Source organism: Zootoca vivipara, chromosome 3 (genome assembly GCF_963506605.1).
Source record: "Zootoca vivipara chromosome 3, rZooViv1.1, whole genome shotgun sequence".
In the NCBI taxonomy this organism is placed as follows: domain Eukaryota; kingdom Metazoa; phylum Chordata; class Lepidosauria; order Squamata; family Lacertidae; genus Zootoca; species Zootoca vivipara.
In genome coordinates this window covers 99,659,874-99,781,769 of record NC_083278.1, presented here as the reverse complement: position 1 = coordinate 99,781,769, position 121,896 = coordinate 99,659,874, and the positions used below count along the sequence as shown (strand labels likewise).

Below are 121,896 nucleotides of genomic sequence, written 5' to 3'. Positions count from 1 at the left end.
CTCAGCAGCCACCTAGCAGCAACCATTTCCCTCAAGCTTCCTGAACAGTTTCTATATCAGCTGTTCATTGTAGGAACTGTAACTTTTAAACACTGGTGCCTGAACATGCTTTTTTCCTCCTCCCTGCCCATCCCTCTTTCCTTGTATTCCAGTGGTGTTTTTTTTTAAGATTGTAAGCTTAAGCACAAGGACTGCTATACTACTGATATTTGTAAGCTACTCTTGGGTGCCTTCTTGACTAAGAAGCAGAGTAGAAAAGCTTAAAATATATAAACAGAGTAAGTAGATAATGAGGTTTGGAGGGTTATCAAACAGCAGTGGAACAATCTGGTAATACTTTTTTTTCCAATCAAGAAAGTGGTGGTGATTATTGTTACTTCCAATACAAGTCATTCTCATGACTTCAATAGTAAAATAACTAATCTAATATTATCCAAAGCATATCAATGTGCAGACTAGAATATTTATGTCCCCCACCCCACCCTCTGGAGGATCTCATTTCTTTCTTTGACTTCGGTGATCCCGTACATATATTGCATTTTGTTTCAGCAACAACAAATTCACCTGTTTCTCACCACACTTAATGCAAACCATTTACACGTCTGTGCTCTCTTCTGCTGCTCCACATGAACAGGACAGGATTGCAACTAAGATTCTGTGCCCCAACACAGTGCTTTATGCACTTAACTGCTAAGCTAAGCAAACACGATGCAAACAGCCAATATGGTACACAGTGCTCAGAGCAGGGATTGGCAATGAGGTGCCCCATAGACCACAACTTCCATCATCCTTAAGCCGCAGCCTACCTTGGTTGAGGATGACGTGAGCTATAATCCAATAACATCTGGAGGGCACCTGGCTTAAAGTATCACATTAGGACTGGGAAGACCCGGGTTCAATCCCCATTCTGCCATGCTCACTGGGGTGTCCTTGAGCTAGTCACTATCTTTTATCTTAGCTAGGGCTGCCATACGTCTGGAACTTCCCGGAAGCATATGGGATTTGCCCGTCGGAAAAAGTGTCTGGGCGGAAATGTTCAAAAATCAGTAATAATGTCCAGGAAAACCTGGGTGTCTGGCTCAGCAATTTTGCCTGCCCTCCACAAACAACTTTCCAAAAATAGCTCAACAACTTTTGTGTCTGGATTTTCACTTTTTGAAATATGGCAACCCTATCGTAACCAACTTTGTTGTTAGAATAAAACTATGCATTCCACATCAAGTTTGGAGGAAAGGTAAGGTGAGATAAATATATGCAACAAACAAACGCTTGATGTTTTTATTATGTTTTTAGATATGCTGTAAGCCGTCCAGAGTGGCTGGGGAAGTGGCGGGGTATAAATAATAAGTAGGCACAGTAGAGGAAAGGACTAGTATAATTTTCTTGTGTTGGATTTTAGATTGTAGGCTCCCTGGGGCCAAGAGATCTGTCCTTTTGTAGTCTGTAAAGTGTTGTGCACTTATGGGGCTAAGTAAAAAAGGAAGTGGCCATATGAAAGTCAGCTGCCCATCCACCAAGGATGAAATAACTTACGGTTTCATAAACAGAAACCATCCCTTAAATGCCATATCCATTATTTTCTTTAGTTGAAAATAATCAAATGTGGGGATATGCAGTATTCCCTACTGCAATAACAAACACACACAAATTCAAGACCACACAGAATTGTGAAAGATCCAGGTTTAATCAAGTATATTTAATGTTGAGTTCAGCAGACCCACTGCCCCTGAATAAAATAGGTTCATCCCAAAAGGCAAACTGTATGCCACCTTTTTATGAAAACAGGAAGGAAAGGCCATTTGAAGCAAGCTGTTTCCTGGTTGAAAATAAACCTTTTCCATTTAAGTTTGATACAGTGAAGACTGTGCAGAGCTGCAAGTCTGTCCCATCAATGAACATGGGGGACAAAAATGAAAACTTTTCTTCCGGGGCTGCCAGTTTATGTATCTTTCAGGCCAACTCTGATCCCCAGATACCAACTGAAGGACCAAACATATCAGTCTTCATCATGGATGGTTGAGATTTGAGTTGCCATCCCCTTGCAGTAATGATTTCATGTACGGCCACCAATTAGGATGGTTTTAAAAGAAGATGGGAGAAATTCATGGATGATAAGGCTATCAACGGCTGCATGCTACAGTTGCTATGTTCTGCTTCCACTGTTGGGAGCAGTAAGCCTCTTAGTACCAGTTGCTGGGAATCAAAAGTGGGGGAAGCACTGTTGGGCTCATGCGCTGCTTGTGGGTTTCCCATAGAGATCTGGTTGACCACTGTGAGAGCAGGATGCTGGACTAGATGGGTCACTAGCATAAGCAGGTTCTTCTTATATACAGTAGTATCTGAAGACTGAATATGCTTCCTGAAGAATCCTCTCAGGAGGCAGATTTTGAAAGCCTCTTCCTTTACAAAACATACAGAGCAATGCAACACGTGTATGAAATATACATGGGGACTTGTTACCTTTTTTGGAGCGTTGTTGGGGAGGCACCACAGATTAGGGGCTGATGTCATGCTTTACATACAGAAGATCCCAGGTTCAATCCTTGGCATTTCCAGTTAAAAAGATCTGGTAGTGAGTGATTAAGGGATGCGGGTGGCGCTGTGGTCTAAACAACTGAGCCTCTTGGGCTTGCCGATCAGAAGGTCGGCGGTTTGAATCCCCGCGACGGCGTGAGCTCCTGTTGCTCTGTCCCAGCTCCTGCCAACCTAGCAGTTCGAAAGCACAAGAGTGCAAGTAGATAAATAGGTACGGCTCCGGCAGAAAGGTAAACGGCATTTCCGTGCGCTGCTCTGGTTTTGGTGTTCTGCTGCGCCAGAAGAGGCTTAGTCACGCTGGCCACATGACCCGGAGAAACTGTCTGCAGACAAACGCCGGCTCCCTTGGACTGTAAAGCGAGATGAACACTGCGACTGGACTTAACTGTCAGGGGTCCTTTACCTTTACCTTTTTAGTGAGTGACTGGTAGGCCTGGGTGATACATCAGTATTTGCATGAGGAACAGACCACAATGTCAGCTTCACTCAGCAGAAACAGAAGGCTACCTACTGTACTTATAATTAAATTTGATGTTACTTACTCCCAACATTGGGAACATAGCTGCCAAGTTCTCCCTTTTTTTAAGGGAAATTCCCTTATGCTGAATAGGCTTCCTCGTGAGAAAAGGGAGAACTTGGCAGCTATGATTGGGGACGGGCCTTTTCTGTGGTGGCTCCCCATTTGTGGAATGCTCTCCCCAGGGTTGCTCTTTTGGCGCCTTTGTTACATAACTTTAAGGTGCCGGACAAAAACATTTCTCTTCTCTCAGGCCTTTGGCTGATTAAACAATCTATTGCCTTTTAAACTGGTGTGTGTGTATTCGTTACTATGGTTTTTTGTGTTTTTCTATTGTAAGCCGCCCTGTGATCCTCAGATGAAGGGCGGTATAGGAATTTAATAAATAAAAATAAAATAAAGTAAAAGTAAGAGCATATAGGTCAGCAGCATTCAGGGGAATCCAATGCGCCCTTACCTGGGAGTAAGTCCCATAGAACTAAGTGGCGCTAGCTTCTGAGTAGCAAAGGACTGCACTGTCAGCGGTACATAGAGCTGGAAAAGGACTACGGTCACTGCCCACCAAAGAACGTCCCAGGGATCTTCTACGAGCAGCCCGCGGCCAAGTCAAACCACCTTCTGCTATGAGCAAAACTTTTCTCCGTTTCGCGCACGCGCAGTCGGGAAGGGCGCATGCTCAAGCAGAAGTCGAGGGATCCTCTCACGTGACTTCATTCCCTCTGACGCAAAGGGGAGGGGGGAAGCGAACAGCGAGGCCAACCAATGCTTTCCCCGAAGTTGGAAAACTGCCGCTCAGTTTTGCGAGTCGCCTTTCAAACTCCTTTTGCCCCTATATCGACAAACCGCTACCGGAAGCCCCGCAGTCCCGCGTGAGAAGCCAGGGCCTTCGTTCTTAGAAATCTTAGCCGATAACAAGTTATATATCGAAACTCCGGGTTAGACTTCTGACTGGCCCGAGGCTGCCTCCCGGGCTCACCTTCCAGCTCCCGTTGAAACAAACCCGACTGTTCCATTTTTTTGGGGGGGGGAAAGACCTTTTTATCTCCCACAACGCCTCAAAGCGGAGGGAGACCCTTTTAAAGAGCGGCGGAAAAAACAGAATCCCGCCTTTTGAGTAACGTTGGAGACAGATTATTCCTCCCTTCAGGAGAGCCGGAAGCGGCGCCGCCTCCACGCGCACCCCGCCCTCTCCTCGCGCCGTGGTTGCGCCCGGCTTCCGTCACGTGCTCCCCCTTGACCGGTGCGTGCGTGAGAAGGAAGATCATGGCTGGGCTCCTCAGGTCGGCCTCGCGGCTCCGCTCGCTCCTCTTGCCCCTGAGAGGGGGTCGCGCACTGGTGGCAACGGTCTGCTCCCGGGCGCCGCTGCCCTCCGCACAGGCCGCAGCCTCCCGCGGCAGCAGGTGAGAGTGGTTCCGGCCTGGCGGGCGAGAGTCAGTCGGGTGGCGGGGAAGGTCATGGGGGTCCCTCTGGGCTTCTCAGTAGCCGGGGGAGGCCTAGCCTTGTGGGCAGCCGGCCTTCGGCACGTTTACTCGGAAGTAAATCCCTCAGAGAGGGGGCCGGGTGCTGGCAGGGCCAGGAATGGGGGGCTCCCACGCTGCTCTCGGGACCGGCGTTCAAATCCTCGCAAAGCTGGGGGTCCGAAGTGTTGTCGGCCTGACCCCTTTCACGAGAACAAAATAGGAGTGGGGGAGTGGGGCCCGAATTCCGTAACCATCGCATTGAGCTTTCATCGGGAGTGCACGTGAGAACGCAGTTGCACTCGCCGGGGTTTACTTCAGGGCACAAGGTGTCGAGTTTTTTTAAAAAGGCTTTTGCTGCAACCCCGTTTGCACAGCTGCTCAGAAAAGCAAAGTGCTGTTGAGGCCGACGAGGCTTAGGTTTGTATGCCCACGATACCCCTCAAAGCACGTGTATAGCGCTACTAGCCACTGGCTATGCTGTGCCTCTAAAGGTCAGAGGCAGTAATGCTTCCGGGTGCCAGGTCGTTGCAGACCGCAAGCTGGGAGAGGGCTCTTGTGCTGGGGTCTTGCCAGAGGCACCTGGTCGGCCATTGGCCCGACCCTGTTCCCTCGCTGTAGTCGGTTGTGAGTTTTGGGAATTGTAAACTGTAGCGCCCAGAAATGTTTGAGGAAAAGGAAAAGAATGTGCTTCAAATGTACTTTAAAGGTATAGTTTGTACAGTCTCATTCCCAGGTAAGTGTATATAAGAATTGCAGAATCAAACGGGTCGTTTCCCCCCCCCCCCATGTTTGCCTTCAGGCTACAAGTGCAGAGATTACAGCTTTGAAAGCTCGCCTCTATTAACATCTCCTTGCATGTGGAAAATTAGCATGTTGGGGAGGAAGGTTCAGACAAGCTTTTTTTCCTTCCTGGCATGTTTTTTTAAGACAACATATGGACTCTTTCTTAAAATGGCTTAAAGCATTAAAGTAAAACCACACGGTGGTACATTTTTAAATAATTGGCAAAACATACCAGCATGTACACCAGAAAATCACCTACCTTATTATAAGTTGAGATTGCAAGCCTTGGAAAAATGCAAAAAAGTTCATTCACTTTGCTGGGTAGAGCACCCTCAAATCTAAAAACCTTGCTCCTAGTATTCAGTGTTTTAAACTCCCAAAGCAAAGGCTCGCAGAGGGACTGGTTTCCTGATCTGAGCTGGTATAATGAGATAATTATGTATATTTTGGTTGGGCCTGGGAACTCATGTAACCAGTACAGTCCTTGCTTGAATTGGTTTAGGGAGGTGCATTGTATGGAAGCATTCAACATACAGCCCTGTAGCTGTAGCCTGAAGCAGATGTAGTCTATGTCTGAAAAGCCCTAACTTTGATTCTGCTGAATGTTTAAACCAGCTCTTAGGTCTGGATCTGTAAACAGCCCTGTGATCCTTGGATGAAGGGTAGCATATACTGTAAAATCAGTCAGTCTATCTCTCTCCAGGGCATGCATCTATAAGCAAGCCCTGAAGAGATTCAGATCTTGGGGCTGGCATAGCCCCTCCCCCCTATGTTCCATGGAATCCTCTAAGCCTCTGGAGCAGATACAGGAAAATTATTTAGTTGAATATCATCCTGTATTTGCTGGGAGGCATGGGAGGAAATCCACAGTAAATCTGTGTGGAAGCGCACATAGCTTCATGACTTTGATCACTAAGAGTTCAGAGGCTGGTTTGTAAACACTTGCAGTTCTTGAGTACTGTATATTCCTGCATATAAACTACTTTTTAACCCAGGAAAATCTTCTCAAAAGTCGGGGGTCGTCTTATATGCCAGGTCGTATTTCTTATACGGCAAGTATATCTCAAACTCTATATTTTAACTGGAAAAGTTGGGGGTCGTCTTATATGATGGAATATACGGTACTTGATGTGCTGTGTGTTTTCTGAAATGCACTATATTTACAAGTGATGTGAAAATTCTTTCTGTGATGTTACATCTATCCTGGCTCAGTCCCACATGCAAATGATCACCAGAAGCACAGAAATGTTGTTGAAATCTAGTATAAGTTAAAGCTGCAATAAATCAGTAAGCTGCTACTGAATTTCTTGAGTGGCTTGTGGTGTTTCCGCCCTTTTTCTTGTTAAAAATTTCCTTCCTTAGTATAACTTTTGGGGTATGACTTTCTACATTGTTTTCAGGTAATATAATCTGAAATTTGATACAGACCTAGAATGGGGCATCTGTGTAGCCCAGCAACATCTGCAAGGCCAATTGCCATCACCCCTGACCAGTGGGCCATGCCAGCTGGGGCTCATGGACTCCAACAACATGTGGAAGATAACAGGTTCCCCACTCCTCACTAATCTGGAATTGTGAACAATGGCTGCAATCCTGATCATACCTCCTAGGGAGTAAGCCCTTAGTTAGGCTTCCTCTTTTTGGAAACATGTACTTTGGATTGCACTGCAGAGTTGCACACATTTTGCTTTAAATTTTGCTCTTGAGATCAACATGGAATGGTTATGGTAAATAACCTTACATACAATTTGACTTGCTGTCTAAGTAGTGACATGTGGGTCTTCTTTTAAACAGATTGGCCTGTGATCTGAATGTTCACATAGTCATCTGCATGTCTGACACAGGTTGAGAAAACAGTGACAAAAGTCTCAGGCTTGCTTCAGGATGACAAAAGTGTGAATCCTACTGAGAGAACACACCATTACATACATTACAAAAATGGCTTGTGAGGTGGTGATACTAAACACTGCCTATACTAATTTGCTATTCAAATGCTAGAGTTGATTTGAACGGGGTACTGCAATTTCTGAGTGAGGAACCTGTAATACTGGTCTGATCAAAAAGACACTTACCCAGAAACCTATGTCCCCACTGTGGACATTTTCATGGAAGGCAATCTTACTAGGCCAGAGAAGAAGAAGAAAGAAGGTGTACGGTTGCAGCCCTCTCAGCCTTTGCCTGTGAAGTGACATGAGCATCGCTCAGCTAGCATGGAGCTCCCCATTCTACCTGCTAAATGGATAAAGGTGGAAATTAGCCAGTCTAAGATCTGTTGGGTCCTGAGCTGACCCTACTGCTGTCACACTGGGCCGATCGCTGTGCCAGCTCTCCTCTTCCACCCTGGCTGCAAATAAGTAAAAGTGAGGCCCTGGTGACAGCTGGCAATTACATGCTGCTCCTCTGCAGCAATGACTTTTAAGAGAGTTGCTTAAAGCCCCTCCCCCCCAAAAAGTATCCTGCTTTGTCTTCTAAAACAGCTCAAAGTGGATAGCAGCAGTATAAATAATAAAAGAATAAATATCATCCTTGCAAATAAGTCCCCAGAACTCATGAACCTGCTAACATTTTTACTGACCTCCAGCTGCTTGGGGCACATTGATGGTCCAAAAGAAGAAGAGAACTAACTTTTCTATTTTTTAAAAAATCACTACTTGGTTTCCTGAAACTTAATGTTCTTGAGATATGTGTCAGGGAGAATGGCTGTTTACTTAAAGTTCAGTAATAGTGCTATGGTTCAGATAATGGATGATAATGAAATGACATGAAAACAAAACACATCAGAATAGTTAAGACTATTCTGTCTATGCAAAGGCACTCAAAACATTGCATTAATGAGCAAGGAACAGTTGGGCTTCCATAAATAAAGGTAAAGATTGGTGGCAGCTGGCAATATTCTCTGCCTTGCTAGTAGTAGATTGTGAACAGGCGGAATGAAAGAAAAGAGCGGGTTCACAACAAGCATTAAAGCTAACTGAAGAGGAACCCAGGAAACTGCCTTTAAGAAAAGTTATTTCTGTTGGTTGCACAAAAGAAGTGTGCAGCATACAAGGACAGTGGTTCAGTAGTGTTAAGATTTTCCCTACCACAGCTATGGAGGTGCACAAAGTATTTGCAATTCAGATTGGAGTTCACAGACATGAGGTCATTGACTGGCATTCCATTTACTTTGGGCTTTTAGACTTGCCTGCTGTTTAAAAAATTGCAGCATGCAGTGTTTACATAATTTATGTATGAAAAGCAAAGATTTTGCTGGCAGAAGTTGCCATGCTCGTTTTTATCAGCAAGCTGTGTCACCATTGCACTACACAGTTGTCTCAAACTGCTACCTTTTAAGCTTACTATGGTGCAGCATCTCTCAAGTTCAATAGACACCTAGGACCCAGAACACTCAGTTTTGATGTTCTTTTTAAACTCCTGTTTGTAAAAGTTTGAATTCAATCATTGTAGTTGATCAAATACAAATGAGATTACGAGTGTGGCTCCCTGGAGCCTCCAACAGCCACTTCACCCCCTCAATTCAATGAATGGGGTTAAAACTAATTACAGGGGGTGTGTTTTGGAGCAATGGTTTTTCACCTGCTTTCTTGTTGCTTGGATTAAGACCCCTTTAGGATATACCACTACCATCAAATTTTCACATAATTTGTTGACAGCAAGAATGCTAGAACTTGCTCTTTGGAAATTGAAGGTTCCATTATTACAACTGAACCAAAGTCACATTTCCAGAGGCTTTATGCTGTACTGCTGGTAATGTAGCAGGCTCTGTAGACTGAGTTAGGTTTGAAATAATTCTGAATTGACCTTTTCAGAACTTTGATCAAGATGCTGGATTAACTTGTGTTTTCACTTCTTTTCTTGCTGTTAGACGTTGCATATCAAAGGATTTAATAATTACAATGCTTTTAAGTTTTTTTTTCTTAATTTCATTTTCAGATAGCTCTGGCTATCATGTACCTTTTTGATACCAATGTTTTTAGGATTCTTTGCCCTAAAGTGCTGACCGCTTTGTCTGATGGTAGTGCTGCTGTTGAGACCCTCCTTAGCTCAGATTGTAAACCAGTAGTGAATCCCAACCCACCAGTTGAAGACCTGTACTCTAGAATATTGTTCTAGATTTTGGTATCACTTGAAACTCAAGAGCTTGTACTAAAGTAAGTTGTCTCTAGAGCTAATACTTCTTCAGCCTATTTTCAGTTAGCAGAAATTACCCTGGCTGAATGTCTTTTGCTTGAACTTCTGCTGGTGGGGAGGCACAGAGGAATTTTGATTTCTGTCTTTAGCTCACACTTTAGTTTAGTTATCACACTTTTTTTTAACATTATGAGTTTTAAGTTCCAGCCTTGATGCTGCTGTAGGCATATAAAAAGGTAAAGGACCCCTGACAAGTCCAGTCGTGAACGACTCTGGGGTTGCGGCACTCCTCTTGCTTTAATGGCTGAGGGAGCTGACGTTTGTCCACGGACAGTTGAGGGAGCTGACGTTTGTCCACGGACAGTTTTTCCGGGTCATGTGGCCAGCATGACTAAGCCGCTTCTGGCAAAACCAGAGCAGTGCATGGAAACGCCGTTTACCTTCCCGTCGGAGCGGTGCCTATTTATCTACTTGCACTTTGACGTGCTTTTGAACTGCTAGGTTGGCAGGAGCTGGGACCGAGCAACAGGAGCTCACCCTGTAGCGGGGATTCGAACCGCCAACCTTCCGATCGGCAAGCCCTAGGCTCAGTGGTTTAGACCACAGCGCCACCCGCGTCCCATGCTGTAGGCATATGAATAAGCTTAAAAGTAAGGTGTCGCATTTTGTTGCATATAAACAGTGTTCTCTTTAAATATAAACTTTTTTGTTTTTGTTGTATAAAACAACATGCTGCAAACCTTTTACCACCACATTTCTCTCTATCTGTTCGGCTAAACCAGCCTTCTTCAGCTTGGTCCTCTCTAGATGTTCTGCACTACAGCGTCCATTGGCACAGCCATATTGGCTTGGTCTGATGAGGGACGTAATCCAAAACATCTGCAGGACACCCAGTTGGGGAGGGGAGGGCTGAGTTGGGGGGGGACCATTGGATTTCCAGATGTTGCTGAGCCACAATCCCCTTAAGTCTCAACAAACAGTGACCAGGAATGATGGGAGTTGTAGTTCAGCAACATCTGTAGAGTTTAGGCATAAGCTGTAGAAAATCTGGGAGTAGCAAGGACACAGACTACAGAAGATGGCACTTTTCATTGGACTGTGCAAGGACCCCACAATCTACTCTTTGGCATCCTGTGTTGCCCTGAGGTCCACCCACCCCACTCCAGATCTGTCCCCCAAACAAGGGTTTTAAAAATGTTTTTTAACATAGTTAAAACAGTGGTTAAATAAGTTTAGGAGAGTACACTAGCACTGCAAAGGATTGGAACTTTCCCCTTAACAGCTGGTAAGTGGAAGCATTTAATCCTGTGTGGTGGTGCTTCACAAGTGGCTTTACTGTGATTCAGCCTCTGGTCAAGTAGGTTCCTGCCTTTTCACATATTTTTTCCACCCTTTCTGCCTCATGCCCTGCCCCCGTACTGTCATGGATTGCCGTGGGCCATTGCAACTCGACTTGCATCAGTCTGTAGCTGTGCATACCGGACTCATTCTAGTCTCTCTGAATGTGCCTGATTTGTCTCTTAGCTGAATCCAGTGCATAGTTGTAATATTCACTATTCTGAATCTGTGTTCCTGGGTAAATAATACAATGGCAGATATGGATGACTGCTACCCTGAGGTGACTGGAGGAAGAGCTGGATAAAATTATACAATAAATTTAATGTCCCAGCAAGTGATGTAAGTTAATTTACATCCTGTAAATTACCAGTAGTAAATCCTGAATAATTACCTCCTTTGCCCCTTTCTAATCAAAACAGCCTAAAGATACAAAACCTCAGGAGCATAGCACAAAACAAACAAACAAAAAGAGAGCTGTGAGATCTGCCTAGATAGAAGAGAGACATTTTTCCTGTAGTGAAGGAGGGGATTCATGGATGAGTAATTCCTGCATTGCAGGGGGTTGGACTAGTTGACCCGTCTGGTCCCTCCCAACTCTATGATTCTATGGTTGGTCCTCCCACTTGCTCTACTGGGCAGGACCAATCAGATTTGAATGTGACCAGCTGAGTGGGAGAGCAGTCCCTCCCTATCAGTTCCTTTACCTTCCTGCCTGTGGGAAAAGCCCAGAAAGCCCAGAAGCTATGCATCTTGGAAGAACCCACAGCCTTCATATAACTGCTTTTAGCCTTCATAGTTTTCACTTCCCACAGAGATGGCACAAAACAGGTTCTGATTGCCATCTATCATGGGTGCTATTATTTGCCTGTTGGTGAGGCATCACCAAGATATATTTACAAGGAGGAACTATCTGTAAGATACATGGGGCCCAAACTCTGAGGAGTATGTAGATTGTATCTGGACCACCATCTTTTCCATGAAAAAAAATGGCCAAGGGCTATTGCATATTTATTTGGGAAGCATTTTTATAACATTGGGATTGACTGCTGTGAAGTCCCTTCTCATATAAATTCTCATATCTTTGTAAGTACTCTGAGTAGGGTCTCCTTGAATTATCTTACTGGAAGTTGTATTGGTTAATTAACTGTCTTTATATGCTGCCCAATAACAGTGTTATCTGGGTGGTTTGCACAAAACACACTTAAAATGACAATAAATATATTAAATATATTAAAATACCCTTATGAGCCATAAAGCAATGTAAAACTGTGTGTCACTCCAAAAGCAGAGAGTAAAAAGTAAAGCTACACTAGCAATCCTGCACAGTAACTAAATTTCAAAATGAAAAGCCTGAGAGTTGATAATCATAATAAATTTGTACCCTGCCCACACCAGAATATAAGGGGAGGTGGATTTCAGCCCCTTTCCTCTGGGTCCCCCACCTTTGAAAATCTGTTCCAGAGCATTGGAGGTCCCTCCAGAGCAGAAGGGAAGGTGATCTGAAAGATTGCAAAAAGAGGAATCAGCGAAAATTGCCTCCTCTCTATTCCACTGGTGGTGGCCTCCATTCGATCAGAGACTCTTCTGTGAATGGAAGGACACAATTGGATTCAACCCTAAGGCTTTAAAATGTTAGACGTTTAAAAAGCTTGTGAAATAAGGCCACCCAGCGCTGGAAAGACCACAACAAAGTTGCCTGTTGAGCCTCTCTTTGGGAGAGCATTACAAAGCTGATGTATCGCTACCAAAATGCTCTGTTCCCAGTAGCCACCCTCTCCATCTCACCTAAAGAAGCTGTTCTGAATAGGAACTCAAGGTCCAGATAGCTTCATGTAGGAAATGATGATACTTCAGGTACTCTGACCCCAAACTATTAATTTTTTTAAAGATTAGGATCTGTCTTTTCAAGTATTGGTTGAATCACAGGATGCCTATTTTCTGTAATCAAGTATTATTTTCAGAATGCATCCATTTGTTTTTTCCAAACACGTTGAAGAAAAGAGACCATAACTCAATCGCACATTGTTGCTAATATTCTGTAGCTCCAGAACTAGGAATCACTAGGTTTTACATAGTACAGTTAATGGATTGCAGTGCAATCCTGCACACACATTGCTGAGTGTAAATACCATTGAACTCAGTGGGACTTACACCCTTGTGCAAATTAATTGAAACAAACAATGTAGTTTATTGTACAAAACTCACATATACATACTTTAGTATGACCTCCATTATTTTAAAGCAGCATTAGAACACTGTTTGGCATGGGGGTCTACTAGTTTCGAACAGTCACTTGATTTTCGGTTCCCTGTACCACACTTGAATCAGCGCCTGAATGAGCTTCTCCATAGTCGTACAGTCTACAGCACGGAGGCGACTTCTGCATATAGCCCACAAATTCTCAATGGGATTTACGTCTGGGGAATTCCCTGGCAAATCAAGTACCTGTATTTGCTGCTCTGTCATGAATTTCTTCACAGCTTTCAATGTGTGACAGGGGGCTAGGTCCTGCTGCAATATCGCAGTACTGTCAGCATACCTCTCTTCCAGCTCTGGAATAACTCTTCCGTAGAACCTCAATATATTGTGGTGAGCACATCATTCCTTCTATTGGCTGCAGGCTTCCGACACCATAATGATCAACTGACTTTTTGTGTTAGTTTTGAGTACAGGATTACAAGTAAGATAGAAAACATGCTTTGTTTCAATTTATTTGCACAAGGGTGTACTTCTGAGTAGATATTAGATTGCACTATTAAGAATCTTGAACTGTTTGTAAATTATAGCAGACATTACCAATAGGTTTGCAGAAAAAACATACGTGAAACAGAGCTGAACAAAAAATCCAAGTTGTAGCTAAACAGGTACATTTCTGTTTTTGAAACCCATTCATTTTTTAAAAATACCTTGTTTTTCTTACAGAAATGAATGTGCAAGTAGTTTTACCAGTACTATAAGCAGCTTTGTCTAGAATTAACACATGCCTAATTGGAATGCGGGTGGCACTGTGGGTTAAACCACAGAGCCTAGGGCTTGCTGATCAGAAGGTCAGCGGTTTGAATCCCCGCGATGGGGTGAGCTCCCGTTGTTTGGTCCCAGCTCCTGCCAACCTAGCAGTTCAAAAGCACGAAGTGCAAGTAGATAAATAGGTACCGCTCCGGCAGGAAGGTAAACATCGTTTCCGCGCGCTGCTCTGGTTCGCCAGAAGCCGCTCAGTCATGCTGGCCACATGACCCGGAAGCTGTATGCCGGCTCCCTTGGCCAATAAAGCAAGATGAGCGTCGCAACCCAAGAGTCGTCCGCAACTGGACCTAATGGTCAGGGGTCCCTTTACCTTTAATTGAAATGCAGTCCTAACCTCGCTTACCTGGCAGCAAGCCCCACTGAATACTGTTAGACTGACTTCTGAGTAGACATAGGCTTGTGCTGTAAATTTCAACCCATCACCTCTCCCAAAACTTGTCTTACTTCATTGCCACCATTATAAACATAGATATTGCCATTGAACTAAAAAAAAATGCTTCTGATCTGTGACACATACCAGTCCTAATTAAAACTTCCCCAAGCTTGGATCTTGCTGAATGTGAAAGTAAGTGCTGCAGAAATTCTTTAAATGCTCAGCTGGTTCTCCTGCTGCTGGCAATGCATTGTATTTTTTAGGAAATCTATTTTACAAGTATTTAAAAGTGGCCTATATAGGTAGCTGAATTATGCAAAACTCCACTGCGTGGGCTGAAAGTGAGTCTTTTCATACAAATTAACTTTGAAAATGTTTGGCGCAAAATATTTTGTGAGTATCAAAACTTCCCAAAGTAGACTGTTTTGGTTTTAGAATATGAAACCTGTGAAAACCTCTTTTCTTGCTAATAATGGAAGGAGGCAGCACCAGTAAAATTGATGGAGCCTGTTAAACTCCTATACCTTTGCAGGAGATCTCATCGGTTTCCCTCCAAGATTTATATTGCTTCTTGTCAAATAGAATGGATGCATTTTCACGTAATGCTAAACTATGGATGAGTGCAACATAGGAATGCCTTAATGAGCACTTGGTGTTGCATGCTCTGCACTCTTCACACACAGTTGCGAGGAGGTCTTTGGCAGAGTTAGTTTTAAATTTACACAATTTCAGCTTAAAGTTACATTCAGCCAAGAGATTACGATTTGAAACAACCTCTGCTGAGTTTAATAAGCCAACTTCGAACCATTGGTTATGAACTTGTCAGACTCTTAAAAATAAGAACCTCTGCTAAAGTTGTCCTTCCAGGTATGCAGAAGGATGGAGTAGTGGGGAGCCTGTAGCACTCTGCTCAAGCATGTCTTATGTAGCGCTGAACCATGCTTTAGCATTATGTCTAAATGCAACCAGTGACATGGAGCCCCCAGTTTACATTTCTTCATAGCTGTCTTCAGCAGCTAGGGTAGACTTTAGATCAGGGGTGGAAAGCCTCAGGCCTGGAGGAAAAAAACCCCTCCAAGTCTTTCCGTCTGGTCCTGGGACTTTCCCCAGACCACATCCCTTACTGGCCTTTTTCATACCTTCTTTGAGTGTTTTGTGCCTGGCTGAAATGCTTGCTTGATCTCTGATAATGGCTTGCTTGCCTGAATGGGAAGATAGAGGGTCTGTGTGTAGGCTTACTCTACAGGGGTAAAAGTGACATTCTTTGCTCTGTCCACTTTTACCTCTGACCCCACCCACCCCTAACATGTGGCCCTTGGAGGATTACCAAGAAGGGGCTGTGGTCTCATACTCAAAAATGTTGCCCATTTCTGCTTTAGATAGTTTAAAACAGTTGGGAGGTCCTGGTGAAAAGGTGACAGTCCATTATATTTAAGGCCCCCATGTTTCTTCTGCCCTCCTTACCACAATCTCTTTAGCGCCAGCTGTCATAACTTCCACTTACTACTTGGCAGCTCTTTTCTGTGTGCATGTGTATACATATGTATGTATGTACAGGCAGAGCACAATAGTGTTTTTTTACAGTTGCTTTGCAGGTTTAATTCCATGTGGTAAGGGTTGAACTAGATGACCCTTGGGTCCCTTCCAACTCTAAAATTCTCTTACCAGTGTTCTAAGGCCAGCTTCCTTCTTTCAGTGCTTTCCAAACAGAGAACTATTAGCTCTTGTTGTTTCCTACCCCTAAAACTCTTGAGGTTTGCTTCAGCTCTGAATGCTCAGCAAATGTTAAGACACAAGTATAGCTACAAAAAATATAAAAAATTCCTTCCGGTAGCACCTTAGAGACCAACTAAGATTGTTATTGGTATGAGCTTTTGTGTGCATGCACACTTCTTCAGATATGAAGAAGTATAGCTGTTATCTGCCCTCAAAGTGGGATTTGTTTTGTTTTGTAGGCATCTGATCTACCAAGCAAGGCTCTTTACAGTTGCAACTAAAGAGAAGGGAGAAGTTCAAGAGCAACCACCTTCAGCTATTCAAAGCAAGCAGACAGAACATTTTGATTGGGCCTTGAATAAACTGGATGACTCTATCCGAAGAACGGGGCGCATTACTAAAAACCTTCTATTAAGAATATTTCATGATGTGTGCAGAACAGGTAAAGTGTTACTATTTTGCTTAACATTATATTTACCTAACATCAAGTTTTTGCTTAACAGCATGGTTTTGCCTTACGTTTTGTTAAAATCCTTGGCAATTATTAATACTGTCTTTAAAATGCTTCGAAAATAGTTGTAGCATTTTTTACTTACATTATTTCTAGTAGTTTGGTGGCTGCAGTAATAAATTGAGCTCTGTTTACTTGGGTTACAGATTTAATTTGTGAAAATTGATTGGTTGTAGAGCACAAACATTTTAACAGTATTCTTGTTTTAACTAGCATTGACAGTAAGGACTAAATTTCATGTGGCATGTTTATATAAGAGTGCTTAACCTGGATGCATTTATTTTGTAAAAAAGCAGCCACAGGTCTCCAGTCTGAAATGTACTCCTGATCTGTATTGGGGGCCCCATGCTGGCTTTCTGCTTGTTCTTTTCCAAAATAAAAGCAGGTGGCTTATGTTTATGCACATTTGTATAAACGTGGAGAAAGGCTCCATTGCTCGGTGGCAGAGCACATAATTTGCAAGCAAAGATTCCTCCCTAAAATTTTGGAGAGCTGGTGACAACCATGAGATAGGTGTACCCATGGGTCTGGTTTCGTATAGGTCAAGCTCGCTCCCTGCCCTCATGAAGTCCTATTATAATCCTTCTCTTGTGCCTTGGCAGGGTCAATTTAACTACAAGCTCATCCTGCTTTTTAAGCATTAGCATGCAGTGGATCAGCATATTCCCTGCAGAAGCAGGAACAAAGAGCCAGCAACAGGCCAGTAAGATGCCTACAGTTGAATAGCCTCAGCTGTAATGGAATTGCCCTCCAAGATGCAGTGCCCTCTGAATAGCAATAGCACATGATGCACAGAGATATCCTGCTCTCCACGAATATAGGGTTGCACCATTGCTTACCACTCACTTTGCTTATACTGGCCCCAGACCAAATCCATAGCAGGTGTGGTTGAAGTTGTGCTGTGCCACCCCACTCCCCTTGCTGTCGCTTAACAAGAAGGAGGGGTCAGGGCAGCAATGGGGTTGAGGCTGCACAGGTGCTCTGGTGGGAGCCCCAGATTGGTTCTGGCCATCCACGTGCCTAGGCCCAATCTTGCCACTTCACTATCCCATAATATGCAGCGAAGTTGCTGGAGGGTGGCAGAGTCGCACCACCCCACCAGATTTCCTGCTCCTAAAACACAGGTAACAATTTGCACGTAAAGACCGGCAGGCCTAAGGGGGGGTTGCACAAGCTGTGCACAACAAAAGGTGTATCCAGTCACGGCGTGGCCTGTGGTAGTGGTGCAGATACATGTATGACAGCTACACAAATGGATAGCCGTTTCACTGCATACCGTAGATCCCCCTTACTTGATCAGGTCAAGCAACTCTTGGAGTGTACATTGCTGGTTTTCTTAGCTCTTTTAAGACATAAACAGAGTGGAAAAAGAAAAATTAACAGGATCAATATAAGTGGATATTAGCTACATGGATGCAACCAAGTTTCTAAACCATAGCAGAAGTTCTGTTTCTGTACCCAAAGTGTACATAGCTGTGGCTTGTTCATCAGGGTATCTGCAGTGCACCCGTTCCTGGAGGTTGAAAAGCCAACTGTATGGGATTACATGTCTACAGTGTGAGTTGAAATAATGGACATAAAAGCTGGGCTCGCTTGCGGTTTTCCAGTGTCACATCTTGCTAAGAAGCAGCAATATCAGTGTCCTTTTAAAAGGGGGAAATCCCTTTCCTTTCTCCTTGTCTCTAGGATCACTCTGTATTTTACTTTTTTAACATGGGAGTAATTCCTACATAGGAAAAGACATATACAGTATTTGAAGTGGAGCATGAGTTTCCACAGACTGAGCAGCTGGTGCACATATCTGTTGCCCGTGCCACTGCTGCGTAAACATGTTCAGGTGTGACACAGAAGTCTGTTTCTTAATTTGGCAAACCTTATTTTGGTTGCAATTTCATCTGCATGTTACAGAGCTTAAGAAAACCACCATTACGTTTTGGAGACATTTTTCCCTGTAGTGCTAACCTTAACTGTAATCATCCACTTATTTAGTTGCCACATCTCCAATTCTTGATGGACCATTTGGTGACTGGTTTTTGCCCCAAATTCTCAGAACTCAGAAGGGGACATAACTCTTCCTAGGCTTTTCCTAATGGTGGAATTGGCATGAGCATTGGGTAAGGGTCTTCTCTCACACCTTATTCCTTGGTTTGCCAAATCTCTTCTCTTATCTCATGCTTTGGAAAATAAAAGAGTCCTCATTGCTGCTTCTCTTTCCCCATCTCCTAATGTGAGGCGAGAGAGAAATTTCTTTGCAAGGATTGGGTGGTCAGTGGCAACTAGAAATGATGGCTAATAGCTAAGAGAAGCGAAAAGTTATATACCGCTTTGCATCAGATGTTATGGAGCCCAATTTTACTCTTCTTGCACATGTATTCAGTCAGCAGTTAGTAGTGAGCCAGTCTTTTGAGGTTACAGGCTGATTAGGCAGTATGTATAGGAAGTGTATGATTTCCTAACGTAAAGCTTTCATTGGGGAAAACTCTTTAGAAGTTCCTGAGCAGTTCCCTGTAAAAGTGGGATCAGTAGCTTGTTTCTTGCTAAATTGAAATAAAGAACATGGGTGTTATTTCAGCTTGGCAAAGTTGTTTAGCTGACATGAAAAGAGCACTGGACCCCCCCCCCCCCGGGCTCTGCTCCCAGTGAAGAGCAGAAGCTCAGTATATATATTTTGCTATTTTGCATAAATAGAGATCAACTTAAATCATTAATTTATGTGATTCTTTTCATGTCTGCACTGCTTATTGCATCACTTCATTCTGGCAGTTAGGTTGCTTAAAACACATTCTTTTGGTGACCTGCTTCTCTTCTGTTCTCAAATCTGATGCATAATTTGGCTTCCTTTGGGGTGCTATCTGTGAGCATTTTCAAAAGAACTGTTTCAAAAAAGAATTCCTGAGAAATATGACATTGTGCACTCATGTGTTACTAAATCCTTCATAAATATGCTACAAAGGTATTGAGTTGTTCTAGGAACAAGTGTGTGCATATACACGTTGGCACTTGCATACTACAAACTATAGGCAAAACAGGCTCAGGTGCATATATATGGCACTAGAGTACACTTTATGTACATAGGCAGTGGCCACATTATCAGAATTTTGGTTTTAAGATGACTTTCTGCCTGCACATATTTGTACTGCAGGACATAGTTGCTCCATTTAAAGTATACCATCTGGGATGCTTACTGTAAGTCAAACTCTTCAACAGTAGCTTGAGACACATCAGGAAGACATGGTGGGTAACACCCTACATTAGTCATAACCCTGAGTAAAACTTGGATACAACCCAATGCCTCTAGTTTTACTATCCTGGAAAATATATTTTTTAAAAAAAATAAAATTGTCCAGTAGCACCTTAGAGACCAACTAAGTTTGTTCTTGGTTTAAGCTTTCATGTGCTGGTATCTGAAAAAGTGTGCATGCACACAAAAGCTTATACCAAGAACAAACTTAGTTGGTCTCTAAGGTGCTATGGTCCATGGGGTCACGAAGAGTCAGACACGACTAAACAACAACAAGGTGCTACTGGACATTTTAAAAATTTATATATATATTTTGGCTGCGTCAGACCAACATGGCTACCTACCTGTATCCTAGAAAATGTTACTAAATGCATGCATGTTCAAATACTTTCCCAGGTGGCATGTCTAAGAAGCAGTTCTAAATTAAATTAAACTAGGAAGCGAGCCCCATTGAACATTGTGGGGCTTATGTCTGAGTAGATACACATAGGATTAAGTTCTTAATTCCCCCATGTAAAACTTGACCTGCATCTCCTTTTCTGTTGTCAGTTGTCATGGAACAGTGTGGATATGCTTTTCAAAGCTATGCGTAGTCCCCCCCCCCCCTTTAAAAGATTTTAAGAGTTGAGTCTTCATTCCTTCTAGGTTACGTAGTGATTGTTCATGTTGCAGTTTCATGTATCTTGTTCTAATTTAGGATACCCAAGTAGTAACCAGGCCCTGCTGTTGTTGAGAACCTGTGGTTCATTATTGCCTGAGCATCATCCGGCTGAAAGAACAGAACTTGCCCATACCATATGGACCAAGTTGAAAGGACTAGGTATTCTTTTTCTTAAATAAGTCGTATGAATGTTATTTTAGCATGTGCTTTATTTTTCTTCTGGTGTAAAAATTAATGGAATTAAAATACTGTTAGATACTAAATGTGTAGCTGACATTCTTTAAATACTTGCAGATACAACTCGTGGAAATCTGTTTTTAGATTCCAAGAGCTATACTGACATCTAGAGGTGTTACTATTAAAACCAAGCTTTGTTTTTGTGCAATGAAGTCAGTTATTTTGTTGCTTAACATTTTTGAGAGAGATACTTTAGTTTAATATTGCTACTTTTTGCATTGCTAAACAATTATCCAGAATTCTGTTCAATATCCCAGTTGCTCATGCTGGTAATAGTTCTTAATAAAGAGCTTTGGTTTGAGAGTAGATATTAAATAGTGGTTGTGTTAAATACCAGACTTTGCTTAAACATAATGTCAAACAGTAGTTGGATGCTACCTGAACAATATTTATTCTTGCATAGACCTCCCCCCCCCCCCCCATGGCTTGGATTTCCTCTCTTAATACATGTAGCTGCAAACCATAGTCACAAATGGGAGTATAGAAGGAGGGTTGAGAATATTATGTGTGAACTGACCTTAATAATATCCATACTTCCTCAGTGTAATGAACAAGTTGTAGACTTAAGATGTGCTGTGTTGCAAACATGTTTAATGTTTGTTTCAGGCGTTGTATTACAAAGGTACACTCTGTTTAGTGGACTTTGAAATATAGCTTCGTGTGTTTTCAGAAATTGTGTGTTCTTATCTATGCCTAAATTTGTGGCTATGATAGTATTTGCATTGAATTATTTTATTGTATTGAACTTCTTAATGTACTGAATTTTATTTTTTCTTTATTATCTCTTGCCAAGGTGTTGTGTATGATGTAAGCCATTACAATGCTTTGCTAAAGGTCTACCTTCAGAATGGGCATACATTCTCTCCAACTGAATTCTTAACAAAAATGGAAGACGCTAATGTTCACCCCAATCGAGTATGTACTTCTTTCATGAAGGCATTTTTTGGGCCAACTTTTAATTCAACACCACTCAGTAAATAGCAAGTCTTATTTTCGTCATCTTTTTTGCAGGTCACTTACCAGCGGCTGATTGCTGCCTATTGCAACAAGGGTGATATTGATGGTGCTAGGTAAGGGTTTGCATAAACGGGCCTAAATATTTTACAGCTAAAATGCATCTTACAGCATAATCCTTTACATGTTTACCCAGAAGTCTCAATGAGTTCAGTGCATTTACTCTTAGATAAGTATGTATAGCAGGGGTGGGGAATCACTGGCTTTTAGACATTATTAGCCGGGGAGGGGCCCAAGGTCTCCCCATTTGATCTGCCTAGCCATTTTGTCCAAGCTCTGCCCACCTGCCAATCATCTGACACCTGATATGATGTCAGCAAGTAAAAAGGCAACTGGGCTCAGAGAGGCTTTTGAAGGGCTGACAATCAACTCATTCTTGGGACTTCAAGGCCCTTTATCACCTGGTGTCATAGTGACATTAGGTGATTGAGAAGTGAGCAGTCCTGCTTGCCTGTAAGATTTGGGCCACGGGGAGTAAGAAAGGCAACGATTTGGCTAGATTCAGTTCTCCACCCCAGTATATACTATTTCAGTGTTGATATTTTTAAACATGAAATAAAATTTAACAAAAATTTAACAAAGAAACAAATTTCACTGATTGAATAATGAAAGTCCATTGAAAAATATAAAAGGGAGAATGAGGATGATTATCTCTAGACATCTAGAACATGGGTAGTCCCAAGAATATTTTTATAATTTGAATATATGCAGTAATTTGTGTATTGTTATTATTGTAATTTGGATTGATTTGATTTGTCATTAATTCAAAGATAGTTATTGAAAATGTATAAATTCTTTAGCAATAAAGGAAAAAAGAGAAAATATATATACAAGGGATAACCTTATCCAAAGAAACAATACTTGGCTATAGTTCTTTTCAAACAAGCCAGCTGCATATTGTGGCTTCTGAAATGGGCTTGTTGAAACTAACCATAGTTAAGGTTGACCACAGTTTTGGTTCTGAACGATGGCTAGTATGCAACATTATTCATGTGAATGCAGCCATTGTATGCAAGTGAAGAATTGGAATTTGTATAACTTGAAAGGAACAAGTTACAAGAAAAAATACCTAGCCAGTGGAGAAAGCATGGATGTGTTTTTATGCTGCACAGTACTAATTTAATCAGGAATTTCCATTTTAGGTTAAAAGAGGAATATAAGAGCAATGAACATACACTTTTTCCAGAATATGTTTTAAAATATTGGATTAATTGTCTTTTTGTATTTAAAACTGGTAATCTCAAGGTCTTAGCTAACTCAGTATTACAAGACTTAAATGATTGTCCTTGTTATTTTTTTTAAAAAAGAATATCTTATTTTGTTTTACTAATGCATATAGTCTTCGGTATAAAGTACATTTGTTTTACTTACATTTTCCAAAGAAAAACATAGCTGACTTAGTTCTTCATCTTGCAGCAAGATTCTAGGTTTTATGAAAAGCAAGGAGCTCCCAATCACAGAGTCTGTATTCAGCGCACTTGTGACTGGCCATGCGCGATCTGGGTAATTTATAGTTCTTATTCTTCTCCTGCTTAAATTGCTACTTTGTCTGAGTTAAGTGAATGCATTTTCTAATTTTTGAATTGTTACAAATAGTTACACCTTTCATATCAGCCACAGTTACCTGACCCACAATGCAGAGATCTTATGTACGCATAATGGTGTGCAGGGATCTCTTGAATACACAAAGCCGCCCCCCAACCAGGTGACTGTTTGCATGGGACAGTTTCAAAATTTGTAACCTTGACTGGTTTTCTGATGCATATGCTTAAGGGCCAAACTACATGTAAAAAACGATCTTAAGTGTATCTCGTTAAATTGCATGGAAAATTTTAGACATGCACATAGCAGCTGAAAGGGGGTGGAGGTGACAGGTACAGCCGCTTTGGTCCTAATTGCCCCCTTCCTTCATACAAGCAATGAAACAAGGCAGGAAGCCACAACTAACCGTAGCTTCCTGTTATACTCAGACTGGGAAATTGTGAAGGATTTGGAAGCCATATTAACTATGCTTCATATTTTGCCTTTTTAAGAAACCAGTAGCTATAGCTTCCCAGTTCAGATATAGCAGGAAGCTCTGGTTAACTGCAGATTACCGGTTTTGCCACTTGAAGAAGGGGAGTAGAGAACCGGTAGCAATGGGGTTGTATTATTAAGCCAAGATTTGATTGTGATACTGTAGCCATGCAGGTGAGCCAGCCTTGGTGAATTTTTCCCTTCCACTGATGATCCTTATTGGGACTTGCCAGAGATGTTCTGTCTGTTCCTGTCCTATATTTCATTCATTCCAGCTGTTTAATTTAAAAAATAAGTTAAGGTTGATAAATTGTGACACCCCCCATCCCAATAGGCTCAAGTCTAATACCAAGCACAACCTGTTTATAGCATTGTTTTTTTTAAATTACACTTCAGAGATATGGAGAATGCTGAAAATATCCTTTCTGTGATGAGAGATGCCGGCATTGAACCTGGTCCAGACACTTACGTTGCACTGTTGAATGCATATGCTGAGAAAGGTGACATGAGCAAAATTGAAGAGGTAATACACACCGTTTGCAAAGCTGCAGCTCTGTCCAGAAAAGATTTTATAATAGCCATCACTTTTCATTCATGCCTTTTCCCAAATGGCTAGTAGCTAATTCTATAGGAAGTGTAATATGTTGAAATTGTGCAGCAGCTGGTATTCTTTGGTAAGCAGAGAAGGTGGTGGCTTACTCAAAGGTGCCTAGATCATTTGTGTGTTTGCATACACTGAGTAATGCTGTTAATTGTCCCCTATGTAAATGAGCCCCACTTGGTATCTACAAGAAATCAAGAATATAGCATGTTTCGTCAAGCACATCTTTTGAAGACAACAGGCCTTTTCAGTTGAACGAATTTAATGTGATTCACCAGTTTGTTGTTGCTTTTTCTGCTTTTGTATTTTTCTGGTGCTTGTGATTTTACATTTGCTGCCCACATCTGTTTTCTATGTGAGTTAGTGGTATACATTTTTACAAAAATATTTTTAAAAAAGAAAATCGAAAGACTTCCACAACTTACACACTTGGTCATTTCATTACACCACCTTTTAGTAACCACACTCTACCAGTAGTGGAATCCCAAAAACTGTGGAGATCTGTACATAATATGGTGTCTCTGTCTTTTGATACCTGTGGATCATCTAACATATCCAAACATTAATTGAGATCAGTGTTGGAAAAAGAGACAGTTGTGCTGAAGATGTGAGTTGGGTTATAGTTATCATGGGATAAAAAGTGTTGTTTATTAGACAGGTCTTCAATGCAATTAAACTGAACACCGTGACAGTTTAAACCTCTTTCTCTCCACCTGCAATGAATTTAAAGATTACTACAATGCTTTCAATCTAAAAGGTCTTAAGTTTAGCAGAACTGTGCTTTCTGGGGACTCCTATTTCACTGTATCTGAAGAAGTGTGCATGCACACGAAAGCTCATACCAAAATAAAAACTTAGTTGGTCTTTAAGGTGCTACTGAAGGAATTTTTATTTTACTTTGACCCAGACCAACACGGCTACCTACTTGTAACCTGTGCTTTCTGCTGTTTTTCTTAAACCACAAAAATCAATACTCTGCAGTCTTTACTACAAGATCGTATATTTCAGAACTAACACTTCTGAAATGGCTTTTTCTCCAGAGTGGTCCCTTAACATTCAGAAACACAATTGTGCCATGCGTAACACAGCACACAGTTTCATTTGGCTGATTAATGCCTGGAACCTCCTGAATCTACCATTTGGAAAATCAGCCTTTTGTTTTGAATGAATGCAATGCTATTGGAGCCTACTTGCACATTGAAAAGGCAGTTCCAGCACAATATTTTGCTTCCACTGAATGGTTTTTGGAATCATTTTGCAGATAGTGGCATAGTATATTCTCAACTATCCCATGACGTAGATCCATCCTCGATCTTTTGGGCATTGTGTTATGACTAAACACCTTAACGTACAACACATCCGCAGAAGTCAATCCAGATCCCCTCTTTGTGGAAACGCCATAGGGCATTAGCTTCACATGCAGAAAATCCCATCTCCACTGAGCCACTGCTAGGCATTGTAGACAGTACTGAGCTAAGTACAAGACAGCTTCCTGTGTTCTTTCCATGTAGATGCAAAGTATTACATTTTGATAACAAAACTGATGATAATATAAAAGATTAATACTGATGAAAATTTATATCTATATTTAGTTTCCTATTACATTGTTTCTCCTTGCTATTGCAGATCCTGGGCAACATTGAAAAAAGTGATGCCTACCTTTTGGACAAGGACTTAATGGACATCATTTTTACTCTTGCTAAGGCTGGACATCCTCAGTATGTACAGAACATTTTGGAGAAGATGAGACATGATAGGGGATACATTCCAGGTAATATTTTTGAAAGATGCAAACAAATCTGATTTGCTTATTGGCACTAGCCTTTACTCTTCAAAAAATGAGATTAATGAAAATGCATGGTTATTTCTTATTTAGTTAACTAATGCATCCATTTGGGTAGCTCAGGGTAGTAGCTGTGGAAGATAGATGTACATAAAATGTCTCTCTCAAATAGAATAGTAAAATGATACATAGTATTTTTATAGGTAAAGGTAAAGGGACACCTGACCATTAGGTCCAGTCGTGACCGACTCTGGGATTGCGCGCTCATCTCGCATTATTGGCCGAGGGAGCCGGCGTATAGCTTCCAGGTCATGTGGCCAGCATGACAAAGCCGCTTCTGGCAAACCAGAGCAGCACATGGAAACGCCGTTTACCTTCCCGCTGTAGCGGTTCCTATTTATCTACTTGCATTTTGACGTGCTTTCGAACTGCTAGGTTGGCAGGAGCTGGGACCAAGCAACGGGAGCTCTCCCCGTCACAGGGATTCGAACCGCTGACCTTCTGATCAGCAACCCCCTAGGCTCAGTGGTTTAACCACAGCACCACAATCATGTCTAATTGGTGGTTATTCTGGCTTGACTTTACACAGTCTTGGTGATATTAATCTAGACTTAGCTCAGTTGGTTAGAACATGGTACTTCTTTAGGAATTGGTAGTTCTCACTATGGCACATGAGCAGAAATAGTTAAAGATTACATGGATATAGCTACTGACTTTAAAAATGGCTACTATCATCCTTACTCATTGAGCAGTGAAAGCCAGAAGAAGCACTGAGTGATAAACTTGTAGATCTGTAGAGTAGTTATTCTTTGGAACTTTAGTTAATTTCAGTGGAGTTTATACATGGCTTCTTCTAGAGTTGCATTGAAATATATCCACATTGCTTGGTAAGTAGCACACTGTAAACTGACAATTTATCAATACATTGTTAAGCACATCTATTGGCCATAATGCCTTTATAACTGGACCATAATGTTAGATTTGCTTATTATGCTATCATTTTCCATATAATGTGCAAATTGAGCGTACTACTTCTGCACATTAATGTATTGGTTTCCCCCCGACTCTTCCTAATCGTATTTGGTTTTTCTCCCCCCCCCCTGTACTTAACTACCTAGATGCAATGAATCTATGTCTGAGTTTACTAACGCATGGCTTAGAAGATACAGCTTTTCAAGTTCTGAAGTCGTTTCCTTCAGTGTTGTCAGATTCCCAGAATGAAGGCAGCATAGACCGTGGCAACTTCTTCTTACGGCATTGTGCAAATTTGAACATGGTATGTGAAGTCCTACAAAGGACCCTTAAAGCAGGGGAGGGGGACCCTTTGACATATTGCTGGACTCCAGCTCTTGTAACACCTGACCTTTGGCCATGCTGTCCTGGACTGATGGGAGTTGGAGTCCAGCAGCTTCTGGGGGTTCACATTTTCACCACCCCTGCTTTAAATCAATATTTTTTTCTTAAGCAAACTGTTCACTCGCAAGGTCTGCTCCTCTCCCTTTTTCAAAGCTGTATTCTTTCCCTCATATGTCTCTCCCCATTCCACCCTATGAATCCTACTCTGATATCCACATCTTTACCCAGAAGCAAGAAATGCTTTCCCTTGTCTTCATACATGGCCTTTGTTCCACTTTGTATTCCTGTTCAAGTTCCCCAGCTGGAATTGGCCCGTTCCTCCTTGCAAATAAGCCCGTCCCTCCCTATTGATCACTGGCTTCCTTGTGTTGCCTTTGCCACCCTTATTATGCCTTGCTTCCCAGCTGCTGGCACGCAGTTACATGAGCGACTCTGCTTCTCTTATCGCTACTGGATTAGTATGTGTTGGATGCATGGATAAATTCATAAGAACTTAAGAAGATCAGACTAAAGGCCTATCTAGTTCAGCATTTTGTCTCCCACGGTAGCCAACCACAGTTCCCTATCAAAGCCACCACTCTCTTGTTTCTCGAGAATATTTGAAGTACAGTGGACCCTCTAGTTACGTACCGCTCTCGATACGAATGTGGTAAACCCGGAAGTGTATACTTCGGGGTTTCGCTGCATGCGCAGAAGTACTCTGTACGCTTTGTGCATGTGTAGAAGCGCTCTGTGCACTGCGTGTGTGCGCAGAAGCACTCAATCAGACCATGCATGTGTCACAGAAGTGGCGCCTCTGCCTACGGACTTCTTGGGTTGTGGACGGACCCCCAGAACGAATTTAATTCGTATCCGGAGGGTCCACTGTACTCATTCACTTAATTGTGCTGAATATTGCCAGTTGAACAGTGAAATTCTTAAACCTCCCATTTCCTTACAGCCGGTGGCTAAACTGAAACAGTTCTGCAGTGACATGAAAGAAAGCAGCATGCACACTGCTCCCCTGCAGATGACTCTGTTGTGTGCGTTGGAGTTAAAGAGAACTGGTACTTTTTCTTATTGCTTACCTCAGTTAATTTTTTTTACTACTTAACCCTGTTACAACCCCATTTATTGACTCTTTGACTTTCTCAATCTTTTCAGCTTTGGCTATTGATCTAATGAAGGCCATCAAAGAAGAAGGCGGACCTGTCAGACCTCACTATTTTTGGCCGTTGCTGGTTAACCACCAGAAAGAGAAAAATGTTCAAGGTTAGCATTTTAAAAATCAAACCTTAGTTTACTGTGCATTTTTTGATATGCCACTGGTGACCATCTTAAATTTAGAACTCTTCAAGGAGTTGTGATTGTTTTAGCTGTTTCTCTCTTAATATATCTTCTGCTCACCAAAATCTAAGGAAGCTTTTAAGAGTTGGGTTACATTGTGGAACCCTTGTTTTAAAGATAGAGAAATGAATTTTTTTTGACAAGGTTTGCTCATTCCTATGCAGTGATAAGTTAAATGTGAGCTTAGTTACAATAATGAAAGCAGAAAAACCTCCATTGTTGAATGATCATGACCTGACAGCACACTGATTGAAGGACTGAAATGTTCAATCTTTGGGATTCTTAAGTAGGTTTAAGCATTTAGCACACACTTTTCCCTGTTACACATGGGGATGTCTATAGGATATGAATAAGAATTGAACAAATATTAAATTTTAAAGTACAATATCTAATTCGTTGGTTTGCATTATTGGTAATTCAGAAAGAGTGGTCTGATAAAAAGATGCTTTTAACAGAAGTACTTTCCCCTTGGGGAAATTAAAAACTGTCTTTTTCATCTTATCTCACAGTATAATGTGCTTTAGAATGAGATGCAGAGTTGTTAGTGTGACATTGGGTGACAAACAAAATGCACAAACAAAAAAAAGTGCTTTTAGCAGGCAGTTTGTATTGCAATTTTATTTTAAATATACAGTCGCATCCCAGTTTAGAAGAAATGCTGTAACAAGTATTCCCTAATTGTTTCTGGCTATAAAAGTGTGTCAAGCCTTTTAGAAAAACCTTTATAAAACAACATTCTGTTCTTGTTAACTCTTTAGGTCCCTGAAGGCACTTAAAAGTACTGGGCAAATTGCTCCCCAGCATAGCATTTGAATCCCAGCATGTTGCAAATACATTGTAGAAATTCAGAGTTTCAGCATAGGCTTAAGTTCTCTTCCATCCACAAATAAATGGGTGAAAAGCCATGCATACATGTGGCCATATTCATCTGGTAAAACATTTTATTGCATACCTGAACAATTTGCTCTGCTTTTATGCAGTGGTCAGAAGGTGTAACAGTTGTTGCTTAAGGCAAATGGGAAGTGAGGTTTGTGACATCAGATGATACTGAATCTTCAATTCAGAAGTCTAGCAGTGCCACAAACCCCTAAGAAACATCAGTTTAAAAACAGCAGCAAGGAGAAATGTGTAGGTTGTCTTTGGCCACATAAAGGAAAATCTTTTCTAAGTTTGTACTTAAGCACTTCAAGAAGTTGTGGCTGTGTGTACCAAGAGCATTCTCTGTTCTTGTAGCCATCCAGTCTCCCTTTACATTGTGCTATCTTCAGCATGAAGTTATCAATGCGAATGCTCTTTTCTTCAGACAGGTTTAATGTATATTCTTTCTTGCATATTGCTATGTTCATGATGCAGTTTTAACTGTAAGATCACAGGAATTGGAAGAATCAAATTCAACCTGTAAAATGGAAAACTGATGCACCTGGGGAGAAGAGCACAATATAAATAAATGTTATCTCATAAAGATAGAGGGGGAAAGTAGTGCTGCATTAAAATTTCACTTGATGGTGTTTAGTATGTGGGCAGACTTTCAGTGTATTATGTAAACAAAATGTTATTTGAGAGGCTAATTTTTGGTAGTTCAGTATGCAGTTCTATTTTGGATTTCAAAGATGAAGCAGATAATATTTATTGTGGTGAACTTCCTTAAAAACTCTTAACAGCAGTGACATGTGTTTAATCTACAGACTTCCCTAGAATTTTCTGTTGTTTTTGTTTTTACATGAATACCTTGCCAAAACAACACTCCACATAGTTTTGTACCCTATCGCAGATAGAAACTAGTTGCTAATAGTTTGGAAAGTTCTCCATTCTTAGCTGTTTGTTTTCAGCTTCTAAGACATCTTCAATTTCAGCAAGATCCTGAACTTTGATTACCAAGGTAATCAACTTCTTGCACATGAATGTTTCTTTTGTACCAATGTATTCAGATGAATTGAGAGTGAGAGACTTACACCTTTTGAGACTTTGAGTTGAAATACCTACTCAGCCATAAACTGACTGAACCAGTTTGCATTAACCGCAAAAGGATGATTGGTCTTACCTGAAGTGTAGATTTGATAGGTTCTGGGGACTATCTCTCTGATCTTCTCTGTAAAGAAGTAGAAATGAAATACTGTTGAAGGCAAAAACACTTAGGTGACATAGAGAGCTGGGAGAAAATGACCTGATCTGTCAGGTGGGGGGCGGGACTGAAGGGGACGGCACCTGCTTCCCAGAGTTCTTTGCTCTCCTGCCTCCATCACGTGACGAGGGTCATAACCCAACCCATTTGGGTCCTCAGTAATCATAACAAATCCATAGTTCAGCTGTCCTTGTGCACATTGCCTTCCTCCCTGACTTCCTTCTCTGGACAACTATAGTTTGTCATTACATCTGAATTGGCAAGCTGTGGTTTGAACTTCTTCTCTGTACTAGAATTGGAAACCACAGTTTGATGTGAGTTGCCTATTCTGGTTTGCAGGGAAAGTGAAGAATCATAATTGGAAGGAGGAGGGGAAGCTCAGAAACCATGTGGATGCTGTCTCCTTGGCCCTGTCACTAGACCTCATTCCTAGATTTTGAGCTGTCACTCTGATATAAATAATGGCAGTGTGCTATGAAGCTGTTGTGAGGACAGAAAGGTTAAAGATGAGAACACATATGCAAATTAAGGTAGTGATTAAACCATTTACATTATTGTTAATCACATCTCCTCAAAGAGAATTGCACAGAAAAATCAGTCACAGGTTGTGCCATGAGTTTCTCCCACATTTCAGGGAAGCTTATGCAGAATAAATTTCTGCGTGCTTCTTTGGTCTGTTACATTTGTGCATCGCATTTCTTGGGAAGAATCTGTGCAAAGTCTGTTTGCACATGCTGGTTATGCAAAATGGTTGGTGTGTTTGTAATGGACATGCTTTCTATAATAGATAGTTACATCTCACAAGGTGAGAAGCTTCTTTCCAGTCAGTCAAGAAAATCAAGAAACCAGTTATGGACATCATTTGTAAACATTTGCAAATTTAGTAAAGACACGAGGGATGTGAAGTTCCCAAGCAATCATCTGTACCAGTGGTATAAATTCCAGACATCTCTGAAGGTGTGACACCCCTTTCTCTAGTGGCACTAATGGCATAAAGGATATTCCTGACCTTGTTGGACCCACTGACAGATACTGCTACATCCTTATTCACTGTTTAAAGCAAAATTCCAGATCCACTGCCAAAATACCCCCCCCCCCAGAAGCATTCCTTCATCATACATCAACACACGTTCAAATGCATGTGAACATATAAGTAGATGCATTCTGTGTCTCTGTCTTTTATCATTGTTGACACAGATTTGACTATGACATTGCTAGAGCTATCCTGGCTTAAGCATGATGCTAAGAATGTTTTGTGTGTATGTGCTTTTTAATCTTAAAATATTCACAGTTCATTGCAGTCACTGTTGCATTTGAAGTGGATTGCCTGTTTTACACATTTAGCCCATGTCAAAAAGTGTTCTGCAGTCGATAAGCTTGCAAAGCAGGGTGTGGGCTAGGACAAAACCTTCCTCCTGATATGCTAGTTGGTTACTCTTGGTAAATGGGAGAGCAATAAAAAATATGAAATAGTTTGCCTGTACCTTTGTAGGGTACAAACCACACTGCTACCTTATTCTGCTGCTTAGGTTGACAAAGCTCGGATTATGTTGAATGAAGTGATAGAATATCAGATTGTACTGTGTTTTGAATGTCTCTACCCCCTACAAAGAAGATGAGCTCATCAGAGAGGAAGAATTTTGTGTAGTCTTTCCCCTGATATACTAGTTTATTATATTCAGGCATCTTCTATCTGGGGAAACATTCAAAACTGTCACCTGACCTTTTCACCTGCAGTATGCTGCTAAAGAGGCAGTACTATCTATATTGGATAAACTAACCTAGGTATGACCAGTAAACGGCAAATATGTTTACTAATTTAAATTTGCACTGGCCACCTGCCTTTTAATTGATTAATGCATTTATTAAATTTTAATGCATTTTCATAAAGCAAAGCCTCAATATGGGTGTGCTTTGTGGTATTAACTCAGTTCGCACATGCTGGTAAGCCATGATTTACGGCAGCATACAGTAAGAATCTACTATAAGACTTGCGTTTGGAGGACTTTGGCAGAATTCGTTTTCACATTTCATGAAAGCTAGGCTGTCTTTGAATACAAACCAGAGATTGTAGTTTAAACAAGCCAGATTTATAACCCATAGTTTGAACCACTTTGTGGTTTTTCTACAAGCAAGTGGTATATAAAGTTTATGAAATTATAAATAATAAATAAGTTTGTTAGTCGGGAAAGTAACTAGGGTTTGTTTTATAATAATAATAATAATAATAATAATAATAATAATAATAATAATAATAATAATTTATTATTTCTACCCCGCCCGTCTGGCTGGGTTTCCCCAGCCACTCTGGCCGGCTTCCAACCGAATATTAAAAACAGTACAGCATCAAACATTAAAAACCTCCCTAAACAGGGCCACCTTTAGTTGTCTTCTAAAAGTAAAATCGTTGCTTATTGCCTTGACATCTGCTGGGAGGGCATTCCACAGGGCGGGTGCCTCTGTCTGTTCCCTGTAACCTCACTTCTCGCAATGAGGGAACCGCCAGAACGCCCTTGGTGCTGGATCTCAGTGTCCGGGCTCAATGGTGGGGATGGAGACGCTCCTTCAGGTATACAGGACCAAGGCCGTTTAGGGCTTTAAAGGTCAGTACCAACACTTTGAACTGTGCTCAGAAACGTACTGGGAGCCAGTGTAGATCTCTCAGGACCGGTGTTATGTGGTCCCGGCGGCCATTCCCAGTCACTAGTCTAGCTGCCGCATTCTGGATTAATTGTAGTTTCCGGGTCACCTTCAAAGGTAGAGCTCATTGCAGTAGTCCAAGCGGGAGATAACCAGAGCATGCACCACTCTGGCAAGACAGTCTGCGGGCAGGTGGAGCTGCAACCTGTGATTCATACAGAATGCTGCCAAAGTTCTCCTCCCTGCTGTACAGCTGGAAGAGAGCAAAAGTCCCAAGGGCCCATAGCAGCTCTTTTCTGCTTGTACTTGCAACACTAAACTATGGTTTAGCGTTACGTGTGAATGCAGCCACTCACTGAAGGATAAGGTAGCAAAATTTAGTATGCCCTTTACTCTCAGACTCATGGTTTAAACCAGCCCTGTCAGTTAATGAGATAGTTCAGTAGTATGCACCGGTTTGAAGCTCTGAGACTTAAAAATAGGAATTTATTGCAAGTGCAGATAGATGGCCAAAGTGTTAAAAGAGAAAACTATCCCTGCAAGCATATATTTAGAACACATAATTCCACTATGTGTGCACATTTTGATAGCCACTCCCATCTTCCTTGGATGCTTTATCCATATCCCCTTAAAACGCCTGTCCCTATATAAAACATTAATAGTATCCTAAATTCTAATCCTCATTACAACACTTGCATCTGCTCAAAAATAAAGCCAGCAAGAATAGGGTTGTAACAGATGTGAATTTGGGGTATAAAAGGCCATAAGCAATTTTTGCTTGATTGCATAGAGCTTTGAACCCACATCTCCTGGCTATTATGGGCCTAATTTATTGTAGCAGTTATTTTAAAAGCAAACAGATGTTACTGATAACGTGCATCTAAACACTTTTCTCAAAGTATAGAAGTGCTGATGAAATGCAGTTTCAGCTGAGTTTTCATCACAGTTTTTTGACATCTTATAAATATAAAGCATAAGCTTGCTGTCAGATTTTGAAATGTATTGAGCAAAATTATATTGTAATTAATTCTTTCTGGATACATTTGCCGGTTCTTGGCCAAAATCAGTCAGTCTTCTGTTTTAAGGCAAACTTGAGCAAATGATGCGACTTTAATTTAGTGTGACTTGTTGGCATGTATTTTTAAGTGCTCAAAGGGAATTCACATTTGATTATTTGCACCGTAGTGCACTGCATAAAATATTCATGGAAGTGTCACTTTTCCATAGGTGGCACTCCAGGGCAAAGACAGGGACTTCAGGAAACTTTAGAATTTTTTATAATAACAAATATGTGAGGCAACTTGGAAAAAGGAGAAAAAAGCATATGCTACTTGAATCTGGTATCCTGCAGCATCTGACAAATCATTTTTATGCTTACAAAAATTCCAGTACCTGTATAGGTTTTGACATGAATTCCGGAGTTGGTTAGCTAGACATGGTGTAATAAAATGCAGCATTATGTTTTAAAAGGCAAGAACTTAGCCATAGTGTCTTTGTGGTAACCTTTAAATGCCAGATGCAAGACTTTTACATTTTCTTTTTAATAGTTAAATTAGTTAAATGGATTAACCAGGTGTTGGTTTTACAAAAAACAACAACAACCCCACCCACCATGCATTCTATTATGCATGCCAATAAATGTGAAACTTTTGCTGAATGTGTTCCTGTTACCACTTCTCTTTCTTCAGATCAGTTTTGAAAACCCAAATTTTACATAAGTCTTAACACAGGCTGTCAGCAACGGCCGGTCCACTGTCCCTCTGACCTTGTCGGGGGCTGGACTATATTTTGAAGGGGGGGAAATGAACGGATTCCTATGCCCCAGAGATGCATTTTAAATAAAAGGACACATTCTACTCATGTAAAATAATGCTGATTCCCAGACCATCCGTGGGATGGATTGAGAAGGCGATTGGGCCGCATCCAGCCCCTGAGCCTTAGGTTGCCTACCCCTGTCTTAACACCTAAATCCTTGTTCCCCACTGTAACCAAGTTTAAATTTGCTAACTTTCTTCCTTGCTACAGTGTGTTGGGAAGGGAGATCTGGTCAGAACAGTGTGCACACCCTTCCCTTTAGGCCATTCTGCTGCCATCAAGTAGAAGAGTTATGTTGCCCAGGTGCCTTCCACCAAACAGCCTAAAAACACCCCCCCCCCCGGCACCTCCCCAATAACAACTTAAAATGCTGTACTTAGGTGATGTATAAATGAAGTTCACAGGTTTTTAGTTACCGTATTTTTCACTCCATAAGACACACCTGACCATAAGAAAGCCCCGTTTTTTTGGGGGGGGGGAATCAGCTCACAGTTGTACAGCTTCTTTTGCAAACAGGAAAAGCCCCATTTTTAAAGGATCAGCTCAAAGTTGTTGAGTTTACTTTGCAGAGGGGAAAAATCCTGTTCGACTCACAGTTCTACAGCTTCTGATAATCTAATCAGCCAGATAATCCAATCAGTCAGTCACATGTTGCCGGGGAAACAAACAGCCTCCTTCTGCAGAACATTCAACAATGGAGGCCTGGGCAAGGGGTGGGGCCTGGAAGGGAGCTAGCATCCCTTATCTCTCCTGGATCTCTTGCAATCAGCTGCTGAGCGGCTGCTTTTCAACACCCCTCTTTCCCTCTTGTTAGCCTTTAGCTCTTTCTTTAAGTAAAAAAGGACAGCCTGCTTTTTGCCCCTGGGCAAGTTGGCTCCAGGGACCACACATTCCCCCCATAAGACGCACAGACATTTCCCCTTACTTTTTAGGAGGAAAAAAGTGTCTTATGGAGCGAAAAATACGGTAGTTCTTTGGAAAATGACTTCATCTAGGCTGGTTTTATGTTACTTTCACAATGCTACCAGTGGAGCAAAAATGCACTGAAAAATGAGTAGGTTTACAAATACAGTAAAGCAGGGCTGCCCAACAGGTCGATTGCCCAACAGGTCGAACCCCCAGCAAAATTCACACACACCCCAGCTCATAAACTTTGGCTCCCTAAAAATAAGCTCAACAAGTTGGCTTCCTTTAAAAAAAAAGGAACTTTGACAATGGGTAGATCACTGCCAGTTTTTTAATACTGTGAGTAGATCGCAGACTCTTGGAAGTTGGACGCCCCTGCAATAAAGCAATCCCTCCTCTAGACAAGTCCCAGATTTTAAAACTTAAAACTGCCCTAGTGTGTGCTTGTATGAAGCAATCCACTTTGAATCCCCAAGACTCTGGCAGATAACAGTCTGGAGCTGTGTGACTCACATGCCCTGCAATCAACAAGGTTCAAGGAAGTTTTGGGATTTTAAATCTCCACTCCTGGCAGGCAGGCTGCGTGTGATCCTTCTTATCTTCAATGGTTTCCCATTTTCTGACTTGATCCTGGACCGATCCGCAAGCAAACTTACACACACTGCATTCATATTTGTAGCTAATCATGGTGATCACACAATAGTGATCCCCTTCCCTCCAGCAAGAGTGTCTAATAACAGGAGCATTTCCCAGACACACACACACACACACACACACACACACACACACCACTCCCTTTCTCTACCCAAGTGCATTCCTCTATCACTCTCACAGACAACTCCCACCCAAACCTTCTCTCATCAGAAACATACACATTCAGGAAAGCCACCAGCTCCTTATAGTGGACAAAACACACACACCCTGTGATCACCTGTGTAGCTCAGTCAGTATAGCATGAGACTCTTAATCTCAGGGTTGTGGGTTTGAGCTGCATATTGTGGGAAAGATTCTTGTACTGCAGGGTTTGGATTCAGGGGTGGCCAACTCCCAAGAGACTGCGATCTACTCAGAGTTAAAAACTGGCGGTTATCTACCCCATTTTTGGGGGGGTTCAGGTCAAAGTTTTTTAGGGGAGCCAAAGTTGTTAAGATTCTTACCACAGGCGTCCAGTGATCTACCGGTAGATCTACCTGTTGGTAGATTGGCAATAGTCTTGCTGCTTGGCAATAGTCTTGTAGCCCAGTCCAGCCTTGTGCAGGTCTACAATCTTGTCCCTGACATCCTTGGGCAGCTCTTTGGTCTTGGTCATGGTGGCTACTTTGGAATCTGCTGGATTGATTGCTTCTGTCGACAGGTGTCTTTTGTACAGGTACTGTAACGAGCTGGCATCACAGGTACTAGCCCTAGAAACATGCCTCCTAAATAAACTTTTTATACCTTTTATACCCTTACAGCAGGTGCTTCTAATCTCAGCTCCTTACATACAGTGAAGATACCAGGTAGCCTGACATCTGGCTGGTTGTTAAGGGATCAAATACGTATTTCACTCATTATAATGCACATCAATCTCTGACTTTTGTCTTCTGGGTTTCTGGGGGTTTTCCTGTTGTTATTCTGTCTCTCACAGAAATTTACCATTAAAATTATGAACTGGTTATTTCTTCGTTAGAAGGCAAACAGGCAAATTTAGCAGGGGATCAAATACTTTCCCCCTTCACTGTATGTGCTTATGGTAAAGATACACATGAATGTAGCTGATTTCACAGCAGAACCTGATTCCTGAGGACGAGACAGAGCAGCAACTGGAACAAAGCAATCACAAAGTCTTGTTTCTATAAAGCCATTTCCAATCTTTTAATTTTTCCTGACATTGCATGGAGATCTATAGTTTTAGGGTTGAATCTAATGCAGCATGAGCACTTCTGCTTGCATAAAGGGACACCTTCTCCCTCTGCAACCCCTTGTACTATCCCCAGATCTGCTCTGGAGAGTCCCACAATCCTCCGGGGCAGATGTTGGGGCATGTGAGGGACTGTAGGTGAAGAGGTTCCACTGGAGAAGCAGAACTCTGATCTGTTCACATATGGACACATTGAATATGGCCCAAAGTTTCTAGGTAGCTGAAATTCAACATCTGGTTCAGCATCTGTTTCCCCTCCCCCCTTTAGGTACAATTGAAGTCCTCAAAGCAATGCATGAAATGCAGGTAGAGCCTGATATAGAAACATATTCCAGCTACGTTTTGACAAATTTTGATGATATCAGCTCTGCGCGCCGTCTGCTGCAGGTGAGTTAAATAGTTGGCTTATTACCGTACTTCATATCCCAGTGATGTTAACTTACCAAGTTTCATTTTATTTTTGTGGTGATCTTGATGCTGTACTAGCCCTAGAAACATGCCTCCTAAATAAACTTTTTATACCTTATCTTTAATGTATTTTCCATATTTTTCCAGAAAGCTGCTTTGAGGCATTAAGAATGATTAATGACTTATTTTGGAGTTGAAATTTCCAGAATTATTTGTGTAGTGGATGGTGCAGGAGGGAATCATTTTTACACCAGTATAATTTTAAGCCATTCGTTTAAATCACATTTCTAATTTTTAAATCTTAATGCATATAAAATAGTTGCTGTAATAACTAAAAGTTATTGGCTTGCAACTAAATACACATTTTATTATTTTAGACAATATCCAACTAACTCTGTCAGCACCAGGATTTATGCTTGTACAGTGGAACTCCCTCTCCTCTGCCTGTATGCACCTCATGCCCTCTCCAGATCTGCTCCAGAAGGTTGAGGGAAACCTAGAACAGATTTAAGGGTACACAGTGAGAAGAGTCTGATGTGCAAGCATAATACATAGATATTTCAGAAATACTTGCAACCTTCTATTAGGAAGGCCAGAGACGCAGGTGGTGCTGTGGTCTAAACCTTCTTGGACTTGCTGATCAGAAGGTCGGCAGTTCGAATCCCCGTGACAGGGTGACCTCCCGTTGCTCAGTCCCAGCTCCTTCCAACCTAGCAGTTTGAAAGCAAGCCAAAAAAAGTGCAAGTAGATAAATAGGTACCACTCCAGTGGGAAGGTAAACGCTGTTTCCGTGCACTGCTCTGGCTTGTGTGTTCTGTTGCGCCAGAAGCGGCTTAGTCGTGCTGGCCACATGACCCAGAAAAAATGTCTGCGGACAAATGCCAGCTCCCCTGGCCAGTAAAGGGTCCCTTTACCTTTTTTATTAGGAAGGCCAGTGCCAACCTTCCATTAAGAAGAGGATGGGGTTTGTCTAAGGCTGATTGTTGAATTCATACCAGAGTTTGGATTTCATGCTGGGGTCTTAAGCACTGTGCTCTACCAGTTGTTCCTGCATTTCGTCTCTGTATTATGATCTTTCCATAGGAAGCGAACTTTCCTATTGATAGTAAATCATTCTCTGCAGCAGAAATCAGATACACAGCAGCCAGTGGGAGACTGGAGGATGTTTTAGCTTTATGTAAGTATCCTTGATGTTGTGATTATTATTTGTACAGCCATTGTCTGTTGAAGCTAGATGTAAGAATGAAAAACGTACTTTTTAATTTTTTTAAAAAAGTCTCCTTGATAGCATAAATAAAATTTACTTCACCAGTTCCCTAGACTTGGAGTTCTAGTGTGCCTTGCCTCTTTATAAATACAGAATTAATGATTAAAACAAGCACAAAATAAATCCATAAAATCACATTTAACTTTATTCTATGAAATCCACAATCTCAGATTGCATTATCTGGGTTTGGGCCATTGTTTTGTTGTTATAACTACTTAATTCCTGGCAAATAGAAGGGGAAGAAATGGAGGCATTTCTACTCACCTCCTGGCAAATAGAAGGGGAAGAAATGGAGGCAGTGAGAGATTTTACTTTCTTGGGTTCCATGATCACTGCAGATGGTGACAGCAGTCACGAAATTAAAAGACTCCTGTTTCTTGGGAGAAAAGCAATGACAAACCTAGACAGCATCTTAAAAAGCAGAGACATCATCTTGCCAACAAAGGTCCGTATAGTTAAAGCTATGGTTTTCCCAGTAGTGATGTATGGACGTGAGAGCTGGATTATAAAGAAGGCTGATTGTCAAAGAATTGATACTTTTGAATTATGGTGCTGGAGGAGACGCTTGAGAGTCCCATGGACTGCAAGAAGATCAAACCTATCAATTCTTAAGGAAATCAGCCCTGAGTGCTCACTGGAAGGACAGGTCGTGAAGCTGAGGCTCATGAGAAGAGAAGACTCATGAGAAAAGAAGACTCCCTGGAAAAGACCCTGATGTTGGGAAAGATGGAGGGCGCAAGGAGAAGGGGATGACAGAGGTCGAGATGGTTGGACAGTGTTCTCGAAGCCACCAACATGAGTCTGACCAAACTGCGGGAGGCAGTGGAAGACAGGAGTGCCTGGCGTGCTCTGGTCCATGGGGTTATGAAAAGTCGGACATGAATAAACAACTAAACAACAACAACAACAAAATAATTCCTGAATTTGGGTCACAGGCTCACACCGTCTTCATATCTTGAATGTGCCCTTTAGACAGGATTTGTGAGGACAGGATTTGCAGGGAAAGAGACAATGGGGTGGTTTCCCACTTTGATCTTGCAGAGAACAGTTTCCAACCTTCTTTAGCCTGAGGGTTGTGTTCAGTCTTGGCCAACCTCCCGGGGGTTGCATGCAAGCAGTGGTGTAGCCACCCCCACCCCCCCAAACACTCATCTATAAGGTGCAGTAGCAGCGGATGACGGACTGGGGGTGGCAGTGGCATTCGCATTGTTGCTGTGTATTGGTACAGAGCAGTGGAAGAGCAAGGCTGCAGTGTGTTTGGTGCCAGCACGAGTGCTGGATGGGCTCTGCCAGTGCCCCTGCAGCTCCCCCCCTCCCCCCCATCTTGGTATGCAGCAGTGACTGGACAACCAGAGGCCAGGTACCCCATCATCCGCTGCTGACAGAGTGGACACACAGCCCTCTCCTCAGCTGATCAGCTGGGGGGGTGTTTGTGTGCTATTTCCCCCTCCCTGCTCATCAGGCGCTCTGATTAGCATTGGAGCAGACAATTTGCATTGCCAGGTGCCAGACTAGGTGAGGTGGTTCAAATTTCTCCACCAATGCTCACCAACAAATAATCAGTGATCTGACCTCTTCCCTCACGTGGCTATCTATTGATGGGATGAGGGAACAAAGAATGATGGTTTTAGGCACTTTTCCTAGGTAACCAGAGACGTCAAAGCTCACAATAGTGCTCATAAGTGAGATTCTGATACGCTGCACAACTTCGAAGTGTGGAGCGTAATGATCTTGGGATCACTGTCTATCTCCTTTGCTTTCCCTATGTGTGTTTATGCATAAAGAAATTCCTTCCAGTAGCACCTTAGAGACCAACTAGGTTGTGTCATAGGTATCAGCTTTCGTACCTATGACAAACTTAGTTGGTCTCTAAGGTGCTACTGGAAGGATTTTTTTATTTTTTGTTTCGACTGACTATGTCAGACCAACACGGCTACCTACCTGTAACTGTGTTTATGAATGTTTTTCTTCCTCCACCCCACTCCAGTTTAAACTGCTACAACATCCAAAGAGTCATCAGTGCATACTTGTCTTTACTTTAGTAGCGTCACAACTCTTGTGAAATACTCGTGAAATACTGCTTTGTACATTAAACTATTGAATCTATATATTGGGGGTCAGCAAACTTTTTAGCCCGATCCACTGTCCCTCAGACCTGGGGGAGGGGGAAGGACTGTATTTTGGAAAAATAATAATGAACAAATTCCTATGCCCCACAAATAACCCAGAGATGCATTTTAAATAAAAGGACACATTCTACTCATGTAAAAACACACCGGTTCCCAGAAGGCGATTGGGCCGGCCCCCGGGCCTTAGTTTGGCTACCCATGCTGTATACTGATAGTCTTACCAGAAAGGGTTTCATGTTAATAGATCAAATTAAAGCTTCCTTTTGTGGTGCAGCTGGTTAAGGGGAAGGCAACCTGATAAAGCGGACTGCTACAAAAGGGCTATTGATTTCAGCTTCCAGGTTTCTATAATGCTTCTTACTCCGCCAAACCTTTATTAGGCATTACAAATATAGGCCATCATAAAACATCCATATATAATTTTTGTTTAAAAAATATATACAAATAAACAGGATTTTAATTGGAGTCTATTATAAAGTTGTATAATGCATAGATTCCCAAAACTGAGAAGATGAAAACTATGAAGGAATCTTGATGCATTAGACAGTGTGCACAAGGGTGCCTGTTCTCCCTTTCTCAACTGCCCCATTCCACTTCATTGTCATCTGTTTTTCATTCCCCCCCCCCCAGACTTGTTTGTCGCTAAGGAAACCAGCTTTGCCGGCTGTCAGCGGCAGCAACAGCGGTTGAGCATACAGAGCTGTACCGTGTTGTTGTTGTTTTTGAAACAAACAAAAACTTGTTAAACATAAGATTGCTTTCTCATTTATTCATTTCTACATTTAGATAACAAAAATCATGAGGGATCACAACAAAGAAGCAGGGAAGTTCTTTAGTGTAAGGCCCAGTTGGTCTAGGGCAGAGCTTTCCAAACTTTTCATGTTGGTGACACACTTTTTAGACTTGCATCATTTCACAACACGGTGATTCAGTTTTACTAGCAAACCGGAGGTTAAAGTAACCCCTTTCCAGCCCCGGGAGGAGTGCGGGGAGTGTTCATGCGACACACCTACACGCTGCAGCCGACACACTAACATGTCGCGACGCACAGTTTGGAAAGCTCTGGTCTAGGGACTGAATTTGGATTCTCCTGCGCTGCTTGTCTGGAAGCTAGCATGGAAGAAGTAATGCGTTCTGCCAGAGTGCATGCATTTGAAAGACAGATGGGCACTGATGTTTCAACTACTAGAAATTCTGCCTAGCTGTTGATTTTTAGAGCCGTTCAATGTCCATGTTCTTCCTCCGTCAGCTGTCTGCTCTCCCACCTCCCCTCCACACATACCAGCTTGTGTGTTTCATTCCTGGCTTGAATTAAGCCAACTCCCCCCACCCCTAGTGCTGCATAGCAGTCTCTGTTCCATTGTCACACATAGCCTAGGCTTATGAAATTTAGCTTCCCAGATACGTTACTGAGAGCTAATGAGTGTTGTGGATTCTGTTTTATCTTTTGTAAACCGCTTTGATGGTTTTTTAAATACGTGTAAATTGTATGAGATAAATAAATGTATTTCACTTGGTGGAGACTGATTCAACAGGGACTGTTGCTCTAAGTTAGTATGCACGGAGATGAACATGCAGTAACTGCATTCCCTAATAATTGACAAAAAACTCCAAAATGCACTGTAATTCCAGGGTATTGTATATCTTTCTCTTTCTAGCCAGCAAAGAAAGACCTCTCTGTATTTAAAACTTGAAATTATTGGAAGATCATGCATTCATGTGCCAAGATGATCTTACTAAACAGATTCTCTTTAAATAAATGTCTTTTGATACCGAAGGCTTAATGCTTTTCGGAGAAGCAAGGGTCAACACATTCTAAGAATTTTCATTTATTCTGCAGTGTCTTCTCCAAATATGCCACCCATGGATCAAGTGCAATTCAGAGGCAGTCTAACCCTTGGATTCAGGCGGTAAGAGTTTATGAATCTTTCACTGCCACCTTTGTACCTTGGATGCCCTTGGTCCTTAATCCCAGGATGGTATTTTGGGCAGTTGCTTTAAGAAAAAAGGGGTGAGGAATGAAAGTACTGTATATTTAGGAGCTGGATAGGAGGATATCTGTGGCTGTAAGAACCAGTGCAGGCCTATCATCTCTCTTAAGGTTTAAAGAGCCAGAATGAACCCTACATTGTATTTTAACAGACCATTGTATTTTAATATTTTGTTGGAAGCTGCCCAGAGTGGCTGGGGAAACCCAGCCTGATGGGTGGGGTATAAATAATAAATTATTATTATTATTATTATTATTATTATTATTATTATTACTTCCCACTCTTGTGAGTGACATGGGTGGGAAACGTTCAACCTATGCAATCACTGGCTATAGCATAATTATTTTTGGTTCTGTGAATCGAAAGCTTAATGCGTGATTATGTAATTGTAATAGTTATCATTTATATAGTGCATTCAGTTTTCAAAGTGTTTTGTGCAAGTTGTTGCCATAATGGCATCAACCCTGAAAGTAAATGGGTATGACAATCTCAGATGAAGCACTAAGGCTGTGCTTGCCTAAGGGTACCCAATGAAATTGCAAAATTCAGTATAGCGCTAATAATCTCTTGTCTCCCCCTCCGTGCTGTTCAGGGGTTTCTCCCGGTCCTCCAGGGAGGATTTGAGGGAGTAAAGGAGGGGATGCCCCATTGCCCTAGTGGGTGTCATTGCACTGGCTTCTGCTAATAGAACCCAGAAACTGAATCTGGCCTGCAGCCTTCCTCATTATGGCTCATTCTTATAGCCAGTGTACTGTACTACCACACCACCTGTCATACAATACTTGTGCAGAAGGGCCTGCTCAATGGCTCCTCCCAATTTTTGGACCTCTCTTCCTAGAAAAGCTAGACTGGCTTTCTCCTTGTGGTCCTTCCACTGGTAGGTGAAGACCTTTGAGAACTGACTGCTATTAAAGAAAGGGCTGGTGCCGTGCTGTGCTTATTGCAATTATTTGTATGGTTTTAATTTATTTTATGTACATAGTTGTACTTCTGACAATGTTCAGTTGTTTTTTAATTTGTTTTTCTGTGTTTTTAGTGGTTCTCATTTTTATATATAAGCTGCCTTGAGTCCCATCAGGCAAAAGACGGGGTATAAACAAATTGTTGTTGTTGTCCAGTTTTTACTTAATCCATGCTCATAGTAGGTGTTATGTTATTTAGACAAAGCCCAGCTTCATGATTCACAGTCATGTGTCGTCAGGCTGTGTTGTTGGACTGTTACAATATCAGAGCGCAAGTTATTCCACATGCTAAACAACAACACCCTAAATCATCTTCTCGTCATGCTAGTTCAGTATGTAAAAGGAGATTTTTGAAAATCACGGGAGACAATTATTTACTATAGCATTAGAAATGCATTTTGTGCTATTAGGTTTGTTCATTTCTGAAATTTCTTTCTCTGGCCAAAGTTAGCAGATTTAGATCTTATGGTACCTTTTATATGGTAATTCCATCTGTTTTCAGGGCCTAAAAATGTGTTCACTATGATTGGTGAAGTATTCGGCCAATACTTAAGATCCATATCAGACCAGTTGTGCCTTTCTGTGGACCTTGAGGTATTGTTGAACTATAGTTTGAATCATCCCAGACTGCTGGACAGGCTGTAGCTGATGGAAGTTGGAGTTTGGCAACATCTGAAAGGCCCTACCTCTACTTGAGATCAAAATGCTTAAGTTATACCCGCCCCCTCTGTCATATACGTTTTCAGATCATCATGCATGAACAATCCTGTTCAGAATCTGTATTGAATAAAGCAGTTAGGATGGGACAGGAAGAAAAAGGGAGAAATTCTGAAAAGCCACCATAGCACAATATTTCCTGACACCCCCTTTCTGATGGAGAGAAATCAGCTGTTTTGTTGAACAATGCCTTAAAATGTTAAATAAGCGCAGCAACCATAGACTGCTTTAGGTTTTTAAAATAGGTCCATTAAAATTTCAGACCTTGTGTACGTGTTTCAGTGACATAGGGCTTTTTCAAGACACCTCCCCATTCCAAGAATAATCTTGGAAGATTTTGAGAGATGTTTTGTAAATTCAGAACGTCACAACTCAGAGGGATAAACATTGGAGAAGTGACAAGTACAGCTAGCCATGCACATATGAAAGTGTCTGCTTCCTTGGATGCTTGCATAACTCTTTACCTCTGGCAGTTCAGAGTGTATTCCAGTGCTCATTGGCCACCATCAGTGCAGTGCCCAGGCCATATGCTTGCTTTTCTTGAAAGAGAACCTCCATCCTGGCCTCTTTATGTGTTTCCCGGAGAACAACACGGCCTTTCTGCTACTGAACTCCTGTTTCGTTCACCCTCCAAGGAGGTGGGAGGTGAAGAGGCAAACAGTGCAAGTACTAGGCTTCTGGTCAGTTTCTCATGAAGTAAAGCAGCATAACCCTCCAGGAAAGGGAACTTTGGGTAGGATGGTTGTAACTTACGTTTTTCAAATTCAATATTACTCAATCCACGGTTAGCATAAGCCATGATCTGCCATTTTGGTTTGCTAACCAGTTTGCTATTAATTCAGGCTTTATGTGTAGCTATAGTTGAGTGTAGATAATTATGGTTTGGTGAGCATACTCACCCTTTGAAAGGCAAACGTTGGTGACAGTTCACGGTTGTCAGGCCCCCACCTCAAAACACACCGGCAGCAACTCTTACTTGAAAGTATGTGGCGTTTTTGGGAGCTTCTCTCATTACTGAGTATCAGTCAATTTATTGTGTATAGCCAAAAGACCTTTACAATGTACAGCAGAGGGCAAGAGCCCTCTTGAAAGTAAGGAAAATATGTTTATTCAGGCTAATAGCAGTACAGGCTCAGCAGCACAAGCAAAAGTCAAGAGGCCAAGGCCCATGAGCAAGACTTATAACTCAACAGAAGCTTTGAAGATGTCTCTCTATAGCTAACATGCCCCTCCGCCCCCCGCCAAGCATTTAAAGACAATGTAGGGTGAGCTCATTCATGGGACTCTCTCACCCTCTGAGTCTGCTGCATTCACACATGCTAAAAACCCATTTATCCAGCTGGGAAAACTTGCTGGAGCAAAAATGTCTTCAGCTGTGCAGACTGTGGGTGCCTGTCATATCTTGGACAGGAATGCCACCCTAGAATAGACATAGAGACTTCTTTACTCTACTCCATTACCAATAAATAATGCAAGGTGAAAGGTCTGGCAGATTAAGCCAGGATGGGTACACATTTCAGTGAATCCGCCAGTTTGTAATTAATCAAGGAGAAGCTGGATTAGTTTTACCCACAGCCATATCAACACTCAATTCAGTATCAGTTTTTAGTTAGGAATTAGAGAGTGAGATATGGATGTATGTCCCATCAGTAGACAAAAAACAAAGTGCTTCTCTGCACAAAGCACAATTAATTTGTAGAGTTCATTTCCAGAAGAGTGTCATGCGTGCTCTATAGTTGTATTTCCTTCAACAGCCCTGTCAGTATTATTATCCCCATATTGCAGATGGGGGAACTTGAAGTTGCAAGACAGGGGGTATGCCTAAGGCCACATGGCAGAGACCAGAGTTGAACTGGGAAGTTCCTGGTCATAGCTGAGTCTCACTGATGGCCACTAGGTTGGATGGACCTAAGGGTTGGGCAGATTCATGAAGAACAGGTCTAGTAGCATCTGAATTTAAGAATAATCCTGCTGTTGTTTGGGTATGTTTGTTAACTGGAATTAAAAATAAATAAAAATATTAAATAAAGAATAAAAAGAATAGTACTGCTGAACTAGACCAAAGATCTATCTAGTCAAGCATTATGTTCACACAGTGGCCAACCAAATGCTTTTTGGGAAGTCCATCTGACACCAATGCAACATTTTTATGTTTTGATATTGATGGCTGGATATTGTCAGCAGAGTGAGGTGTGGAGGCAGGACTTTTCCTGTTATGGCTTGTTTGAGAACTTCAGGTGTCTGGCTGATCAGTGTTGGAAACAGAACATTCAACTACTCAGATTTGTTTGGTCAACAAGGCAGTTCCTACACTGATAAAGAGAGTCATGATTTTAACCTACCGATTTCCAAGAACAGCTAGAATCCGTCTGCATTTGCTTCCAGTGCACTGTTCCTAATCCAGGGCAGTGTTTTTAATCTGTAGCTGTGGACCAGCAATTTCACACTACGCAGTAAATATTGCAGTGTCGTTCTGGTTATTTAAACTGGGAACATCTTCCTTCATTTTTCAGATTCAGTTTCTGTGGACTTGTATGTCCTGCTGGAATTTTTTGTTTAGGATTCCAAACAATTAAGGTTTTAAAATCAGCAGTCTTTAGCAAATAAAATTAAGTATCCTTGCATACCTCTTTTTCTGCTTGTGAGGGAGCATCTCATATATGGTGAGGTCTTGTCTCTTCTCAAGGACTGTGTTTCATGAGAGACTGTGACAGGTATTTCACAAAACTGCCAAGATTTTTTTATATATATAAAAGCAGATAAAAATGAAATTATGCAATCCTCTTTCAACCTGGCAGTCTGGAGAGGAGATATATGTTACAGTAGCTCACTACTGTATTTTGGAGAGTATGAAGGTAATTGTTGATATTAAATAATACAAGTGTATGACTTTACTTAATTTGAAAATGCTGCCTGAATTTAGATATGCAGATAGGTTACAACCCCGAACCTTTAACAGTGGGGACAGTTGAAAACTGATTAATGCATTTACGTTTAATGTGTGATAATGAGTTGAATGGTTAATCACACATTAACAGATTAATCATGCAGATTAATAAGCGCTTTCAGCAGTACTTTTAAGGAAATGGACTAAGCATGTTGGAAAGTACGTTTTTCATGTCACCAGCAAACTATTCATGTACAAGCTGCAAATTACTGTTGTGGTTAACCCTCTCAAAAATCATCTGAAGTAGATACCAGAAGGTCTGAGGAACCTTAATTTTCTGCTGAATGGACATTTACATTCACATTGATATTTTTGTTTCCAGGCTCCCCCATGTAAATGCGAGCAAGAAACTGGTTGAAACACATTGAAACAATGGATTCTAACATAACCCTCCTTTTCTGTGGCAATTTATATACAACGTCAAATCATTTTTCAAAAATAAACGTGACAAAATGTTAAATCATTAATTTATTTTTAATACCTTTTACCCAAACAAATCTGCATGTGCTTAGCTGTAATTTTTTCTCTTAAAGAAATAGCTAAATTAAACAAATATTTCTGGCCTTCGATTAATTATCCTCTGCTGCCCTCTACAGGTCCTTTGATGTAGATCTCTGGAGCGAGGTAAGACGGTGAAACTGAAATAAAGTAGAGCTGCTTGAAATGTTTTGGGTACAGAATATTACGGAAGTATAAGTAACAGGAAGTTGCATGCTCACAGTCTTGACAGTAACTTATTTGGAGAGTGTTGTATCTTGTCCGGTGCATTTTAAATTTAGGGCATGATTCAACCTAAGCTAATTCTGATTTAACTCAGTGGGGAGATTTAGGCACGTGCTTAACTCCCAGCCACCTTCACTTCCCCATATCTAATTGGATTTAAGACATGCTTGGCTTTGGATGAAGTTTGTTGATAAAAAAAACTTGGGCAGAAACTTGGACAGTGGTAAGGGACTGCAGGGTTGTTTCAAAGTTGGGCTCTCTGCCAAAGTAACTTCTTGCAAATTTAATAATTATGTGCGAAAGAGATGAGGATTGGGGTGGGGAAGAAGACTGAACCCATTTGTTAGGCTCGAGGGGAAAACCAAAAGCGCCTTACATCTCTATATGTCACCAGTTTAAAATTCAGAGAATAAGCAGTATGGAAGTGAACCAAACAATTGAGGAAGTCATTTACAAAATAACCAAGGCTCCTTCTTGCACAGCATTTTCCTACACCCTGTTTAAAGTTGTTGGAGAACCTGTGGCTCCTTGATGTTCCTGGAGTACGGTTCCCATCAAGCCTAGCCAGTATGGGCAGTGGACAGGGATACTGGGAATTGTGGTCTAGCAGCTTCTAGAAGGCTGCAAGTTCCCTGAAAGATAATGAAGTGATAGGAAGATTGCTCTAAAATGAGTTTTTGGATCCATGTTTCAGCAAAACACTACATGGGGCACAGCATAGCTTAGTTGTTTTTCTTCTATTTATTCCTCTTGGATGTAGAAGTAGGGCTTATTTTTCAAAAGAGCCTTTTCTTTCTGTCTTCTGCATCTTGACAATCTACACCTTCCTGTTTAAATAGGAAATACCACCGGAGTTTTCTTGCCTGTATGAAGTTTTGCAAATCAGGCTGCTAGTACAGCTCCAGATGTGGTGTTTGCTGAGGCAAAGTTTATACTAAACTCAGAAGTGGGTCAGAGCTACAGAAAGAATGTTGTGCTCTCTGGTGCCCTTTGTGCTGGCAGAAGGCTTTTATTTAGGAGATTTCCATGGGGGGGGGGCTTTTTACTAATTTAACCTCTGTCCCCCCTGTGCCTCTAAAATCTGCTCCTGTGGGCGCGTGGGGACCCTTCAGGAGAGTGTGGGAGGTGTTTTAGGAGCTAATTAATATTGGGGAAGAAACACAATTCATTCTGTTGCTTCACATGCCAAACTGTCAAATAAGTTAGCCATAGGAAAATCAGATCAAAGTCTGGATGTAGTAAACATCTTCAGTTTTGCATTCCAAGTGTGCCATGCAGTCCTATTCCTGTTTACTTGGAGGTCAGTTTTACTGTTTTCAACTAGGCTTACTTCCCTGTAAATGTGTTTAAGATTGCAGACTTAGGGTTGTATCGAGTGTTGGTCCTACTCAGAGTAGACCCAGTTGAATGAATGGCCATGGCCAACTTAGATCCCTTAATTTCAGTGGGCTTACTCTAAGTAAAACTTAACTGGCTATAACCCGTAAGATATATTTTTTGCCTTGTTTAAAGAAGTGGGCCACTTTGCTGGTGTCGGCGTTATGTACTAATTAAAAATGTGGATTTTTATTATTATTTACAAATATGTAAAAACTGTTGAGAAACTATAAAGACTCTTAATTTTAACACCTGAAAGTGACCGTGTTTAATGATTGCTTTAAGCAATACTTTCTATTGTGGCTTAAGACACTAGGAACAGAATCATTGAAAGACTTCCTTTCTTTCTCTCTCCGCCCCCCCCCCCCAACTTCCAATATACATTTTGGTGTGCAGCATACATGCTGTTGGTGTTGATTTTAAATACCATATTTACACACACAAAAAGTCTTCCTTTTTAAAGAGCGAATTGCTATGATGTGGCATAGAATAATAGCTTAGTGGAGAGATGCTTTATTATTTGTAGAATTCAATTTCAGATACTATTTGCCCTTGCTTCTTCTTCTCGGCTGCAATGTACGATTATTCTGTCTTACCAGATAACAGAACTCTTGTACAAGGATGGACGTTATTGCCAGACGCCTCCGGGACCAACTGGTAGAGTTTCAATTTCTATGATTGTAACTTATCCACAAATCCGTTCTTCTGTGTAATGATGGGCTTGAGGGATTACAACCATAAACACTGATTACTTCTTTTTGAAAGTGAAATTTGGAAAACATGTTGGGTAAAATCTTTATCCAGATGATCACAGTATATTTTATGGAATCCATGAGATTGGGGGGGGGTTTCCCCCCCTTTTCTTTCTTTAATTAAAATGTTCTCCATTCATAGAGTGCACATGTGTTAAATAAGGTTTGCAACACTGATAACATAATCAGATCCCTTAAATAAATGTTTTACAACTACAACCAAGTGTTGCAGAAAGCTATTAAAACGAAACAAAACATAAAACTATTAAAATAGCATTTTAATTGCTTTCTGTCATATCAAAAAGCAAAATGCCACTTAGTATCTTGAATAAAGTGACTTAAGACCTGCTGAACACTCTTAATAAATAATAATAAAAGAATGCAGTACATGTCACTAGTAGATGTCTTATCAAAAGCTCATTAGTTCTTCCTGATGCTCCTATACATTTTATGCTTGAGTGCCAAAGAAAATTAGTGCTGTTCACTATGTAGCATCTTTTGTTAATCTTGATTTTCATTGGCTAATAAGCAGCTCTCCACAGGATTATTCGATCTGGTTGTTAAAAATCATTTAATACTCCTTATTGTATTCACGTTCGCTTGCTAGGCTGCAGAAAGCGTGGTAAATAATGTGAAATATACAGTGCTGTGTATGCGATGCTTTAGGAAGCTCTTTATTTCCTTTTGAATAAATGACAAAATATTTATGGCAACTATTTTGGGGTAGTGGGCAGGAAAGTGGGGGAGAGGCCTTGGGCAGTACTGCTTCTGTCACACAGCAGTGAGAAAAAATAGATTGAAGATAGATTCTGTACTGAAAAGCTGTCACCGGGTTTGAAAATAATTAATATTCCTTTCACTCACCAGTTAGATATGTGCTCCCAAACCACATAATCTCTATGCCTCAGTGATCATTGTTGCCATTTTGGAGCCTCTCATCAGGGTGACATCTCACACCAAAATGATTTCTTATAAATTAATCTTGATAACATGACAGTGTCAGTAATTTTAGTGGAATGCTTTCTCTTGTGTTCCTCCCCCCTGCAGAAGCTGTTGGCTATTTTCTTTATAGCTTGATTGACAGCATGAGTGACTCAGAGGTACAGGCCAAGGAGGAGCGGTTGAGACAATACTTCCATCAGCTGAAGAAGATGGTACCATTTCATTTTTTGCTACATAATGCCTGTCCTGCCTGACATGTATCTATTAGATTTGAAATTGCAGCTTTTAAGTACAACCAGACCACTTCTCAATGACATGCGAGTGCTGGAGACTTAAATTATGTCTGAAATTTGTCTAACAGAAATTATCTCAGTTTGGTTGTGTTTTTAAAACTCATGTAATTTTCTCCACCTCTTGGTACAGAATATAGTAATCCCTCCCAACATCTTTAGAGGTATTCGCAACCTACTGGACAGCCGCCACGTTCCTGAATTAATTAAGGTCTGTAGTGGTAAATTAAATGTTGTCTTTCAATATAAAACATGTGTCTGTACTCCCCATGGATCTGTTTAGAGAGAAACAACATTTAAAAGGAACTGTTTCTGATTTTTAAAATAGCATATTGATCTCCTTTTTATTTAATTTGGAAGCATTTGTGTTTTGGACAGACAATTTTAAAGCTCTAACTATGAGGATAAATAGGGACAGAGAGACTCTTTTCTATGGCTTAACAGCATGCTTCATGATATTGCTGAAATGGGATCTTGTTCAGTTCTATTTGTCATATATTTCATACATTTTCTTACACTATATATATTATCTTTTAGGATGTAGTTATGTTGACTGATAGAGACACATTGTTGCCTGGAGAAATATCAAAAGTAAGTAGGCTGGCTATCTAGGTTTATTTGTTAGTAATCAAATAATTTATGTATACAAAAAGGATACTTTGCTTCCAAGGTATTCTGTTCTCTTGTGAAGCTGACATTTCAGTCTTTTCGTGGAATTAGCTTCAGTGTTAATAACAGTAGAAGCATAATGTGTCTGTTAGTTTGGATATGTCGTCTGCATATTTGGCCTTCCCAGAAACTGGCTCGAACACCTGAGACAGCTGCTGTGACTCAGTTTCCCCATATAGAAAAGAGAGGAACTCATGGACGGTTACGAGCCTATATTTTTGCCATTTTGGAAAGGGAAGGGCAAGTTGCAAAAAACCCTGCCTGGCCTCACTTGCATCAAAAGTGCATGTGAAATCCTGTACACCAGGGTGGGGCAAATGGATGTGGCATCTGCACTCGATGGTGAACCCCCCCCTTTTTTTTTAGGTTCTGGGCAATGCATGCCCTAGGAATAATCACAAACATTTGCCTTAATTCTGGTTACAGGTAGGTAGCCGTGTTGGTCTGGATCGAAGTAAAAATAAAAAAATTCCTTCAGTAGCACCTTAAAGACCAACTAAGTTTTTATTTTGGTATGAGCTTTCGTGTGCATGCACACTTCTTCAGATAACTGAAGAAGATAACTTCTTCAGGTATCTGAAGAAGTGTGCATGCACACGAAAGCTCATACCAAAATAAAAACTTAGTTGGTCTTTAAGGTGCTACTGAAGGAATTTTTTTATTTGCCTTAATGGTTCTGTGGTAAAAGCACTTAAAGCTCAAAGCAATTGCACATGCTCGTGCTGAGTGAGGGAAGACGCACCACAGCAAATTTGGTGTTAAGTTGTCCTCCTCTATAGTGTATGCAAACTGAAAATATAAAGGAACTGTCATGCATTTTTGCTATGACTTGAACAGTTGCAGAGAATTTATGTTCTTGCTGGCACATGTCTGAATGTTTTCTCTCTTAATTCAAGTGGTTTTCAGGGATGTTTTGTTTAGTAAACATCTTATTCTCTTGCCATAGTTCCCTGCACTTCGAGTGTCTGAATTGGAGGAGAAACTGAAACAACTAAAAGCTGAGAACCAGCCTATTGGAGATGTTTTGAAGCAGCTTATATTTGCTTTGTGTGCAGAAGAGGTAACTTTTGAAATAGTTGTGTGTTTAATTTGCAGCATTCAGTGACAGTGACTCTTATCTATAGAACACCCATCAATGTACGTGGCAGTGAACCAGAATGGTGGTGGTAGTAGTAGTAGTAGTAGTAGTAGTAGTAGTAGTAGTATACAGAGTAATCTAAGTGAAAGAACAAGGAGGAGCCTTGTGACATCTTAACGTTTGAGACATATGCTTTCATAGACAAGAGCCCACTTCATGACATGCATCTGATGAAGGTGGATCTCGCCCACAAAAGCTTAAGACATGTTGTTATTGAGGAGGGTAATGTTATTTACTAAAATGATTACCCGCCTTTCACCAGTATTCCCCAGGGTAGGGATTCAGCAGTTTTAAATTTAACATTACGAACAGTTAATACAAATTGCAGTCACAAAATTAGGGGCGGTGGTCCTGAAAACACATATCTCAGGTGTCTTAAGGTCGGAAAATGCCACAACCTAGGAGCTGCTGCAGAGAATGCCCTCTCTCTCCCACCTCCTCAATTTCTGACATTGGTTTGTCTTTAAGGTGTTGTAAGACCCTTTCCTGCTAAGATGCCCACCCCTCTGGAAATGTTTACTAAGTAAAAGACAAATCCCGGCTCCAAGGAGTTTGAAATCTTAAGTGAAGGCAGGGGGATGTAAAGTGGGAGGGAGACAGAGAGAGGCAAGTGAAGATAACCAGAGATGAAGGGTTGCGAATGTAATTGCATGTACTTAGGCTTCATTTCAGGTGGGGGTTTAGTGCAAGGGAGAATAATGTTTCGAGGGTTCTGGTTTTGGCCCTTGTAAATCATATCAAAGTACAAAAAAGCAATTAAAGCCCCCCAAAAAGTCAACTCATTTCAGTTACCTCTTGAATGGCATGTTTTGGGATTACTCTGGTCTTTTAATGGTAATCTGCAAAGTGAATGATGGTAACAGCTGTGATAGGTTTATCATACATGCCAAATGTCCTTTCAAGCCATGGCTCTGGTCTCTTGCATCTAGATTGTCAAGCAACTGATACATGCAATAGTCATTTGCAAGTCAAATATTACAAGGTGGTTAATGCGGGGATTGAAATTCCATTTTCCTGCTGGAGAAAAGCTTTCTGAGATAAAGAGGCTCTTGCCTTCATCAGCAGGCATCCAGCTATAGTTCATATTTTGTGTAGGTCTGCAATTTGCTGTGTATTCCAAGACTCTGGTCCAATTTCTTGTTTGTGTGCCTGTGCCATAATGCCCATTATTATACAGCAAACTGGAATATGGTTAACCTTATAGCTTGTATTCTATAATGGCAGAAATTTAGGCCATGAAGAGGTTTCGCTTCATTTTGTTACTCGATATAAGAAGAGTGACAGGGGAAGCTTTTGACATGACCTCTGTTCATAAGCATATGTTCAAGATGTAGCCAAGCAGCTGCCTTAAAAAAGGATATGGGAATGCTTATTTGGTTTTAAAAGTTGGACACTTTGTTCCTGCTTTTGCCCACGGTTAAAATAAAACTTCCAACCGAATACGAATGCTAACATATATTCAAGCAAGAAATCACAATAGTAATTATGTGCCTACCTGAGATGTCCACTAAAGCATATAAACCGCTCCTCAAACAAAAGGTTTCGATTGGACAAGTTCAGGTCACTTGCTAAAATAACTGTAATTTTTGCAGATGTAAAGCACGTGAACTTTTAACAATCAGCACGCAGGCTATGCATACATAGACAAATGTGGTTTCGCAGCAAAGCCCTGGAATGCAAAATGTCATGTGGACTTTTCTCTTTTAGTTCATATCTTTTCCTTAATGCTCCTCCTAGAATATGCAGAAAGCCCTTGAAGTGAAAGCCAAATACGAAGTGGACATGTCTGTTGGTGGCTATGCAGCCTTAATACATTTGTGCTGTCGACATGATAATGCAGAGGAGGCAATGAACCTTAAAGAAGAACTGTAAGTACACCGGCCCTGAAAGATGTCAAAGAGATTTATGCTGATGCACAGACCTTATTGAATTAAGTAGGTTGAATATTAAAAAAAAAAAAACTCCAACCCTCATACATTTTTAATTAGCTTTTCCCCTGATAAAAATATTTTGCTGAAATTCGAGATTGGTTGTAACAAGTTGTCATGATTATATAATCACATGTTTATTAGTGGTGCTCTATGTTGTATTTTAATAAATCAATTTATGATAAGCTCTTAGCAGCTACCTTGGCATTCAGATTTGGTTTCTGAGCTGGGTAATGTAGCTGCAGTATAGCGGGTTACAGCGCTTGTAAGTGACATTATGCTTCTAATACCTATCTGCAAACATTTCCTTTTCAAGTCTCTGTTTCCAGAGATAATATCTTGGTTGTGAAAATTAGCTCCCAGCCAATACCTGTAATGCGTGGTTTGTTAGCAAAGTACTTTGCAGATCCCCATTTTTTCCTCCTCTTGTCTCTTAGTTTTATTTCTTTAATTTTAATGTTAAGGTAAATTTGAGAACAGACACACACACTCGCATATTTAGGAGCTTCTTTCTGGTCTTTTGGCATGATGTTGGACCAGTGTTGATGAGAGTTTCGCAACTGACAGTGAGCTGCAGGATAGTCAGTCATTTTCCCAATGCCCGGTCATGTGTGAATCTCTCTCTCTCTCTCTCTCTCTCTCTCTCTCTCTCTCTCTCTCTCTCTCTCTCTCTCTCTGTATATTTCTGTTTCACACATATACGTGCAGGTTCTGCAGGTTCAGTGTGTTCTCCTGTTGCTAAAATGAACTTACATTCCTAAACTTTAATTGAAAACCCATTTTTAAACAGGTTCCAAAACCCTGCTTACGTTGCACATGAGTAGAGGTGATATATATAGATATATACCATAGATGTATATACTGTAGATATATATAGATATATTTGTGTGTGAGAGAGAGTGTGTGTGTAATTCTGTAACTATATTTGTTAACTCTATCTCATCTGAAGAAAGGCCTCAGGTGCAAATAAGACTTTTTAGCTGCTGTGAAACAACTTCCTTATATTACCAAGTTGCATAAGTCAGGTGTTTCCTAGATAGCTCTGTGTTCTTGAACAAATCCTGGGCCATGTTTCAAGAGAAGGGATCTTCTATTAATTCAATATGCTCATAGATGATCCTGCGGAGTACATTTGCTCAGGCTATGTTCAGCTCACCGGATTATCTACAAATGAATGGCTTAGACAGTCTATACAGGTCCAGTGTTCTCTTATGGATTCACCTGCAAGAATCAGTCCAGATCTGCCAAGAAGGAACTGGCCCTTCAATTTATTTAAGATGATCTATTTGGCAGCCCTTGAAAATGTGCTATCGTACGTAGTTTATTATAAAAAGACACCTGCTGCTACAGAAGCAGCCCTTCATCCTTTTTTACCATAATTATGACTACGGCGATGAGTTATAAGATGTGCAGAGTAGTTTAATAGGTATGTTGCATTATGCCAAAAGCAAGTTGATTCCAATAAGTAATTTGCTTTGGAAAAACATAGTTTCTCCCATGGTGGTATAATGGACTCAGTTGGGTTCGGCTGGTCCTACTGATTGAGCAGTAGAGGAAGCCAAACCCAGTTGAATCCATTGTAACACCACGTAGAAATATCTTTCAGATAAGAGCAACGGTCCCTTTCCATAATTCCTTGTGAACTGAGGAAGTTGTGGTCTGTTAGATTATGGTGGTGGTGGTGGTGGTGGTGGTGATAAAATCAGTATTAAATGGTAGCCTTGGGATAAATTTCAAGACTGGTTGACATTGGTTTAGATTTGGACAATCAGTCCTTTCAGGCTTACTTCTGGGTACATGGCCATAGGATTATAGCCTAAATGGTGTACCCTTAATTTCCATTTTCATCAATGGGATTTACCTTGTTATTATATTTTGTACACCACCATTATTATTTTTCTTATGAGATGAAAGTTTATGAAAATTTATATATATAATAAAATAAAGAGTTGCTTAATCTGAATCGAACCTATTATTTTTTTGTTGATGGTAACACACCCAAGATTTACTTTCTTCATATTTTTGTTTACCTATTTGATTGAGACCCGGAAATCCTGCAAAACATTTTAAATGAATAAATGAGAGAATAAATAAGTCTTTGGATGTTTTTGGAGCTCTGCTCATGAAAGGGCAACTCCTGATTTTCGCAGATACCCTCTTCCCATTGCAGGCTCCCACACCACATTCTAGGCCTTCCACTCATGTAACTGTGGTTCCAACCCAATGTCTTCAAGAAGCAGCGCATCCTTTCATAGCGCCGATGCCTCCGTGATATACCAGAAATAAATTTACTTCCTAATCGCACACTGAATTAGCCAGGAGTAAGCCCCATTGCAGGGATGTGGGTGGCACTGTGGTCTAAACCACAGAGCCTAGGGCCTGCCGATCAGAAGGTTGGTGGTTGGAATCCCTGCGACGGGGTGAGCTCCTGTTGTTCGGTCCCAGCTCCTGCCAACCTAGCAGTTCAAAAGCATGTCAAGTGCAAGTAGATAAATAGGTACCGCTCCAGTGGGAAGGTAAACGGTGTTTCCGTGTGCTGCTCTGGTTCGCCAGAAGCAGCTTTGTCATGCTGGCCACATGACCCGGAAGCTGTCTGAGGACAAACGCCTGCTCCCTCGGCCTATAGAGAGAGATGAGCGCCGCAACCCCAGAGTTGTTCGCGACTGGACCTAACGGTCAGGGGTACCTTTACCTTTAAGCCCCATTGCACTCAGTGGGGTTGATTTCTAAGTAAACATCTACATGATTGCGCTGTGAGATTATTATATTCTGGCACAAATTGAGTTGATGCAGTTCTTTTTATATACCCCAGCTCTCGTAAAGATTCATCTGTTGCTCTTGATGCGGGCAAGTGCTTAGCCTTGGTGAAAGTTTTGTGCAAATGTGGCAGAGTAGAAGGTAAGTGCTCTTTCTTACAGTGTATATTTTTGCTATATAATGAAGGTATCTTGCAACCGGAATAAAAATATGAGTTGATATTAATGGTATATCATGTCCTGCAAAGTGCTTGAACATTTTGCATACAAATTTGCATGTGAATTCAACCAGAGATACTTGGACAGTGCAGGCCATTAGTTTTAATGGATTGGCAAGCTTGTCATTTACATTTGCACAGCTCAGTGCTTTTTGCATTTCTGCAGCTAGTTTTTATTAGCATTGCTGTTTGGATTGAGTTTGAAGATCATGACTTATGGCACAAATTGCATATGTGCCTAGACTAATGGCTTTGTTTTTGCTTAAGAAGGTCTGAAGTCTTAGCATAAAGCCTATAAACATAACCTCCTTGTAAAGGGTCTAAGCACTTCGGGGGGGGGGGGGGAGAGCCACCCTCTAACTTTTTAATAAATGTATTATAATATTAAGATCTTAAATTTGTCTTTTATATATTATTAATGTAACATTTTATAACCAACAGCTGAAGAATATTGTTAAATTAATCAGATCTTTAATTGTAAATGTATTTAATGCATTTGGGTGTAAACGGTATGTATTTAGTAATCGATGAAGTTTATACACTAGGTTATCACCGCCATTAATTAGAGGGTGGAAATAACAGTCTGTTTCTGACTAACCAACTATAATTGGCATTTGTTCTATTAAACAGAAAATTTATTTCCAAATCCTTTAATTGAAAGGGTGTTCATAATAGATTTGGATTGTTTGTTAGAGTGAGATTTCACCCCAAAACATGATAAAACCAGATTGTGGCTACCTGTGCAATTAAAAGGTGGCATTGTGTTGATTTTCTGAAGCACACAGCGTGCTGCATGCAGCAGGCACTTTCAAAAGATGAGCCCTGCTTTTATGTAAAATGGTCAAAACATTTTGCCTGTGCAATAATTAAGAACATTACAAAAAATGCACTTATTCCATATACCAAAATGTTTGTTTCTGCCTTCTTAATGAAGCTTAATGAACCTAATGTTTTAACATGCACTCTCTTAGAAAGCTTTCATTGGCTCTCCTTGGCTAATTAGTATCGACACAGCAAACAGGCCCTATCGGTATCAGACCATTAGTCTGGCTGTATATACAGTGTAAACACATCTTTATTATCTGGCCTCGTGACAAGCCATCTGCTGAAGAAACAATGGTGTGATTTAGCAGATGTTAGCACTGAACGATAAAAGCATCCATTTAGTAGGATCTTGTTGCTATAGGGCAGACTCTACAGGGTTACGTAGTGCAGAGTGGGCACACAGTTCCTATCTGTAATTTGTAGTCAAAGTTGCAGCAAAATGATAAAACCATGCTATTGTGGATTCATAATTGTAGTCTCGTTTAGAAATGCAAGTAGTAATTAACTTGAAATTGGCATTATACACCAGAATTTACATTCCTGCTGGTTTTTTGAAATGCTGTTTTAATAGCAGTTTGTTTTCTCTGTACATGAAATTACCTAAGGGTCTTTTGTGGTGGTTCATTGTAGATGCTATTAACATTTTAAAGGAGATGAAAGAGAAGGATGTCCCTATTCAATATATATCAGCCACATCCTTTTTCCACATTATTAATGCTGCTGCCCTGCGTCATGACATTGAAGTGGTGAATCGGCTACTCGAGACCATTGTGTCCCTGGGTCTAGCAAAGCCTACTGGAAACCTGTGTTCTCCCCTCGTTGGTGTTCACCTTGAAAAGTAAGTTGGTTGCAGTCTGGATCTAACTAAAGAAACAATTGTACTTTGGCTTTTATGCTCACAATTAAAAGTTGCTCTGATCCACTGGAAGTGGTCCGCTCTTGTACTCTGGATGGGGATGTATCAGACAGCTGTTTTTTTGGGGGGGGGTATAGTTGGTCATCCAGCAACCTGTCTGCTTCATAGTATCACGGACCATGCTTCTTGTCATACACTCCTAATATGCTGTATTTGGAGCACAGTTCCTAGTACCCTCTAACACCTTTTCCTGTCCTTCCTTAGTTCTGAACCTGATTATTTTATTGTCAGAAACAAATGTATTTATACTTTGGTGTGTGTATTTCAAAAGCTTAATGGGCAAAAGCAATTTGTTCTCTGGGACAAGTCCAGCAAAATTGGAACACATTTCCAGAATTGAGCAGAAGCAGGCGGACTGAAATCAGTTACCTTCCTAAACCAGCCCTCCCCATTTTGCTGCTTTTCCAGATGTTGCTAATTACAGCTCCCTCATCCCTGACAGTTGGCCATGCTGGTTGGGAGTCAAAGAGCAGAAAGCTGCTCAAGAATCTGTTGGGTATCAGCAGTGATTGCCAAGTGTTAGAAGCCTTTAGTCAGGCTGCAGTCTAGACTGCATCTAGGGATGAAGCCTTCTGAGCCCATAACAATCCAGGAGCTAGTGGCAGTGCAGTGCAAAGGGCCTGTGCTGGTATAGCCTCAGCCTGTACGTAGCTGCTGAAAGCGCATTATTTTCAGGTTTGTGGGCACAATAGTATCCCTGCCCTTTAGGGGGCAGTCCTGTGCCTTGTCTACTTAGCAACAAGCCCTTGAGTTGGACTTGAGTTGCATGCTTAGGATCCCAGTGATGTATAGAATCAGGTGGACCACAAAACAAATGTTGCTAAGTCACTCCCAAAACCCCCAAAACCCAACACCAAGAACTTTAGGCTTAAACTTGGTAGCATTCTTAATTAGGAGTACAAATATGATTCTGCAGATTTCAAGAAATGGTTAGTCCCTGTCTAAATTTAATTCAGTAGTTAAATGGTGTAAATTGAATCCTGAATGCGGTGAGTTGGTTTCACTTGCTCTCATGCTAGGTATTTCTCTCCAATATACTGTAAGGATCAAAAGGGAATCAAATAACATATTAACAGTAAAAACCGAGGTGTCAGAGGGTCCTGCTTTGTATGCAGCATGGAAGAGAGTTCGGCTGCAGCAGCTCCCATGTTACTAGTCTAATGTGAAAAGGAGGGCTTGGTTATAAGACACACTTAAGTATATTGGTGGGGTAAGAATTTGTCCTTTTTATAGGTTTAATGGATAAGAAACCATTCAAACCATGCTCAAGGCAGCTTACAACATGAAAAAATACATAACTGTAACATAATAAAAGTAGTCATAAACAAGAAATAAAACATGAAGAAATACACAACCAAACTGAAGAATTTCCACATAAATCACAAGATCTAAAATAAAGATACAAGAAGCTAGGAAAACTGGAGACTGAGAGGAGATACAATAGACACCTTCAAATATCTAAAGGGCTGACATATGGAAGAGGGAGCAAGCTTGTTTTCTCCTGCTCTGGAGGGTAGGACTCAAACGAATTGATTCAATTTCCAAGAAATTGAATTGGAATTCCAAGATTCCAATTAAACATCAGGAAGAACTTTCTGACAGTAAGAGCTGTTAGACCATGGGGTTGGCAAACCAAGGTCCGGGGCCCAGATCCGGCCCAATCACCTTCTAAATCCAGTCCACGGACGGCCCGGGAATCAGCATGTTTTTACATGAGTAAAATGTGTCCTTTTATTTAAAATGCATCTCTGGGTTATTTGTGGGGCCTGCCTGGTGTTTTTCCATGACTAGAATGTGTGCTTTTATTTAAAATGCATCTCTAGGTTATTTGTGGGGCATAGGAATTTGTTCATTCCGCCCACCAAAAAAAAAAAAACACCATAGTCTGGTCCCCCACAAGGTCTGAGGGACAGTGGACCAGCCCACGGCTGAAAAAGTTTGCTGACCCCTGTGTTAGAGAGTGGAGCAGACTCTGTCGGGCCATTGTGGACTCTCCTTCATTGGAGGTTTTTAAGCAGAGGTTGGATGGCCATCTGTCATGGATGCTTTAGTTGATGACCCTCAGGGTTCCTTCCAATTTACAATTCTATTATTTTAACCAACAACAGCAACAACCTGATTGCTTGCCCAGTCTTGGAAATCTTGCCATTTGCCATGCTGAAGGTTGTGCTCACCTTGCTCATCAAAGGAAAGTTGGGGCATGTAGCTTGCTGGATTAATGTCTTAGCTTGCATTAAGCACTACCATTCACCTTCTGTGGCCTTTAACCCTTGCCTTGCCTATGATTGTGATTATTAAAATTTGTATATCACCCTTCATCCGAAGATCTCAGGGCAGTTCACACAGCATAAAAAGGCAAGATAAAAGCACAGGATACATAAACAAAAACACAACAATACTGATTTCAGCATTAAAGATTTGGGCATAAACCAAAGTCCAAGTTTGAGTTCTTCATCCAGTGAGAGTCAGGGCAGTTTTCTTGGCAATTGACCATTTAAATGTATGTTTAGTTTATTAGCACTATGGTCACTTTTCCCAATAGGCTTGACAGTACTTACATCTCAACTCAGGTTCCTTGTGCTCCTCAAGATTAGATCCAGGTTTGCTGGATCTCTGGTCGGTTTGATGACCAACTGTTCTAGGACATAGTCCTAAATGGTATATTGACCTTTTACGTCTTTGTCCAGACCAGCACATATGTAGCTGGTTTGTGTGAAGGTACTTGAAGTTACCCAGTACAATATTTCCTATTGTAGAGGCTTCCTTGGTTTTATTCTTCTCCTCAAGATCTCTTGAGAATTTTGATCAAGGGCACAGTAGCACGCCCCCAGCATTAAATTACTCTTGGGCCCTGATACCGCCACCCAAAACAATTATGTAGAGGTGTCATATAGTATAGTGTCCTGCGAGAAGTAGTGATCTTTCCTTGCCAAAATAGAATGTTTCAATTTTGCTGTATTTTTATGTGATTGTGCCACTGTTTTTTTAAAACTTCTGCATACACTTTTTGTCTGCCTCAAACTATGATCCTAGCAAGGACATTGGAAGTTAATGCAATGTCAGTCAGTGGGACCCTTTAGTGGAATGTAATTTGGATGGGATGCCTAAAGTAGTCCAGCAGAATCTAAGAGCAAAGGCAATTTAGATGGAGTTTGGAGATTTGATCCCTTGAAGGCAATAGAATAAAATACTCCAGGTATTATGTGGGTTGCTTGGAGAATTGGTTGGATGATAGTCCTCTGCTGGCACTAGTTTCCTCAGCAATAATATGGACAACAATTCAGGTTTTGAAGAGCTATTCTGGCAAGTCTATGACTGGAAAATATAAATTGCAAACTGTTAACATATTGAAATGGGATTTTGTTTTAAAATACTCTTAGGGTGCTATAGATTGCTTTACAAGCTAACAATTCCCAGTTATGCTGGTCATTTTTTTTATATTAGACAGTTGCCACAAATATTCTACTCCTGATCTTTGTGTGGTGAATGTACAGTGGTGCCTCGACTTACAAATTTAATCCATTCCGAAGGCACCTTCGTAAGTCGAAAAATTCGTAAGTTGAAAAACGCCATTGGAAACGCGATTTCCCATAGGAATGCATTGGAAACGGAAAAATTTGTAAGTCGAAGTAACCCTATCTAAAAATTCGTAAGTCAAAAAATCCCTATCTAAAACCGCCACGGTTTTTCCCCGGATGACGAGACATTCGTAAGCACGCAGCCATTACCCCCATTCGTAAGTCGAAAAATTCAGTTGTCGAGTCATTCGTAAGTCGAGGTACCACTGTATGGACAAATGTGGTTAGAGCAGACACCCCCAAACTTTGGCCCTCCAGATGTTTTGGCCTACAACACCCATGATCCCTAGCTAACAGGACCAGTGGTCAGGGATGATGGGAATTGTAGTCCAAAACATCTGGAGGGCCGAAGTTTGGGGGTGCCTGGGTTAGAGCATCAGATTTCTCAAATTCTTGCCTGCAGTCTAAGATCTTGCCACGGGGGGTGGGGGGGTGGATGACAGTCATTTACTCACAGGCGGGGGTGGGGGGGATGAAAACAGTACTAGGATGAAGTTGCAGTTGGGAGTAAGCCTATCTCGCAGTCATGTTACGAGCAGGCCTCACCCCCGCCAGCAAGACCCATATGGGAAAATAAGGTCTCTCACACACACCCCTGGTTCCTGCGGTATACATTCTCTCCCAATTTTTTCCTCTTAACATGACATTTTGATAGTCATGTATATTATACGTGCCAGTTTTTGGTTCTCAAAATGGGGTGGAGATCGGGGGAGACTCAGTGGAGTCTCAGTGGCTCCCACAGATTTCTGTGGGGCAACCAAAACACGCTATCATAGTTCAGTTGCAGCTAAACCTTTGCTTTATTGCAAGTAGGAAAATGTCTATTGGTTTTATTTTTACATGCGCTTTGTCTGTCAATCCCATAAGACGCAACAATGACATAACTGTTTCTAAAACATTATACACGGCAGAAAATGTTAGAAACTCTACAGAACTGGGTATATACATAGAGAGAGAACCATGTCATCTGCATATTGATGTCACTAATCCATGGATGACTTTCCTCAGGGGCTTCATATAGATGCAAAACAGCATGGGTGACAATATGGAACCCTGCAAAACCCCATAGGCTGAGAGTCAGGGATGAAGAGAGAGATAGAATCTGGGTGTCCCCAGTACACAGGCTTGCTTGATTATATTTTTTTATTTTTTACTATTTTTGTAAGTTGCCCTGAGGGTTTTGGAAACTGCAGGTAGCTTATCCGCAATTCCCCAGACCAGGGAAGGGCAACTGGAGATTTTGGATCCTCCAGGATCTCCACACTATAATACCACATTTGTCATAATGTCTTTTCATAATGGCTCTTTATTGAATTGCTGCTGTTCTTCAGATTGGAAGTAGTACTATTTACTCAACATTAACCTTTTAGACATTTCAAGTATTATTCTTTCAGCATACTGCTAATAGCATGCCTTTCATTGTTGGGCTTGAGGCCATGTTATCTCAGCTTTAGGAATCTAAACCTTTGTGCAACAACTTTTCCTTCGATACTTGGACTTCAAAAAGTGTTTGGTGGGAGTTTTAAAAAAACAGACTTTTAAAAAAACCCACCCAGTTATTATTTACAATAAGGTGTTAGGCGGCTGAATACAATAAAATGTGGAAAGAGTTATTATGGGCACATTTTCCTTGCATTTAAGTTCTCGTCGATGGATCAAACCTACTGAAACAAAATCATTATTTGGTAGAAAAACAGGGCACTGTCAAACATTCCCCTTTCTAATCTAAAGTGCCAAGTATTCATGTTTTCAGAGAATTATTCCATTAGTACACCCAGTTTTCCCCCTTTCTACTGTGTGTTTCTTTTCCTGATAGAGAGAAAGAACCCGTAGCCCTCGATATGCTGTTGGACTAAATCTCCCATCATTCCTCGACCTGATGGGAATTCAACAGCATCTGGAGGGCCACAGTTTATAGGTTTGCCTGTTTTTGTTCTAGTATAATTCCCCCCCAAAAAAATTCCTAACTAATTGAGGATCATGTAGTAAGTAGTATGCAAAATAGCAAATCAGATTTGACTACATGATAATGTCGCTGAGAGATAACAGAATCAGATTTAGCTACAAGATGGTGTCACTGAGGACAAACTCAAGCCACACTGAGAACACGGACAGTGCTTCCTGGATCAGTCACATGAGTGATCCCAGCCAGTCGGTGATCATATAAAGCAGAGTTTCCCAAACTTGGGTCTCCGGCTGGTTTTGGACTATGATTCCCATCATCCCTGACCTAGGGAAGATGGGAGTTGTAGTCCAAAACAGCCAGAGACCCAAGTTTGGGAAACACTGATACAAACAGTGCTTTCCCCCCCCCCCAGGGGCACTGAAGGGTACGCAGTACCGGCACCTCTTTTTGTTGTTGTTAAAAAGTGTGGCATTTACTGTAAGAACTTCATGGTGAGTATCGGCGCCTATTTTATATATATATATATAAAAGCACTGGATATAGAAATGAGATTATGCTAAAAAGCACATCGGGTTTGCCTACAACATGATAATGTTTCTGAGGGCAAATGAAACCAATGGAGAAAGATAACAGAAGATAGAAACGTGAATGCATAGGTGAGTTTTGTTTTTTTGCAGTCATTGCCAAAAACGTCATTAGAAGACATGGCCTGAAGCACAGTGAATAATTTGAGTTCAGCCATTTAAGAAGCCCTTTTTTGAGGCACAAGATGAGAAAAGCCTCCTCACTGCCATAATGTTAAACTTGCTTGTAGTTCAGACAAGTGAAAACAACTGATTTAACTGGGTGAAGTTTGACTTGGAAATGGAGTGTAAGTTCTCAATGGGTTAATGATTAAATCACAACTCCTGCTGTCCATTGAAGAGACTTATGGATTCATATACACTGAAATCCCTGGATGCAAAATTTTAGCAGTCCCCTTTCTAAGACGTGTTGTGTCCCTGAACCCCATGTCTAAGTTTAAATTAAAAATTACGGCAAGTTGTTTTATTAATTTGTTGATTTCTCACAGCAGTCTTTTAAAAATTACTGCTTTTTCTGAACGCCCCTCCCCCAGCAGCTCTTTTGCATCTTCATTTCAAACGTACACATTATTTCTAGATTGTTTTCTTCCTCTTTAAAATACTTTTTTTTTTTTTAGTGAAGCAAAGGTTTGTCTCTCTTACTCCATTATTGCAATTAGGAATTTTGCATCATCAGTGCCAAAGGACAGAAATGGTTCATTTGCCCTAGGAGAACAGGACAGTGATAAGATGATTTTTTTGTCAAGGATCATTGGGTCGTAATTAAGTTACATTCATTGCTATTGCTTTTTGAAGGATGATTGGTAAATGACAGGCTTCATGTGTTTAGTACGGACAGTGTTCACCAGAGGTTTTTTTTTCTCTCTCTCTCCCTCTGTCAGAAAATCCTGTTGAGCCTGATAATGTAAATGTGGCATTTTATTCTGAACAAAAGAGCAGGGAAATGAGCTATCTTGTCTAATCATTCAGTTGTTTAACACCGACTTCCAGTTTAGACTCAATTGGCTGGAAAGCACTTGACATGTGAAGTTAGTGCTGTTCGGAACGCATGTTTGAGTAAATTTTAAAGTAAGTGACAGCTAAATTGTACCTAGGGAAATTACAAAGCCTTCAACACAGTTAATTTTTTGGGGAGGATTAGTTGTAATTGCAACACCAGTCTCCTTGAAAATTCCTCGTTATAGCTGATGAACGGAGGGGGGGGCATTTAGCTCTTTCAAGAGCCCCGTTCTCTTAACAGAATATTTTTTTAAGCTGATTGTACCTTACTGAATTGATTTCCCTTCACACTAACATATGCTTCAGATTTGCAGAAGGATTTGTTTTTGAGGCATTCTCTGTGGTTTTCTTTCCCAGAGTCCCTTTCCCCCCCTTTCTCCCTCCCCTTTTTTATTTCTTCCTCTCTAGCGATTTCAGGTTTGAGAGCTTTTCAATCAGTAAACCCCTTAGGTAAATTGCCACTTCACTAACACTTTATGCAGAACACTGAAGCACTTCATTCCAATTAAAATCAATATTTAGAGTATTTTTTTTATCAAGCAGGCTTCTAGGTTTGGAAAAGTTGTTTATAGCAAGTAAAGAAGGTAAGGTTGGGAAAGTGGCACCCTTTAAGCAAGAAGATTTCTTGTATTTTTTACTTTTTCTTGCCATTCAGGGCCACACATAATTTATTGTTCAATCAGTTTGAGATCTCAGCTAGTTTTGTGAGCAATCACATATGGGCTCCTTGCAAGATTGGAATAGTTACCTTGCAGCTTACTCTTATCCAAAGCAAAAAAAATTGGTCTGCTATCCTAAGCACACATACCTGGGCATAAGACCCATTTAGCAGTATGAGATTTATTCCTGTGTATGCCTGCATAGGATTGGACCAGGGCTTATCAACCATTTTAAGCCTGTGGTCACATTTTGATTTTTGAGTGAGTGCCATAGGTACCACCACTCTGGTTACTTCTCATCCTCTTCCTCCAGATCAGCCCCGCACCCCACACCACCCAGAGATGGAAGGAAATAAGCACATGCTACATGTTTTGCTTTGTCAAGGGATCGGGGTAAAATTAGGATCCAGTAGAATTAACCTGATCCTTGAAAAGTCCATAAAGGGAAAGAGGAAATGGGAAAGACAGTCACTGTTCCAACTTCCTCCTTCAGCTCTATCTACGTTAAAGGCGGTGCATTTTGAGAAAGACCACTGTGCCCACAGGCACTCCTGGATAAAATTTCTTCTACGTCACAGAAATCCAAATTAAGATGTGTTTTGCTGTGTCAAGACTGTCATGACATTGTGTGAGTCTTGAGACTAATACACGTGATTGTAGCTGACATGCAAGTTAGAATGGAACGGGATATGATTTCCTTTTTGATACGATTGCACTATTCCATTTACATAGAACAACAAAGTGCCATGGGTTCTAAAGCCCACATTGAACAGCAAGATGAGTATAAATGAAATAGCTCAACTGTCTAGTGAACTGCTCAGTTTTGTGTTTTGAATTTATGAGCTGCTTGCTCTAATTCTGTGTCTTTAAAGTAAATGTAATCTGATAATAGTTCACATCGAATAGAACCTTAATGATAGCTTTTTAGATCAGATATACAGTGGTACCTCAGCTTTCAAACGTAATCGGTTCCGGAAGGCCGTTCGAGTTCCGAAACGTTCGAGTTCAGAAATGTTTGAAAACTCAAAAACGGAAGCCTCAATACGGAAGCTGTGTGGCATGTTCAACTTCCAAGGCTTGTTCGGAAACTGAAGCATTTACTTCCGAGTTTACGGTGTTCGGAAACTGAAACGTTCGTCAACAGAGACATTTGAAAACAGGTACCACTGTATCTGTGCTTCAAAGGTTAGCTTAGCCACCTTCATTTGATAAGCCAAAGGTAGTCCAGTGGGCAATGTTCCTTTGCAAGGCCCTGCTGGAAGGGATCTCCTGCATATCACACATTTGAGTGGAGCTTTGAATGAGGGAACTTCTTGGTAGATTACCTGACCGATAAGATCCTCTCTACTAAGTTATGTGTAATTGCTGCATTTCCCACAGCCCTGGTTGATGCCCCTGGTGTTGCACGACGTCCTTTTGGTGGCTCCCCACATCAGGAGCAGTTGTAGTCAAAAGGGTAGCATCAGTGCCTCACAAGCACACATGGTAGTCTTGATCCACACCCTTGAATTTCTTTGCATTAGGTAACAATAATTGGCTTCTTAAACTTGGATGATATGGAACTATCTTTTTGCAGTATCTTGAAACCAGACATCAAAAGCCGTGGTAATATTGTAGCATTCTCATAACACTAGGTGAAACGTTGAGTTTATGATTGGCAAAACATTTACAAATGCTTAGACATACATTGATGGCTACTTGTACGTTAACCCCTGTTCATTTCTAGGACTCGTTATTTTACGCAAACAGGCTAAATACCTTCAGAAATATATATTTGGAGCCTGAACACTATTAATCTGTCTGTTTGATTGGCATTCTAATTCATTCATTTATTTATTGATAGCTTTGACCTAAACAGTCAATTTAGGGCTGTGGGAATGCAGCTGAAACAGTACCATTGCTCTTTTCAGAGTCACTGTCAGAAGCTGAGCATAAACATTGAGAACTTGAATGTATAAATTTGATTGCACCCTAGGTGGAATTATTGGAAGTTCTCAAGCTGTTTCTATGGGTGTTAACTGAACTTGCAACCAGAGCAGAAGAAAACACTGATTATATAAAGCTTTATACCCATCTGTGGTAGCTACCATAGTATTTCTTTTGTGTGACAGTAATCTAGCCGGCATCATCCACTTGCAGTTTTGAAATTAACCTGTAATTTAGTCTTCACCCCAAATGACAATAATTCAAATGACTCTGTGGGGTGCCAGAAGATGCACTGTAAACAGGGGTTAAGGTAGCGATCCATCAAGCTTGGCTCATTTTTTTACAGTTTCGTATAGAATGCAGTAAAAATTGCTTCTAAATTTGTATATAATTTCATATTTTTCAGAATTTGAATACCTTCTAAAAATAGTTATGGAATGGACTTCTCTTTTTTTAAAAAAAAAACCCCACATAGTTTGTTGTATTGGTTATGTGATAGCATAACACAATATAATGTAAGTTCAAAATGCTAAAATATCTTTGTGTGTTCTATGGTCATCAAGCTTTTTCTGAAGATACTGAATTGTGCTTCTAATATTCTTTTTAATTTTGGGATCCTCTAAACTAGCTGTGCAAAGTATATAATCAAAATGTTTTGTACACAGCTCTCTTAAACACATAGGTTAGACCAATGTTGTTGTTGTTGTTGTTGTTGTTGTTGTTGTTGTTGTTGTTGTTGTTGTTGGATGAGAGGGGACTCACACTCAATGTTAGCAGAGTCCATTGTTCATTAGAAAAATGCACCCAGCCTCTGTGGACCCCGTATCATTCAGATTTGATCTGTCTACATATTTGCTTCAAAGAACCTCCTGTATAAGAAAGTAGGGCCATCTAGATAAAAAGGCAAAATAAGTCTCTTTTTGGGGTTCCAGGTAAAGTGTTAGGAAATGAATTGGATGCATTGTATGTCCTTGATCCTTTTTTGGACAGGTGACTGTTTCTGAGGTTCAGTGTATACACTCTTGTTTTTCTTCCACCTAAAAACATGTTGTGGATTTTCTTTTAAGGGATGACATGGAAGCAGCCGTGGAAGCTGTGTTTGACTGCCATAGGAAGTATGGCAGCTTCCCTAGACTTCACGATGTCTTGTGCAGATTAATACAGAAGGGAAACACCGAACTGTTGCAGAAAGGTTGGTTGCTGCTATTATGGATTGGGATTTTCTTCTGTTCTTGCCCTGCATTACGGTAGGGGGACACCTTAAGCCAACAATTTTTTAGCCTTTTATTACCGAGGGCCACAGCAGTAATGTTTGGAATCACATGTTCAAACCATGTCCTGTGATCAAGAAGAAGTATTTAAAAGTTCTTGGGGGCACTGGGGATACCAATAATATCCCAAGGACCTCTCAAAACAAACTTAAATCCATTGACTCCAATAGGTCTACTCAGGATGATTTAAATTAGAAATAATGAGTGATGTCATATTATCTATGGCCAAACTGAGCAGTTCTGTCCTTGAAGAATATTTAGCTCCACAATTCATGAATTTCCCCCTATAAATCTTCATCAGGAAACAGGGTGGATAAAAATCAATGATTTTTAAAAAAAAATCAATGATTTTTTAAAAAAATCAAAAAAATCGGATTTTTTTTATTTAAATCGATTTTTTTGATTTAAATCAGATTTTTTTTAAATAAAATGCTTTTTGAGGAAAATATATTACCATCCAAAGGTTGTTCCATCATGAAATAAAGATTAGTTTTTAAATTATGTAGAATAAGGTTGTATATGTTTATTTTTGGGGGTAAATAAATTCCATTAATCCAGGCATCCCCAAACTGCGGCCCTCCAGATGTTTTGGCCTACAACTCCTATGACCCCTAGCTAACAGGATCACTGGTCGGGGAAGATGGGAATTGTAGTCCAAAACATCTGGAGGGCTGAAGTCTGGGGATGCCTGCATTAATCCATTCACAATGTCATGCTCTTCCAGAGGTTTTTGTAAGATTATTGGGCAGTTTCTCTGCATACAAGATATTATCACAGATGCTTGGTTTACTTTTGCAGTTCTCAAAACTGAATTTGACTCAACAGAGATCACATGCCTCTTCTTCACAGCAAAAATGTTATAACATGAACAGAGTTGAGAAAAAGACCTTAATCCTATTGTTCTACAAACCTATGAATACAGAAAAAATCCCTTCAGTGCTAAGTTTCAAAAAGTTCAATGAACAGAATAGAAACAATATTTTTCTGATTGTTTGGAATAGACAGTATTTATGTTTTTCATGTGTAGGCTGGGCTGGCAGTCTAAGTTTCTTAAAATACATATATATTGTTTTTGTTTAGCCAAATTAGTTAACAAACATGGATGTTTGTTTAAGCAAATAACATATGCTGTAATGTTCTTGTTTCAGTTGAATAAATCTATTTAAATTGTTATTATTAAGGTAATGATTATTTTTCTCCTTCCTAAGTACAACAGTAAAGTTGTCCAAATATGATTAACCTATTAAACTGGGGGATAAAAAACTAATATGAAAAGTTGTTATTCTAAAAATCTTAATCTACTTGCATATTAAAGTTATACCAGCAAGAATTAGTCTTTATGTAGAAAACTATGATTTAAATCAAGCCTTACTGACTAGTGATTTAAATCGTGATTTAAATCAGTTTGATTTAAATCAAATCCACCCTGTCAGGAAAAGGCGAGTCTTTCTGACAGGGTAAAAATCAAACTCCTCAAGAAAGTGCATAGATGGAACATGCCATCAGATCTAGCTATAAGTGATCACATGATGCTACGGCATGGGTCAGCCATTTGCCTTGTGACATGTTCCTTTTGACTCTAATAGGTAACCTAATTTGCTTTTTATGAATGTTCCTATAGCAATGGATTTCGTGAGCCAAGAGAGAGGTGAAATGATGATGCTGTATGATCTCTTCTTTGCCTTCCTCAGTACTGGCAAATATAAAGAAGCCAAGAAGATCATTGAGGTGAGACTATAACTACAGTACTCTAATCATACAACTATTTTAGAGTTTTAATTAGAATTATATATTTAAAGTTTTTAACCTTTAATTAGTCTTCTTCTGATTAATGTTAATAGAATCCAATCCTAGTAATGAAAGATGGGGGGTGGAGGAGTCAGGGGAAGACTAGGCTGCCTTTCCCCCCATTGTGTATAATTACAGTTAGAAGCGAGGCGGCCTGGCTGTATATTGGAATTGTTTCCTTACTTTGTCAAATTCACTATTAAATATCCAAATGATATTTGCATATTAAATCTCGGATTGTGGAACAATTAAATTAAACCTGCATTCCTGGGTGTAAAGTTGCTAATCCTCTTTCCCAACAAATTCTTTGTTCTTTAAAGCACTGGAATTTAATTTGCTGCAGACCATGCTCAGATTTATTTGTAATGCTTGTCTACCAGTTAATCAGCCAAACAAGTGCTGTCTGCTACTGTTTGGCATTTAATTTAGCATTTTTTCCCCTCCCACTATGGTAAGCAGCTTATAGAAAGTGGTAGGTGACAAACTTGGTCTATTTAGGATTAGTATATTTTATCTAGGCTTGATTGAAATTTTGCTTACTGAAATTGATAAGTCAAAAGGGCAGCCTCAGAGCTTTCCCAGATTGTGATTATTTTCCTCTAACACAGTTGCATTTCTCCCCCCACCCCTCCCAAACTCCATATTAGTTGACCAGTTTACATTAGTGAGAGGAAAAGAGAGAAGTTAATCTTTTTGCAAAGATGAGGCTAAGCTTTTCAAATGTAAAGGGAAAAAACCCAAAGGTCCTTTTAGTAAATCACAAGGTGACTTATTAATAATTGCTTAAATTTTAAAAAATGAAAGAAAATACTGAATGCTAGTCATAGCTTTGCCTGAATTATGGTTTCAGTGATAATTTTGAGTGAACTACCTGATCTGATTGGATGAATTTTGGTTGTGAATCACCAACAGCTTTATCAAAAAGGTTAAAACAATAAAATAAAGGGAGAGAATTAGAGATGTGAAGGCCTAGAAAAACAAAAATGTGTGTACAGGGCGAGAGAAGAAGTCCTTATTGAACTTTTCCTCAATCTCCCCTAAATACTTAATCTACCATCACCCCTATGCTGCTTGCCCTGTTGGTATCTAAACAAGTAGATTCTTGCCCTGCAGTCTTATTTGCACTTTTTGTCTTAAAAAACCCCGAAAACTTTAAACAAATTGTCAGTTCCTTTCATTTCTGTTTTTCCTAAATAACCACTCACTTAACTTTGTGTTTCACTTAGGGATTAGCAAATATAATGTCAACAGACGACAACAGCCTAAAACATTAATTTCAGAAACTTTCCCTCTTGCTAGTTTATCAGAAGAGAAAGTAGACATCTGGCATTCTTGCTTGTCCTTTTTATGTTGGATTAAGATTTCTTAGTTTTGCATAATCTTGATGGAGCCTCATCTAAGCTTTTTTAATATGCTTCATTCACTTTTCAGCTCTTTAATTTTGCTTGTTCTCCTGTGGGCCAAGACCAATCTGTAGCAATTACAAAATCTTGGGCTATAATTTATTTAGAAGGGATAGATAGGGAGCAAGTTAGGGGTTTACGTATATGCATAGTGACAATTTGTGTTTTAAAACACAAGTCACCTCTAAACAGCATGAGTGTTTATTTACAAGTTTCATCCAAGAGGAATAGTATTCCCTGTTCCAAAGACCTGGTGTAGATGTAGTAGTTCCTTGCAGACAATAGCCGGCACAGATTGGGAGCCAGCCTTTCAAACCTGTTCCCAGCATTGGCCAGTGGATATGCAACCATAGTTAGTTTGTGTTAACATGGTTTGCTCCTGAGTACTTAATATGAACCTTAGGTTAATGCTAGACTCGTAGACTTCCTGTTATTTGGACTGAAGTTGTCTGTATATGACAATGTATATGACTGAAGTTGTCTGTATAAGTACATGTTTGAAGTGGTTTGAAATATAAGAAGTACAGAGATATTATGTTTGGAGGGGGGAAGTGCACCTTTAAATAGGTTTATTAAGTACTTATTATTATTATATATTTATTTTATATACCACCCTATACCCGGAGGTCTTAGGGTGGTTCACAGAACAAAGTTCTGAATCTTATTTTTATTAATTAATTTTTAATAAATTAATTAAAATAATTTCATAAAAACACTTTTCTTGAGTAGACTGTTATTATAATGATCTAAACTGCTTTAAATTTTTGTTGGTTTATTTTATTTTATTTTAATTGCTGTGCACCACCCTGATAGTTTGAGAAAGCAGTATACAATGCATTTGTAAATAAATGCCAATTAAAAACAATCCTTATGCATATTTTACTCTGTTGTTGTTGTTGTTGTTTAGTCGTGTCCGACTCTTTTTGACCCCATGGACCATAGCACGCCTGTCTTCCACTGCCTCCCGCAGTTTGGTAGGAGGCATAGTTTGGTCAGAATTGTGTACACACTTCCAGAGTTACCGCTAAATACAATACTTCTGGTAAATGAGCCACCACAGCCACTAGAGGGCTGTGAAAATTTGTGTCCCAGGTTCTTTTGACTCGTCTACCCATGCAATATCTGAACCCAAAGGGGCACATTGGTTGCTGGATATGAATTTCCCCCCAGCTGTCCTACTCCACTAAAAGTGCATCAGAAATAGCTTAAAGGTAAATTAAAACCACAGCGTAAAACCCCCAAACAGTACAAATCATTGGTAGGTGTTTTTAAAGTTCCCTTATCCAGCCCGCCCTTCTGTAAAAAAACCTTCCTGAAGAGCTATGTTGTAAACCATTTGCAAAAAGCCATCAAACAAAAGAGAGGCAGATCCAGAATTGGGTGTATCTGTGTCTCTTGTAAGCTATGCCTATCAATGAAACCACAAGAATCTCCTCCCTTCAGATCCCAAGGCCTAGGCTGGCACATATGGAGAGAAGCATCCTTTCAAATATTTGGGACTTAATTTGATCAGGGCTTTGAAAGTCAACAAGCACCTTGCATTGGGTGTAGCAGCACAGAAGTTATCATATAAGTTACATTTGCTTCCTAATTTGTGAAACTGGATATTCCAGAATATCACAGCCTGATATAATGCAGTGAATATCCATGTTTCAAACTGTGTCTCTGTTAGATGGTTTAATCTGACAATGTGAAGATGATACCTGTTTGTGAAAAATAATCTTTAGTGCTGCTGACAGCAGCTCATTCTTGTGAATAACCCAGCTGCAGATGAAAGCTGTTACTATTGTGCTTTGTGTTAAAAAGTTCAATATGTGATATTTAACTCTTATTTTAATGTTTCCACATCCTTTATGCCATTTTTTCCTACTGTTGATGTAGCACCAACTTTTGGTACAATATTATGCTCCCCAAAGAATCTGTTCAGTGTAAGAATATTGGCAGGACTCAAATGTTCAAGTGATTCTAGAGATACTTGAGAGTAAAAGTAGATGATGGCACTCAGACCTAACAAGGGAGCTACTTAGGGTTGATTATATACAGATAATGTTTAGTGAAATTATAGCAGTACAGTGATTTCAACACAGCATTGGACATGCATTACAATACCAACCGATTTCAAGATACCATTGGTTTTGTATGTTTTTAATCTACTGTAAAAACCACAAAAATATTTCTGGGGCCTGAGATTGAGAGATTACAGCACCCTTTCATCCAAATTGCTTTTTCTGTGTATCTGTATAAAATCAACATGAAACTCAATTTTGTAGTGGAGATAAAACTATTGTAGCAAGATGTTCCTTTATTTGTAAAGTATGATTTCATTTTAATATAGATGTTCCATAGAAATTTAGCTTCCAAGATTATTGATGTGACCTATTGAGCATGGGAGATGGCTGGAACAAATTATTTTGCATGGTGTGTGCGAGAGAGATGTTGGCATATGCTGCCTTTGAATATAGTTCAGAAGCTACTATAGTTCAGAGGCCACATACAACACCAATCCTGGCACCAGTTGGCTATCAATTTCTAAGTGCTGGTTTTGACCTATAAAGCCTTATGCACCCAGGACTCCAATACCTCAAGGACACCATGTAAATCAACCCAGGCCCCGTGTTCGGCATTTAAGACCTTTCTCTTTGTGCCCCCTCTGAAGGAAGGGCAGATGCTGGCAACATGACAGCAGGCCTTCTCAGTGGTGGCTCCCTGTTTGTGGGGTGCTCTCCCCAAGGAGGCACACCTAATGCCACTATTTGAACCAAGCAATGCCATTTATATTCATCCAGGCTCTTGGACCTTAATTTTCTGTCATCTTTTTAGTTAGTCTGCTCTTTTATACATGTTATCGATGAGAATGTTAGGTTTCTTTTCCTTTGTTTTTAATGTTTGTTTCTGTTAGACACTTTTGTTTAAAAAGTGACTAATGAATAGATTAATGATATACAATGCATATGCTGGGAAAGCACTACGTAGTGTAAATAATAAATGATTAGTATTAAGGCTCTTCTGATGTTCTTTTATAAAACCTCTCGCCCTCCCTTCCTCTACATAGCTGGGAGGAGGGATTTCTGTTCCACTTTTGATAAACCACAGTTTATCATGCCATTTTGGATCTCGAACAATGGTCAATCTTAACTGCAATTAAAATGCCAACTTCAGTAACTATGATTTGAAGTTGGCTTGTTTTTTCACAGACCATTAGTTAATGTTAACTTCAGTTTGTTGATCCTGTTGGCACTACAAGGTGCAGGTAAGCAAAACTTTCTGAACTCTTCCTATGGGCTGCTTGGGAAGAAGAGGGATAAGGGACGGTGCATGTGCCCAACCAAGGCTCACTGCAACTTATTCCTGCTTGTCCACATTGCATTGAACTATGCTTTAGGGCAACCTTGCTAGTGAGCCCCAAAAAGCTAAAGGTCTGGAAAAACTCACCTGCATTTTACTCTTAACAGGAGCTTCTTCTTCTTCTTCTTCTTCTTCTTCTTCTTCTTCTTCTTCTTCTTCTTCTTCTACTTCTACTTCTACTTCTTCTTCTTCTTCGACATGCCCTTGATTTCTATGATGGACATGCAGGAAGGGTCTCATCCTTCTGTGCTGGCTGTGGGAGAATTGTAAAATGCAAAAATGATTATTATTATTTTTTAAAGGATATTCAGGGCTGTTTTTTTTTTACTTATGTGTGAGACAACTGCCCATTGGAGCCAGAGTAGTAGCTCCCACAGGTGTGTTTTATTAATACTGCTACTACTACCACCACAACCATTTAATAATTTATGAATTTCCTTTTACTTAAATGTCTTAAGGAAGTTTACAGCTATGTCATAAAAACAGATAAAATAGTTTTAAAGAAACAACAAGGCTGAAAATAGGTTTAAAAACAATACAAAATGAACACCTAAGGCAGAGACCTTTTTTATCCAGCTGGCAAGGCTTGCTGAAATAAAAGTGACCTCAGTTGTTCTCAGAAAATACTGATTGTGGGTGTCTTCCGTATCTCAGCAGGAATACTGGTTCCACAGAATAGGCTCTCAGAAGGCTTTTTTTGCTTTAATGCTTTTATGGTAGGATGCTACCTTGGATCCGAATACATGATTTAAAAAAACTTGTTTTTTGTTATTGCTTTTATTTGGGGGTGGTGTGGGGTGTCAGTGGTTGTTTTATTTATTTATTTGCCAATTTCAGTCAACATCTCATCTGCCCTCCCAGCTCCCACCCCCTAGTTGCACTTCTACTGCACAACATTGCACACCCTCTGGGTGGCTTCCGGGGTGGCTTTTCAGAGGGCACAGGAAATCTATGGTGCCCACACCATTCTCTGATTCCAGGCCTTTGGGTGGTAAAAGAATATTTAGTTAAGCTCCACGTGAAGACATTAAAATAGTTATTTTGCGCGCACACAACAGCCGCAAACAAACAACAGTATAAAAGCAATTTGGCTTGCTGTCCAAATATATAATTATCCATAGGGAGAAGTCAAAACAATAGAGCAGTAAAGATTACATTGTAAAGCAGAATACTGTTTTAAGCCTCATATGGTATTGAAAAGAAAACATTTTTAGAAAACTGAATGGAGAATGGATAAAAAGCTGTCTTTTCCAGAGGGAAAGCAAGTAGCAAGTAGCAATCAGTAGTGTTTGTTGCTGGCAAACTTAATGTTTTCACTTTGAGTGATCTGTAAGTAAAAGAAAATAAAAGCCACAAGTTATTGAAGATTTTTTTGTAGGTTACAGCACAGGTTCTCTCTTCTTCTTTTCTTTTTACAATGTACTGCATTACAGATGTCTCAATTTCAGACCAGGCACAATGCTGAAAATTCAGTAAGATGGTTAGAGATAAGCCACAAATATGGACTATCGTGCAAGCCCTAGAGATTTAGTTAATCTGACCTAGATGTTCTTTTGATGATTGAGAACCTACTATATGTGAAAACACTTCTCAATTTCAAAATGAAACACAAGAATATCCACTGTATAACTCAGCTGTCCTTGTAGTGATGGGCACAGCAATCATTTTTTAACAGAGGAGGATTTGCTATATAAAGTTTTCTGCTTTTAAAGCCATTTAGATCATTGGCATTTGGAGCAGCAATGATATTGAAAGTTGGAAGTGAATGCCGCATTTGAGTTTTACTATGTCACAAAGAGGATTATCTAGAGATTCAAGTAACATACTTCTTCTCTTTTAATTTCCATGGGCATGTTGTATAAGATGTTAATTCTTTAGTTCTCACTGATTCCCCCACCCCACCCCGACCCCCGGTCTTGTGAAATTGTTTAAGAGATCATCAGATGGGAGGGGAGACATAAGAGGTGTATTTAAAACCAGCAAGCACTTCTTCTGTATGCATTCACTTGCCAATATCATGTGTGCTATGAAATTATACACAAGTGGTTTCTGTTTATCGTTTGCTTGAATTTGCTTGATGGTCACTTATCCATATGACATAAAACAATGATTTGATAGTCCTATGCTAAAAATATAGGAAAGGGGGGGAGGGAACCCTGGCATCTTAGAACAGGGGTTTTCCAGCGGACATTATGGTTGCCAGATCACGTTCAGTCTTGGCGGTTGTGGGGAGGACATCAGAGGTAGCACCCGGCATTGTCACCCTTTTAACTTCTTTAAGAAGTTCAGTGCTGTGCCATTGGGCTCCCTGTGTGTAGTAATTTATCAGATTCACAGCATCAGTAGTGCTACGGCATTGGGTACTGGGAGAAGTAGAGTGCTTGAGAGAGATGAACCACCAAGTTCTAAAATGCCACTGGGGGTTCTGCTACTGCCACAAACTTTGCCAGATGGCTTTCAGCAAAGTTCTGATCATTTCTATCCCAGTCATGACATTGGAGCTTGCTTCGGACTTTCCACCATCAATATTGGATTAGATCTTTTGGTAGTACCACTCTGCAATGTTGCAACATAGATGAAGTTAGTGTTCCTACTATTCATTGGAAAAGGGCAGAATGTGGGGCTGTGCTTGGGGACAGGAGGGGGGCAGGCAGGAATTTTGCTTTTCGACTATGTTTATATAACCTTTAAAAAAAAAATGCAGACAACTTTAGCGTCGCTGATAGAATCAATAAAGGGTTTGATATACAAAAGAAAAGTCCAGAGTGCACGAGAGGAAAAGTCCAGAGTGCACGAGAGGAGCTATCAGCCAAGGTAAAGGTAAAGGGACCCCTGACCATTAGGTCCAGTCGTGACCGACTCTGGGGTTGTGCGCTCATCTCGCATTATTGGCCGAGGGAGCCGGCGTATAGCTTCCGGTCATGTGGCCAGCATGACAAAGCCGCTTCTGGCAAACCAGAGCAGCACATGGAAATGCCGTTTACCTTCCCGCTGTAGCGGTTCCTATTTATCTACTTGCACTTACCTTCTACTCTGCCACATTTGCACAAAACTTTCACCAAGGCTAAGCACTTGCCCGCATCAAGAGCAACAGATGAATCTTTACGAGAGCTGGGGTATATAAAAAGAACTGCATCAACTCAATTTGTGCCAGAATATAATAATCTCACAGCGCAATCATGTAGATGTTTACTTAGAAATCAACCCCACTGAGTGCAATGGGTCTTAAAGGTAAAGGTACCCCTGACCGTTAGGTCCAGTCGCGAACAACTCTGGGGTTGCGGCGCTCATCTCTCTCTATAGGCCGAGGGAGCAGGCGTTTGTCCTCAGACAGCTTCCGGGTCATGTGGCCAGCATGACAAAGCTGCTTCTGGCGAACCAGAGCAGCACACGGAAACACCGTTTACCTTCCCACTGGAGCGGTACCTATTTATCTACTTGCACTTGACATGCTTTTGAACTGCTAGGTTGGCAGGAGCTGGGACCGAGCAACGGGAGCTCACCCCGTCACAGGGATTCGAACCGCCGACCTTCTGATCAGCAAGCCCTAGGCTCAGTGGTTTAACCACAGCGCCACCTGGGTCCCTTGGAGTAGCAAATAAATGCCCTGTAGCTGAGAACAGTTTGCTTGTAAACTGAAATCATTTGGTGGTGGACAATTGTGAAGGCTGTTCCACAGATATTTAGTACCACTACTGTTTTTGAAAGTGTTAAACCTCATATTCAACTGTTGTAGCATAAAAGTGTAACTACTGGGCAAGTTCACCACTCGAGTAATCTTAAGTTATAACTGCATATTAATTCTCCACATTTAAGGAATTATTCCAAGTCAGCAAGTGCTTAGTTACTATGAAATCTTGTTTTGCAGACACCTGGTTTAAGAGCTCGACCAGCCAGACTGCAGTGGTTTGCAGAGAAGTGTATTGGAAATAATCAGGTTTGTGTATTGTGAAAATGTTATTTATATTACTAATTTAAGGCAATAATTTTGCATCATTTCTATTGTAACCATCCAAATTCAAGAGGAAAAGACTTAATCAGTTTGTGGTTACGTGCACCTCCTACTATCAGAATGCTCTTTACTGAAAATTTCAGTTACCCAAACACAGAGTTATACCCAAACCTTGCTACACAAACGGCTGATTCAGATATCCAAACAGCCCACTTCCTTACATATTTGTGTTTTGCTGGTCGGCAGCAGCCATTTGGGGCAGAAGGCATAGAGCAGTGATGGGCAAACTTGGCCCTTCCCATCATCCCTGACCATTGGTCCAGTTAGCTAGGGATGATGGGAGTTGTGGTCCCAGAACAGCTGGAGGGCCAAGTTTGCCCATCACAGACATAGAGGAAGGGAGAGAGATCCGACAAATCAGGGAGCAGGAGATATCAGGCAAAGGGAGGGAGAATGGACAAATCAGAAATTTCCCATAGGAAATAATGGAAATCATTGGCTTGTTATGCAAACACTCATCATCAAGCGATTTACTGGGAGCGCATTGTGTTTGCAAAGCAGGACCTGCATGTACTAACTACCTTTCAGTAGGGCCTCCAGTTGATGACACTCTACAGCTATAGGGTAGGATAGTCACCTGTCTTGTCTTTCCCATTCCTGATATTATATTCAGGGTTCTATCATTTTACTTGCCAACTTGTTAACAGTAGAGCTCTTCCTCCCTCTCAGGCATTTGCTGTTGAGCTTCAAGCACAGGCCCAGCTGCTACTACGCTGTCCTGTAAAAGCCTATTGAGAAAAAGAAAGAAACATTCTCCTTTTCCCTACAGAGAAGTTGGGAGACTGAGCTTTTGCAAGAAGAGAAATCACTCCTCCATTCCTCCTCCAAGATCTTTGTGGGAGAGAGGAAATATGGCTTCCTTCCTGTCCTGCTGGGCTTCTGCTGTTTTACCTTTTCTGCAAAAGCCCCACAAGAGGGCAGATGTCTTTTCCATTCCTCAGTTTCTCCATGAGCCACAAGACTTGGAGAAGGAAAGGATTAGTGGTGATCACAAACAATAGCTTGGTTAGTAGGCTAATGTTGACACGGTGAAGAAAAACAGTATGAACCTGTTTTTTCCTACAAGGTATTGGCCGCCTAAACAAGTATGCAAAACCATTTGGAAATTACTTAGATCAGTTGTGTACTATTACAGACACAAAACTGATGCCCAGCTAACTTCAGTTCATTCTGAAAGAGAGCTACCCATTTATTGGCAAATACACTGGCTGAGAATATAGAAGGTTGTATACAATGTTAATTATACTCACTCGTTGACATTAATGAACTTAAGTTACTCGTAGAATCATAGAATTGCAGAGTTGGAAGGGACCCTGAGGATCATCGAGTCCAATCCTCTGTGATCCAGGGATGTAACTAAATCATACATAATTTCAGTAATGTTCATTAATTTCACTGGGCATACTTTTGAGTATTATTATTATTATTATTATTATTATTATTTGTACCCTGCCCTCCCCAGCCGGAGCCGGGCTCAAAGCGGCTAACTAATGTTGGCAAAGTGATTAGGTAAAGGTAAAGGGGCCCCTGACCATCAGGTCCAGTCGTGTCCGACTCTGGGGTTGCGGCGCTCATCTCGCTCTATAGGCCGAGGGAGCCGGCGTTTGTCCGCAGACAGCTTCCGGGTCATGTGGCCAGCATGACAAAGCCGCTTCTGGCGAACCAGAGCAGCACACGGAAACGCCGTTTACCTTCCCGCCGGAGCGGTCCCTATTTATCTACTTGCACTTTGACGTGCTTTCGAACTGCTAGGTTGGCAGGAGCTGGGACCGAGCAACGGGAGCTCACCCCCTTGCAGGGATTCGAACCGCCGACCTTCTGATCAGCAAGCCCTAGGCTCTGTGCCTTAACCCACAGCGCCACCTGGGTCCCCTGGCAAAGTGATTACTACCGGTATATGAGATACACTGCTATTGTAGGGAAGTGTCAGGAACTGATGAACACATGCAATATATATATGTATAAGATCTTAAATAAGAAGAGCCCTGTTGCATAAGGCCCATCTAGCCCAGCCTCCTGTTCTCACAGAGGCCAACTGGATGGTTATCCGAAGCCCACAAGCAGGATTTAAAGTGTGGCGGTCTTCTCCCAACTTGTGATTCTAAACAACTGGTATTCAGGGCTATGCTGATTCTCGCAGTGGAGGGTACAATTAGCCATGGTGGCTAGTAGTCATTGATAGCCTTATTCTCTCTTTGTTGGTGTGCATTGTCGTCGCAATTTATACATTGTGAAAATCATTGCTAAAATGTTAGTTCGTGCACAGAAAATTCCATCACACGTCATATAGTCACATTCTTCTAATCCCCTTTTTCCTATTTGCTCATTCTACATCCCCTACCTATTCATTACCCCATCATAACTTTTTTACAACTTGATACCTATGCAATAAACGTCTAATAAACCAAGCAGTTCTTTATGCCATGTATAGATGTTATAAATGTGGTGTGTGTTTGTAATATTTTCTCTTTTAAGGTTGAAGCCCTGGAAAGCATGGTGGAGCTGACTCAAAAGCTTTTTGAATGTGATAGAGATGAGATGTATTACTACATGTTAAAATTATGCAGTAAGTAAAATGGACAGTCTCTTCTTCATAAGTGGTTCTTATAAGTGAGGAAAATTCTCGTATTTTTCACGTTAGACTTACCAATGTCCAGAATAGAATTGGTTTTGCAGCCACACAAAAATAATTGAGATATTAACATTATTGAGAAATTAATAGTATTGTAAGCAACTAATAGTATGCACTTTACTTGTATGGCTAAGGATATTGATGGGAGGGGTTACAAAGGGCAGCAACTGTAGTTTTAGTGTGAGGAGCAAACAATTGGAATCACAAGGCACAAAGTGTGCTCATTAATGCTTCCTCTTCATCCTGGAAAAATGTGGCAAGTGGGGTGCCACAGGGTTCTGTCCTGGGTCTGTTGTGGTTTAACATCTTTATAAATGACTTGGATGAAGGAATTGAGGGGATGGTCAACGAATTGGCAAATGACACCAGAAGACAGAATTGGGATTCAAGATGTCCTTAACAGATTGGAAAACTGGGCCCAAACTAACAAAAGGAATTTCAGTAGGGACATATGTATGGTTTTACACTTTGGCAGGAAGAACCAGCTGCACAAACATAAGATGAAGGACACCTGGCTTGCCAGCAGTACATATGAAAAGGATCTTGGGGGTTAGTAGAGCACAAGCTTAACATGAGACCTCAATGTGAAGAAGAAGAAGAAGAAGAAGAAGAAGAAGAAGAAGAAGAAGAAGAAGAAGAAGAAGAAGAAGAAGAAGAAGAAGAAGAAGAAGAAGAAGAAGAAGAAGAAGAAGAAGAAGAAGCTAATGCTATTCTAGGCTGCATCAACAGAAGTATAGTGTCCTGATCAAGGGAAGTCAGGGAAGGGAAGACAATTTGGTCCCTGATCAATTTGGCTTCCCTGATCAAGGGAAGACAATTTGGTCAGACTCATGTTGGCGGCTTCGAGAATACTATCCAACCACCTCGTCCTCTGTCGTCCCCTTCTCCTTGTGCCCTCCATCTTTCCCAACATCAGGGTCTTTTCCAAGGAGTCTTCTCTTCTCATGAGGTAGCCAAAGTATTGGAGCCTCAGCTTCAGGATCTGTCCTTCCAGTGAGCACTCAGGGCTGATTTCCTTAAGAATGGATAGGTTTGATCTTCTTGCAGTCCATGGGACTCTCAAGAGTCTCCTCCAGCATCATAATTCAAAAGCATCAATTCTTTGGCGATCAGCCTTCTTTATGGTCCAGCTCTCACTTTCATACATCACTACAGTACTGGGAAAACCATAGCTTTAACTATACGGACCTTTGTCGGCAAGGTGATGTCTCTGCTTTTTAAGATGCTGTCTAGGTTTGTCATTGCTTTTCTCCCAAGAAGCAGGTGTCCTTTAACTTTGTGACTGCTGTCACCATCTGCAGTGATCATGGAACCCAAGAAAGTAAAATCTCTCACTGCCTCCATTTCCTCCCCTTCTATTTGCCAGGAGGTGATAGGACCAGTGGCCATGATCTTAGTTTTTTTTATGTTGAGCTTCAGACCATATTTTGCGCTCTCTTTCACCCTCATTAAAAGGTTCTTTATATTATATTGCTCCTTGGCTGTTGTCACACTGTACTGCTAAATGGAGGACAGTGCATAATGGTTACGGTTTGGAATGCTTCTCTAGTCTGCATAGTTGATTAAAAGGGATTGAACCAAGGCCATAAAGTGCACCTGTATGATTTCCCTGAACGTTTGTGTTAGTGGGGGGGAAAGGTATATAAAAGGAAACTTTTTGGATGCCAAGATTCAGGTTTGGGGCAAGTATTCTTTGGTGAGAGAGCTCTAGCAGAGATTAAAAATCACAAAACACGCAGCAGAGTAAAGCATGGAAATATAAGATGTTAAATCTTTGAAATACGGCCTTCTAAGATAACATAGGCAGTAAAACTTGGCTTACAGTGGTGAAAGTTCCTAAATAATTGGTATAGGAATCTAAATAATTGGTATAGGAACACGAGAATGGCTTGTAAGAGCCATGCTGTCTGAGCTTGGGGCAACCAGCTCAGACCTCACACATTGTGCTTCTTAGACAGACTAAGTACAACAAGAGGCTCGATTCCCTTCCTCTGAAGGTGAGGGGGAGTGACCTAGCTAAGGGTCATCTAGTCCAAACCCCTGCAATGCAGGAATCTAAACTAAATCACACATGACAGATTTGCTACCAGCCTAGGTTGCTTATTGGGTTTACTGCAGGGTAGCCAGCATGGTGCACTCCAGATGTTTTGGATTGCAACTCCCAGCAGCAGCAGCAGTAGCAAGCATGCCCAGTGGAGATAAGTAGAATTAGACCTTGATTAAGAGGACACAAGACCTTTGGACACAACCATTAGGTAAGGATGCAATCATGGCCTCTCTCATATTGCATCCTTGTTCTCCTTTTTACCTAGTAGGTGGGCTGGTCACCACAATTTTCAAGTGTTCTATCTTTTAGCTGCCAAGCTGTCTGGGCTTTATTGCAGCTTGTTAAAGATTTACTCTCCCTGCTTCAGCCATTTTCGTTGGTGAAACATTTGGTACGGCATTTGTCCATGGGTGAAATGTTGCCCTGCCCTGCCCATGGGTGAAATGTTGTTCATTGTACTTCAGCTGCATTCCAATTTACCATTTAAGTTTCTTTCTTCCAGTTTTAGAGTGTTAACCCGAATAGGGAAACGTTCTGCAGTTGGCTTACTTTGGTTGAGCGATAATTGAAGGTTTTTGTAAACCACCTATTTGCTTCTGCATAGGTGGTATTTATCTCTTGAGGAGTTCTTTAAAGAAAGTTGCCATTTCCCATCATTGTGTAGTACTAAACCATGTCTCAGAAATTCAAGAATCCTCTCTGTAATTTCTCCCCTTGCTTTGAAGAGCTGTCTTGTTTTGCTGTCTACAAAAGAATTTGAAAAGATGTTCCTCTTTGCTACATACATAATTGCTTTCAATAGAAGATAGCCAAATACACTCGCAGCCTCCTAAGGAATATCTTGAAAGCCTTTCAAAATCTTACCAGTACGTGGGCAACTTGTTAAGCATTCGAGGACAATTGAAAATTGAGAGCCACATAGCATTGGATGACTGCAGATTCGATTGACGGAAAGGGAGTTTTGCAGGCGTGTCATACCTCTGAAACATTTTGCCTCATCCTCTTTTAATAGGATCAGATTTTATATGGCCTGGGATCCAAAGGACTGCTTACGTAATGCTTCACATTGATAAAGGCTTTGGACTTTATATATCTTGAATTGGAACCTCACATACCATATGGCACACAGTTTATGAAACTGAGAAGTCATTTAAAAGCAGTTTGATAGGACATTTTGGAGTGGTTGTCTGCTTTTCACAGAAACTATCTAAACATCATGTTGCAGGGTCCCAAACTCTTTGCTTTATGCATCAATTTGTGCAATCAAGCCCTGATATGAGTAGAATTGGACACACTACATGTTCCTACAACCCTCCTCTATTCAGACATCTTAAATATATGCCTAGGAATTTGTTTCATGTTAGAAGCAACCAATGCAGGTCAGTTGGGCTAGTTTAAGCATAACTAGGTCTCCCCACATGCCAAAGGAAAAATGTTGGTTTGGTTGAATTTAGTAATCCTTAAAAGGATACCTTGTATAAAGGGGGGGGGGAGGACACAAAGATTCTTGTTGCAAATTTAATTTTGACTATGTGAATATGAATGTAGCCGCCTCCTTTCCTGCTCTTCTCATGGATGGATTTCCTCCTAAATTTCTTGGTTTTCACTAACTGTAATTTTCTGTGTATCTGAAGAAGTGTGCATGCACACGAAAGCTCATACCAAAATAAAAACTTAGTTGGTCTTTAAGGTGCTGCTGGAAGGAATTTTTTTATTTTGTAATTTTCTATGGCATCTGATGAGTGCTTGCTTGCTTAATAGTTTGCTTTTTTTAAAAAAAAATGACTTTCAAACCACAATAAGAGGTGACTTTGCAAACTGTTGTTTGAAGGTTAGCAGTAACCATAGTTTTCCAGTTCAGACATGGCAAACTGTGGTTAACCAAAATTAGGAAGGTGAAGGAAGGGCTCCATGAAAGAGGAAAACAGGCTATGAAATTCAGTAACTGTAACTCTGTAACGTGCCACAAGATTCTCCATTATTTTTGCTGCAGAAGCCCAATACAACCACCTCTGTAGAACTGTGTTTTTTGGAAACAGGTGGATTTTTGCTTTACTGCAGCTCGGCAATGTGATGTTCCAACACCTTCATGTCTCTCTATAAGATAAGGAAACATGGCTTTTTTTCCATCTACCTTGGCAGAGTGTTCACCTCTTTTGCTTGCAAAAAGAACATTCAGAAGAGAAGTGGCCAAGATACTTGCTGTATGCTTTATTCCATTCTTGCATTTCATTTTCTCAGCAGCTTTTTTATATATTATAAAAAAATCTTCCTTATTGTTTTACAAATACTGGTCCACCATAATAAAGCAACTGGGTTTCCAAACATAATCCTCCTTTAGTAGGAGGGAGTCCTCCTCCTTTCCCAACAAGCAGCCTGTCTCTCTTCAGTGGTGAGAGGAGAAATCTAAGATACAAATTTTATCAAACACTGTTGTGCAAAATCTGTAGACATCAAGAAAAGACACAACTAATTCCATCTACTTAAATAAAGGGGAAACAGCTTTGTCCGCTGTAAGAGCAAAAACAGAACCACGTCTAACCATCTTTCAAAACTGTTGCATGCAGTACGACTCCTGAGGTTCCATGGCTATTTCCGTATATTATTACAACGGTAGCTAAATTCAGTTTTCCCTTAGTTTACAAATGTAGGCACATAGTTCAGCACAAAAAAGAGGAATTATTATAAACCTGTAATCCATCATTGATTGCAAGGCGAGTGATGAACAGAGGTTATTTTAACTCATATATTAGAGTTATATGTTGTTGTTTTTCCTGCAAGGAGTTGGGGGATGTACTGTGTTCACTGTGTGTTCCCATATTCAGGCACCTTGGAATATGGGAAATGGTGATGAGCCAAGGATTTGGATCAGCATGTTGCCTATATCCTGATGACCCCCATTGCTGTCTCTCTTCCAACTTGTAATTCTGGAGAGGTTGTGAAAGTCCTGAACTGCTTGGCATCATTGTAGTAGATAGGGATGGGGGAGTGGAAAAAGACAGTATTTTTCTGTGTATAAGACTAGGTCCCCGGTCCCCCTGCCCCCCCCCCAAAAAAAAATTACCGGTAGGTTTAAAATTGGGCTCATCTTATACACAGGTAGTGCTGAGGGGTGTTTTCTTAATTTGGAGCCCCCCAAAATTGGGGGCGTCTTGTACATGGGGGCATCTTATGCACGGGAAAATACAGTAATCCATATGAGACAGAAATACTGCTGGTTGAGGATTTTGATGGTGTGGGAGTACATGTGCAGCCTGTTCTGAATGGGGTTACACTCCCCTTTAAGGAATCAGGTTTCAAGCTTTGAATTTCTGCCCAGAAACCACACCTACATCTGATTTTCCTACATACTGTATTGTCGTGCCCAAAGCACCTCCAGATTAGTTTGTTATAAAATGCTGTGCACAAGGCTACTTTAAAATGTGACTTCCAGGCTGTTAACTGGGGCCCAGAGATCAGATGAAATATCCCTTATTTTGATTCATCTTCATTGCTTACTAGGCACAGTTCAGGGTGCTGGTTTTGACCTTTAAAACCCTAACAGGCCTAGGACACAGATACCCGAGGACCTGCCTCCCCTCTATAAATCTGCCATAATGATGAGGTTATTTCCAAAGGCCCTGCTCTTTGTTCCTCCACTATCAGAGCAAAGGACAGGACTCCTCCTCTTCTAGGGCCAAGGTTATGGTTGGTGTTCAGTTAAGTTTTATTCAGAGTAGACCCAGTGAAATTAATGGACAATGCTGCATTTACACTGCACCAACTCCATCACCTCGTTACCTCCCGCTAAGGTGTAGCGATGCCAGTTGACAGGAGGTCAGGTAAGCAGAACACTCTGTCCACACCGACCGCTGCTGATGGTGCCAACATCTATTATTTGGGGAGGTTTGCTAGAGTTCTGGAAATGTTAGGCCTCTGTCTTGTAATCTCCAGCAGAAACTGTATCCTATAATATAGGGTGTGCATTACTTGCATTATATTCCATAAAAAAGTCAAGATTGCTGGACCCTAAGTGCTACATTGGTGCACACAAGCATGAACAGACCGGCATTGCAACTCCTTCTGGTGTAGTCTCAAACATCTGGAGGTTACCTAGTTGGCAACAGGTGTTCTAACAAAAAGGAAATTAGGACTACACTGGCAGGAGAATTATTCCTATGATGTGTAATATTCTGTTTGGCTCTAATTATAAATAACTTGAAAAAAGAATATTCAAACATCCACTCCTGATTCATCAACAAAGGAAGTTGGTTATATATGGGAAAATAAACTTCATGTGAAGACATGCATGAAACAGCTTGCAGTAGAAAATGACAGTGCCACATTTAGGTTTGCTCTGTTGTTTCATTTTCCCCCCCTTCAGAGGTAAACAACGATTGGCAAAGGGCTGACGCTGTTTGGACTAAAATGCAAGAAGAAAACAGTATTCCCCGTGAAAGAACTTTGAGGCTGCTAGCAGATATTCTTAAGGCTAATAATCAGGAAGTTCCGTTTGATGTACCTGAGGTAAATTAGGTTAATTGTTTTTTTTGTGGTGAAATACTGGCTTTAAAATCTTTCATGTTGGTTAGTGAATGATATGGCAGAAGGAGATTGTATGTATGAAGATAAGTAACTTTGAAAAATTGTTTTCTTTTAAAGATTTGGTTTGATAGCGCTACTGATGAGGCTGTTGATTCCATCAGTTCTCCCTCTTTGACGAGTGATGAACAGGCGACAGATAATGAAAAAGAAATAGCCATACTCTGCAAAAGGGGTAATCCTGAAGGTGAATTAATTTGGACTCTTTCTTAAACTATTGTTGAAAAGAATGTGCTAACTCGTTCAATACAAGGCACAAAGCATGCCTGTATTCCCCAAATCATGGTGCTCTATAGCTAACATTCTGATTCATGAAATTGTACTGTAGAATCTAGGTGCCAAAATATTAGCAGTCTTGTATTTCTTTTCATGCTGAATATATAGGCTCCCGGTATGTAACTGCTTATGATACTATCTTTCTTACTGTTGTAAGGAATAATGAATGTGAGGTTATTACACTCTGTAGTAGGAAGGATATCCCTGATTTAGAATTTATCATCATATTCAGTTATATTAAATTCGGACTTAATCAAGATTAGAAGGCATCTTTCCCACTACAGAAAGTTACTGTCTCCTTTTTGTGTTAAATTAGCCTGAAAAGAAAAGTAGTGTTGTAACAGCTGTTGTAAATAGGGCTGTGCTTGCCTGATCCAATTCAGAACCCAAGGCTGACCCAGATCCAGGCCCCAGCTTTAATTGAGGCCCATGCATTGCCTATAATTTGAAGCCCTGATTAAATACGCAGCTGCCCCCACCTCTTTTGACAGCCCCAGGTGGCTCTGAGGCTGCTTCAACCCTCTTCAGCTGAATCTTGGGTCAGCTCGATTTGGCCCAGGATTTAGGCAGAGCCAGTGCATGTGAATGTTTAGCTCTACATGGAAATCTCTGATTTTCAACTCCCTCTTTCCTCAGCAGAGACCCACAAATAAAAAGGTATGAGGGCATGGCGCTGTCATCCTCATTTTCCCCCTGAAGTGATGGCTTCAAAGTGACCTGCAGCAGCCAAAAACTACTTACCACCACTATAGATATACACTGTCAAACATTGGCCTAGAGCTGCCAGATATTCTTAACCCACGTTGCACATCCTGCCTTCCCTTAAGCCTAGATGGAATCCAATGGTTTTAGTGTTCTTCCTTAGAAGCCATTCAGAACAATGAATTAGTTGAAATCAGCACAAAATGATATTCCAGCTTTGGTGGAATGGAAACTAAATTATACCAGAGCCCTGGGTTTAACTATGCTGTTGCTGGTTAGAATTGACTAGTTTTCCTGTTGTGGACATGAAGGTTTGGAAGACATCATGCTAACCAATCCAATACAGTCATACCTCGGCTCCCAAACGCCTTGGGAGCCAAACGTTCCGGTTTTCAAACATTATTTTGGAGGCCAAACATCCGACAGGGCTTCCGTGGCTTCCGATTGGCTGTCAGGAGCTTCCTGCAGCCAATCAGAAGCTGTACTTTGGTTTCTGAACATTTCGGAAGTTGAACGGACTTCCGGAATGGATTCTGTTCAACTTTCAAGGTACAACTGTGTATCCTCAGTTTAGATCACAAGCTGTGGTTGTATCAGCACATCCAGTTGTGCAGTTATGTAATTTTTGCCTCTTCTCTCTCTTGGGGGAGGAGGGCTCCCTTTGGAGGGCGACATGGACTGCTTCTCTTGCTTCATAAGGAGGTGAGCCAAAGCTGCTGCATTTGGGGGCCCTCCTGCCCATTCAGATAAGTGGTTCCTGGACTTCTGTCCCAAAGTCTTGCCCTGGTGACATCACCTACACTGTCAGCACCTAAGAGCACAGCCTTTAGTTTCAGCACAATTGTGGTAGTCAACACACCAGAAATTGTATAAATAGCAAATTGAACTGGAAGTGTTAGAAATTTGCCAGTTTCCTTTTTTTAAATGTTTGGATATCTTTTCTCAACACAAAATGTTGGTGATGCCTCTTGCATTATTGAAATAAGGTGCATGATTTCATGAACGCTAGTATTGTTTAATCTTTAAGCGTGCCATTATTCAGGTAATAGAGATACAGAGAGTAGAACTTGCATCACATATAATATAGAGTCATTATGTGCGCTGTTGTCTTAAGTTGATTCTGATTTTTTCTTTGCTTTGTTTGGTACATAAATTTCCAAAAAGCAGCTGAACTTTGCTAGATATAGAAATTAACGTTTATTTGATTTTACATACCGTAGTGTATTTAAAATATTAAAAACCAACACTGCTCTTAAGGGAAATAAATAAGCACCGTGTCCCCTCCCCCAATGTATGACATTAATTTTTAAAGAGTATATGAAGCAACAAATTACTGTTTCAACAGGATGTTTACAGCTCCATAATCTTGTTCAGAAAAGTAAATGACTGAAAAGTGTGGTTACCTTTCCCCCCCCTTTTTTTGGTAACGTCTTTTCACTAACTTGACAGTTATTGTGAATGTGTGAAATAAAACTGTTAATCAGTCAAATAAATGCAGTTTTAGTTTACTTGTTAAATATCAGTATATTTGTAAATTGTATGTTTTTATGTAAATCTTGTCGTAGCCAAATAATTTGATCTCCCAGTACTGAAAACACTGCCAATATTTGCTGAATGCTGCTATGATACAGTATCAAACATTGCAACTCCTTTCCACAGAGTTGGGGGGTGCATTAAAATACTGTAATATGAATTACGTCTTTGAACCAAGGTAGCCTAGTAGCAGCTCGACAATGAACGTGAGAATGGCAATTCTGAAGGTGGCTGAGGATAACTTGTTTGCAATTGGTGGCAGTAGTTTTTCTTCTTCTTTTACTTGAATTTAGGTTGTTAAAAGTTCAGAAAGGATTTTGTATTTTAAAGAAACAATTACACAGGGAGGATTTCAACCCAGAAACCAGACAGTTTCTTAAATAAACCTTCTGACTCTTAAGATATATATGAAGAAAAAGGGAATAAATTTGTTTCAGATGCTATATTTTTCTTTCTTTTCCAAAAAGAGAGCTATAAATGCTGTTCCGGGGCACTTCAGTGTAAGTTGACACATCAGTTATTTTGTTTTAATTTTCTTTGCAGGGGCATACAAACTTTTACAAGAAGCACAAGAGCAGGGTATTGGGTTTCCAGCCTCTCTATACGCCTTACTTCTAAGATCATTGCTGAGCAAGGGTTATCTTGAAGAAGCCATCAATGTAAAAAACATGTAAGGATTTTTTTCTTCTATATCCTTGTATATCTGTGCACTTGTAACCTTGCATAAAAATAGTCCAATCTTTGCTTTCAGGTGAAATTTCTGTTTTCCTTATAGAAAAAATGGCCTTATAGTACTTGAAAGTAGCAAAATGCATTGGTCTTGTCATAAGTTTTTTTAAAAGATTAGCATTTTGGCATCGGGTCATTTTGTATCTAATGATGCATCACAGCCCAGTCACACACTTGTACACTTAACAATTTAACAAATGCACACATTATCCAAGCACCATTCACCTTTAATGGCTGGGTGAAGTCCCAAGACCAGACACAATGCGCTGACAGAATCACATGAGTAGGAAGTGCCATTTAGTGAATTGGGCAGTTCAGCTTTGTGCATGAAATATCGTTCTCATGTCGTATGTGCCAGTCAGTCACTATTCTACTGAATTACACCTTGTAGGAATACAGTTCTTTCACAGTGGAAATATGTGACAAAACTGGCCATACCTAAAGGCCTTGCTTTGTAATTATATTTATGTGTGAACTTTTAATGTATGTAAATGTTTGATTTAAAAGCTGTTTGTGATGCGTTCTGGGATAAGCCAACATTTCACCACAGAAATCTTAAGATAGCTTTAAAAAATAAACATGGCGGTCGTTCTTCAGCCTAGCACCTCTTCAGCCTAGCACCACTATATATTTCAGAAGTTTCTCAAAGTTATAGTGTAACTTTGTTGCTGTTGTTTAGTTGAAGTATTGGTGCCTCAGCTTCAGGATCTGTCCTTGCAGTGAACACTCAAGGCTGATTTCCTTAAGAATGGATAGGTTTGATCTTCTTGCAGTCCGTGGGACAAAACTCCATGGACAAAAACAACAGGCATATAAAAGTGTAACTTTAGGCAGTGCTATTTTTCTAGAAAAAGAGGTGCCGGAACTCACTATGAACACCTCCCTCTTTCTCTTAGAATGGCAATGGCGCCCACCTGAGAGGTGCCGGAACTGAGTTCCGCTGAGATCCAGCTGGGGAAAAAAGCCCTGCATAGGAGAATATGTAGCTGCCTTGTACCAAGTCAGATCATTGATCCACCAAGATCTGTATCATCTAGCGGTGCCATCTTTTGAAGAGCAAAAAAAGAGGACGCTATGATTATTCTCATTTTAAATACCCCTACTATATGTAGGCTATAGAAGAAAAAATCCCTGACTTTAGGTATTATCTTAGGTGCAAAAAAAGATGTCAGAAGCAGCCAAAACAAAAAACAAAACCTTTGGTCATAATCCAACAGGGCTGTGAAATCAAAGAAGGCCTTTTCTTTCTGCATATGCAGATAGGGCCACTAATGCCAAAAGTTGTGCAAAAATTGCCGTTTTATACAAGACCATTTTAAGCACTTGAAAGAAGCTGTCAGGATCACTGCCCAATATAATGCAACTAAATGAAAAAGGACAGAAGCAGGCAGGTGATCTGAATCCATTTGTTGGGGTTGCTGCCATCTCATTTGCATATTGCTGGAGGACATATGGGTTGTAGATTTTGAGCATGTTGAGAGAGTTGAGTTCGACTTTTTCCTAGCAATAACATAAACCAGCTTTGGAAACAAGATACGTTCAAAAATATTAATTTTTAAAAAGTCAAAACTGAATTCAAAGAGTTTACTAGTCTTTGTTGATAATTAGATTGGCTAACTTCATATAACCACAAAAGACTCTCAGGTGTGCAACAAAACATAGAACAGCTTTATCTTAAATAAGTTAAATATAAAAAAGCAAAATATAAAAAAAATTACCACCCAAATTGATTAGCACTAGCTGACCAAAAACAACAGCAGCAGCAGCAGCAGCAACAACAACAACCTATCACATGCAAAAGTACACATTAACAGAAAAGCAATAAAAAGCACAATGAGCAAAAATGGAAGATCTCGTTGCAGGTGTGCTGGAGAAGGGAGGGGGGGGCAGAGGTTCATGCATGTAATTCAAACCCATAATAGCATTACATCTGAACCAGCATAGTATATGGACACTAACTGAGAAATAAATGCTTGAAGAAGCACTCAGCCTTTTTTTTTTCTTAACAAAAATGATTAAAAAGGCAGACTTAAAGGAACGCTGAGGGGGTTTTTTTGCCATGGCTTCATTTAAGACCCAAGTACATAGTGTGTATCAGAATCACAAACCTAGTTAGTTAATAAGGATTATTCTTTAGGGTTGTTGAATATCAATAGATAGTACAATAAGCATTTATTAATTGGCATATATCTCTCTCGCATAGAAACGTCATAAAAATTCACACCTTCCCGACACATCAGTAGAGGTTGGAACTTTCCTTGGGAATTAAAGTGGTCAAATAAATCAAAACAAAATGCTTATTCCAGGTGCTGTTTTCTTAAGCCTGCTATACATAAAGCACTGCAGTTGTTAAATAAATTCCGTGGCAACAGGTAGTCTAGAAGAGAAACTAAAATATTTTATATTGAAAGGAGAAATCCAAGTTGAGGTCATTTTGGAGTAGCTTTGCCTTGTTTCCAGTGGAGCTGGAATAAGAAGTCAGAGCTCCTTTTTGTGTACACATTTTAAGTAAAGGTGTAGGTTTGTCTTTAAAAATCCATAATATCTAACAGCAGAATGGGAAAGAACTAAATGAAAGTGCTTTAAGAAAATTTTCGTTTTCAGATGCTTTTAGTCAGTCCCCAGGCCTGCTTTTAGAATTCTGATGAATTTTAGGTATGGGTCTAAAATAGAAATGTAGTAGTATTGGAATGAGGGATTAGTTCTGTAATAGTGGCTAACATCTATTTAATCACACTAAAGATTGGAAGACTGGAGAAAGTAAATCCTTTGTTATATGTAATTTACAGTCTCATGCATGAATTGTTGACTTAAGGACTTTGACAGATGGGACAAAGAGGGGGCGGGGAGGGGGGGGGGAGAAGCGGAACTGAGCAATAGGTGCTTAGCCAGAGATTAAGGGGATTGGTTGGGAGAGTAAGAAAATCCTGAGCCCAGTGACTGCATCTGAAGGCCCCAGAGGCTGAAAGTGACTGAGAGGATAGTCATATTGTGAACTCAGTGCAGGATTTTCTTGGGATTGATGAGAATAATTTAGCAATGACCCTGCTTACCTCCCAATCCGCTCAGCTCGTAAGTTCAAGTAGGTAGGCTGCTCAGTTGTTTGCCACAAGATGATCATGGTGGTTTATCCTGATTGTTGATATGGCAAATGGCAGTCCTGCATACACTCCAGCCAGCGGAGATGTTCTAACCTAGAAAATGAACCTTGTAAAGTTATCCTGAGATATTAAGGAAAGTCTGAATTTCATTAGTGATGTTGAGGGCATTTCAAGGCAGGCAATCAAAAAATAGAAAAGGATTTTCTGGTTAGTGTATGTTCCTCGAAAGGCTTTAACCAATATTATTAAAGCCAAGTTCTTGTTGATGTTTCAGACCCGGGAATGCTTCCCCCACCCCCACCCCTCCTTTCCCACCTTCTTGCTTTCTAAAGGATGCAGAACTGATGGATTATGAAATTTAGTTTTAAGACAGCAAAAGCAATACATTGAGGGTTTTATTTTATTTTATTTTTTTTAAAAAAAAAATCTGTATGCATCTAGATGACAGAAATTTGAAAATTAAATCAACCAAATGATATGGTGTTGGTTCATAATATCCCTTTGGTTTATATTTGAAATATACAGTGCTGAAAATAAATGTTTCGTTTTTTTATTTCAGAAAGAATAGTTTTACATTTTATAATTATGGTGACTGTTTTAAAAAAGAAGAGGGGGGGGGAGTATCCCGCTTAGGATACAGCAGAACAATGCTGGGCATGCAGTTATTTTCGTCATCTAATATGTCAGCATTCAAGAATCTGAACCGATTGTTTAAAAAAAAAATCTTGTACTTTGTTTCTTTTGTTGCTCATTTCCAACTTTGTCATCTGTCAGAATGCACAAAAAAATTATCCTTCTATAACCATTGACAGGATAACACAAAAGCTGTCTCCGGGTCGATATTTTGCGGCAATATTTTTAACATACGAACAGTAGTTTTTATAATTTCACCTTGGTGCTCAACCATTTATTATCGTATCAGAAGCATGTCAGTAATTCCTTTCTAAATGTCTGCTTCTTTTAGCGCTGAGACCCACATCAAGGGCTTCGTGCTGAACGATGCTGCCAGCAGCCTCCTCATCATAACGCAAGTTAGGCGGGATTATTTGAAAGGTATGTCACAATGCTTGACCTTTACGTCACATTAATGCCTCTGCAGATTTTTCTTGTAACGCCCTTCGAATACTTGGATAAAGGAGTCCATTTAGCAAATTACCTGCTTATCAAGCGCCTTTTGTGGTAGCTGAGAGACGTAAATTACTGTACATGCATTTATAATACAGCTTGAATATGAATGTACTTGTCATTTGACCACTTAGTCCAGTTTCCGTTCCATTTAACACAAGATGGGTTTTCTTAAGATGAATCACGGCTCTTCAGACATGCAAAATTTGTGCTCCAGAACGAGAGAAAGTACAGGCTTTCAAGTGCGTTAAAATTCACAGCACAAGTCATTTTGCTTGGAAATTAACATACTTTAGAGCATCTGAAACAATTCCCAGCAGTTTCTTCCCGCACATTGTGTTGGTAGTGCAAGATATCAAGTGAGTTAAATTGAGTGTTTAATGTGCATGGTTGTGCACTAAATGATTATAATATTGATTTTTTAAAAACCTTAATCTAATACTTTTTAATAGTTTGCAATACCAACAGTAAAGAAACCTACATTGTGCTTTGGTGCTCCTCTTAAGCTTACATTGTACGGAAACCCCAGTGTTGGTTGTGCAAAATAAATGCCTGAAAATGCAATGGTGGACCATTTTATTGTTGCAACCCTCTCTTCCACACATGTTGTTTGTCTTCAACTTGAAGGTGCTGCAAAGAATTGAAAGTGATGTTTTTACCAGGACAAAGCCACTGAAGTTCAGGTTTAGAAAACTGAACCTTAATGCAGATTTAGGCAGTTAACATTCAATTTTACATAGCAAGACTTGGAACTGTTTGGAATAACTGCTGGTTGCTAAGTGTTTCGTTGCTTATGTGGATATTTATTAAAAGTATAACATGAGGACTATTCACTAAAGGGTCAGCGTCCTTACCTCTCTTGTTAGTGAGTGCATTACACTGCACATAGTAATATGCTCTCTATATAAAACACACAGAGTCAAAATTGTACCAAGACTCTGTCTTAAAGCTGCTTGCTTTGCTTCCTGTTCTTCCTGTTTTGCCTTCCAGATTTAGATTTGTTTTGAGGGCCTGGAGTAGTAAATCAAGCTCACATTGGGAGGTTCTGCTAAAATTTGTGTGTAAACTTAAAATCTCTCCTTTTATGACAATTCCAGTAATTAAAAGAAGCTGAACAAGTGTGCTAGAAATTCAGCATTTTCACATGCCACTGAATAGTCATAATTGTTTGCAAATTCCCTTTCATTTCATGCCTCTTCCTCTCTGCCCGACAGCTCACTTTGAATTGATCATCACACCATCTGACTTCAATGCCTTCCCCTTCCTCATTCTCTTATTGCTGACAGCATCCTTCATTTTTCCCAGGCGTTGTAGCCTTACATTGTATTTGACTTCTTTCCTTTTTGCCCACTAGAGTCAGCAAAAACTAGGAACGTCATCATATTTTTTTTTTGCTGTATATGTGTATATTTTGCTTTTAAAAAATGTATTTGAAAGCTAGAAGCTCCTTGTTTTAAACAGGGCACCATGCCCTTTTCCCAAAGCAACCACCAAGACCTCACATGCCAGAGAAGTTATCCTGATCACAGAGCAGCTTCGGGGGTGGCTGTCAGGGATAGCTCCTCAGTCCCACACTCCCTGAGAATCTCTGCTCATCTGAGGTTTCTTTAGTATTTCTGCTTCATTTTTGCTCCATCCCTAACAGCAGCCACTATAAAGGACATGCCAAAGAGACTTCAACTCCTGCACCAAGCTTTGAACTTGCTGGTTAAGTCATCTTGTGTTCCTTTGCCTTTATCCGTCCCGATTCTCTCCTGAATCCTGCCTACTACGTGTACATTGGCACTTGGCTTTCCCACTGCTCCAGCAACACACAAACACATGTCCTAGTTTGCCCCTGGCAGTATCCTCTGACATGTGGATCATGAGAAGCTCCTGCCATAAGCACATGTCTTTGAGTTCATCTTCTAGGCCTTCCTTATATTGGTCATGCAAAATTCCCTTTCTCTCTTTTATGCTTTATTCCTAACATGTCTTTATAAACAGGTTAGAAGTTTCATGATCTAGAATCCTGAATAGTGAAGCGGCTGGTTGAATCTCTTGCATACATCCATATAGGAAATAGCTCCCAAAATGCACCTTACTGTGTCTTTGTAGGCCTCAGTTCAAGCTTTTCACTTGAAATTACAAGTGCCCCCGTTTGTGAAAAAATATACTTTCAGGTGGGTACACTAGCTTGTTGCTTGAAACAAAATGCTAAAGGAAGTGCATGCCCATAAATAAGTTCATAGAAGACCCACTTTCATTCCGAAGTGGAAAACCGAAACACCTACCTGTATGTAATCCTTTAGAATCCATATGCACAAACTAGTGATTGTAAATATAGCTGCTCATTTTCAACAAGCAAGTATTCATATATGAATATCTTAAAGCATTCTCATGTATGTATTCTTATAACAGGTAGGTAGCCGTGTTGGTCTGACGTAGTTGAAACAAAATAAAAAAAATCCTTCCAGTAGCACCTTAGAGACTGTATCTGAAGAAGTGTGCATGCACACGAAAGCTCATACCAATGACAAACTTAGTTGGTCTCTAAGGTGCTGCTGGAAGGAATTTTTTTTTATTTTGTATTCTTATAAGAAATCCTCCTGTTCATCCTTGCCAATTCGTATTTTTCTACCTTTTAAAATACATTTGTCAACTTCAGTTGCATGGTGTTTCATGGTGGACGCTTCCAGTGCTTTACAAATTATACACTCTTATGCATGCTGGCTTTTAGCCAGGTCTTAGTTAAGTTGGAGGGGGATGGATGGATGGATGTATACTGGAAGCTTGGTTTTCATTTTCAATTATTTACAAGCAGCTTGTAAACCCAGATTTGAGGAATCTGACCAAGGATGCTCATGGCTTTAAAACCATCAGTGCACAAGCCAAAAGATTTTCAGGGAATAGATTTTGATTAAGGACTTGTTCATCAAGACATAGTAGGCAAAAGAGCAGACAGTAGGAGCAGGAAGACGTCTGCCATTTAAAGTTACTAAGCTGCAAAAACACATGAATTGGGATTCCTATTCATTGGGCATTTTGATAGCCGCTTGTGATGTTGCATAGCTACAACCATATCATCTCCAGCCCCCAAAACTAAAATGTGTGCTCCAACAAATAACAAGTATTGTAAAAAAAATGTGCAAAGGTTAGGTTGATTATTACCTGCAAATATAGAACTCTTCTGTGAGAGTATTAAAAGTAAAGCGAAGAGCAGGAAACCAAACCATTCTCATGATATCTGCACCAACAGTTAAAAAGACACAGGGTAATATTCAGGTGGAGATTGTCCCAGGTTTCTCCTACAAAAGCGTTCTGGGCAGGAAAGGATACTTCCCTGAGACAAAGGTCAGACTCCACATTCTAATAGTCAACAAGACCAGACCCAAACATAATTGCACACCCTTAACCACACACACACATTCAAACATGCACACACTAACCTGTTTTTCATAGAAACTGGCATGTATTTAATTAGGAATAAAGTTTTACTTCCCATTTTCTTTGTAGATTCTCCCCCCACACACACACACACTTGTTTGTATCTTTAAAAAGGTCTCCCATAGGCCAAAAGCAAACAGTGTCAATGCACAGCTGAACTCCAAGCCCTGCCTTACGGTTATTCAAAGCCTCAAACTTCAAAATGCAGATTCATTCCCAAAATTGCATGTGTGCAGTTTCAAAATGTGTCAACACTTTTGGTATGTTCGCAAGGTATACAAGTCTTGCGTCTATGCTGAAATCCCCCCTCTTTGATCTTCTTTCAGCAGATATTGCAGATGAAGTAGCTATAATTGTATTGTTCGCTAAATATCAAAGCCCTTTCCCCTCTCAGCTGTTCCCATTGAACAGCTGGTGGTTGGGAAGGGGACCCAGAAAGTCAGATGAAATATGGCTCATGGGCCCAGAGGTATCCCACCCCTGATTTATACCATGGCTATATGCTGAAAATGAACAGGAAGAGGTCTACGGCATTGCTGCAGAAGATGCATGCCTTTACCAATACATCCTAGCCAGTTGTACTGACACAGTTGTGCCCCTCCAGATTGAGTGTAACCCTATCCAGGGTAGGCAGCTGACCAATTTTTCAGACATGGGAACTACTCACCCGCAGTGCCTCCGTCTTGCTTAGTAGAACATCACCAATATGAGGCTTCCATGACAAATGCGCAATAGCAAAGGTGATTGCTTTCTTAAGGTGTCACACAAAAGAACCCGACTGAGTTCAAGGGATAGGATCTAATGCTTTTTTCCCTATTGTTGGATTAAATATATAAATATGGAATATAATAGGCCAATGCCCAAGTTTCCATTCTGAATGATGACTTCTTTTTTACTTTTCCATATTCTGAATAGATGCAATATCTACTCTCAAGGCACTCCTTGAAAGTGGCAAGGTACCCATTCCGGTGGCAGTTACTCGACTTGTTCAGGCTTTGGCTAAGAAGGGAGATGTGGAGAATATAGCCACAGTTGAGAAGATGATGGCAGACCTCAGCGGCTCTCTTAAATTGTCGCGTATGCTTTACATCAATAACACAGCGTTGGCTCACATCAAGAAGTAAGTAACTCTGCAGTGATTATTGTTTCTGTTGTACAAGCCAAGAAAAGGGGCAATATGGTTACCTCGGTTGCCTTGCATATCAGTAATCTTTTCCTTCGTAACAGTTAAATGGATGCTAGAATTGGCTGCCATTGAGATTTCTTATCCTGGAAACAATGGAGGCTGGAGTCCATTTAATGAATTGCAGAAGCTGGCAGGTTATTACTGGATAAGTGAACTTTGAGTAGGCTAATGATGTCAAACATATGCGCTTATCAAATTCTGCCTACCTAAACGGAGCCTTGATTTAGGCTGGTGTCTGAAGTCTCTTCCTACTGTTCTAATTCGCAGCACGATGCACACTTTTCCACAAAGCCAATAGAAGGTTTTCACTTTGCATCAATAAACTTTAAATGTGCTTTTGAATTTGCTTTGCACCCCTAAAATTGAGCAGAATGCATGTGTGATTTTTCAGAGTTATAAAGGTATGTGCTGTATATGCAGATTCTTCCTGGCTTTGAAAGAAATTTTCTAATGAAGGCTTTAGAAACCTTTTAGACAACCTTTTCAAACCTCCTTTTAAAATAATATGCACAAGGTTTTGAAAGGATTTCTGTATTTTATTTTTCTGTTGGAAGTCGCCCAGAGTGGCTGGGGAAACCCAGCCAGATGGATGGGGTATAAATAATGCATTATTATTATCATTATCGTTATTATTATTATTATTATTATTATTATTATTATTATTATTATTAACATAAAAAGTGCATTCCAATTATGAGGTCTTCCTGCCCTTTAACTGCACACAAACATCAGCAGTACAGTTTTTCTGTGTGCTTTTTGCTTAAAATAGTGAGATGGCATTTTGTTTATTTTTCATATTGGTATGTATGGAAGGGCATTTCCGTAAGATTCACTGAGCACATTTTAACATGCCTCTCAAAATATATCTTTTACTGATATTCTCTGTAGAGATTCTCCCCCGTTTTCTGGTTTTTCTTTCGTACCAGTCTCACACAGTAGACTTGGTTGTTTTTTCTCCAATTTTGCAGCTCTGCAGAGTTATATTAGGACGCAGGTGGCGCTGTGGGTTAAACCACAGAGCCTAGGGCTTGCCGATCAGAAGGTCGGCGGTTCGAATCCCTGCGACGGGGTGAGCTCCTGTTACTCGGTCCTAGCTCCTGCCAACCTAGCAGTTCGAAAGCACGTCAAAGTGCAAGTAGATAATAGGAACCGCTACAGCGGGAAGGTAAATGGCGTTTCCATGTGCTGCTCTGGTTTGCCAGAAGCGGCTTTGTCATGCTGGCCACATGACCTGGAAGCTATACGCCGGCTCCCTCGGCCAATAATGCGAGATGAGCGCCGCAGCCCTAGAGTCGGTCACGACTGGACCTAATGGTCAGGGGTCCCTTTACCTTTAGAGTTATATTATGTCGCAGGCATCCATGTCTGAGGCAGGTAGGTCCGGTGAAAATACTCATGCCAAAGAGCCACAGGATAATTTTAAATAGTGTGGTAAAAACAGATAAAATTGCAAGCCACCTGCACAGGCCAATTTCCAAATCCAGGCAGACTGTTTTCAGACACTGATCAGCCAGAGAGAATTTGTTTCTGCAAGCCCTTAGACTGCTCAAAGCTACATACTGTGCTCAAACTTCATTGTGAGCGATTCAGACCATCTCTTATTAGGGAGGCTTTTACAAGAGCTTAAACACAGGTTTCTCTCATCAGTCTTCCATGAGAAATGAAGTACAAGGGAACTGCCATATGGAAGAACAAAATAATGTCTGTAGAACTCTACTCTTTTGTTTAGCAAGTACAATGTTACCAGCATACTTAGCTGCTTGTTCAGATTCCATTTTTATCAACAAGTTCAGCCATTTTTTTGCTAACTCCTGGGGAGAAAATCCTGCTCTATTAGGCATTCAGGTACTTCTTTGGACTGGAAATTGGCTCTAAACTCATTACAAACCTGTAGGAGCTGACAGTACCTGAAGCACAGATCCTTGATCAAATGTATCTCTCCATGAAAATTGTCTTGCAACCAGGCTCCAAATAAACTGTTCTATTTATTTCTTACACATCGCTATCTCATGCTGCATTATCCTTCAAAGAGAAAAGTTGTGTAGAGAAAGCTGTTAAATTTAATTTAATTTCGCCGTGTTTGAATCCAAAAAGACAGCTATGAAAAATTCAGGAAAATATTTAATTTAATATTTTGTAAAAAAAATACTCTTTGCTTGCTTTGGCATTAATTATTAAGAGGTTGTCCCTGGATGTTTTATTTTTGCTCTTTTATTATTTCAGAAGTAACTAACCAGCAGTCATCTTTGTTACGTTAAAAAAAAGCAGCATTTATGGCAGAGTTATTCAGCCATAGAACAGGTCAGAGTTCATTCCCGAAAGAAACAGAGTTAGTGCTGACTTTACGCACTCAGCCATAAATTTGTTTCACTTTGTGTTGTGACAATATCTGCATGAATGGAGTCGTGGGTACTTTTAACATTGCTACTCTGTGTAATATTAATGTAGTAATAAAATAAAACATTCATGCACCTGCTTTATTGGTTTAGGAACTCTTACATTAGAAACTAAACCAGTGCAACTTTTTCTTTTCTTTTTTACCCCTTTCTCCTCCAGCAATAACCCTGATGTTGCTGTGGAATACATTGAGACCATGTTTACCTCTGGAGGACTGCTTTCTGACTCCCCAAGCACAAGCATCTCATTTGTATTTAGGAAGTTGTTGGAAGACAAAATGGAGCCAGCTTTGGAAAAATGTAAGTTAGCCTGACAAAAGGAGCCCAATGGAATCACTAGTCCAAAAATTTTTTGACTAGCCTGTCTGCCCGCACATTCCTATTTGGTGTTCCTCTGCTGACAAGTAATCTCTTTGATCCATTGGAGGCATGCATCAGTGGAAAATGAGACGTGTCTTCTTTCCTGCAGCCTTCCACTGCTTCAAAACATCCTCCAAACCTCTGAGGGTAGATTGTGAGAAGAGGAGGGAGTTCTGAAAATAGTCTCCCTCCCCATTCTGCTGTTTCCATTGGGTCAAATAGCCCTCTGTCAGTGCAGAGATACTGACCGGATGCAACTTTTAAAAGTTAGAGAGAGTCAGAACTTCCCCACTTGGACAGTTAGGGACCAAACAAATGGCTGTTTCCAAGCCTCTGAGTCAATGGCATTGTGTGTTTCTGCCTTGCGTTTGCAGAAAAGTCACTAAATAGCTTTCAGTTTTACTTAAAACAGGCTGTAGCAATATATTTTGTTAAAGCTGGAATTAATCACTTACATGTTTTGTTTTGTTTTGATTTTTTTTTTTTTGCAGTTAGTGCCATGGCTGAACGGTTGGCCCATCAGTTTGGAATGTATCGGCCTGCCACAGACCTTTTCCTTCAGTATATAAATGCGGGAAGAACAGACGATGCCAGGCATCTTCTAGAGGTAATAACATATCAGGAGAGGGGACAGTAGTGCTGTGACCGCATCAAAAGAAAAGCAAGAAATAAACACAAAGGTGTCATGCCCAGGATGTGGCAAAGATACTTCTTTTAATTTGTCACATAATTTACAGTTGCTGTTTTCATGTATTAAGAGTTTTGTTTTGTTGTTTTGTTTTGCTGTGGATTGGAAGCAATAATTATATTCTAGTCTAATCCGAAATGCCTTGAAATAAGGGAATGAGGATTTAAGCAAAGGGTAATCTGTATCCATGTTTTGTACTGAACAATGTGTCGGTTTTATTAGTCTATCCTTGCAGGGCAATATTCTCTTTCCTCTTTCATGCCTCTGTAATGTTGCAGCTGCCCTGGTAGAAGTGTGTACCTATCCTCTTCTGCCTGTTGAAGGAAGCAGCTCCCCATTTTGCTTTTTTTGGGGGGGGGAGGGAGGGGATATCTTAAATGCCAAGACAGGGGAACAAACCAAAGCTACATTTTTTGTGATAAATTTTAATTGCAATAAACCACTTTGGGGGCTAAGGCTTGGCTGAAAAGCAGGTCACAGATAATAAGAAAGGTAAACACTCATTATCTCTACTGACAACTATTTTCAAACTGGTAGTGGGCATTTAGTTTTGTTTGCACACACATATCCAGTAGTGGCATTTTCTTTTAAGCAGTCAAATCTCTCTCTGGGAGCCTCTAAATGTTTTAGAAGCTGTATTTGCTTTCCGTTTGGTTATGTGTCACTGGCATGTTAACTGACAAATGCACGTCTCTAGTGGTCCGTGGTCTGTCTGCATGTCTGTCTGCCTCATTCTTTTAAAAATTGGCAATCTTCGGGGAGCGAGACGACAGCGTTCGTACCACTTTAGCAGTGCTAAATAGGAAGCAGAGAAATATGCAGAATGAACCCTGGGTGATAAGAGCTGCCATTGGCAGTGTACACAAACAGGCTCCAGCCGGGAGTCTTTCCCAGCAGGTGGCAGTCAAACAGTCACAATGATCCTGCAGATTGCTGCTTTTGTGTAGACTCCCTGTGTCAAATTGAGGCTTGTTACCAATTTCTGATAGTAAATACTGCTACATTCACTTACGTTCTCGCATAGCTGCTAAGTACTTTAAAGGGTAAACGGAAAGAAAAACCCTCTCTTTAGTCATCAGGAGGTTTTGTAGCATCCGGGGCGGGGTGTGTGTGAAATTGGTAGTGGTGAAATTTGATCCTTGCCTGCTGCTTATATAATTAAGCAAACTATATATGCAATGCTTGGGGTGTCTTTTTTGCGATCGAAGAGATGCATCCATTTTTAACGTGCACTGTAATCTCATGGTAAACCCCAGTTTACTTAGCTTACTAGTGATGCTTATAATAACTGTTTTACTTTATTTCTGTTCCGGTGAAGAATCTTGTTGGGTTTCAGCAGCTTTGAAGTGTCTCTAAATTCCTTTTTAAAGAATGCAGGCCATTCTTTAATACCATTTTGTGTGGATATTCCGCTCCCGGACCCCAGGCACGTCGACGGAGTGCATAGAAGCACCCCCCAGCTTGTTTTGCCCCTGTCCTGCCTTCTTCTGGGCCCCAAAGGACCCATGCGTTGATGATCGCGCATCAATTTGTCACGTGTATATAAAATGTCACGGGATCCATTCCTGTTATCTGTAGGTTTGAAGATAGAAGTTGCAACACATGTTTGTTACAAAACAACATGGGGTGGTTGGTTTGTTTTTGCATTTGAGGTAAAAGTGATCTTGTTCGATTTCAGGTGTCAGGGAAAAGTTATTTCTTAATGTGCTTTAAACATGGTACCCTGTTGGTGCAATGAACCTGCTTAAGCTTAGATGTACATGATTTTCATTACAGTAGTTTTAAAGTGACCACCTTACCTTGTGCCGATGTACAGTCACTGATTGGGGGAAAGAGAAATGTTTAGTGAATAGGAACTGTACCAAAAGACTTCACTTCCATGGTCTAACACTGGGAAGTTTTCAAGGGTAGCCACTGTTGGGAAGTCTGCAAGCAAGACATTAACCCAAAGGCATCCACCTGTTCTTGTTCCCCAGCAACTGGTTTTCAGAAGCAGACTGCCAACATCATTTAATAGCACCACCCATGAATTATCTAACACCCCTTTAAAGCCATCAGTTAGCCACCACGACACCTTGTAGTAGTGAATTTGTTCCTGCAGAAGTAAACCGTGACAAAGTACTTGCTTTTAGTTTGGTGGGTGTTTCAGTGTCTGAAATGAGGATATGAGTGTATTTTTGCCCCCTGCATTGAATGCCTGAAGAGGGTTAGACTGCAATTACCGGATGAAATACAAGGGAAGCTCCACATAGAGTGCACTGCTGCGATTGAACACTTTGCACATCAGCTGATGCACGGGGACAACCCAGATGCCGGTCACCTGTTGCCATTACGGCATCAAGTGACTGATAGGTGGGTGTCCCACCAGCCCCTGCCAATGTTGACCTATGGGGGTTGAGGAGATAAAGATCTGCCACATTGGGCCAGAAAGGTTCTCAGTCCACTTTAAAACCTCTTATGTGAAGTCTGAGAGGCTGCACTACGTACCACACAAATGCCCAGTTCCACATTTCTGTTGTTTGTAATAAAATCAGATAATATCTGCAGCTATGGCTTCTACTCTTTGACCACCAAAAAAAAAAATAGGTCAGTATTTCTTATCTTCTTTTTATAGATTGCTATTTGCTCTGCCATATGCCCCATTTATGACAAACGGTTGCTTTGAAAACATACATTTTGCTACCACACTGCATATTTCTCTCTCTCTCTCTCTCTCTCTCTCTCTCTCTCTCTCTCTCTCTCTCTCTCTCTCTCTCTCTCTCTCTCTGTGTGTGTGTGTGTGTGTGGTTGTAGTCGTCCCTCATAGAACAGTTGTTTATTTTGAGTTTTAGCAATTCTTTGAAAGGCAGGATAGAAAGTTTATGATGAATAAAGGATGTGCTGGGATTTCTACTTGGTTTCCTTTTTCCATTCATTGGAAGAGTGATAAACTTTATTTGGATCTATGATAATTTGACAAGGAAGCATTAAAGACATTGTGTATTCTTAGTGGGTTTTTGAATTAGTTCTTCTTCACGGATGTCTCCGGTATGTGTGTTCCTGTGTATACATTCTCTGCAAAGCGGAGTAGGCTGATACTTGGAGGTTTTCGCATTGACAGAGTGTCTTAAGCTCTTTCTTAGGGGTGGGAAACAGTATGCATTTTTCACACATGCAAGGATGACATCTGTGAGCATAAACTAAAATATTGTCTGACATACTTGATTTTTTTTTAAATCAAGGTTTTGTTTTATTTTTTTTAAAGAAACTCTAGTTTCCAACATGGGATAGACACTTGACTTGTCAGGTCTGTCACAGAAACTTTTTTTGAGTTTAACTTTTGTCTCTTGAGCACTGGCTGTCTGTTGCAGAGAAAGCCTTTTATAAAATAGAGAGATTGAAATCAGTCCTTTTGTATGCATAAGTGTAGGTAATTATACTTTAAAGAGAACTTGCTTTGTACATTTTAATTTTTATAAAGAAACGAGCAGTTATCTCCCTGACACCTTATTAAATGTATAATTAACCTTATGATCCCTAGCTCACTTGTGAATGCTTGGCAGAATAATTGGAGAGGAATAGTGTGTCGTTGTCCCCCCTTTTTTCCCTTTCTTTCTTTCTTTCACAGTCCTAAATCTCTTTTCTGTGGGATGTTAAAGCATTTGTTCATTTTCTCCCTCCTTTTTGAGCAAGCCTAATGCTTATTGTGCCAAGGACAGAAAAAGAAAGAGGGGAATTGCCTTGGCACCCCATTTGTTTTCCTTTCTGCAGGTTTTTAATAAGTGGTCGACTATTAAGGCCTTTGGTAATAATAATATAGTGCTGGTTATTGTGAACCTTTTTAATTGGAAGTTTTCACCTTCAGTAGTTTTATTTATCAAGAGCCTACGGTTGCTTTTGCTCATTTAATTCTCTCTGTGTCTCTCTTTCCCCCTCCCCTATTTCTTCCTTTCAAGAGATGCAGTGCAATAGGTGAACAAAAAAAGATGATGGTGGCTTTCCTTGCAAAGACAAGCCAGCAAGCAGGACAGGTATGTCAGCTCTCTCTCTCTCTCTCCCCCCCCCCATATTTTTCTAGCATCTTCACTAGTCAAAGCTCTCTGTCATGGATGTTGCCACAGAACCTGACTCTGTGCCTTCACAGTCATCAACTCAGAAAAGGGGGGCAAGATCTCCTCTTGTGTATCTAGGGAAGTTGGTTGATGGCGACACTTCCAAATTGTTCAATTAATTGTGAGGTCTACAGCCTTGCCACTTAATCTTTAAATGAAAGCCGAGGGTCTCTAGATTCCAACAAATAGGACGAAGTTAAAGAAAAAGAGGATAAGCTTTAAAAAAAAAACCTGAATTCTTTAATATGAGAAAGGGGGGGAAGTTCTTTTCAACAGTGCATTTTTGTTATTTATAAGACCCGCATTTTGGAAAACGGTGCATTAAATATTTATTTGGTAAGTGGTATTCTGCTTAAGTGCCAGTAATTGCCCTGTTCCAAAAATGCACATGAAACTTGAAAACTACGTATTTGCTTCTTTTGTAGCAGAATTCGCGTGCCAAGATTCTAAGGACACAATCCACTGAGAACTTACTTTGCGTAAGCTCCATTAAAAGAGTAGAAGCTACACTAACCACAGTACTTCTCTCTAGTGGGTTCTGTTGCTATAGAGCAAACAACAGAATGGGAGATCAATAAATTAGAAGAGTAAAAACACAGGTCATTGTGAGACAACTTCGTATCTTTCTTCCACTACATTACATTGCATGTCATAGGATAGACATGAGAACATGAGAAGGGCCTGCTGGATCAGGCTAATAGCCAATTGACTCCAGCATCTTGTTCTCACATCAGCCAACCAGATGCCCACTAGAAGCCCGCAATCTGGACCCTGACCATGCCTCTGACTATGAAGGCAGAGCATAGTCATCGTGGTTAGTAGCCATCAATTGCTTTTTCCTCCATGAATTTATCTAATCCTCTTTCAAAGCCATCCAAGTTGCTGGCCATCACTGCCTCCTATGCGAATGAGTTTCATACTTTAACTGCATTGCATGAAGAAGTACTTTTTTTGTCTGTCCTGAACCCAACACTCTGCTTCATTGGATTTTCATGAGTTCTGAGGTTATGGTGGGGAGACTTTTCTCAATCCAATTTCTCCATACTAAACAGAATTTTATAACACTTCTCTCATGTCACCTCTTACTCACCCAAATGCTATACCTTTTGTCATAACAGGAGTTGCTCCACTCCCTTGATCATTTTGGCCCAGGACCACCAGTTCAGATCCCATTAGTGTATACTTTTTAATTAAGATTCCCCCCCCCAAAAAAACTGTACATCACTTTACAGAGGTTTGGAATTGCAGTTGTTGTTTTACTGCTCATTCACTCAGTTTGGAGAAGTCCTTTCAGGCCTCTTCACAGTCTCTTTGTTTTAACAACCCTGGATAATATGGTATCATCAGCAAACTTGCCTACATCCCTGTTCACCCCTAACTCTAGATCATTTATGAACAAGTTAAAAAGCACAGCCCTTGGGGCACTCCACCTGCTGTGTCCCTCCATCAGGAATGTTTCCCATTTGCTCCTGCTTCCTGTTACAGAACCAGTTCCTGATCCACAAGAGGCTCTCCCTTCTTATCTCATAACTGCTAAGCTTACTCAGGAGTGTTTGGTGAAGTACCAAGTCCAAGTGCACTGTGCCAACCAGATCAGCTCCAGATGTTTGTTGACAGTCCCCAAATGAACTCTTAGTGAGACAGAACTTCACCTTGCAAAAGCCATGCTGATTCTGCTTCAGCAAGGCTTGTATGCTTGGTTATTACCGGTATATCTCAAACAATGCTTTCCACCAGCTTCCCTGTAATTTCCAGGGTCTCTCTTTAAAAATTGGTGCCATTTCCCAGCCCTTGGGACAAGTTACATTTTTTTTGTTAGAAGATCAGCAATTTCACATTTCAGTTCTTTGAGAACTCTTCTTAGGTGGATACAATTTGGGACCAGCAATAACTTTCTTGTTGGTTTATTTCTGCCGTCATGCAGGCATTGGGTTAGGTAACATCCCTTGCCCCATGACGAGGCAGGAGCAAAGGATTCTAGGAAGTGGGTTCTCCTATCTCCAGTTTTTCTTTCCTGCCTTGTTGAGAGCAGTCAACCTTTTATCTCCTGAAACTCCTGCCAGATACATCCCTCTGGGTCGTGACCATAGCATATTCTTTTCCCTTAGTCCTTGATTCTTATCAACAAGGTATTTCTCCTTTGATGTTATATAACAAAAGTCTGCTTCTGTACCTCTCATTTTTTCTAGGTTCAGAAAATCAAGACATTGTTGGATCTAGTTCCTGACTTCACAGATAGGAGGATGGTTTACTCTTACCTTATGAAATGCCATGGTAAGATGCCACGTTTTTTTTTATTTCAGACCGTTTGCCAACGTGTGTAACAAGAACATAACAGAATTTAAAATTTGAGCATTTGGAACTTAATAGTCAAAGCTGGAGGTCTTTAGAAAGTAGATGTTTTAAGGATTGTTCAGGGCACAAATTGTTCTATGAGAGTTAGGACTCCTAGCCAATGACAAACTACATAGAAGTGGCACTGGTGAAGTTTACCTAGTAGCTGATGATGTGGGGCAAACAAAGAAACAACATTTTAACAAACCTGTAAGGAAGGCACAGCTCAATGGTAGCTCATAGGTCAGCACTGTGTATATATAAATGCCGTGTCTCCTTGGCAACCCAATTGGTCCCAGGGGGGTGTACTTAAATGCTTCTTTTTTTATCAGTTGGTCAAAAAAAGCTAACATGCTCAGATTCACACAGTACAGCATGGTTTCCTTCTGGGGAAAGCCACATGGGAGCCCAATTGACATTTCACCTTGGTAAGGAGGCAAAGAGCAAACCTTGTTGAAATCTTTATATCATTTTCACAATTTCATTTCTTTTTCTCCCTAATTCAGATTTCTGTACAGGAGACCGGGGGGGGGGTTGGGGGGGTGTCATTGGATTGGATCCAGGCTGAGTTTCTTGGACTTGGGTCCTGTTGAAATCAATGAGACAAATTTGGAACTTCTCATTGGTTTTCATGGGAACTAAGATCAGAAATAATTTAGTCTGGATCCAGCCAATGAGGTGTATGCTAAACAGTAGCATTATTAAAGGGAGGGGGGGCGTATTCTGTGCTTGAGGTGATACTTTTGTTGCAATCTTACTAAGGTATATGAAAGATGGAGATATTCAACTCTAGAACCAGAAGAATGCATACTTTCTTTTTTTTTTCAAAGCTAGTTGAATTCGTGAGTTTTCATTCTGCCTTCTCATCAGGTATATAAAACTCTGAGACTGTGTCCAAGACTGGTAAGGGGAAAAAGAAAGAAAAACCCGAATTGTTAGTCTTCCAAGAATAAAGAAATACTAAGAAAACGTCTAAGTTGTGCGGTCCATTAAACATAATCTCACTGTTACATCTTCCTTTTATTGTTTTTTCATACAATAGATACTTCTATTTTAAAGAAATGGGAAGTTAACAATTTCTATTATACCTTCATTAAACCATCACTTTGCGCAGGTTCTGAAGCCTCCCACAGTTGGAAAGCAACTCATCCACTTGCAGCTGTGAGTGGGAAGCTTTTCCTTGACAAATGGAGGGGTCTGAAACATGCATCTCTACAGATTATAAGCTTTTTATTTTTTCCCATGTATAGCATTAAGTAACTCTTATTAGGAAGGCAGGTACCAGAAAGGTAAATGAAACGAAAAGCAGTACAGCAAAAAGACCTGCTTAGTGGCTCTGTCACTCAAGCAAGCAGGAGAGCAGGGTTTTTTGCTGTCACGGTCTCTACTGGGGGGGGGGGGAGTAGCAATTGGACATCCTAATTTGCATGCTCTGCTTACGAATAAATCTCAGATTCAGTCCCCTTCCATGTTCAGGTAGGGCTGACGAAGATTCCTGTCTGAATCCCTGGAGGGCTACTGGCAGTGAGAGTGGAGAATATTGAGCTAGATCAGGCATCCCCAAACTCGGTCCTCCATATGTTTTGGGACTACAGTTCCCATCATCCCTGATGACTGGTCCTGTTAGCTAGGGATGATGGGAGTTGTAGTCCCAAAACATCTGGAGGGCCGAGTTTGGGGAAGCCTGAGCTAGATGGACAAAGAGTCTGAGTCAGTGTAATTCCGCTTCCCATGTTAACAGATGATGATAAAAATAAATAAATAAATAAATAAATAAATATTTATACCTCAACCATCTGGCTGGGTTTCCCCAGCCACTCTGGGTGGCTCCCAACAGAATAATAAAAGCACAATCAAATGTCAAACATTAAAAACTTCCACAACCAGGGTTGCCTTCAGATGTCTTCTAAAAATCAGATAGTTGTTTATTTTCTTAACATCTGATGGGAAGGCGTTCCACAGGGAAGGCACCACCACCGAGGAGGCCCTCTGCCTGGTTCACATGTAAAGCAAATCCTGGCTCAGTGATCCACAGACTAGCCTTAGCGAAGTGGCCGTCTTGGGTGCTCCCCTCTCCTGGGTGGTTAGGAAGAGGACATTGGCAGAGTTTGGTTTCCTTTTTGCAGAATCCTGACCATTACATTCAAAACCAGGAGTTGCAGTTTAAAACAAACACTGGTAAGTTTCGTAACAAACCAGCGTCACACCCTGGGTTACAAAGCTGGCTTGTGAGATCAACCCTTGGTTTGAATGTAATGGCACATCAGGAGTATGAAAATGAAAATGAAACTAAACTCTGCCAAAGCCCTCTTCCCAACTGCAGAGGAGGAGTCTTTAGCATTTTTCCCTCGCCGAATTAGGGAATGTGGAGCTCTCACTCTTCGACTAATGCCACAGACCTAGGAATGGCTTCATGAAGGAATAAATTCAGGACCCCTCAGGACTGTGGGCAGTGCAGGTTTAAAGGATGTATTGACACTGATCTCAAATAAGCTTTGTCTGTTTCATTTGCGCCAATCTCTTACTATTCGAATGAAAACTTAAAAAGCTGCATGCAGAAAAGTAAACTGTTACCTTAGAATGTTAATTGGAAGAGGAAACTACCACTCCCCCCCCCCCCCGAAACGTGGTACAGGGAGTTGGCTTATCTCTGAGGCCTTCTTTGCAGCGGGAGCCTCAAGAGTCCCCTGACTTGCCGTCGCTGCTTGTCATCCCCAGAAATTCATCAAGGGGCAAATTTAATCTGCAGTTATGAAGCTTTTGTTCATTTTATCACAGTAATTCATCGATTAAAGCCAGCATCTCTCTCTACTTCAGGTCTACTTGGTTGGAAATTATTGCAGAGCAACACATTTGAATCTTTATGAATTGAGTGGAACTAGAAATTTCTGGCATAATGCATTCTGGTTGATTGGTAAAACTGTTTCATCTTCTGTAATGGTTTCCTCTATATATCTTTTTTTCCCCCTCCTTAGCATTAGATGAGGATGTGCCTTCGGCAAAAGCTCTGTATGATGAAATGAAAGCTGAGAAATTGCACCCAGATGAGTTATTTCTGAAACGTTTGGCAGTTCTCCTTAAGAACGCAGGAGAGCCTGTTCCTTTCACTGAACCTCCTGTGAGTGTTTACTGATTTTTCAAAGAAATACCTCTGGGTGTGTGTGTGTGTGTGTGTGTGTGTGTGTGTGTTGCTAATAAAACAAGTGGCAGGCTTAATTACTCTGGGATTAAGGCTTCACAGAAAACCCTCAGAGGAGTCTACAGATGAAGTGCTGAGTATATTGTGGCATTGTATTAATCTGGCGTTAGACTTGACTGGTGGGAGAAGGAAGCCTTCTGGGGCTATTGTGTTTAAAGTATAAGATCATTACTGAGCATTCATGTTGAGGTGTGAGTTTATCAAGCATCCTTGGAGTGTTTTATCTCTGGCATTTAAACTTTAAATGATTTCCGCACGCTTTAGTTCAGAATGGGTTTAAGTGTTAGCTAATTGCTAGTTTTTAAACATGAATGTTCCCCCCTCCCTCCAAATAGCATTTGTAAGGATGAATATGTAAAACATAGGAACTAATTTTCTCAGGCAGATTGACTTATCTTTCGTAATTTTGCCAACAAAAAACACAAACCTTGCCCCCTCTGTAAATCTGCTTAATTGAGGGGAACAAATGTATTAAAAATGTGGAGACTTCTTGAAATAACTTCTTCAGTATGTTACTTTAGAAGGAGAATCTACAAAAGCCAGGTAGCAATGAGTTCATATAAGTTGCAATTGGTAGTGGTTTGTGGCTAGAGCTAGGTTATTTACAAGACATGTTTGGGAGGTTCATAATATTCTGCGACAGAAGAAAAAATCTAAACTTTTCACGCCTAAGGGGGCTCATTTATGGTCTACGGCAGTGCTGACTGGGACTGATGCGAGTTACAGTTCAAAATATATAGAGAGCGAAATATGAGCAAAGGCTGCTCATATTTACAAGGGAATTTATATGGAAGGTATGTATCACTGTTGATGAAGTTTAAATTAGTCTTCCTCAAGTTGTGTGGACTCAAGTTCTTCCTAAGCCATAATAGAATATTATTCTTTGCCTTTTTCTTGATCAGTGTTAGGAAAACAGGTCGTAGAACAGTAAGATATTTGGGGGTTGGATTGATGGACAAATAGCTTAGCATATACACTAAAATGCAAGTTTGTCTCCTAACTTTCTTTTCTTCCTCTGATCTGCTGTAGGAGAGCTTCCAGTTCTACGCAGAAAAACTTAAGGCAGAACGAGAGGGACATTCTTCATCAGATGAAGATTAACCTTTTAATGCTTCAGTTTCTGCTAGTACTATTGTGACTGTGAAATACTGTTTTTAAATGTATTATTGTCAGGGGGGAAATAAAATAGAAAGTCGGATTCTTCATTGTATAATTGTATAAAATCACCTGACATTAAGCAGTTTCATTTTTCCCCCCTGAAGCGGTTTTATATAGTTTGCTGGACCTGCTAAAATGACTGTAAAAGATTTTTGCTTCACCTAGGGCCATGTGTGATCAGTGTACACATTTGCCATCGCGCCCTGCACACCGACACATACAGCCCCCGAAACAGTTCTAGGTATGTGATATGGTGAGCTGAATTTCGCAGAATAAATTCATGGGAAGTGTATTTATATGTACTGTTTGCTTCAAAAATTCAGAAATTATTGAACAAAAGAAGGGGATTGATTAAAAGGGCACAGAGATTTGGTGTGAGTGATGGCCATGGGCCTCAAAGCAGCAAACAGCAGTAGACGTGGGTCAGGGTGTTTATATCCCCATAAACATTCTGATCTGGAAAATCCAGGATGTTGTCTGGAGTTCAGGTTTTACAAGCTTTTCACAGCAGCCATTAGGGATAAAATGAACACTGATATCCTGCCAAGTTCAGCATCAGCAATCAGATTTCACGCTTCTCTTGGCTCCTACGGAGGAGCAGAATTCGCACAGCCCCAGACCACGTGGGTGTGTTGACAGCCGAAGCCTTCAGGCTTTGCAGAAAGCCTTAATTGAGATGTATATTTTTCTGTGAAAACATCAGTCTCTTAGCATATGATTGCTTTTCAGAAAGCCCATAATCTTCATAGCCACTGCACCACTGTACATCGAATCTCTGCTTGGGTTTTATTTTACTTGTAAATACAGCATAGAAATTGGGGGAATAGCAGGAGATAATGGATAATTAGGTTTCAGCCAGTTGATATTTGCTCTTCTCTTTGTCAGATTTTTGGACAATAGACCATATCTTTGAGCGATCGATGTTAAGTTTGTTTGCAATTAATCATACCCATCTTATGCAAACAAATGAACTTGCATATGTTCCAGTTTTCTTTGTGTATAAAACACACAATGGAGAAGTAAGGAAAATACACTTTTTGTTGCAGGCACTTTGATATTTTTAGCCTACTAAAAAGATTTGAATCTAAGGGTCATAGGTTTGAGCCCCATGTTGGGCAAAAGATTCCTGCATTGCAGGGGGTTGGACTAGATCAGGGTTTCCCAAACTTGGGTCTCCAACTGTTTTTGGACTACAGTTCCCATCATCCAGTGGTCCTACTAGCTAGGGATGATGGGAGTTGTAGTCCAAAAACTATTGGAGACACAAGTTTGGGAAACCTTGATCCTTGAGGTCCTTTCTAACTCTAGGATTTTGTGACTAAAAGTAGCCATTCTCCTCTTTAAAGTGTGGTTTATAGCTGCGGAATACAAAGCTAGACTTGGAAGAGTTTATGGAGCTGCTTTAACCACAATCGTTGGCAGCATAGATAAGAAGTGGCAAACATTTTCTAGCTCGATGGCCACATTCTGTTTTTGGCAACCTCCCAGAGGCCATATGCAAGTGATGGGCAAAAGTGGGCAGAGCAATGAATATGAATGTTACTTTTGTACAGTGGCCTAGTTTCTACACACCCTCCCTTCTCCATCCAGGCGAAAGCACTCAAGTCTATGAAGCAAGGTTAGTACAGGATGTGGCCGGGACAAAGGGAATGCATTTGGCCTCCAGACCTGTAATTTCCTACCCCCTGATAAAGACAGTACTCTGCTAGACAGACCAGGGCCATCTCAAGCGTGTTGGGTGCTCTGGCACCATGGTGCGGAGATCGCTCCGGCGCCCCCGCTTCACCCCGTTTCTTGCCGCGGCTGGTGGGCGGGCGCAGGGTGCAGCACGGCTTCTGCCGCGCAGCGCCCCCCTGGCACCCCACATCACCCAGCCTACCCCTAGAGCTGGCCCCGAGACAGACCCAATGGTGCGAATCGGTATAGGGCTAAAGTATAAAGACATGTTACTGAGAAGACACACACTGGTGTAATAAACTAGCAGTAACCATTCTGGGGGCCCTATCCCCATAGCAAGGTGCATCTTTTTGGCACATTTCCATGCTTTGTATTTTATTTTCCTTTTGTTGGTTCTCCCCTATTGAGCTTTCATTTCATAGTTGTTCACATGCCAGCCAACTCAACTGCCCAGCCCACCCGATCACTTCTTGGAGTGGTTTAAAGCCACAGCGTCCCCTGGTAAAAGGCTGAGATTTCTTCACCAGCCCTGTTTACCTGCTACAGCCTTTCGCCGTCTTCCCCCAGTGTATTTTAAGACACCCCTTGAAAATAAGCCATATGCGGTATTTTCTTGAGTAAAATAAATATAAGACGTGTCTTAAAATAGGAGAAACACGGTATACAGGGCCAAAGTCGTTTAGCACTTTAAAGCACCAATGCTTTGAATTGTGCTTGGATACGTACTGGAACCACGGTTATATGGTCCCGGCAGCCAGTCACCAGTCTAGCTGCTCTCGCTACCTCTGCGTTTTCAGAGCAGATGCCAGGACATCTATTCTGTGGTTGAGGAAAAGAACAGTGCTAACAACATGAATGAAAGAAAAGGAGGTGCCTTCAAGTCAAGGGAGGCTTTTGGCCCTGAGAGGATCAGATTAAACCAGGCATCCCCAAACTGCGGCCCTCCAGATGTTTTGGCCTACAAGTCTCATGATCCCTAGCTAACAGGACCAGTGGTCGGGGAAGATGGGAATTGTAGTCCAAAATATCTGGAGGGCCGAAGTTTGGGGATGCCTGGATTAAACCATCTATGGAATGTTAGCTTGCTAAGTAATTCCTTCTCATAACACCAGGGGCAGCCAATGTGGTACCCTCCCAAAGTTGTCTACCATCCATGGCCATAGGCTATGCTTGATAAGATTGATGGAAGATGGGAATTCAACAGCATCTGGAGTTGGACCACATTGGCTGTCTCTGCCACAGACAGGCTCAATAGTATCCTATTGTGCTCTTTCCACACCATAGGATGTTCAAAGCAATGTGCAGCAATCCTAGAACACAAGTCAGCCTATTGAATTGCCGTAGTCAAAGTATCCCTCTTTCTGTGATGAGATATACTTGCACCGAGTGAAAAAAAACGGCTTTGTAGTGCTCAACTTACCACTTGCCCTCAGTGCTTGTGTAGACTTAAGACAAATATATTTGTGGCTGAAGGAAAACAACAACAGCACAATCTGGCTCTGTGCTTGAGTGCCCTATGAAGTCGGCTTTATCTCACTTTGAAAACCGCAGGCATTTCTCATTTCCTAAACTACAACTTGGGAAATACATTTCAGTATAATAGCACCGTAATTGAACTATGTCACGTTGGAAATCCTTTCTGTAAGGTCACAGCTCTTATTTTTAAAGGTCATCTGGTAGCTCTATTCCATTCAGGGAACTGTTGCAGAAACTGAAGTGCATTTAAACTGCAAATTCAGAAGAGAAGTCTTGTGTGCTGGGGAAGCCAAAAGGCAGTACTTTTAAGCACTCAAGAATCTGCATGCTACCTCTAGGAGTCAAAAAATAGAATGGCAAAGTCCCGACCTCCTTATTCATGGAAGGGCAAGGAACCTCCCTCTTCAGTCCTGTGTGTGTGTGTGTGTGTGTAAAACCACAGTTGATACATCTATCTCTGCTCCCATTTGTAAAATGCATGCATGATACAGAGAATGAAAAAGTCGTCTATTACACTCAGGGTCATCTGATGAAATTAATTGGCAGTAGATTGAGCATCCTAGGAATGGCCATTTAAAAGCTGCAGCCTTTCAAGAAAACTAACCCTTGTTACAATATCCTATCACTTCAAAAGATGCTAAGGTGGTTGTGAATTTGCACCTTCAGCCCCTTTGGGTTCAACGATGGGCGCTCTCAGATGGAGCTAATGGCTTCCTCCTTTCATTTGAAATGTGTCACTGCGGGCAA

The 121,896-nt window shown here is 40.7% G+C and overlaps 1 protein-coding gene across 1 annotated transcript; it reads left to right on the top strand.

Moving 5' to 3' along the window:
* The first annotated feature begins 4,272 nt into the window (after nt 1-4,272).
* LRPPRC (leucine rich pentatricopeptide repeat containing) lies at nt 4,273-118,036 on the top strand. The gene is made up of 38 exons (XM_035111198.2): nt 4,273-4,452; nt 16,117-16,319; nt 20,327-20,449; nt 21,321-21,442; nt 21,539-21,597; nt 22,958-23,044; nt 23,954-24,080; nt 25,785-25,929; nt 27,060-27,217; nt 28,238-28,343; nt 28,441-28,548; nt 38,275-38,393; nt 39,498-39,591; nt 43,651-43,720; nt 49,024-49,051; nt 51,127-51,184; nt 52,327-52,433; nt 52,645-52,722; nt 53,049-53,102; nt 54,127-54,240; nt 56,056-56,186; nt 59,059-59,144; nt 60,676-60,883; nt 71,681-71,805; nt 73,506-73,612; nt 82,289-82,357; nt 84,908-84,998; nt 91,475-91,617; nt 91,753-91,879; nt 94,747-94,873; nt 98,998-99,086; nt 103,500-103,704; nt 106,327-106,466; nt 107,018-107,133; nt 111,150-111,224; nt 113,495-113,579; nt 116,615-116,757; nt 117,868-118,036. The coding sequence occupies exons 1-38, from the start codon at nt 4,316-4,318 to the stop codon at nt 117,937-117,939; spliced, it is 4,236 nt and encodes a 1,411-aa protein (XP_034967089.2). The 5' UTR covers nt 4,273-4,315; the 3' UTR covers nt 117,940-118,036.
* The last annotated feature ends 3,860 nt before the right edge of the window (nt 118,037-121,896 follow it).

What these genes read in the sequence shown, in the direction of transcription:
- LRPPRC (XM_035111198.2), top strand. Translation starts at nt 4,316, where the DNA reads ATGGCTGGGCTCCTCAGGTCGGCCTCGCGGCTCCGCTCGCTCCTCTTG. An exon ending in GCAGCCTCCCGCGGCAGCAG is followed by an intron (nt 4,453 to 16,116) that starts GTGAGAGTGGTT and finishes TTTGTTTTGTAG; the next exon opens with GCATCTGATCTACCAAGCAA. An exon ending in TGCCTGGAGAAATATCAAAA is followed by an intron (nt 53,103 to 54,126) that starts GTAAGTAGGCTG and finishes CTCTTGCCATAG; the next exon opens with TTCCCTGCACTTCGAGTGTC.